At 36.2% G+C, this 144179-nt stretch overlaps 2 protein-coding genes across 2 annotated transcripts in view; one reads left to right on the plus strand and one right to left on the minus strand.

Annotated features, from left to right (window-relative positions):
- Positions 1–892: 892 nt before the first annotated feature.
- On the minus strand, positions 893–88203 carry LOC141336903 (uncharacterized). Its single transcript, XM_073842623.1, has 3 exons — positions 87834–88203; positions 45898–45953; positions 893–1654 (listed from the first exon to the last, which is right to left on the minus strand). Exon 3 carries the CDS (start codon positions 1583–1585, stop codon positions 893–895), a length of 693 nt encoding a protein of 230 aa, XP_073698724.1. The 5' UTR covers positions 1586–1654; positions 45898–45953; positions 87834–88203.
- A 37839-nt stretch (positions 88204–126042) lies between these two features.
- LOC141337492 (meiotic nuclear division protein 1 homolog) overlaps positions 126043–144179 on the plus strand; it is a 23634-nt gene continuing 5497 nt past the window's right edge. Inside the window, exons 1-6 of the mRNA XM_073843330.1 lie at positions 126043–126071; positions 127731–127796; positions 127948–128005; positions 128954–129102; positions 132356–132430; positions 132526–132640. Coding sequence (XP_073699431.1) covers positions 126069–126071; positions 127731–127796; positions 127948–128005; positions 128954–129102; positions 132356–132430; positions 132526–132640 — 466 coding nt within the window. The 5' untranslated portion in view covers positions 126043–126068. The remainder of the gene's footprint in view (positions 126072–127730; positions 127797–127947; positions 128006–128953; positions 129103–132355; positions 132431–132525; positions 132641–144179) is intronic.

Raw genomic sequence — 144179 nt, forward strand, 5'->3', positions numbered from 1 at the left:
CACAGGAATAAATCACATTTTAAATTATATTAAAATAGAAAGCAGTAATTTTAAATAGTAAACATATTTCACAATATTACTGCTTTTGCTGTATTTTAGATCAAAAGTAATACAGGCTTGGTGAGCAGAAGAAAATTTTTAAAACAAAAAACAAACAATAAAAATCTTACAGTTCAAAAACTTTTGACTGGTAGTGTATTTCTGTCTTCATTTTCGTTTTTAAACCAGAGTTAAAAACAACAAAAAATTGTCAGGATGTTTAAGTCGCAGCAATGAGGCATTTTTTTATTGAGTATAACGGTTTATATTATAACTCAAGACAATATAATGACAAAAACTAATTTTAAAATTGACAATTGTGCAGCCCTGTACTGTAAATTAAATATTGAATATTTTATTTTAATATATTTTTTCTATTATTTCTATCCCTGCATGTCATATAACCATTAACCGACAAAGAGCTGTGAACATGCAAATGAGATATTGAGATATTATTGAAATATTAACTAAAAATATTTTGTTAAAGGGGTTTGTCTGACAAAAAAAGGGAATCCTTGCTTTAACACAAGAAGCAATTGAGTTTTAAATTGAAAAACATAAAAAGCTAATCCAGAAGGCTCTTGAACTCATTCAATCCAAGCCAGTAGGCTACTTGACATCATTAAACCAACCGTTAGTTAGGTACGTAATGTCTGGGCTATGAATGACACACAGTTCTTAGCTTTCCTTAGTCACTCCATATAATCAAGTCCCACAACATGTTTATCTGTTGTAAAGCCAAAAATGGCCAGTAGAGGGAGACAAACACCATGATTAAGCCTATTAAACTTCTGCCTAGATAAAATACTTTTCACTGCATTATATTTAACCAGAAGAATATTTCCATTTGGACTTAAATTTGCTCGCTTACCTTATTCTTGCAGACAGAGGGTGAGCTTTGGTGCTGTCGTCCAGAGGACTGGTCCGTGTTATCATTATGGTCTGACACACTGGTCCTGAGGGAGGGAGAGTGGAGGCCTTCCTCTCCTTCTTCCTCATCTTCCGCCTCCTCCTCCTCTTCCCTCCCACTCTCTTCTGAATGCTCAAATTCATCGCTATCCTGGTCCATTTCCTCCTCACCATCCTCCTCGTCCTCTGGCCGGTCGTCATCTTCCTCTGAACGAAGTCCTGCCCCGACCTGTCCTTCCCTTCCACTGTTATTATTCTCCTCCTCCTCGTTCTCCTCGTCTTCGCGATTCCGTCTACCCCGCCGGCGCTGCTCCTGCTCCCACATCCACTGGGCGCCCTTCTCAGCTCCGTTCACCTCGCTCCTCCGTCCCTCCTCGACCGGCTCACCTCCGGAAGGCCATGGCTCCTCCTCTGCCTCCCTCGGCCGCTCTCGTCCACCCTCTTCCTCCTCGCCCGGTTCTCTTCTCTGTTGCTGTGCCTCCTGCTCCTGCTCCTCCAGCACCCGATTCATGTGCTCCGCCTGGGGCTGAGGTGTGCGGCCGGAGGTGCTGTTACCTGCCCCCGCTGCCCCAGGCCTTTGCCTCTGCTGCTGGGCCGCCCTGCTGCCGCTGCCCCCCGACAGCAGATCCTGGTTCATTTCCAAAAGCCAGCTTGCTACCTCCTGCACCTTCGCTAGGCTGTCTGAAGAGGACAAAGGCTTGGCATTCTGAAAGAGATGGAGACAGGAAATGGTTGAGATGAGTATAGGTGGATAGCAACAAAAAAAGCAATAAAAAGCATGTATATGGGCTGGTTGCACAAAAAAAAGAAAAGAAAATCATTCTCCTGTTTGCATTCAAAATGTGCTGAAAGTGGGTAACTCGTTCTTTTATTCATGCCTGTGAAACAAAACAATGGACATTTGCATCTATGCTGGGAAAGATGCAATATGAGCATCCCTCAAACAATGGGCACCTCTCCTACTTGGCAGCTGATCATCTACACTAGGCTTGGCCTGGAAACCACGGCAACAGTATCACTTCAACACATGCAAACAAACATTTCATCGCTGCTGCGTGTTCTCTATTCAAGTTTCTGTTTTTACTGTATTGCATTTTAATTCTACTGCAGATTAAAATAAAATGGCACACGTTCGTGTAATTGCACATGCATTGTAAAAATACACTACCATTCAAAGTCAGGAGGATATTTTTCTCAAATAAACTATTTTCAACAAGAATGCACATTAAATTGAAAAGTGACAAAGACTTGTACATTTCTGCTTCAAACAAATGCAGTTTAAAACTCTTGACTGTTTCCACAAATATATTAAGGAGCACAATTGTTTTCAACATTGATAAGAAATGTTTCTTGAGCATCAAATCAGAATATTAGAGTCATGAGACACTGAAAACTGGAGTAATGGCTTCTACAAATTCAGCTTTGCCATTTTAAAAACAAATTACATTTTAAAATGTATTCAAATACAATTTTAAATTGTGATATTTCACAATAATACTGTTTTTACAGCATTTTACAACATCTTACAAACTCCAAACCAGGGTTGCAAATTAATGAGAATGCTAGAATGAAAATTAACAAAAATGCCCCTGCACAATAAAACAATATATTACGGCTGTTGCAATTAGAATGACACCTGAAAATGAATGAAAAGTGTAAATTTGCAGAATTACAGATTCACACTCACTGCATCAGATAGTTTTTACGCTGTTTTATAACCAATCAAACATCTTTGGAATGCATTGGCCAATCAGAGGCGCTTTAAAAGTTTACATACACTTAATTCTTAATACAGTGTTGTTACCTGTTTTTTAATTATTATTATTATAGTTGTTCATGAGTCTATTATTTGTCCTAAACAGTTAAACTGCCCACTGTTCTTCAGAAAAAAATCCTTCAGGTCCTACAAATTCTTTGGTTTTTCAACATTGTGTATTTGAACCCTTTCCAACAATGACTAAGATTTTGAGATCCAACTTTTCACACTGAGAACAAATGAGGGACTCATATGCAACTATTACAAAAGGTTCAAACGCTCACTGATGCTTCTGAAGGAAAAATGCATTATTTAACTATATGCAAACACCTTTTATATGTGAAATGTCTTATTCAGGTCAGTACTAAATAAAAAAATAACATGCATTTTGTATAAATATTTTGACCTCAGCTGTATTACCCCTTAATAGAAAAGTTAATTTCTGACCCTGCTCCAAACATTTTTGTATTTCATCTCATATTCAATCAGAACACAATTCGATACTTTATATACACAGTACAGCTATTTCAGACCAATCTCATTTCACTGTTGGACCCAAGTCGTCACTGTAACACTGATTCTCTAATCAACTGCAACACCAGATTTACAATTCAAGTAGAATTTTGACTATCAAAACTCCAATGACTGTTACAACAGACCAAAGACAATCACTGACAACCACAAATAGCCAGCAGGGGGCATCACTGCCAAATAAGTGCAGTTCATGAATAACAGTTTAGCCTCCAGACACATACCACACATCTGCAGCAGGATGTAAACAATATCATGTTACCATGAGGATGCCCCACCAGTGAGAGTGAGGTTCTAGCACATTAGCATTGTACTGCATTGTCACATTTACATTTGTTTGGATAAGGTCAAATATGCTTTTTTTCGCACCATTTGGTGAAATTTCAGTGAGCCAAGCTCAACAAATTAAAGTCCATGCCAGCAGGGAACACTCCTTATTAAAGCTTTAAATTAAACCTTGTGCTTACTTTACAGACACAGAAGCCAGTAAAAACGGTAGATAACAGTCTGTGTGAAAGCAGGGATGAGCTGTGTAATCCAATCAGGAGTGTGAGAGCACGTGAGTTTGATAAAGACCTGATTAAGATAATGGAGCTTGCACACAGATGGGCAGAGATGGTAAGTGATGAAAGACTGATTGCACAAATGCTCTTGTGCATGCATAAAATCGACAAGAAAAACACAAGAAACACTGCTAGAAATACAGATAGTTTTTGAGGCTCAACATCATACAGAAGTGAATTTTTGCAACAAGTTTGAACAAGTGTCCCTAATAGTTTCTTTGCTGTTGACATAACTGTTCTATTAACAAACATTTTAAGGAAATATCACCGGGCAAAAGACCAAGGATGATAACTATAACTATAAAGTTGTAATAATCATTTCAATTCAGTGAGAATAGGGAAATCTACTCCTTAACGATACTGATAACAACAACAATTCATTGGAATAACTTTTAGAATGTGTTTTTCCAGCTGATGAACGATAAAAACAATGACAGCCAATCAGAATCTGCCTGACTTTAAAGAGCTTGACCATTTAAAGGAGTACACTTCCAGAACAAAAATGTACAGATGATTTACTCACCCCCTTTTCACCCAAGAAATTTCTTTCCACATAGCAAACTTCTATGGTGCCCCCGGAATTGGATTTGCAAAATGCAGTTTAAATGCAGCTTCAAAAGGCTCTAAACGATCCCAGCCGAAGAAAAAGGGTCTTATCTAGTGAAACGATAAATTATTTTCTAAAAAAAAAAAAATTGACAATTTATATACTTTTTAACCTCAAATGCTCATCTTGTCAGTTAGGGTAGGTTGTAAAACTTCCATCTGATTTTCTTCTCTAACTTCAAAAATCTCCCTACATCGCTGTTTTATCTTTTTTTTGTAAAGGGCGTTCTTTGTATGTTCACTTTGTAAACATTGGGTCGGTACTTCTGCAGTGATGTAGGATGATTTTAAAGTTGAAAATGAGATAGGAGTTTTTCGACATACCCTAACTGTCTGGAACCGGAATACAAAGAGTCGACAGAGCTAGACAAGACGAGCATTTGAGGTTAAAAATTATATAAATTGTCTATTTTCTTAGAAAATAACCGATCGTTTCGCTAGATAAGACCCTTCTTTCTCAGCTGGGATCATTTAGAGCCCTTTGAAGCTGCATTTAAACTGCATTTTGGATGTTCAAACTCAGGGGCACCATAGAAGTCCACTATATGGAGAGAAATCCTTAAATGTTATCCTCAAAAAACTATTTCTTTACGACTGAAGACAGACAGACAGACAGATAGATATGAACATCAAACTATGAGAATTTCAGGTAAAAAAAAAAAAAAGTCTATACAAATCAGAAATTCTAAATCTATTAAAAATTGTCTTGTACATTTGATAAACTAAAACGTACCAGCTCAAAATATTAATTTGTATGGGAATCTGACAATACTAATAGCACTGATCAATCATTCAAGTCAGGCACTACTAAAATCTGTACAAAATATTAGCAAGGAACATTTAATATATAACTATAATTTACAGAATTGTCAATGATTTTCAATGTAGCAACATACTCTGTGAGTCTAGATGGTGTAGGTACAGCATCTTCCACCAGGGACTAACAGAACAGTGATACCCTGCTAAACTTTCTACCTGCTGTTTGTAATCTATTCATCCATTGGATCTATGCATTTCCACCTCACTACGGTCTGGATTAGGGTCTAATCACAGCAAATATATGAAGGCAGGGATCTCGAGGCAATTTAAAACTGTTTAAAGCATCTGATTAGATGAGCTTTTTGATTACTGAATCACTTCCTTTATAACAAGGTAGATGAGAGCACAATCAGCCAAGATCCAATTGGAAAATAATCATGTGGCAGTGAACTTCAAACAGACATTTCAATTCCCCTTCCAATACGGAGGCCGGACAAAGTGAGCTCTATAAAAGAACCTGTGCAATCTCTAGAGATTAAACAGAAATTTGGTTAGTTTATTAGCATGCTAAAAAACAATTACGCAGTGAAGAGTTAGATGCATCTGAATGCAAACTCAAAGCGGCTTGTGCCTGGTGAAGTGGGATGTTCTGTGTCTGGAAGGTGCTGGACTGCCTGTTAGTATTCATGTCCTGCATGCTGATCTATCCATGCAACTGCATTAGACTCGGAACACAATTAGTGCTGTTAGACTGCACAACTGAACTAGTGTGTGATCAAGTGACAGTACTGCAATCTAACCGGCAACACACACACGATTACATTAAGCCTCATTTGCATTGAGGGCGAGACTGTTAAAGTGTATGAAAACTGCCTTAACAACAGTAATTTGGTTTAGTACGCTTTACAGATGCTGGTTGTGTCTCATCTCGCCTAGGTTTCTGCATTTTTTGAGAACAGATGAGTAAGTCTATGTTCTGTCAACCATCAGCAAGTGGAGTAATGAAGGTCAGAAGTTCTTTAGTATAGTTCACCCAAAAATCTAATTTCTGTCAATAATTACTCACCCTCAAGTTGTTCCAAACCTGTAAGAGCTTCGTTCATCATTGGAACACAAATTAAGATATTTTGGATGAAATCCCAGAGCTTTCTGAGCCCCCATAGATGCATGTTTGTGGTACTCTTATTAACTCATGCCGAGGACTGACACAGAAGAGCAGAAATTAAATTAAGTCATTGTTTTCTTGATGCACAAAATGTATTCTCGTCGCTTCATAAAATGACAGTTGCACCACTGTTGTCACTAGTGATGCTCTGATTGATCGGCCACCGATCATGATCAGCCGATATTGGCTAAAAAATAGCTTGATCGGTGAACCCCAAAAGCGCCGATCACTTGACGTAAATTACTGGCGCGACTTTTTCACACGTTCATGCACGGCGCACAGGTAAACAACAGCAGAGCAGAGCTTACCAGTGGCAACATGAGTACTAAATTCCTTATTCGTTTTGTAAGGGTAGTCTTGTTATTGGGCATGTGACTAAGTTGTGCGTGTACAGAGCGCTGACTGTAGTTTTGCCGGAGACTTTCGAATTTACTTTTGGTTTCATTCTCTGCTATCTTCAGTGAGTGGTAAATGTACGTGCTTGAATATAAATGAATGTATCTTTCTAAACCAGTCATATTGCAATAATGTTACCGCTGTATGTCTGATTGTTGTCATCAGTTCATGCAGTTCAGTTCATATAGAATAGAAACGGTGCCCGTGTAATTCACGTGCGTATGTTTAGCACCATTTTATCGCATCGTAATTCTAATCAACGCATATAGATGTTACTGAGGTGAACGTTTATGTTTCCTATATACAGACGGATTCTGATATATCGTGTTTACTTCAGCCTAAACCACGTTACTACCTTTATCCTAATGACTGTGCAATGCTGGATAATATAATCCTTACATCATCTTAAAAAGCAGCTACAAATAACAAGCAAAGAACATTTACATTATCAAAGAACTTCATCACTAACTAGTGTAGCCTAGTCTAGTGCGAGGAGCACTTTAAAAAACACTCCCGTTATAATCAGTTTATCTATCTACACTGTATGATGAATAAAATCTCTTACCCATGTGGCGCGTTAAGGCGACGTGGCAACTCTATGCATGTGTTTATACCACGGCAAGTTTCTGAAGCATCCTAGAACCGACTCTCTGCACTGCATCGCTAAAGTTAGGTAGCCTATTTTCTACTGTTTTTTTTTTCAATATAGTTAATTTAGTGTTAGTTTCATTTCTTCAAATGGTGCAAACTCTGCTAGATTAAAGATAAAAGATTCCCATTCCCCTGCCATTTTGTGATCGGCAGTGATCGGCGATCGGCGATCGGCAGATCATGATCTTGGTGATCGGTAATCGGCCCCAAAAATGCTGATCGGAGCATCTCTAGTTGTCACATCGACTGTTTTAACAATGTCTTTACTACCTTTCTGGGCCTTGAACAGGGTAGTTGTGTTGCTGTCTATGCAGGGTCAGAAAGCTCTCGATCTCATCCAAAATATCTTAATTTGTGTTCCGAAGATGAATGGACATCTTACGGGTTTGGAATGACATGAAGATGAATAATTAATAAAAGGAATTTTAGTTTTTGTGTCAACTAACGCTTTAAAGGAGTAGTTCACTTTCAGAACAAAAATTTACAGATAATGTACTCACCCTCTTGCCATCCAAGATGTCGTAAGGAAATTATGTCTTTTGAGGAAAACATTTCAGGATTTCTCTCCATATAATGGACTACTATGGTGCCCCGGAGTTTGAACTTCCAAAATGCAGCTTCAAATGGCTCTAAACAATCACAGCCAAGGAAAGGGTCTTATCTAGCAAAACGATTGGTTATTTTCTAAAAAATAAAATAAAAACAATTTATATACTTTTTAACCTCAAATGCTCGTCTTGTCTAGTTCTGTGTGTACTCTGTGTAGAGATTAAAAAGTACATAAATTGTAAATGTTTAGAAAATAACTGATCGTTTCGCTAGATAAGACACTTCTTCCTCAGCTGGGATCATTTAGAGCCCTTTGAAGCTGCATTTTGGAAGTTCAAACTCGGGGGCACCATAGAAGTCCATTATATGGAGAGAAATCCTGAAATGTTTTCCTCCAAAAAAACAATTTCTTTACGAATGAAGAAAGACATGAACATCTTGGATGACAAGGGGGTGAGTACATTATCTGTAAATATTTGTTCTGAAAGTGAACTACTCCTTTAAGGACTGGTTGGAGTCGCAGTAAATAAATAAAAAATAAGAAAGATATTTGAAAGTTAATGACAGGATCCTCATGTTTCACTTCTGATGTATGATACACTGATTTATTTTATGCATTTATATTGAAAATTAGATTAATATATACAGAATTACTTTAACATACCTCTCCTGTTAAACATGTTTTTTATTTATGAATTAAAATAAAATTTAGATTATTTTTTGTGGGGAGCTTACAGTCAAAAATAAAGTAGAAGAAATATAAAGAAAAGCATTTTCTTCTAGCTGATAAACAAAAACACTAACAGCCAAACAAAATCCATCTGAGTGTATAGCGGGGAGAAAGAGGAAATATAGCAAGACTCCTGAAGTCCCTCAAGAGTGTCATGATCAATGTCTTTAAAAACAAAAAATCTGATAATCTGACTTTGACCTCAGAATGGTAATTTAGATTGCAAAACCTCCTGTGGTGCAACTCACCAAAACCTTAATATTCATGAATTTCTTATTCATTGAAGAAAAAAACTACATTTTTAAACATTTTAAAAATGCACGTAAACTGATGAAATTAATGAAATGAGTTACACTAACACAGGGTTTGGGAGTTAATTTGGCTACTAAATTTAAGTTACCAGCCATTCACAATGTCTACTAGCCTAAAAACTTGAATAAATAACAAACAAACAAAAAAATGCTAGAGGTAAAACAACAGCTTGGGGCTGTCCACTCTGAATGCAACAAAGCGACCGTTTCATCATTTCAATAATTTGTAGGCTACTTTATGTCAGTACTTCATACATAAAACTAGAAATCAGTTTACTGTCTGGGATTTGTTGTGTCGTGCCGCACCACATCTAGTGTAGACAGCGTTATTGATTATAATGGGTTCTATTGTACTTTGTCACGTCCATTTGTCGACTTTTTATTATTGCGTCAATGCAAAGGAAACCAGTGCACCCACCACGCCGTTATTTGTTGCGTATTGATGCGTATGTTCAATTAAGCTAGATAAGTGCTGTAATAGAGTCAACATCTGAAGTGGATCAAAACCTTTCATCAAAGTTGTCCTAAAACCAGCTCTTGTCTTAGGACAACTTGTTTTAAACAAGTTATTACTTCAAATGTTGACTATTATATCATCACAAGTCACAAGTTCAGCTTACATGAACTTCCCCAAGAATTAATTAATGAACAATTTACGAAAAGTAACCCACCAAATTGCCTAGTGATTTGACAGCATTACCCAGCACAGCTGAATTTTACCCGGTGTTAATTTCTCACATGCATTCAATATACAAGGAAAATGTTAGTTTTTGATTATACCACATGGCATTTTCTTACAAATGGTATAAATGTTTATCAGAACCATACGTGAACATAAAAAGTATGTTTCTAAGAGCTTGGCACACATGTTTTGTACTAGATTTTAAAAAGAATTTCTCTTTTCTTTATTGTTGACAATCTTATTTGTCATTGACCCTCAAATCACTCGGGAAAACATCTGAATCATTCAGGCTGGGTATTACACCACCACAAAATTACACAAAGTTTCTGGTTTGAATTCAGTGGTAAGCGTGCTCCAAGGAAACTAGAGAAACAGACTTGAAGCAAACAATTCTATAACAAATTCATCAAATTCTTGCATCAAAAGCCAGCAAAACCCCTTCAAAATGAACCAAAAACCAACATAATGAATACGGCAGAGTTTATGCGATGCGACAGGAAAAACTCCAGGAGGTTTATAATAGCATTGCTTTCCAGACATGCGCTCTGATATGGAAAACTGGAAGCACTGCCTTAAAAAGAGAAGCATTTGGCTTGGCTCCCGGGAAATGCGGCCAGCCTGGCGTAGCCGAGCAGTCTGATAAGAGAGTGAGGTGCATCATTTCTTTAGTTATTACCACTGTGTACACTTCAGCGGCAGGTCATTTATCTACATCTAAAGGGGCTGAGAGGAAGGTGAAGCCAAAATGGGTTTTGGCACATCCTCTCAGAGAGAACGTTAGCAAAGGAGGGGAGGAGGAGAGAGTAGTGGTATTACTGGTTTTACAATGTCATTTCCTACAAAGCTGCCAGACTGTCATCTCCTCTTGGATACCTCAGTTACAGGAAACATTACATGAGCAGGAAAAGGGAAAAAAGAGAGGGTTATTTTTATTCACCTCAAAGCTACCTGGATAGGCCTTTATGATAAAAACCAAGCCAAATAAAGGGAAAACCCATCACCTTGTTTCACAAATTACTCATTCATACAGAATTGCTCCAATTCCTCTTGTTCCATTAGCAGCAGAATAACTGACAAAATGGCCAATTTGGTAGACATGCAAGTACAAAGACGAACAGAAACTTGGGGAAATATGTGCAAGCAGTGCTGGAAAACAGATCTGCTGCTGAAAAATCTTCAGCTTGTAATTGGTTGTAGTTTAGTTTCAGCAGGAATTGGTGATTAGTTTGTTAAAGAAAATGGTTTGTAGGAAAAGACAGTTTCTTTGACCATGAGTGGCTAGGCAGAACTGGCTAAAAAGACTCTTTCCCATAAATAAGCTATTAAGACATCTAGGCTGTCCATCGACAGGCAACGAATCGCTATAAGCGTCATACTGGAAAACCTCAATAAGTCTCCATAATTAGCTTACGCAGAAACCATGCACCCTGGCATTAAAGAGATTTTTGTTTCAAGTTACTGTAGTATGTTTATTAAGAAAAGAAGAGATGAAAATGAGGAAGTAGAGAGTAAGGGATAGTTACAGAGTGAAATTTGAGGCGGATCAATCATCCAATATTCATGTAATGACCATGTGGCTGAGCAAGATTTTCCCTGTGCTGAAATGCATACTTTCCTACTATACAGCAGGTGAAAAACAATGCTATAATTTTAGATATAATCATTTTACATATTCCTAAAAAAATAAAAGTACCCTAAAAGCACCCAAGTGACTTCTTTCTCCCGCAGAGATTGTGAAGCGTGCAACCAATGGACACTTTACTATCCCATGAGGCCACTGTAGAGGAGTTCTGAGTGGCAGTGAAGCGACACAACTGATGTTGTAAACCACATGACAATGACAACATGATTGATGTACTACATCTGGATTGCCTTCATAATACACACATTCATACTATATTAGAACATAACAGTGATGAAGGTACGTTTCTGTCCATCAGTCATCCTGCTTTATACTGCACTGCCACTAAAAACACATATGGTTTGACCATGTAGGAAAAAGCAGGCAGGAAAGTAGGGGGAAAATGGAAAGGAAACAGGAAAAGGAAGTAGAAAAAAAATAAGTAATGTAATAGCAGAAGGACAGAAAAATAAAATAGGTAGAAAGGAAAAAAGGAGGAAAGTAGGAAGTAGGAAGGAAATGTGGAAAGGAAGTAGAAAGGAAATTAGGAATCCAGTAAGGAACTCGGACAGAAAAATTAAGAAGATAGGAAGTAAAAAAAAAGGAAGCAGTAAAGTATGAAGTAGGTTTTGGGAAGGAAGGGAAAGGTCTTAGGAAAGTAGTAGAAATGTAGTAAGGAATGATAAAAAATGAGTAAGAAAAGGAAATGTGGGTAGGAAGGAAACTGGAAGGAAGGAAATGGGAAACAGAAGCAGAAAAGAAATAAGTAGAAATGCAGTAAGGAAGCAGAACAGAAAAATTAAGTAGATAGGAAGGAAAAAAGAAGCTGGAAAGTATGAAGTAGATAGGAAATGGGAAGGAAAGGAAATGGAATTAGGACAGTAGTAGGAATGTAGCAAGGAACGGCGGTAAAATGAAGTAGGAAAAGTGAGTAGGAATGAAATTGGAAGAAAGGAAATGGGAAACAAAAGTAGAAAAGAAATAAGGAATGCAGTAGGGAAGCAGGACAGAAACATGAAGCAAGATAGAAAGGAAAAAAGGAAGCAGGCAAGTATGAAGTAGGTAGAAAATGAAAAAGGAAGTGAAGGAAAAGGAATTAGAAGTAGGAATGTAGTAAGGAAGGACAAAAAATAAAGCAGAAAAAGGAAAAGTGAGTGGGAAGGAAATTGGAAGGAAGGACAATGGAAAACGGAAGTAGAAAATAAATAAGTAGGAATGCAGTAAGGACGCAGGGCAGAAAAATAAAGTAAGTAGGAACTGGAAAGGAAAGGAAAGGAAAGGAAAGGAAAGGAAAGGAAAGGAAAGGAAAGGAAAGGAAAGGAAAGGAAAGGAAAGGAAAGGAAAGGAAAGGAAAGGAAAGGAAAGGAAAGGAAAGGAAAGGAAAGGAAATGAAATGAAATGAAATGAAATGAAATGAAATGAAATGAAATGAAATGAAATGAAATGAAATGAAATGAAATGAAATGAAATGAAATGAAATGGAAAAGGAAGAGTAAATAGGAAGAAAATTGAAAGAAAGGAAATGGGAAACAGAAGTAGAAAAGTAGTAAGAATACAGTAAGGAAGCAGGACAGAATAAAATAAGTAGATAGGATAAAAAAGGGAGCAGAGAAGAATGAAGAAGGTAGGAAATTGGAAGGACGGGAAAAGGAATTAGGAAAGTAGTAGGAATGTAGTAAGGAATGACAAAAATGAAGCAGGAAAAGGAACAGTAAGTAGGAAGGAAACGGGAAATGGAATTAGAAAAGAAATAAGAATACAGTAAGAAAGCAAGACAGAAAAAAGATGAACTGGCTAGGAAGGAAAAAAGAAAGCAGAAAGTTATAAGTAGTTATAAAATTTCCTGAGAAGGAAGAGGAAACAAATTAGGAAAGTAGTAAGAATGAAGAATGACAGAAAAATGAAGTAGGAAAAAAAAATGAATAGGAAGGAAATGTGAAACGGAAGTAGATAAGGAGGGATGCAGTAAGAAAACAGAAAAAAGGAAGCAGGAAAGTATGAAGGTAAGAAATGGAAGGAAGGGAAAAGGAATTAGCAAAGTAGGAATGTAGTAAGCAATGACAGAAAAATCCAGTAGGAAATAGAAAACTGAGTAAGAAGAAAGAAAAAAGGAGGAACACAGTAAGCAACTAGAAAAAATAAAGGAAGGGACAGAAGAAGATGGCAGGAAAAAGGAAGAAAGGAAGTAAAGAAGAAGAACATAAGCATAAACATAACCAAACAATGAAAAAAAAAAGATTAAATCAACCAAAAGAAATGGTCAAATCAGTTCTTTCAGTAAAATAAACACCAGTCATCACTAGTACTTAACTGGCTTAAGCTGGTATTTCAGACATCACCTCAGTGCCACTGAAAGCAAGTTTGTTGTCTTTCGTCATTACATTTACTTTGACTTGAACCGCTAAAGATTTTACCATCCAAAAAAATTGTGCAAGGTTAATACCGAGACCTTTTCACACACAAATACGCTTTTGTCCATGCCTTTCACCTCCCCTCCAGGCATTATAGAACGGAGGAGTAAGAATCAGCTAAAGGACAGAAACACGGACAGGTGTAAACACAGCTCTACTGTGGTAAAATGACTCACGGTCCTGAGGGGAAAGTAATCCTCATTCACAAAATAAGGACAAGGTCACTGGAAAAAAAGCTTCTGGCTGGCAAAACGGCTAGCTGCAGCAATGGCTGCTTGTAGCGTTTGAATGACGAAGGCTGAGTGAAATCAGAATGAATTAGCAGTGCTTGTTTTCCAGTTACTATCAGTCATTAATGTCAGCTTTTTTCTGTTTTTTTTTTTAATTGGCATCAGATGATAATGGACAAACAAGTTGCTATTATTATTATTATTATTATTATTATAGCAAGTGATTTATAGCTTATCAACCCCAACATGAAAGGCTGTAATTATTTGAATTTAGGTCTCCACCAATCTTTAATATTGGTGCATCCCTAACATTTTCTAAAGCTTTTCTCCTATTCCCTGTCTAAGCAATTTTAGGTGTCCTGAGAGCAGCAATTTTACATTCAACAAAAAAAAACCTGTGAGACAGACAAAGAAAGCATTATTAAGCAGGTAGGACGCCATTCGCAGCAACAAAGGAATTCAGTGCAAAAATAAATTTGTTTGTGTCCCACAGGCAATGCGTGCAGATCATGTTCAGCTCAGACCGGTATCAAAAATGAGCTGCCAACTCCTGCAAATTTAATTTGTAAATCATGAAGATAAAGCAACAAGCTTCTTGGGATTCATCAGTAACTTGAGTAATACAAACATTACAAAAAAAAGGGGAGAGGGTATGGGGGTTGTAATAAGATTTTTTTAACTATTATGTTTAAATAAATACACTGGCATAAACAAACAAACAAAAGTTACAAATTATTATTATTATTATTATTATTAAAATTACTTTTTTTTTCTAATATAGTCAATAAATCTACTTTAACTGGTGCAATATATTTGCAACTGCAGCTTTTTACTCAAGTAAAGAGGTTGTCAAAAATGCTGTTTGGAAACAGGTTTTTTTAATTGAGCAGATTGATCATCATTAAAACCAGCTCTGTGACAGGCTTGACTGCAAGTGATGCTAAAAAGTTGAATGAATTCTAAACGTATTAAATCTAAATCAATTTCACTTGTTTTAACCAAACTGCTTTATGTTCCTGTGGGGTAATCAGTTACGTTAAAGGGATAGTTTACCAAAAACGAAAAATCTGCCATTAATTACTCACCCTAATGTCGTTCCCAACTCTGTTAGACTTTCTGAACACAAATTAAGATATTTTTTTTAACAAATCCGAGAGCTTTCTGACCCACGTGGTACTCTTGTGAAAAGTGGCGGACTGACCCGGAAGAGAAGAAATCATTGAATAAAGTTATTTTTGTTTTCTTTGCACACAGTACTCTCGTAGCTTCGTAAAATTACGGTTGAACCACTGGTGTCACATGGAGCATTTTAACAATGTCCTTACTACGTTTCTGTTCCTTGAGCGTCATAGTTCCCTTCTTGTCTATGGAGGGTCAGAAAGATGAACAAAGGTCTTATGGGTTTGGAACGACATAAGGGTGAGACAGAATTTTCATTTTTGGGTGAACTACTCCTTTGAGGCACCATATTGCCATGTGAGTTTTGTCAATTTTGCTGTCAAATTGATATCATATTTCCTAGTATGTTTGTTTTATTTTTATATTGTCAATTATTTTTCGCAGCCAATATTTTGGAGGAAGCACAGCCTCCCATGCCTCCTTCCAAAACTCCACTGGTAATAAGCAACGATCTGCAGATAAAAACTTGAGAGATTTGAAGCAGTCCCTGAAGTGCTCCTGTCTCTCAGTGTTGGGTTTAATCATCAAATCAATTCATCGTTCAGCTAAGACATGCACTCTAATGCAATGCACAATTCAAACTGACCTGTACAACTTCTAAGCACAAATATTTACAACTGGCTGGCACTTTAAAAACAGGCAAGTTGAATGAATAATAATTAAGCATATGTGCTTAAAATATATACAACATCCCAGACAGCTTTAAATACCTACAACTGAATGACCTCTCAAATGAAAGATTTTTAGTTTTTAAATGTCTGTTCAGCTGAGTGCAACTGAGTGCAACATTAGATTGTCTGGTCTCACCTATGTATAGCTTGTTAACTGACTCAAGCATTACTTTCAACATTTTTGCACAGGCAAAAAATTGACAGTGGTATTGACTAAAAGCTTTCGCCAGTCACTTAGCCAAAGAGCCTAAGTCTACAGCCAGGCCTTCTTTGCATTTAAGTGCTTAGGCAATATGTGCCCAGCCAGCAACCATGTGCTATTGTGGATGTGTTTGTATGGCTTTGGCAGACCGTAGCACCAAGCTCTGACATCCCTGAACAAAAGACACAGATGTGCGGCTGAAGTACTGCAAAGGGGTACTCTATGGCAGCTCTGTCAGGATTGACACACAAGCCTTAGTACTATTGATAATCCAGAGTACCTCTCCAACAGAACAGGCAGACGGCCAAGCAGACAGAAATCTGTTTTACAGAACATGTTGGCGTTGGATCAACTCAATAGCTACAAGGATTTTCACAGAACTATTTCACTTGGCATTCGCTGATATCAGAGGAAATAAATGAGGCATAGATGGAGAGAACATAAACCAGTGGGAGTCATGCGGTTGCAAAAAAGAGCACCAGACTACAAGTATCAAAGTTATTAAAGAATCCATCAAATTGAAATTGGAGTATTGTGGCTTCTAGCTCAAGACAGCGAATCAAGCCATCTAAATGCTAGTGTACTTCAAACAGTTGATTAAAATTCACCCTTAGCAGATATTTAAAATTTACAGCACTTCTCTTCTGGGAAAACAGACCAAAATTATTCATGACTCATCCTACACTAGACAGATTTTCACCCAATCAAAGAGCATTTAAAAACAGATTGGTTCGTTTCCCAGAAGTCTAAAACTATGCAAGTAAATTGTGTCAACATTTAGGAGTACACAAAGATACAGATGACTTTAAAGGGATCATGAAATGGAGAATCAAAATGTTTTTGATATTTACACAATTTATTTTAGCATAAAAACTTATTGCAAGTCGTTGCATAAGCAACTTACTGCATACATGCGCTGGGGTGTGCCGTATTGACAAAAAAATTATATCTTGATATTTTCTGGGATTTTATCAATAACGATTAGACAATATTTTACTGAGTGTGTTATTGTGCTGGTATCTTAAGGACTAGTGTTGTCACGATACTGGAATTTCTAACTTCGATACGATACCTTGAAAAATATCAATATTCGATACTATTTTCGATACCACAGAGAAAAAAACTGCCACAATATTAAGGAGGTAAATTTCTTTAATTTAAAGATAAATATAGTCTAGAACATGACAATAAAGTATATGCATATGTACACTGCTACAGCCCTGTTCAGCTTCTTACCTTCATTTGAGTTTGAGCTTCATGCTTTATTTGCTGTTCAAATACAACTGGTAGTGTATGTAGGTCTAAACTTTTTTTTTTTTTTTTTTTCAGACCACACTTTTAAAATTAACTGAACGAACTAATCTTAGAACTTAAATTAATGGTAAAAGATATTTGTTAACATTAGTTAACATGAATAAACAATGACAAATACTTCCAAAACATTTATTAATCTTAGTTAACAGCTAATTTTAACTATAATTTACTACTACATTAACTAATTAAAATCCAAAGTTATATCTGTTAATATTTTTTATTGGACCAGAGCTAACATGATCCGTTGTACTTTTATTACCTACCGTTATCAAAGATTCAAATATTCTGTAACAAATGCATTGCTCATTGTTCATAAATGCTGGTTAAAACATTAACATTATTTGACGAACAGATTTCAATGTCGGATTCATAATCAACGATCCACGCAAGCAAACAAGCGTGCATCACACACAATGCTCAGTTGCTCACTGGATTGACATTAAGACAAATTGTAGAATTTAAGTAATGATTTTTTGAAATAAAGTTAAATAAGCGCAGTTAATTTACATTTGACCGCAGTTAAAGCATTTACTCGTCTAAGATTCCTCAATCTGATTATATTAACGAACTACGGTAAAAAACGGGACAACACTCATATCAGCAACAATCTTATTTAATGATTCAGTCATGTTAAAATGAGAACAGTTCTTCTTTATATAGATACGGGTGTCTGTCCTTCAGGTGCTTTGCGAAATTAGTGGTGTTAGCGCCTTTTGTTAGCACTTCTCTGTAGCAACTCTTACATATTGGCTTGCTTGTGTACTTCGGCTTTCCATGTTCATTTGTTTCATATCCAAAATATTTCCAGATAGCACTCCTGCTGTGCTCTTTATCAAACAAAGTCGGTCGCGGGGTGCCGCACTCGCCTTTTTCATTCACCTCACGCTTGAATGAGACGAGACAGGCACTGCGGTCACGTCTGGTGTTTGTCAACTTGCCTATGTGGAAAAGTGAAAGTGACAGCTCGGCTAGCATCGATACTTCGGGAAATTAGTATTGGTACCGTTCAGATATTTTAGTATCGATATTTTTGACAACACTATTAAGGACTAGTGTAGACAGCTCCTGAATTTTTGATATTCTTCATATTCTGTGTGGTCAGTTCACAGAAGTGATAGAAATAAATCTATTCCAATCAGTTTAAATAGATTTTTACTATTTATTGGCATTTTTACCTTTATAAAGGTAACCAAAGATTTACCAAATAAAATTCATCTTCGCAAAGCAGATAAAACACAGAAGCTGCATCTGAAATGGCATTAAGATGTATTTACACACCGTTTAATGTAGCTCAGAGGGACATGGAATGCTTACATACATAATTACATAATGTTTTGATAATGCCGAATACTGATATTTGAAATGATTAAAAAGATGAAAAAGATACTTTAAATGTGAAATTAAAACCACCAGTTTGGGATGATTTTTATTAGCAAAATGGAGCAAAAACAGGAAATATGGTGTCAAAAATGTAAGTCTCTTAATATTAACCTCGTTTATTGGACTATTGTATAAAATCAATATCACATTTGTAAACATGCTGACATTTGGAAAGAAAAAAAAGGGCACTCTTCGTGTGATATTGATTAACTATATGAAACGATATTGGGAAAATATGCGATATGCGATATTTGTTGTTGAATATTGCGATAACGATATTTCTTGTGATATTTCTTTTTTTAATTATTAATGTTTTTATCATTATCTTTTTTTTAATCATTTATATATGTAATGATCATACTAAAATAAACGGGTAATAGATATAATAGATGTTTATTTTCTTTATTATAGGTACAGCCATTTAAATTGGAGATAACCACTGCATTTTTTAAAGAATCTACAGTATAAATAACAAAAAAATAAATAAACGACACAGTTCTTTCTTAGTCTTTAGACAATAAATGCAGCCATAATCAAAGTAGGCTACTCGTTCAATATTCAAAGTGCAAATAGAGACCGAATTTTTCAAGCATGATACAGTTATAGACAACTACAAAACTTAATATAGCCCACATATTAATAACAGCCTAGATATTTTATGTAGCCTAATTTACACGCATTGTGGGGTCGCTCTCTAAACACGGGGTATTAAAATTGTATTTGAATGTGTTTGCGTTTTACTTTTGGTTTCTTTTTAACGACCGCGCGAAACTCTCAGCAGCACAGAGCATCCATTCTACAGTACAAGAGATTACTTTAACAAAAAAAAAAAAAAAAAAAAAACAGCCGGTTCCGAGTTCAGCGGAGCGCAGTGTCAGTGACAGAGTGATTGACGGCTAATATCTCAAACCTTCTTTAAAGGTAATAAACCTGTCACTGCATCAGCATACAGCAGTCTGTGCAGTAGTTAGGCTAGCGAAAGTTTTGTAAAGTATTGAAACCAATTAAATGTCATTTATCGCAACTCTCTGCGATACCAATATCGCATATACTGTTATCGCGATAACGATATATCGTGCAGCCCTAGTATACATTTTCTGCCCCCTTTTCTTAAATTATTTGATCATTCTAAATGCATTTTAATGCAAATCATGCAGTGAAAATGTACTCTAAATTCGTCAGTGCACTTGTTTAACCTAACTTACTAGACTTCTTCACGTATTGTATGCGTGTTGTTTGCTTTTCGGGATTTACTTGATAAATGTCAAATTGCACATTGTTAAAACAAGACTGACGATATTATCGCAGATTACATATATCGCACACCTCTAACATGCGCCTTTGTGTACCCACAAGTCAAAATTCTTTCAATTACCCTGATGTCGTTCCAAACCCGTAAGACCTTCATTCATCTTCAGAACACAAATTAAGATACTTTTGATGAAATCCAAGAGCATTCTGACTCTCCATAGACAGAAATGCAACTACCATGTTTAAGGCCCAGAAAGTTAGTGAGGACATTGTTAAAATAGTCCCATGTGACATCAGTGGTTCAACCATCATTTTACAAAGCAAAATGGCACTCTCATGAACGCCTGTCAAAGACTGACTTGGAACACAAAAAAAAATTTGAATGAAGTCATTATTTTTTTTCTTTGCGCACAGAAAATATTCTCGTAGCTTCATAACATTATAGTTGAACCACTGATGTCACATGGACTATTTTAATGATGACCTTAGCCTTTTGGGCCTTGAATGCAGTGATTGCATTGCTGTCTATGCAGGTTCAGCAAGCTCTGAGATCATCAAAAATATCTTAATTTGTATTCCGAACATTAACAAAGATCTTACAGGTTTCTCAGAATTTTAATTTTTGGGTGAACAAACCCTTTAAAAAACCTTTTACATTGTACGTAACTAAGAAGTTGTGTTCTGAATGAGGCCCAGTTCCACAGGGGTGCTAGAGGGTGATAGGCACCTCCAAACGAAAGCAAGAGCACCCTCAGTTGAAGCTATAATAGCATATGGACAAAACACATCTAGCACACAAAAAACACAAACTATGTTTTTGCATTATTAAGCAATGTACCCAATCACAGACATATCTGTTGATTTCCTAAACACAACGGTCAGCCAGAGGTGTTTAAGTTAAAGTAATAGCAATCCACTCTGTGCTTAAAATTCCAGAGTTTTTGTCCAGTGATGACAAACAGAACTTTGCAAACTGACATCTTTTTAATAGTAATGGACAGCACAAAAATGTCAAAAACAGATTTGCATTTAGGTTAGCACACTCAATTTCAGAAGAACCCTCAGTGATTTGATGCTGGAAGCGGGCCTGTTCTGAACAATTCATGTCTGTCTGTGTCCACCAATCATAAGAACGATACTGCTGTTGAATAAAGATGGAGAGAAAATCCCTATTGGGATGGGACTTGTTTTCTAAACTACAACTTCAATTCTTATCACCCAATGTCTGCAATTTTCCTGTATCAATTTGGATGGGACTACAGAGAAGGGTGTGTTTTTTAGACATGGTTGTGTGCATCATATACGTCTAATTATATATATTAATATTTATTATAAAAAAAACATTTAGATAAACTTCACATGACTTTATAGAAGTCGCTGTTAATAATCAACCAACGTAAGTGAACAGAGAAATCTAGACAAGTATCTTACCAGACATTGATGTTAAAAAGGTCAGTCTTAGCAGTTCCTGCGATTTGGCTCTCCTTATTAATTATTAGTTCCATCTGATACATAGTGAAAGGTGCATGGGTAAGATTAGTGCACAACTGGTACCTCAGGTAGGCCAAAGAAACAAAGGAAAAGCACTGGGATAATACAGTATCAGCAATCACAGACATTCGCATTTGGACGGGATTAGATTTCTCAGAGGACCACAGAGTTTGTCGAAAAACAGTAGGTAATTTGCTCTGGAATTTGTTGTGTGAGAAAAACACAGACTGGGCAGATTCGCACGGGATTAAAATTGCAAAGTTCGTCTGTGAAACAAATTTCTCTAACGTCCCTCTGGAAAACTAAGCTTAAGACTCCGACTGTTGTTCTGTCAGTGGATGTAAGGAAAATGCACCTCTAAAAACTTTGGCTGAAGTTTACTTTTAACAATGTGCCTGAGTGACTAAAACATACAATTTTAGGTTGTTCTTCACATTTCACAACAAACTGCTTTGTGAACTGATTCTAAACATGCTGCCATTTTTTGAAAGATACAGCAGTGCAAGGTATTTTGTCCCTGGAGGAAGATTATTTTTAATCTTACAGTGAGTTTATAACAAACATTAAACCAGCATTTAACGCCATTATGTCAACAAACGTATCATTAAGTGTTGCTAATAAGTACGTACCTGGTGTTAGAGAGATTTTTGCTTCAGTTTAATGTTCTTATGTGCAGGTTGAATAATTTACTATAGTTTGTTACCACTGCTATTATTAACCCTTCACACTATGTGGAGCTTGTGTTTTACTGTTACTGTTTTACTGTCTTATGAAATGTGTTGGTAACACTTTACAATAAGGTTCATTAGTTAACATTAGTTAACCATATTAGTTAACATGAACTAATAATGAACTGGACTTATGCAGCATTTATTAATCTTTGTTAATGTTAATTTCAACATTTACTAATACATTATTAAAATTTTGTTAACATTAGTTAATGCAGTGTGAACTAACATGAACAAACAATGAACAACTGTATTTCCGTTAACTAATGTTAATAAAGATTAGTAAATACAGTAACAAATGTATTGTTCATGCTTAGTTCATGTTAGTTAATACATTAACTAATGTTTAACTAATGAACCTTATTGTAAAGTGTTACCAATGTGTTGACAGCAATCCGTATACAGATATATTTATCTATATTTATCTACTAAAATCAGTATCATCTGTATTGCATTTTCAGTTGATAAACCTTAAATGACAAACACAAACACATCCGACTATCACAGCACTTACTATCCTGAGTATCATGATATACTGATACACAGCAAAAGAGGGTGTGGATACGGTGCAATGAAGTTAACCAATCACATCAGTGGACATTTACTTCTGCCAGAGGTAACGCCCCTGGAAATTCAGTGTTTTTCAAAGAGAGTGAAAATGAGGAAAATACTTTTTTTTTTTTTTTTTTTACAAACATTTGACCTTTTTTGGTGCCAAAACATGGTAAGCTTCATAAAAATCTGAAACTGTGATTCATGACCCCTTTCAGAGAATTTATTTGTACACAGGCTCAAAAGAAACACTCAAGAAACAAATTTGAAACTGTTGAAATTATACTTAAGTAACGACCTAGTTTTTACAAAGCAAACATGCAAAGAAAGTCAAACACCCTTCACAAAATACGGTAAAACAACAAATGTTGGATTTTTTAGAAGTTAGAGAAAATGAGATGGTGTTTTCCACCCTACCCTAGCTTTTTAAACCAAAGTACACAGATGAAGAACTAACCGCGTGTGACCTTCCCAACGTGATGACGAGTATTTGTGGTTAAAAAAAAAAAAAAGTAAGAAAATGATTGATTGTTTTGCTGAACAAGACTCTTATTCCTCAGCTAGGATTGTGTAGAGCACTTTGAAGCTGCAGTTTGGACTATCAACCTGTTGGCGTTGAAGTCCACTACATGGAGAAATATCCTGGAATGTTTTCCTCAAAAATCTTTAGTTCTTTTCGACTGAAGAAATAAAGACATGAACATCTTGGATGACATGGGGGTGAGTAAATTATCAGCTAATTTTTATTCTGGAAGTTAACTAATCCTTTAAAGTCCATTCCACTAAAATTTGACTCTTCAAAAACTGCATGAAGACATCATAAATGTAATGCACATGATTTAAGTGATTTAATTCGATTGAGCAATGTACATGCATAGACCACATCAAATTTGGTCAGCATGAAGCTTAAACTTGATCACTTGACGTGCATCACCAATGAGGTTTGTTTTCACGTGTCATGAGTTTAAGTGTACTGTATTTGATGTGCTTTATTTGTGTACCAATATAGGGACAAAAATCTCAAGTTTCATTAAAAAGAAACCTTAATTTGTGTGTTGGTGAGTGTAGTGTGATACATAAGAAAAAGCGTTCTCCCCAAGACAAACTTGAAACCACCTGCAAACATGCACCAAATGAACGTGGTAAGACAAACTAGTCTAATTTTTCACAAAAACAAAATAGTCTTTGTGTGAGACAAAGCATGCAAACGCAAGTCAAATGACCCCAGTCATTACTTCTAACTGATAGACAAGTGACAAAAGCACACCCAATTTAGAATCTCAAATTTGCCTAGTGTCACAACGACAATTCACAGTGCTCAAAGCCTGAATAAAACTTCCTGCCAGCTAAGCAATTAGCTTTATCATGACATCCTGTGTTAATATGCGATATTACAGAGGATGCTAATCTATGTAATTATACTTTTTCAGCAGTCACAGGGAGCAATAGCTCCCTAGGACACATTCAGTCTGGTAATTCTATAATACGAAACTAATGTCTCCTTTTTGCCCTTGAGTCTGTGTTTCTTTGAGGAAGGTATTAATCAATACCAGAGCGATGAAAGGACCCAGATCAGTTTGAAAAGTAGTAACCCAAGACAAGGCTTACCCAGGATGAGGGAGCAACATCTCACTCAGAGAGAGAAAACCACTACCTGCCTACATGGCAATCAGAAAGCCACAGAGAGGAAGACAAATAGCATGAAAGCGAATCGCCCTTTCTGCCTTTCCAATCAGCATAGCATTGAACGCTCCTTTATCTGCAGTTTTTGTGACTACGAGGAAGAATGTGGTACTTTGTGTGCTAAAAGGTACCAAAGCGTAAAGGGTTCGTTCACCCAAAAATGAAAATTCTGTCATTAACTACTCACCCTCATGTTGTTCCAAACCACTTTGGAACAAAAATTAAGATATTTCTGATAAAATCCAAGAGCTCTCTGACCCTCCATAGACACCAAGGGTCCATACATGTTCAAAGCCAAGAAAGGTATCAAGAACATCGACAAAAATCGTCCATGTAACAGTGGTTCAATCGCAATTTTATGAAGCTACGAGAAATTGTGCCAATGGAGAGTCAGAGAGCTCTTGGATTTCATCAAAAATATCTGAATTTGTATTCCGAAGATGAACAAAGGTCTTTCAGGTTTGGAACAACATTAGGGTGAGTAATTAATGACAGAATTTTAATTTTTGGGTGAACTAACACTTTGAAACATTCAAGCACACTACACTTCTAAAAGTTAGTTACTTTAATAATAAATGTCTGAACAAATGTCTTAAAAAGGGGAAAAAAATAATAATAAAATAAATGATTGTGCCTATTGTAGAGGAGAGACCAAATAACTTGTGTAAAAACAAGTTAATCTTACTGTAATATACTGAGAATTGTATAAGAGAAGTTGCAAAAGCTTTTTCCCTTCATAGCACTTTATCTCATTTGCTGGGGCATAAATATTTTCCCAAGATGCACCAGATCAATCTTGTGGAAAGTGAGCAGCCCAGTGCCAGTGCTTTTTAAGGCTGGCAGCACTGCTCAACAATCTGAACAGGCGATATTGACTATAGGGTCACATATGAGGGTCCATGACCTCAAATGCCACTTATCCTCATTGCAAGCAAATTGTTCTGTTCAAAACTCTTTTCAAAAGCACCAAATGAAAAATCATCTGCAGACAGCATTTAACAGATGTCTATTAAGAATGCATGTCGGTTCAAAGACAGCTCAACGGTTGTCAAGGTAGCAAGACGGCCATTAAATCACCTGGTTCCATTACAAAATCAATTACTGCAGTGTGCTTGCATGGACTCTCCGGTCCCTCTAATGGCCAAATAACAATGGAGAGACTACTGCAAGGTCAGTCCTGCTGTGCTGATCCAGACAGACTGAAATCTTCATCAAGACACCGCTAACAGCTCCTTTCTCAGAGTGCTTCCACTGTAAATGCACATTGTTCTGAACATATAGCTAATTAGAAATCTGTGACGCAAGCCAGAAATGACCAACTTTAAGACTCTGAACCATGTTGGCCTTCTTGACCTTAGTCTTGGTTGACAAATGACTGGAAGGTCACCTCAAATCCTCTCCACCCTGTTTCCACAAGAAAGTTTTTAGAATGACAAATTTTCATTTTTTGATCAATTGAACTACCACCGAAGGACAGAACAAAACCCATTAAACAGACAAGAACATTTATCTTCAAAACCTTGGCGTCTACCCTATCCATAGCTTCTGAAACTAGTCTACGACATTAAACCAATACTACTTCTATACCACTACAAATTTTGGTTCTAGCTAAAGGTTACCTTATGCTGAGGTGGGCAGCCAGTAGCCAGACGCTGCAGGTGCTCAGAAGTGTGGCTACAGGACAGCAGGTCTGAGCAGCAAGCAGAGCGGCCAAGCCTCTTCATCAGTGATGAGATGATGCTGCAACCACAACCGCACATTGACTTGCTCATCAGAAACCAAAAAAATGTTGAATGAGGAGAAGACTGATGATTCAAATCCAGGTGAAAGAAGTTCTCAGCAATCAGCAGCCCTCACTTTGAAGGAGCGTGCTGTCAGCTTAAGTGACAGACCGGGAGCAGAGTTTGAGTCACAAGTGGTTCCGTCAAAAAAAACAGTTCCAGCAGTTCCAGGAGGAAAACTGCCATGGAAAGTTACGCTTTGTCAAAGCCAAGGATGTCTCAGGTCCTCAGTGCTAGAGGGCGATCCTGGGATAGTCAAGAAGACAACCTTGTGAGAGTTCACCAGAGGACAGGGTTCTCCAGATTCTTCCTCCTTTCAATACTTAGTAGTTCAGGGTGGTAAATATATGCTTGTGGCTCCTGCAAGTGCTGAAAGCTTGGCCAAGCCTGTAATGCAGAGCCTGAAGATGCAGTAGTTCCTGCAGGTGGGTGATGATCCTCAGATGACTCCGGCACAGGTAGTCTCTCTCAAACAGGCCAAGCTTACCCTGCCAGCACTTCCCTCAATTGCTTGTGATGAAGCTGCATCTCTTCCTTCTCTCTCCCACCCCCTCCCTCGTTCTGACACAGTCCGCTCTTCCGAGCATCTCGATGAACAGCAGCTCTGGAAGCCCCTCCCTCCGTCTCTCCTCCTCACACTAATCTCGACAGCAGGACTGCCTCTATTTACAAACCAGTGTCTGGATTTGTAGTTTAAAACTGTTATAGCATGTTCAGAATACCATAGCACCAGAGGACTACTTTGTATGAAGAATTTGTATTGTGCATACAGTAGATGTGCAGTATACCAAATATGTGGAATGTTATATCTAACAATGCAATGTCCTCGACTTTTCCTTTTCTGTGTGACGAACAGACCAGAAGCTATAACAGATTGCATAACTTCTTTCATGATTCATTATTTGGGTGGACAGCCAAAAAAAAATAATTTTAACACTAAACTTGGATTAGACAAAGGAGCTACATTTATGTGGAGATAATTGAAAGACTTTTTCTGAATCATGCAAAAGGTTATGTAACGATACAGTATGCTTAGTGTCAGATACAGTTTCAAATTCTATTTTTGAAAAAAAGATTGAAGTATGCAAGGTTTTCAATCCAAATAAAGCCACAGTTCTCTGTTACAATGCAGTTAGTACTAATCTTAAGAACCGTTTCCAAACCAAATTACCAATCATGTCTTTACCTTGTTCCCATGCCAAGCAAGATAACGATTGTGTCACTTACTGTAGGCTGGGTTCTAAAAAAAAGTGTGTCCATCAAACATATAAGTGATTAAATTACAATTAGAAATGACTTAGAGATAGTTCACCCAAAAATGAAAATTCTGTCATTAATTACTCACCCTCATGTCGTTCCAAAACTTTGTTCATCTTCGGAATACAAAGATATTTTTGATCAAAGGCCAAGAGCTTTCTCACCATCAATAGTCAGCAACACTGTCAAAATAGTCCATGTGATCAGCGCCATTAACCTTGTAGGCAGTGTGCGACATACAGCTCCATTGCAATACGGGCATCCCAAGTTTGAATCCCGACTTGAGGACCTTTCCTGATCCCGCCCCCCTCTCTATTCCACTTCACTTCGTCCACTCTGATCTGTCCCATCATAAAATAAAATAAAATAAAGTCCATGTGGCATTAGAGGTTCAACCATAATTTTAAGAAGCGAACAAGCGTCAAAGACTGACACGTAAGAAAAAGTCGTTATTTTAGTTTTCTTCACGCACAAAAACTATTCTCTTAGCTTTATAAAATTATAGGTGAAACACTGATGTCACATGGACTATTATAACAATGTTCTTACTACCTTTCTGGGCCTTGAACGTGGTAGTTGTGTTGCCATCTATGAAGGGTCAGAAAGCTCTTAGATTTCATCAAAAATAACTTAATTCGGGTTCTGAAGACCAACGAAGGTCTCACTGGTTTGGAACGACACGAGGGGAAGTAATTAATGACAGAATTTTCATTTTTGGGCAAACTATCCCAATAAAATTACTTAACAGCAAAAGGTTAAGTAAAGAGTGATCAACAACATTTTGCAGGAGGCATGATTACTCAGCCAATTTAGAAAACTGGGGAAGAAACCACACAGATAAAGGTGCTGACAGGCTATGGGCAAAAGTAAATAGAGGCAATTCTGCCAGAGCAAAGCATCTTTAGCCCAAACACATCATAGCAGTCAGTCTCCATCCTAACCTTATCTCTCAAAGTGTTGAGCTCCCTCACCTAATCTTACGCATCCAACCTGATTAGCAAACAGACCGGGCTCCCTTGGGCCTAGCGGGAGATATGCAAATCGCCTGACTCATCAGCGAATAATATGACAGATGATAAAGAGATTCCACTGTAGGGATCACCCCATTGGCTGATGGAATGGAGGGGGAAGATATTGCAAGGTGCAGTGGTGTCTCAGAGGTGGGCAAAATATGAAACTCCAGGCAACCAGCCAGCAAACTAAAAATAGGCAAGTATAATCAGGACAAATCACATTTCATCATAACCAATATCAAAAAGGGCATGTGCCTTTTAGGCATCTATGATGGGATCAAAGAGTTAAAATCATAAAGATTCAAACAGAACCAGTCCTGAAATGTGAGAATGAACACAACAGCTTTATTCTGCAAAGTGACCCAACACCGTCATGAACTCTGACTGCCACCTTAGACAAGTCTGTACTGGTTCTGTTTGGGAAACGTGTTGAATCGTGATTCGATTTTTCAGTCCACACCAGCTGCTTCCATGACAAGATGTGGTCACCACAAGAGACTTTCCACTCAGTATTCAGGAAGTCAGGTGCAATCAGCCAAGCGTGCAGAGGACATGCATGGACGTCCACGGCTCCACCAGCCTGGAAATGAACTGCAGTTATCGCTTCAAGGTGCAAATAACTTCCATAGTGCATTTCACATTTAGGTGTGATTTTTTTTAGAGAAAGCTTGGAACTAATGGATTGGGTCAAATTAGTTGTCACTTATGAATAGGCCTTATAATAAACTCTCTTTATTACCACACGTTTCCTTTCTTTCAATCACCTGCTAGACCAAAATGGGGTTCTGAAGTAAAACTCCTCACTAACAAAAACATGGAGCTTTACTATAAGAAGTCTTGACATTGTGATTCATTACACTCGGTGTATTCTCTGTGGAATCTTTAGCCCTGTTGCCAGAGTAAATGAACCGAATCAACAAAGCCCAGCAACACAGACAGAAACTCATTCATTTTCCCAACCATGACACAATCAGAGATAAAACAAAACTGGGGCTTCATCCGGCTGGCATAATGATATCAAAGGCATGCAGCATCCAGCACGATTTTTTATAGGACAATGCAATAATCTCAAGACAGTTGAAAAGTCTTAACCTCTTCTACAAAAACAGAGTGGTAGCATTTCAAATTAGGAGAAAGCAATATTTAAAATGTATGCTGGGGTTCGATGCAAGTTAAGCTGTAACAACAGCATCTCTAACATGCTGTCGATTGCCACAGAAAATAATTTGGTCTTCTAATGCACTTAAAAGTCAATGGGGAAGTCATTCAGATGGGTTCAAAAGCTGAAAAGTGCTGCTTACATTTTTGTTAAAGCATTTACAATAATTCTTCCATACAAAAATGTGTTATTTGAGCTGTTAAGATGTCTAAATTGTTCTTTAAGTGCTTTTAAAAAGATTGATGTCTGGTTATACATTCAATGCAATTCCCGTGGGTGGAGTTTGCTTTGTATAAACAGTATTTAATGGATCGTTATGACAAGTCTACGTAACCTTGAACATTAAGGTATTTTGCACAAGATTCTACAATTACTTTCTTTACATGGTCATGACAAGAGTTGAAATGTTGGATATAACCTTGTACGGTTACTCAGCAATTCTATTCTTATTTTGACAAATCATTACACCTCTGCAACGCCTTGCTTCAAGGACTTCCTTTGTGAGTACATAAACTGTTGTTGTTCTACAAACTGAAAGAAGAGTTTAAATTATTTTCCACTTTTTCTAATTTGCTGCATGCCACAGATAATTTACATGATGTTGCCTATGTTGAATAAAAAACACGCATTCCTTTAAGACTTCCTGGAGGGTTTTGGGCAACTAAAGAATTGAGCCAAGGAGATGCATACATGCTAATATGCAATAAACAACAGTGAATGGGGGGGGGGGGGGGTGACCAATTATTATTACTTAATTATTACTGATATTAAGCATTTTATGGTTATCGGTATCGGCCATTTTCAAAACCGATTTGCTGATTAAATAATGTAAAAGCATTTAAAAGAAAGTTTTTGTCAGAGCCCTTGTTCTTAATTTGGACATTTTCATTTCTACACCAGACCGATATATATATATATATATCGGTTCAAAATATCGGTTATCGGTCTACCTCATCTGTAATAATCTGTATCTGCATCAGACCTGAAAAACACTTCGGTCGACCACAATAGTGGAGAATTAATCAGGAAATCTAAGGTGATACCAGTTCACTGATACCAGTATTAGCCAATGTACCAATCACAATATTTAATCTATGAAGTCATGACTGCTTGACAATTCACACTTTCTTAGCAGGTGCAGTCAAACCAAAATTTATTCACCTTCAACATTTGTCACATTATCACAGTTTATGTTATATAATTTAGAAACTGTTAATGAAATATGACAAGAACTCAGAGTTAAACGGTGTCAGAACAAATTCATCTTTATAATGTCAGATAACTTTGATAGAAAGGAATGCAATGCATTAGGTTGAATAGCTGTCAGCTGTTAAATTTAAGTACAGTTAAATAATACTAATTTAGGTCAATAAATTACCAAGCAATGCTTAATTTTGTTCAGTCTGTGTTAAAAAAAAAAGATCACATTAGCAATTAAAGAAAAAAAAAAACTTAAGCAAAACATGGTCAGGGCAAAGTGTCTGAATAATTTTGGTCCCAAATTTATATAAATTTTACTGGTAGTCCACTGTATGAAGTATTTTTGGGTACAATATGCCACAGTTTTCTTTATTTTGCTATCCTCACTTACATAAATGAACTAGCATCCTGCACATACTAGTAAAAAATATCAAACATTATATCTGGTGTCCAATTTTTGGTTCAACTGCATGTTGTGCTTGTGGTTGGCGTACAGTAAAAAAATATTATATTTTTTATGTATAAAATTATATAAAGATCAGCCCTGAATTTAAGCAGGATCGGCCAAACACCAATTACAGGATTAGGACAACTATTGATCAATGAAAAATCGTTGATTGATCAATGCACCTCTAAGAAAAAGGGAAACGTAAACTTTAAATGACAACATGACTACCATGTAAATGCATGATGTAGAACATCTGGATCTTCAGGTGAAACTGACAGATTTCTCTGTGGGAAATTCATGTTCATCTGCATCCACTTTTGAGTGCACAAATCTTAAAATCCAAATCAAAAATTAATGCTCAGAAACAAAGTCCTCGCTCTGTGCTTGTTCTTTTTTGATTATCTGTTACACACAAATACAGAAGAGAAAGATCTGTTGCTACTTGCTACTCGGAACTCTTTTGAGCTCCAGATTAACAGTTTAAATATATGATGGCAAACAGTTTGTCTGCAGAAGGACTGAGAAAAGAGGTGAAAGATCACGCTGTGTTCTGTGTACATTATTTATGAATATTGCTTTTCACTGTGTCAGCTCCCTGCTTTCACATCGATCCAGTGCGATCCAAGGTCTGAGAGTGTGGATTTCACTGAGAGACAGACAGAGAGGGACAGGAAGAGACATTCAGATTACTCTATAAACAAGAAAAAGAAAAGGTGAAAGGCGTTCGATAACAGGATACAATGTGACGATGAAAAAGGTACTTGGAAAAAGCAAATTGGACAATAAAAAGTGATCTGGAGTAAATAACAACTTGATTCTTACACTCCCTGTTGAAAATTTATTAGGGTGTTCTGAGCTGTTGCTAGTTTGCTCCTTTGCCCAAGTTGAAAGTGTCCACCTCATAAACATGGCATGTGTCCTCCCTTTAACGTAAAGTCTATGAAATTTTGACTCCACACCTCTCCTTAAAGGAACAGTTCTGAAACAATGTAACTCCCGTCAATTATTCACCCTCATGTCACTCCATACTTTGATAAAATCACAAAATATCATTTTGAATAATGTTGTAATCAAATCGGTTTTAAAAGAAATAACAAAAAAGGCAATTTTTAAAAATGTCTTAAAGGAGTAGTTCACTTTCAGAACAAAAATGTACAGATAATGTACTCACCCCCTTGTCATCCAAGATGTTCATGTCTTTCCTTCTTCAGTCATAAGGAAATTATGTTTTTTGAGTAAAACATTTCAGGATTTCCCTCCATATAATGGACTTTTATGGTGCCCCCCCGAGTTTGAACTTCTAAAATGCAGCTTCAAAGAGCTCTAAACGATCACAGCCGAGGAAAAAAAGGTTCTTATGATGGGTATATTTTCTAAAAAAAAAAAAAAAAAAATAAAAAATAAAAAAATGCAATTTAAATACTTTTTAACCTCAAATGCAAACGAGCGTTTGAAATTAAAAAAGTATAAAAGTTGTAAATGTTATTTGAAAATAACCAATCATTTCGCTAGACCCTTCTAGACCCCTCAGCTGGGATCATTTAGAGCCCTTTGAAGCTGCATTTAAACTGCATTTTGGAAGTTCAAACTCGGGGCACCATAGAACTCTATTATATGGAGAGAAATCCTGAAATGTTTTCCTCAAAAAACACTTTACAACTGAAAGAAAGAAAGACATGAACATCTTGGATGACAAGGGGGTGACTACATTATCTGTAAATTCTTGTTCTGAAAGTGAACTACTCCTTTAAGTTCCACAGAACAAAAAGTCAAACAGGTTTGGAACAAGACAATTTTCATTACCTCCTTACTGGAAACATAAGTTATGACTTATGTACCAACCATAAATAATTAAGAATTCCCAATTGTAAGTCGCTTTGGATAAAAGCTTCGGCTAAATGAATAAATGTAAATGTAAATGTAAGAAAAAAGGCTTGAAGTTTGCAAAATTATTAACAATCCTTGACAGAAAAAAACACAAATTAATCATTTTACTTCAGCCATACTATCCAGATATTCTTACTAAATGTTGCTACTACTGCTTTTTTTTAGTCTATGTCTTATAAGATAAAGCAACCACACACTTTTTTTAAAGAAAGTATTAGACCAAAAGGCTGTCAGGACTAAAAATACAAACAACAAAGAATCATTTAGCTAGAACCATATCAGGAAACCCAGGCAGAAGGTAGCAACTGCTCCCAAAACATTACACCATTGTTTTCCCTACACAACAGTCATTGTTCCAGGTGAGAGTTATCAATTTCCTGTAATCAGGAATGCAGCCGTGCCTGATATCCCACGTTTAGACTACTGACGAACAAAAGCAGTAGACCATGTGCAGAGGCAACTGGCCAGATAAAAAGTTCTGTTGGATGGTTTTACATTCACAGACAACCACTTTAAATGACCTTTAGACAGATGTGTCTAGTGTGCTGAATATGAAAGAAAAAAGTCTTTAATAAAACAGACACGCAAGGTCAATTTAAGACACACACCCCTTGATTTCCAAATAACCTGAAGGGGTTTTTAATAAATCCTGAATTTCGATGCGACGTAAACAACACCGCAGAGGAAAAGGCTATATATGGACAAATGGAAAGTGATTGGTATGCTACAGGGTTAGTTTAAAATAGAAATAGGCCATGACGACCAACCAGTCAGGTGTTAAATGACTAGCGGAGCAAGATCTATTAGTTATGCCTATTATTAGACCTAATATTATGCCTATTGAGATTGACTAATGCATAAGCCAGTGGTGCTAGTATGCACAATAAAAATCAGGCACCATAATAGCCCTGTCACAGTTTTTTGGACAATAAATTGTTTTAAATGTCACTTTAAGACCACTTTACATCGATGATATAATGATATAACTGCATAAAAAAAAACGAACACACATTTTCAGAGAGCAAAGAACAATAACACCTTCATTCATCAAATTGTTGAATAAAAAGTTATTTTTGTTTTCTTTGCACACACAAAGTATTCTCACAGCTTCATAAACTTCAAAACTAGTTAGAAGGGTAAACATTTCCATACATTATCTAAATAAACAAGCTTTCAATTGATGTGTGGTTTGTTAGAATACAACTATTTGAAAATCTGGAATCTTAAGCCTGGGATACACTGTGCGATATTATCAATCGTTGCTCTTGGCTCTAGCTCAAACTGCACGACAGAATCGCAGGGTGTAAAAGTTCGCAGCTCACGATTTATGTTCTCACACTGTACGACCCGATGCTCTTATGCGATCTTACCGCTCACACTGTGCGTCCAATATCGCACGTTGGACTTGAAACAGAAGAAGAACAACAAAAACACGGTAGTAGGATGCTGACAAGGAATGATGAGGGTCACCAGAGCGAAAAGCGCTCGATCTCGTGCCTTTCCGTGAGTTCGTGTAAGCGCATGGACTTTTTTTCATCTTTTTTTTTTTATGATGTTATTTGTATCTGAAGAATGTTCTTTTTTTATTATTATTTTTTTTATTGAACTTTTGAAATAACAGAACATGTTGCTTCCTTCTAGTGATGGGTCGTTCTTGAACGATTCGCTCATTTTGAACGAATCTTTAATGTGACTCGGGACAAACGAGTCGTCTCGGGGAGTGATTCGTTCAGTCGCGCGTGCGCAACATCCTATTACTGGAATTAGTTCACCTGTTTTTAGAGTCGTTAGGCGAGGTGAGCGAACCATAGACTAAAGTAGACATAGACTTAAATCTAAGCCTTAGCCCGGCCCTGGTCCGAGACGCACAGGGTGTAGCCCGGCCCGTCTCCGACAGCTTATCAAAAATTTTGGCCCGAGTCCGACCCGAAGCCCGTCTTTTTTTCCGCCAAATAGCTTATACTGTTACAGCCATTAAAATAGACCAGATTTCGTATTTAATAGAAAGTTTATGTTTTTTCGTTTCGGTTTTTTTATCAGAACAATTTAGAGAAAAGTTTGGAGTTTTTTGTTTGTTTGTTTGTTTGTTTTTTAAATGTAAGTTAGTTTTTTAAGTGACATCGATATCCAAGCGGTATGTGGTCCACAGTGTGTTTACTCAATTTAACCATATATCAAATCAACACTTGACTAGTCTACAATGCAATTCACAGATATAAAACAAACATCAATATAGCAAAATGTTAGATTTAAAGTTTATTATCACCATCTCAGAACAAAGGCATTTCAAACAGGGCAGGCAGTTCTGCTGCGCAAAACCGGAACATACAAAGTCGCAGTGGTAAAGTAAACGAATATTGAACAAATATATAAAGAATAAATAATAATATAGAAAACTTAAACACAACTTTACCACGTGGCTGAAAATCTCTCTGCGGTATGTGAGCACAGTGGAGCGGCAACAATTTCCCCCGCACTCCTTGCATTTAATAATCCAGCTCCACTCCTCTCTCACTGATGTCAGAAACACCGCTCCGCGTCAAAAACAAACAAAAAAAAAAAAAAAAAAAAATTAAGTATGTTTGAAATGTAACAGTCCTGTTCATAAAATATAATAAAATAAAATAACAGGAGAGTTTCAAACATAGTGTGCAATATTTGTTCCGGCCACAGCTAATAATTGTCAGCATTAAAAGAGTATTGTTGCTTTATCCAGTGCAAAGTTTGTAATGAAAATAATACGTTTTCGTCAGTTATTTTACCTACAGATCACATTATTTCTGATTTGAGTGATCCATCTCTATCAAGCTAAACAGCGGTGGTGGAGCGCTCTTGAAGCGAGTGAAAACCATGACGCTCCGACTTTTAAAAAAATCCACTCCTTCCTCCATTCAAAATCACACCGCTCCACTCCGCGCTCCGCTCATACTCTGCTATGCGCGAGAAATCACTGGCGCTTCCGGGGACGCACGCATGAAATCATGAAATCACGCCCGATATATGTGCAAGTTATGACGTGAAAATTGGCCCGAAGCCCGGCCCTAGGGGCAAAAAAAAATAAATTCGGGCCCCGACGGGCTCGGACTCAAATGCAGGGCTCTAGACTAAAGACCCAGGCAAACAATGATTTAATATTTTCTGTTTCTTATAGCATTATAGTTTTGTTTTGTTTTGTTTTGTTTGAAGTGTGATTAACGTTTGTGTCAGCAGTAGATGTGTTAGGGAGGTTAAAGGCTAACATTTGAATTATATTTATTGTTAAAATGAACTAAATTACTCGAAAAAAGATTCGTTCATTTTGCTGAACGAGACTCAAAGGTCCGAGTCGGTAAAATGATCCGAACTTCCCATCACTACTTCCTTCACTTTCACTTTCGTGTTTGCACAGGCGCAGTGCCAGAGTTTTGGGGTAATCAGGTCGTAGACGCTCGTAGCATTGCTTCAACGGTGCGATACACTCACGAGGGCCGACCAGAATTTCAAACCAGTTTGATTTTCATCCGACCATACGATTGTCGATCGTGAGAGGGTAATCGCTTCTCGTTACCCTGTGTATACTACACGATGTGAGACGCACGAGTCAACTGAAAATCGGCCCGATCCAAGAAATTCTCGCACGAGTGAAAAATCATGGCAAAAAGGGGCAAAAATCGTACAGTGTATGCCCGGCTTTAGGGCGCAAAAAAATTAATACGGAGAGAAAAAAAACGCCTTTAAAGTTGTCCAAATGAAGTTCTAAACAATGCATATTACCAATCAAAAATTAGGTTTTGATATATTTATGGTAGGCAATTTACAAAATATATTCATGGAACATACTTAATATCCTAATGATTTTTGGCATAAAAGAAAAATCAATAATTTTGACCCATACAATGTATTGTTGGCTACTGCTACAAATATACTTTTGTATACCAGGGTCACAATTTATTGATGTCCTTACTACCTTTCTGAGCTTTGAATGTCGTAGTTGCTTTGCGGTCTTTACAAGGTCAAAAAGCTCTTGAATTGTATAAAAATATCTTAATTTGCGTTCTAAAGACGAATGAAAGTCTTATTGGTTTGGAACGACACGAGGGTGAGTAATTAATGACAATTTTAATTTTGGGGTGAATTGTCAATTTTAGACTATTCAGACCATCAAAGATATTTAATGGCCTGATTGAATAAAACTATAAACGGTGTACATCAATATTTAAGTACTTAGTGACAGCAACGCCTGATCACTTAAGACAGACAAGTTGACTAGTTTGAGCAAACTACAGACTAAAAGATTTAGAAGTTATGTAGTTTGGCAAATTATTAGTTTATGAATTGTTCTGAATAGAATATCATAGCCACAAGGAAGGCACATACGCATTCCTCTATTAACAAAATGAGCCTCTAACCTTCCGTGATATGATTTCCCTTGATTAATTGCCTGTGCCAAAATTGCATGAATGGGTGGCTTCAGTCTAACAGTCAGCTGGTATTCTGGCTGGCATGAAAGCACACCTGCTAATGCCAACATCAAAACGAGTGGTTTGTGGCGGCTCAACAGCAAGAGAGCGCCAAGTGCAGAGGGGGGGATCATTACCTGCCATTTATTAGACAGACTGTGCCAATATGCTGCAGCCAATGTGAGTCATCTGAACACCTGCACGAACTGAGACACAATCTCACGCCTGTATGAAGATTCATGACCTGACACTCCCAACACAGCAAAATCATGGCCTTTTTAGAAGTGGCTATCATTCATATGCAAACAGAACAACATGTGAGCCTTTCTCAGTTGTGAAAATAATTCAGCATTTCATAAAGTTTCACTGAAGTTCAAAAGGTTCTTTCAAAGTTGAGACAGCTTTTCCAATCCATGTTCAGGCCTGGGGAATAATACTGATTGCAATACTAATTGCATCCCTTCTATTAAAATGTAGTGATACCTTCGAACACAACGTTCAATATGCTCCTTTCCTCATTAAGTTTGTTACAGACGGGCATTTCATTACCGTGTCTGCTGCTCTCTCATCTACGAATGCACACTGCCAGTTAATGAGGATTAAAGTTAAACGGGTTTACAGTCATTAGAAGGTTGATCGATTTCAGGGCATCACCGACAGCAACAGTGTTTCAGGATATTAGGTGGCAGGTAAATAAGTTCGGACTACAACAATAAGAAAGCAAAAAGGGTTTGAAAATAAAAACATACTCCCTCTCTAGAGCAAGATGAAAGAATTCAGGTGAATAAAGATTTCTGCAGTTACATTCACAAGTCACTGAATCAATCAAATCAATAGATCTGTTCAAAAGCCTGACTCACTTAGTAATGAAACTCAGACGTGCAACAGTGGATCCTGCTTAGAACTATATTGTATATTTAAGCATTCTTCTATATATTGTTTAATTGTAAAAAAGTATGATAATCCACTTTTTAAACTCTGTCTTAGCAAAGAATATAAGTGAAACACATTGAGGGTATTATTTTAAAAAAATGCAACCTACTGCAATAATGAACAAAACACTCGATTCAATTCAAGTACTCAATTTAAAAAAATCCTCGACTGCATTTTGCCAGTGTTGAGTAACCGACAAAATACCAGAAGTGGCACATTCCATGAACGGAAATCTATGAAAACATTGTTAGACCGTTTAAGGCTGCGTGATATATTAAACCCATTTAAAATCATAAAGCATAATGCTAATGTGAATTCACAAACTCTACGATTCAATTAAACAAATATGCGACGCAGGTTGAATATGAGCTTTAATATTTTACATGCGTTTAGGTTATGTATGTGCTTCTCAGAGAAGCTAAGTTAACTGTAAATGCTGCTCCACACAAACTGTTATAATTTACATGTGAGGATCGCCTCAAACTCCATCTCTGCATATTGTTGTGAGTTTTTGGTTTTATTATAACACTTATCTGGGATCGCAACATGCGTCATTTCATCAGATTTGTAAGGTAAATCATTTATAAACCTACACAAACACAAGAGAATACATTGATATCTTTCTCAATATGCTAACTGTTCACCATGATTTCAAAATGAAAGTTTAAACCCTCACTCAGAGATTACAATTGTTTTTCCATATATTTAAGAAATCACAGTGGTTGTTGCATTTCTGTCGTAAAGAAATTGTCAGAAATTAAAGATTAAGTGGACATTTGAATTAAATATGTTTAGTCAATATTAAACAAGGATTATATCATGCAGTAAAGTGTGAAAACAATTGTCAAGGGCAGTCTAAAGTGATTTGTTATAATGTGTAATGTACATTAGCTGTACGGTTTATAATAAATTATGTATTTTAATGTATTTTGTTCAATGAAACTATATGATTACTTGCTTTTGACACTTTATTTGAACTAATTATTATTGTTTCATTGCTATTATATGTATTTCAAGTAATTTTAAAGGGTACTGTTCACTTAGGTCCATTTTTTTACTACAAAAAAAGTATCATAATTATCCAACTACTCGATTAATTGTTAGAATAATCAACCAATTACTCAATTATTAAAATAATTATTAGTGACAGCCCGAATTGACATTCAAAAGTTGCAAATTAAAGAAATTAATTTCTTAAGATTAATAATTATATTCAGCCAGATATAAAATTGATCTGTGACCATAAATACAAATGTAAAAATGATGGCAAAAAGTAAACCATTATCGCCCGAATCTAATCAGCTAATTGCGACAAGGAATGAAGATTAAGATATAATTAACATTAACATCATGATTTTCTGTAAAACTGCCTTGAAACAATGTGCAATGTCAAAAGTACTGAACAAATTAAATTGACTTTTAAATCAAAGAAATAGTTGTTTTAAATGTCTGTTCCCAGCAAAATGCATCACTGTTTCCACAAAAATATTAAGCAACAAAACTGCTTTTAATATTGATTAAAAAAAAAAATATATGAGTCACATTGAGCATATTGATTTGATACTGAAGACTAGAGTAATGGCTTCTGAAAAGCTAAGCATCACAGGAATAAATTACATTGGTATATATTAAAACTAAAATTTTAAATTGTAATTATCACAATATTAGTTATTACTGTATTTTGATCAAATTAATGCAGTTTTACTGAGCATAAAACATTGAAAAAACTGAGGGTGAAACCATAGATGAACAGTTCAAACTACAGTCAAACCAAAATGTATTCAGACACCTTCAACATTTCTCACAACATTAGTTTATTCACTTTAGTTTAGAAAATGGTAATAAAATATGACAACAAATCAATCTTGATAATGTCATAACTTTGATAGAAAGGTAATGTAACAAAACATGGTCAAGTCAAAGTGTCAAATCAAATTTTTGGTCCCAAATTTGTATTGTTTTACTGGTAGTCCACTGTATGAAGAATTTGTGTGCATAATGTGTCAGTTTACTTTATTTTGCTATCCACACTTACATAAATGAACTATAGTGTCCTGCACTCACAGTAAAAATATAAAAAATTATATCTGGTGTTTGAATAATTTCTGGTTTGACTGTATATGATCAACCTTTTTAATGGAGTCTGTATGCTGTGCAGCGTGCGATGAATTGCATAAGACTGGTGACAGAAATTAGCAGCATGAGAACAGAGATAAGAATATAATAGGTATTATAATGCAGTACTGCCTAAATATTACCTGTACAGCACTGGTTAAGAACATGCACCTGTATATATATCTGTATATACTGCCCTCTAGTGGGGTTGTGAACCAACCACTGTGTAACCGGGGTAACAATGCCCTGCACAGGCTCACCAGATCGAAATCATAGCTTCCTGTCACCACAACAACCGGGCAGGGTGGGCTAACTGCTGTTCGCTGAATGCATTTCCTGTTTTCAAGCAGCGTTTCCGAAAAATGAATGAGAATACAGACCGGAGTAAAACTGGGCATTTTTCAATGGACTGGAGAGAGGGAAACCTATTTCTGGATCTATAAATACCAGACAAAAAAAAGCTGCTGTCTCGGAACATACCTAAGGTGCCTTAAAAGAATATTCCTAGTTCAGTAAGTGTTATAAATCAATGATAGCATTTGTGGCATAATGCTGATTACCACATAAATATTTTATATAGCTACATCTTTAGTGTCAAATGATCACTAATATGTATATTTGGTATACATATTTCAAAAAACATTATAAAGGTTAAAAATAGCTGTGCTGCTCAGTAATTCTGTATAAAACCATAGCTCTTTTTCAGGATTCTTTGAGGAATAGAAAGTTGAAACTCTGTTAAATTATGTTAAAACTATTGATACGTACAAATAAAACTTTTTGAAAACTGAAAAAATGTAAAAGGTCATTTCAAAATATTAATAAATACTATAACGGCATAAAAATAATACAAAAACAACACTGGACAAAATATTCCTTTAAACTGCAGACACACTTTCAATGGCTCCATCAGTAAGATAATAGCATGTCCACAAAATTGAGAATCAACATGAAGAATTTTACACTAAAAATAAATCTTTTCAACTCTTCACTCCTCTCCACCAGATAAAAGTTTATGAAGAAGAATAGCCAAGCGTTTGGTGTTTACAGCTCAGTTAAAGTCAAATTACATGGATCTTACATCACATTTACTGTAAAGAGCCTGAGAGATGAACTCATTTGAAAACCCCCTGAAGACTTGACTGCTGTAAGCCAAGTTGAGAACAAAGGATGTAGACAAGCTGAAGTCAGAACGACTGGGACTACAAACAGAACAGAAAGCTCTCATTCCATGACAGACTTATAGTGGCATCAACCCACAAACAGGTCAAAGCTGCACTTGCAAGTGAGGTGGTGTGGTGTAGTGGTTAAAGCTCAGGGCTGATTAAAAATGGACAGTTGGAGTGTAGCACGATGGAGTCGTGCAGACTAAATGGCTGCCGTCAGTGGCCTCTCCTATGAACCACACAGAGAAAGCTTGAATTATTAAAGAGGAATGAATAGAAGAACAGACCAAATGAAAGGGAAACACTGGAGAGGTTCAAGGCTTGACACTTGCACGATGGAGATTCAGACAGGGATTGCTAAAAAGATGGGTCTCAGTCCAATTCCAAACAAACTCTGGTGTGGTTCGAATAGACTATGAACGCAATACGGACCAAACAGGTTGTGGATGTATCACTATGCCTTTAGGTTCGCGGTCAAAATGCCGCTGTGAACGCCAAGCGGACCAGGACCAAATGTATCATTTTTCTTTTTGGTCTGGGCCAAATGAACCAAGTGAAACAAACTACAAATGTGAACAAACTCTAAGACACTTTATCAAGTTAACAGAATTTAAACTTCTACATGCACCGCCACTCAATGTCAGTTCCAAAACAGTAGACCAATCAGAAGACCCCTGAGGCAGGGCAAGCGTTGCAAGCTTTTGTTTACAGTAGCAGGTTGACAAATACTCAAATACCAGCAAAACACTCTACATTTGGTACTTTGTAAGTATTTATTTTAGTTCCTAACTAGACAAATGTATCCAGCACATTTTACTGGAAGAACAGTTTTGAATTCAGGAAGACTTGGAATTTCCTAGAAGTGGTCAGAAGAACAGCGAAGACGTTTACAAATATTTATTTATATTTATCACTAAAGGAGAAGTTCACTTCCAGAACAAAATTTACAGATAATGAACTCACCCCCTTGTCATCCAAGATGTTCATATCCATCTTTCTTCAGTCGTAAGAAAAAAAAAAAATTGAGAAAAATATTTTAGGATTTTTCTCCATATAATGGACTTCTATGGTGCCCAGAGTTTGAACTTTCAAAATGCAGTTTGAATGCAGCTTCAAACTATCCCAAATGCAGTTATAAATGATCCCAGCCGAGGAAGAAGGGTCTTATCTAGTGAAACAAACTTTTTTATTATTACAATTAATATATTAATATACATATATACACAATATATATTAATATACAATTAATAATTTTTTACCTTAAATGCTCGTCTTGTCTTTAACTGCCTTGAACCGGAAAAAAACAGAGTTCAGGCAGAGCGAGTATGTCAAAAAACTTATTTTTTCCCTCAACTTCAAAAATCATTTCAAAATCATCCTACATCACTGCAGAAATACAGAGAATGAAATGACAGTTTTTCGACATACCCTAACTGTCTTGAACCGGGGAAAAATAAAGTTCAGGCAGAGCAAAACAAGACAAGCGTTTGAGGTTAAAAAGTATATAAATTTTAATAAAAAAAAATAAAAAAAAACATTTTGCTAGATAACACCCTTCTTCCTCAGCTGGGATCACATTTGGGATCGTTTAAAGCTGCATTCAAACTGCATTTATGAAGTTCCAACTCGGGGGCACCACAGAAGTCTATTATATGGAGAGAAATCCTTAAATGTTTTTCTCAAAAAACAATTTCTTTATGAATAAAGGAAGAAAGACATGAACATCTTGGATGACAAGGGGGCGAGTATATAGTGAATTTTTATTTTGGAAGTAAGTCTTTAACATGCCAGGTATTTAAGAATTTTCTAAAATATTAATTGACCTTTATCAATAATATATAACATCGTTTTACGCATAAGCAAATGTATACAAACGCCCACATTAATAGTAAATGGATAATTAGCACAGTTAAGGATATAATATAAATGAGAATACAAATATTAATGTGCAGCATATTAAATAGTAGGATTCACTTAGTTTTTCTCATACACTATGCAAGTAGTATATGGTGGAGATCACATGAAAACGTATTAACAAGTGCACTTCCGTTTCATAAAGTGATGCATTTCTGAATGAAACAATATCCAGAGTGAAATAATGTTAGTGTGGCGGGGGTTATTATGCAGATTTGATTCGCTGTAGGAAGTTTAGTTTATGATGTTTCCTTTTTTTCCTCAGAAAAAAAGTGGTTAGAAGGAGTGGGGAAATTATGTTGTTGTTATACATTTAGAATAATGTGCACTGATAAACACTGAAACCAGCAAAATTTATTGAGGAAGCAAATGGGGTCAATCAGGATTTCATGTGGCCTTTATGCAGTGGATTAATCCATACTATGTGCTGGAATCCCTGAGATTCACACTCTTTAGTCCATTTGTGCTGCCTGCAGATTTATATACAAAAAAAACACACTTATCAAATCATACTGTGCAGCTCATACTGCATTCAGAGCTTATGTATAATTCATCACTGATATATAACATTTCATATTAGGGGGCCGTCAGCCTCTTTCTACCCCTGTCGTTTCTCTTGCGATTTATCGCGGACTCTCTCTCAGCTCAACGCATCTTTTTAAAGCAAGGTATTATAAACAGCCCACTGGCCTCTAGCAGTGCAACTCTTTAAAAATTCATCAATGAAAGAGCTGCCCCCCTCCGCACCATATCAGTTTACCTTTAATTCACAAAAGCGTGAAGAGACATACATTATTAACCAGCTGCACGACCGGCCAAGCACACAACTCCCCCAAGCAAATGCACAGACACAAAAACAAACATGGACCCTTGAACATGAAGCTGCCCGTCTCACAAAAATCCCTCTTTGGTGTATCAGGGCTGCACACAGTGAGTCTTGTGACTGACATTGAGGGGAAGTGTGAAAGTTCACTTCCTTGCTTCAACACCAAGGACAATGGGTGGCTGGGTGGGTCTCTCCACCTTTATTTTCTTCCTCCCGTCTTTCATCCTGTGAATGGTACAGCCATCACATCCGGGAGAAGACAACAAATGGTGGTAAGTGTTCTGAATGGACTCCTAGTCTCATCAAAAGCATTTGTGCAACCGCGAAGGTGCTATATCTGAAGCTTCAAAATACAGTATCTTAGTGCAAAATAAATTGTAGATTTAGAACCAACAAAGAAAGAAAAAAAACAACAACAAATAAAGCCAAAATTCAAATCAAAACTCAAATCATATGTCAATCAGTAAATAAATCTGAACAAATCTCCATCAGCATTGGCTGATGGAGTCTAATTACCGTCTAATAACTGTTCAAAGCAGGATCATGTCTGGTATGCCATAAACACAGAAAAGTAGAACAATCTTTTAAAGAAAACTAAAACTAAAAATATGTATTACTGTTCAAAATTGAGGTAAATTTTCTCTCTCTTTTGGACAGGAGTTAATACTTTTATTCAGCAAGGATGCATTCAATTCATTGAAGGTGACAGTAAAGACAAGTATAATGTTAATATAATAATAATTATTATAAATGTGACCCTGGACCACAAAACCAGAATAGCACAGGTATATTTGTAGCAATAGCCAACAATACAGGGTCAAAATTATAGATTTTTCTTTTATGCCAAAAGTCATTAGGTTATCAAGTAAAAATCATGTTCCATGAAGATATTTTGTATATTTCCTAATAAAACTATATTAAAACTTATTATGCATTGCACTTCATTTGGACAACTTTAAAAGTGATTTTTCCTCAATATTCAGATTTTTTTGCACCCTGAGAATCCAGATTTTCAAGTAGCTGTATCTTGGCCAAATATTGTCCTATCCTAACAAACTTTAGCGATGTATAAATTTAAAAAGATTGACCCTTATGACTGGTTTTGTGGTCCAGGGTCAGAAAAATCCCAAAAAGAAATTATGCATCGCAGTTTTCATAAAATACTAGGTGGCATAACTGCTTCAACCCTGTTAATAAGAAGAAATGTGACACTGAAGACCCGAGCAATGGGCTGCTGAAAATTCAGTTTTGCCATCAGAGGAATAAATTACATTTTAAAACATCAAAGCACTGTATTTTTGATCTAACAAATAAAGCCTTTTGAATGGTAGCAAAGTTCTTAATACAGGTTTTTCATCAGCAACAGAAGACAAAACTTCTACATCAAGTAGTTACTTACGATTCACACGTCTAGCAGCTGAGAGTCCTTCAAATGTGATTCTCCACCTCTGACTTCTGTGAATAAAGAGGGGGAAAAAAGTATTAAAAACCATCTCATTTTTACAAACCTCTTATTTTATTTAAAATGCTGCGGAAAAATAAGAAACCTCATTTCTGGTACACATCTTGATTGCCACTATTGCAGTCCACATGAAATAGAAAATCATCTATTTTCTAAACGCATGTTATTAATCTTGAAGGATTCGTCCCTGCATAATATTTATAATCTAGTGATGTATGCCAGACATCTCCAATCATTTAGTCTACTTAAACCTCAACCATTCTTACAATTGACTGTAGGCTTGCATTTACACCTGCCTTCATCCAAATCAACAACTGATGGACAGAATCAAGTGTCTGTCCTGCATTTTTTCTCGATTATCTGTTTCACTAATCACAATACGGAAAAAAGTGTCAAAGTATGACTTTTTTGCATAAATTACAGCAGGGTCTCATTGATTTCATGTGGGTTGAAAAAAAAGTTGAAGTTGAATAGCATTTTCAATAAACCACCTCCATGTAATCAGAGACAAATTATAGTGAAAAATTGCGCTCTGTAATTTCTTCATTCCTAACACTGTTAACACTCTCACATGAGACTGATCATGTGAGCACTGCTGTGGCTGCTCATTAGCATAATATTAAATGAAAAAACCGCTGAACTGAATTAGTTTAGCGTGCTGCATTTTGACAACGTTAATATTAGTGGTGGGCATAGATTAATTTTTTTAATCTAGATTAATCTCACTGTAATATTGGAATTAATCTAGATTAAAATGGCTAATTTGAATTCTGCCAAAGGCATTCAGAATATGTGTGCTACCCAAATAATGACTAAAAGTAAGTCTTTGAGAACGCGTTTCTCAAGCCAGGTGGCGCATTAGACCAGGGGCTCATATTTCCTGTTTCCAAAATGCATCATAAACTGCTTGACAATTGCATTTACAACACAATTAACTATACAAACTTGTGTAACCAAATATTCCTACATTGCATGTACTTCTGCGTAAAAGGCTGCACGACGTGCGCGTTGCAGTTAAATACACAGACACGTACGGGCATGGATATTTGCGTGCATAGTCTTCGGTTAAACTGCGTTGCTTTTAGAAGCGTCAATTCAGTTGTTGCATATAGTTAAATGTCTTTATTTCGGGATTATCAAAGTAAATTATAACTCACGTACGTGCCCCAGTAAAAAGGGTCTAGCAACGCCCCTGCCCTGAAGCAAACCCGGCGGCTTCATAGCTGCATCCATGTTAGCATGTCTCGTTTGATGTGGTAATTTCACAGGCATACACACAGGTTCGAAGACTCGTTCTCGCCCCCTACAGTGCAATTCGGCTAGCCTAGGTATACATCCGCGCTAAAATATCAAGGTGAAAGTCATCATAGCTTGCGTAGTATAGACGCAGCTCCCAACCCAACTTTGAGAATAGATTAACGGCGATATTTTTTTTTTGCCCGATAAGAGTCTCACGTTAACGCAGCACATTAACGCCGATAACGGCCCACCACTAGTTAATATAGAGCGCTTTTGTAGGGTAATCTCAAAGTTAGCATCACCCTAGTAGGAACATAAATTTTTACATTGGCTTTTGAATTATTGAAGAAAAATTCTGATTCTTACACATTTTGCTAATCACAATAATCTTCAGGAATGAAAACAGCTTATGAATTTTAAAGCCTAAATACAATTTCGCAAAATACATACCAAAAGGTACATATAACTGCAGTTTCCAACAGAAATGTCCACTAGAGGCAGTAGAACAGCGAGCACTTGTAATTATTTTTGTACTCCGTTATGATTACAGCTCCATGTGTTTTGCTTTCCTAATGTAACAAGCTTGCTCTGTAGCTCAGCCAGCACAGAATTGTACTTAGGATGTGGAACCCTTGAAAAAATCCTGTGAAAAACATGACTTGCAATGAAAGGGCTGAAAGATAACAGATCGATAAACAAGCTAAAACGGCACGCGTGCGATTGCATTTTTGTACGTCGCATTCGCTTTTGCTCATACTAACGGGTAGGTTTAGGTGTAGTGCAGATAGTACGTTAGTCACGGAGCATTAGAGTTATAGCACCACACAACGGATATTTCAAAAATTGCAGTGAGAAAAAAACCAATGTCACATAAAATGTACCATATATGTACGTTCATCTGTTCCCAAAAAAAAAAAAAAAAAAAAAAACGCTCTTTTAGCACCACTCAGTTCCCACAGGGAAGTTATCATGAGACCAGGTTAGAATATAAACAAAAAAAGTCTGTGAAAACAGTTTTTACAGCCTTGGAGTAACTGCCTTTTCAAGACATGTTTAAAAGAAAGAAGAAAAAAAAAACATGAAAATGCATTGTTATTGAATGAACTGTGCAAATGTCTTGAGATTGTGTTAATCACGGATCTCAGTTTACGCATTTATTCAAAAAAGCATTGACTTCTAAACGATGGTAACGGAAGTGTTAAAACACCAGCTTGTTTCTGGGTTTTAGCCTACAGAAATTAAAAACCCCATCCCTGCAGTACTTCACCGGACATCTTTGAAAAAGCAGCATCAAAACATAGATCCAGATAATACAGAGAAAATAAGTATGACCTGAAATGCACTCCATGATGCTGTTCAACAACACAGTAGGCGTGACCATAGAGAAAAGGGGCCACCGAGAGGAAACTAGCTCATACACACACCATTCATTGTAACTTACACCACAAGAAATGTTTTCATACCCAAATTCCAACTTCTTTCACTCTGATCCCAGAGGTAATATGAGGACAGGCAACTTCCTGCTGGCTTAATACACGACAAAGACAGCAGAAGACCAAAAAAACTAAAAACACACCTCCATCACTGCGAGACTAGATAACATGTGACCATCTACACACACCTAGAGAAAAAAAACAAAGAAAAAAAAAAAGCCTCAAATTGAAACTACAGCAATTTCCCAGGATTTTTCTCAAGAACCTTTTACAAAATCGACAACAGGGAGGTTGAAACAGCATTAGGCAAGAGTGATGAATATTAGATAAGACACAGACAAAAGAAAAACCCTTGGATAACAGTCTGCTTTTAGTATAAGTGCAGTACAGCTGCCATGGCTTTTTCTCTGTACTTAGAGTCAACTTTATACGCACCACATGAGTTCCCAAGCCTGACAATTTTGATATTTTTCAGTGTAATTCATGTTTCACAAGCAAATCTTTATTTTTTCATGGTTCTAATTTGGTTGAATTGCTAGTGTTCATAAAACACTAAACCGTAAGAAACGAAAGTGTGTGAGAACTGGAGCCATAAACATTCAAAATAGTAATTACAAATAAATCAAAAATAATTAAAGAAAAATGCTAAGTTTACAGTTTAAAACCCAATTTAATCCCCTGTTTAAACTTCAAATTCCATTCAGTAAAAAGATTTAGAGTTTCAGAGAAGCCACTCTCTTAAGACATGGAAAGTTTTTCTATGTATGACAATAGTTCTAGGCCTCTGCAGGGAGATTAAATAAATACAATCAAACTCTATTCAAAGTAAGCCTAGAGATCTAGCACTGATTCCAATGATCAAGAACACAAGCTAAAGCACACAAGAGAAAACATGCTTACAAGCAGTATTAGAAAAGGTTGACCAACATTACAAAAAGGAAAAGCATTGGTGATTCCAAATGGAGATTATGGCTAAATAAACTCTACAATTGACCTCTATGGACACGATACTAAATAATATACACTGAAATCTATATAAGGGTTTTCTAAAACCCTCACATGTACTGCTGTAAAACATGAGGCATGTAAGGACGCACACTCATCCCGAAGCTATACGCACAGCAGAAGCTTTGAGTAAGGCCATAAGTGCAAAACAAATATGTAAATTAATAAAAATGCCTGCTAGCCTTTAAATCCTGACAACTGACACCTGCTGTGACAACAAATTTCCATTTGGCTGAAACACTGTCACTTTCATAAATGCAGAAAGACTTTCGCCAAAAAAAATAAAAATCAAAGAGCAAACAGAAACCCCAGTGGTGACTCGGCACCAGTCTAATCTTGGGCCAGTGATGCAATGTTCCCATGCACACTCTGAGACAAAGGCCAAAGAAGGGTCATGTTCTTTGAAAGCAGATGTAAAACTCTAACAGATAGCAGTTTAGCATGATAGTGTTGTTGTAAACCGAGGACCTATGCCATCCACACGAAGACCACTGAGAGATTTTCTGTTGAGGAACTTCAGCAAGAACTCTAAAATATAAAAAGGTCAATGTGGTCTCCTGACAACGCCAGATCAAAGTCGCCTGGAGAATCAAATGGGGTTACAAAAGGCTAATTTAAGATGTCAAACATCTCACTTTGAATATAGAAGACAGCTCTTAGACTAATCTCAACAAAATCTCCAGTCGAATGAATAAAAATGCAAAGATTGTGTTCTGTATTTTCAGTCTCCTGGATAAGATAAATATGAGGAGCAAAACAATAGACATACTAACTGCACTATAATTGGTCTTCCCCAGCAATTTTTAATACATGAGCTCATAAATTATTAAAATTACATTCTACACAAAAACTGCATTGTGGGTGTATAGCAGCTTGAGTTGTTTACAACACACACACAAAAAAAAACTTAAATCCTAAACAAATTAAAAAAAAAAAAAAAAAAAAAAACGTTCTTTCCCACGGAGACTGAAAGCATTTTTGAACATCAACATCAAGTCTGGCAGCATTACTATCACATGCACCTGCTGGCGTATCAGCATGTGTGCTAAAAATACGTTTGCGATACAGAAATCCTTTTGTAACCTAAATAACACACTTAAAGAGTGTCAAGTATAAGGAAAAGAGCTCAGCAAAAGTCCCATCATCACTTGGAAGTCAGACAAATGATAAAAAGGAAGGAACGTATAATGTATAAGTAAAATATTAGGACAATTACAATACAAACTGTTGCTTTCAATCATGTATGATGAAAAAAGGCTAAAAAGTAAATACAAAATCTGCACCTCCAATAGCAAAACTTCAAAAATCATTCCTATTCCAGGACATCTGCACTATGCTACAATATTTTGTAGTGTAAGCAGTGTCTCATTATCTAAAACACATTTGTGACCTTGGACCACAAAACCAGTCATAAGGTTACATTTTTGGAAATTGAGATCTGACAGCTGAATAAATAGGCTTTCCATTGGTGTATGGTTTGTTGGGGTAGCACAATATTTGGCCTAGATACAACTATTTGAATATCTGGAATCTGAGGGTGCCAAAAAAAAAAATCTAAATATTGAGAAAATCACCTTAGCAATGCATATTAATAAACAAAAATTATTTTTACGGTAGGAAATTAACAAAATATCTTCATAGAACATGATCTATACTTAATATACTAGTAATTTTAGTCATGTATTTTTTTTTTTTTTTTTTTTTCCAAATGTATAATTTTGACCCATACAAGTGTATTTTTGGCTATTGCTACAAATATACCCATGCAACTTAAGACTGGTTTTGTGGTCCAGGGTCACATTTCAATTTATATAATTTAATAACTGTTAAAATGTCCTTTTTGGCCCATTTCAAAAGTTAATAATGTAGCATTGTAGACTACCTTTCTTATTAGTTTAGGTAAAATAGTAAAAAAACGAATAAATAATCAATTATTGGTGATCGACCAAAAATGTATCATCAGCAACCTGATCTCATGACGAAAACTTGTGAAATGTCCACTGAGAGTTGCCAAAAGGGTGTTCTTTTTTCTTTTACTAGAACAGCTGAACGTACATATGGTATGTTTTATGTGACGTTGGTTTAGTATGTGTCACTGCAGGTCTGACTTGAAATGTTCATTGAGTGGTGCTTAAGTCTAATGCTCCATGATGTTTTAAATTAACGTATCACCTGCACTTCACCCAAACCTACCCGGTGGTATGAACAAAAGCAAATGTGACGTAAAAACACAACCGCAAGCATGACGTTTTAGCTTGTTTTGAGCTCTCATCTTTCAGCCCTTTCATCAGGAGTCTTTTTTTATAGGATTCATACCTTGGGATTCCAATTACGAAGTCAAATTCCATGCAAGCTGAGCTACGAAGCAAGCTTGTTACTTCCAGAAATCTAAACAAACGATATGAATCTGTACTCATAACGGTGTATGAAAGTGGTTACAAGTCCTTGCTGTTTTACCGCCTCTAGTTTCTAATTTTTTTGCAGTGATATGTACTTAGTATGTATTTCACGTCTTGCGAAAAAGTTCCAACAGGTACGTTTTTATCATGAGATCAGGTAGATCATCAGTTCATTCCCATTTGTAAACATTTAAACCTAATGCTACCAGTAAAAGCATGAAGGGCAGAGCATGACCTGCACTCTTTGGCAAGTATCTTTTCCTACTCCAAGGAGTAGGTCTCCCAAAAGATCTTGAGAATGAATTTCCCTGAAATGTACAGGTCTACTAGGAATATGCCCAGCCCAAGTAGTCTAGAGCAGCATTAAGTGCTACACAAACAATCACAACCTTGCCACCTCAGCTGGGTTTCTTAATGAGAAAGTTACACTTAAGTGTCTGGGTCAAGTACATTTGATACCATGCTTCCCTCCAGAGAAGAGTTCACACCTCTCTCTACCAAAAACCAAATGCAATCCAGATGTGATGGCAGGATCTGGGTCTCAAAGCATGTGTAAGGAATCAACTTCAAGACTCAACAAGTTCAAGTGTAAATGGTGGTTGTGAAAGTTATAGAAATATTCAAGAGTTCTTAAGAAAACGGGTTCATAAAAGGTCAAATTCACAGGAAACCTTTATGTCTGAATTCTACTGCCTCAATATCAGTTTCACACTCTGTATATCCAACTAGGTTAGCATTCCCCTTTCACTTAAACAAACCCTTAACAGGTAGTGCCAATGCAGCAGTGGGATGGGAGAAGTGTTGTCAAAACAGTTCCTGTAAGGGTGTGAAATCTTTAGCCTCGTGTTTCTTCATCGGACATGTTCTCACAGTCCCCTGTAAAGGGGAGGAGAGGGGTTTAGGGAATCGCTTGGCTCCTGTATCAAGTGGATACTCAGGACATTCATGGATGCAGAAAGTATTAAGCAGGGTGTCAAGTCTTGGCTCAGATAGTTGAGAATTTGATCAAGTAAGATCTGATAAGCCATGTAAAGGGTTAGAGAAGCTAGTTACGAGTAGCTTGGCAAGCTTCAGTTTGAGAATAGTTATGACTTTATTAAATCTTATTAAGAGGGCAAAATAACTTTAGATTTTAGTATTAGAGCTAGGAAAGTTAACATTGCTTTCTGCAATCAATATGAACAGTTTAACATGTATAAAAAAAATAATAATCACATTAAGAGCCAGGGGTGTAAACTTTTGAACAGAATGAAGAAAACAGTATTAAGAATCAAGTGTATGTAAACTTTTGAACTGGGTAATTTTTATAAATTTAACTAATATTTTCTCTTATATGCGACTATATGCTAATATCTTACTCAGGTCAGTGCTAAATAAAATATAATACGCATTTTGTATGATCCCTCTTATTTTGGTAAAATAATTAACATTTAGCAGATTCTGCAAGATGTATGTAAACTTTTGACTTCAACTGTGTGTGACACTTTTTCTTTACAGACAGTGTGTGTTAATTCAGTTAAATCATATATTACCAATATATTATACATATTACTAATTTTAAAAATACCAGCCAATTTGTTTTAGTTTGGCAAGCGTTCATTTTTGGACTAACCCAACAAGTTAACTTTAAACTATATAGTTTGGCAGGAATTTCATATGAATCAAAAATGAAGTCTGGGGCTAATGGTTAGCAATTGTATAACTAACAGAAGAATTACTAAATGCAGGTATTTTGAATTACAACAATGGGATTTGAGACAGTGAGCCAAGATTTAGAAGCAACATCTGGGGACCACACAGATCTACTATAGAAATAAAAAAGCAAACTATTTAACTGTAGAGGTACACATAGAAAAAAAAAACAGTCTTTCCCTGAAACACAAAATCAAAACACCTACACAACCAAATTTAGTTTAAAACTAAGGCAGAGGGTGGACAAAGACAAATTGCACTTATAAGCACTAGTGCTTTTTAACTACACAAGGAAAGGCCAAATATCCTACTGTGAGACATGAAACAAAAAAAGAAAAGCAAATTTCCTTACAATAATTTCGAAAATCACACAATACCATCTGTCTGACAAGGTGTCACTTGTTCTCAGATCAGAAGCACAGGAGGAGTGTTGGCACGGCTGTACCTGGAAGTGAATCAGGAGGAGCTAGAGAACAGCATTCATAAATCATAGCAGGAATGTGCTCTCGTTTCCTCCGCCCGTCCGGCTGCTCTTCACAGAGGTGTTGGTGCTGTGGTTCAAGGCAGCATAAACATGTTTTTCTCATAAGACTCTTGGTTTGGATTGGGTGGGGTACCTGATCTGAAATCAGCAGCATGCTTTTATTAGGAGCAGGCTAAACCTGACAGTCTGTGCAATGATATAAAGTCAAGCAATGTGGCCCATGGCACAGCTCCACCGTGAGGCCCACCGCAGAGATCCACGGCTAGGCTCAGGTTACAGTGCGTTCAGGTTCAGATAGCGACGGGTTGGGCCAGCAAGCGTCTACTTCAGTTACAGAGAAAAAATGTGGATCAAAGTCAGAGAGACAAAAGAGGGAGTGGTGAAACTAATAATATAATCCATCATAATTCAACCTACATGATTCTACATACTCTACAGCATCAACAGTAGAAACATCAGTCTTTCCTCATGAGTTTTGTTGACAAGATGAATCACTTTATCACTTAAACAAACTGAGAATTACTAAATCAAAGGCCAGGGTTTCATTACAAGATTTTCACTCGTTTACATAGTTGGAGAATCAGCGGGAGTTGAAATATTTGGAATTGACTTTGCAAAGACTCACCCCTTCATTACTGTTGCCATGTCCGACAAACCTCTCACGCCACACACTCTCATGAGAAATACTATCACAGAACAAATAGGAAACTGAAAACTAGAGCTGGACTAAGTCAATATCAATATATATTGCAAAACTTTTTTTTTAATAATTATACGATTTTTAAACATTTCCAGTATTTCAATATACAATACCAGCGTTTCCCCATACATTTATTTGTGGCAGTTGAACAGCCTAAACATGAGCACTGCACGTTAAAAATCAAAACGCGGTGCAGGTGTTTCATATGAATGCATCTTTGAAGGGAACCGACCGTCTTCAGAAAATTTTCAGCAAAGGCGTTTTAATTTCTGATAAAGCAGCGTTCATGAACTCTTTGTTCATGAGCCAGGGGGTGAAAACTTTTTGAATTTGAAGATCAAGGTAAATTATACTTAATTTGTCTTCCGGGAAACATGCAAGTATCTTCGGTTGCTTCCAAAGGGCAGTACAAAAAGAAAAAAAAAATTATTTCAACAAAATAAATATGTGGACATCTTCATCCTGTTCAAAAGTTTTCACCCCCCGGCTCTTAATGCATCGTGTTTCGTTCTGGAGCATCAGTGAATGTTTGAACCTTTTTTTAATAGTTGTGTTTGAGTCCCTCAGTTGTCCTCTGTGTGATTTTTGAGATCCATCTTTTCACACTATCACTGCTGGAAAGCGCTCAAATATGCAAAAGATGCTGGAAAACTGAAGAATCTGCAGGACCTGGCAAATTTTGCTGAAGAAAAGTGCTCAGTTTAACTGTTCAGAACAAACAAGGGACTCATGAACAACCATCACAAAACAAACACAAAAAAGTCATAGATCATCCAGGTAACCACACACAGTATTATATATGATCTCTCTTATTTTGTTAAAATTATTCACATTTTCACAGATTCTGCAAGCGGTTCCCAATCTTTCGCATGCATCTGTAATCAGCCTATGTTATAGTTTAAAGTTAAAGACATTAATATTAATCAGGTGAGTCTGAGAATCTTATGTTTATTTGACGTGATTCCACATTTCTTGTTTGTATGAAGGATAAATACAAATAAAAGGTGAACATTAATTTATGGTTTCATAGACTTGGCTAACTCATTTTCAGAGGTTTGTAGGTACAGACATCTGTTGTGGGGATTTTGGCAGTTTTTCAGAGGCTTTTAATATTGTTCATATTAATATCAGATTTATGTCATATCAACAGAAATTAAGAAATATCGCAATATACATTTTGGCCTTATCCAGCCCTACTGACAACATGCAGACAGACAAGATAGAGCATGTTACTTTTGGTATGAAACAGTTGTAGCTTCTAAATTTCTTTTTTTTTTATGAAATTCAAACAATAAATAGTGTTTTGTGGCTCTTTAATGTGTCATGACAGATCGCTGTAGCTCCTCATTTCAAGACGCATGTGAACAGATCATCTCTTCCTCTTTAATAGTTATAGCACAAAAAAAAAATATGAACGAAAATTAGAAGGTATCGTGTTTTAACCTCAGAAAGATGTCAATATACACATTTTTATTTTTTTTAAGTTCAAGGTTACTGATGTTAACCTACTCTCCTGCTCGTTTGTCAGACAAAATGTCAGATTCTGTGTTTTGGTCAGATCACCTGTCAATCACGTTCCATTCAAATGGTCAGTTAAAACACTTTTACATGTCTTGAAATGACAAATGTTAAAATTGCTTACCATTTTCCATGGAAACCAAAATACACCTCAACCAAAATAAAGTCGTTTCTCGTCAGCTTGCAGAATATATTAACCCTGAGCAGAGTCAAGATGAGTTATTTCAAAAGCGAAGCTTCTCTAAAAATTAAAAAGGGGACACCATTCATGCCAAACACACCGTTAAATAAATCTCTAATGGGAAAAACCCATGGCAACGTCTGAAACGGTATATTCAAAAAGCCAATCTCAGACCTCAAAGGACATCAACATCTAACCAATCACATTTCATTAGCTGCCTCTTACTAGAAAATGTTGGTTGAGTTTATCAAAGCAATATCTACCTCGAGATCAGAGTTAACAGGCCACAGAAGTGCATTAAGTAATAGACTGAGCAGATAACATGGACAATTTCCATTGGACCATCTCTTATTTCAAGCCCGAGCCAGACGACTGACTAGAAAGAGCCCATTGGGGGGGGGGGTCTGGTAAACATATGGCTGTACGGCTGGGAGAGGTTCAGATGTTTTTACCACTGTACTGTTATTGTAAGTGCCCCACACATCTCTGGGAGAAATTTTTATTCATTCTGTCAGGCCTTTGAGGGAGAGACATCAGAGAGGTAAAGCAAACCTAACAGGCAGAAATGAGAGGAAAAGGTTGAATTCGGGAAGATGGGGAGCAGGGAAAGAGCATGTCTCTTATTCTCCATCTAATCTTATCATCTCCCTCCTCTGAGATGATCGCCATCCAGATGGGCCAGCAGTCTCAAAAAGGCATTTGTCTTCATTAGATCTGAGAAAATGAATAAACAGACTCTGCCGTCTGTTTTCCCCAAGCAGACTGTGGGCAAACAGGAACCAGGTGCACAGTAGCAAACGCCTGCACTTAATAACAGATATGATACACCTTGACACCTACACATTCAGTGTTTTAAACACACGGGTTAATGACAGAGTCCACATTTTGTGCCATTTGTATTCTTGTTAGTTTAATGATTTTAGGGTTTAATATGATTTTAGGAACTAACAAATGTTAGTCCAACAGTGGGAGTTTTGTGGATTCCAAAAAAATAAAAAAAATAAAAAAAACTGTCTACAGGAACAGCCGCCAGTTCTTTTGTACACTTTTGATAACACTTTACAATAAGGTTCATTAGTTAATGAACTAAGAATGAACAATGCATTTATTAATCTTAATCTCAGCATTTACTAATGCATTATTAAAATTAGAGCAGCAAAATATTTATATATAATAAATTATATACAAGTGTTTACATACAAATACACACAAATATTTTTCTCAAATATACGTGTATTTATATAAACACATAATAAATATACACAGTACACATATGCAAACAAACTTATTTTAAATTGATTAATCGTGACTAATCGTTTTGCAGCTAATTAAAATCAAGTTGTGTTTGTTAACATTAGCTAATGCACTGTGCATAAACATGAACAAATAATGAACACCTGTATTCTTATTAACTATTATTCAATGTTAAAAAATTTTTATAGATATTGCAATAATATCATTATCGTGAATTCTTTTGTCTATAGTTTTAGTGTCTATACTTGTCTATATAAGCCAAGCTAAATGTTTTCCATGTCAACACATGTGAGTGCACACATCTTAAATTAAATTTTATAGTAGTACACAAATACCTCAAGTTACCAATACATAGTTTTTGCGGAGTCACACCACAACATTTTACAACCTGAAACTCAACTTCCGTCATAAAATGTGAAATTATCTTATATATTGTGAGACATATTGACCTTGGTTCTCTCTTTAAGATATTTTCTTGTTGGGATTCTTGTTTCATGGCACATGCAGGGAAGCAGTTTTTCCCCAAATACTTCAGGTTTTCTTTTTGCTTTATATATACACTAGGGGTCGACCGATATGTGTTTTTCAGGGCTAATGCCGATTATTACAGATCAAGCAGACCGATTACCGATATTTTGAATTGATATACATGACTGGTGTAAAAATGTAAATTTGTCAAAATTAAGAATAACAAGGGCTTTGAGATTTTAATCTGCAAATCGGTTTTGAAAATGACAGATAACCATAAAATATCGGCGCCGATAATTAGCCAGGTCAATAATCGGTTGTAGGGTTGTGCCGATAGACGATAGTATCGTGTATCAGCGATAGTTAGAGATATCGCCAGTTGCTGATGCCTTTGACGATAGCAAGACGATTATTATTATCATCCGTCAAAAAGGCGCCTAACTTTAGTGATGCAGTGCAGAGAGTCGGTTCTAGGATGCTTCAGAAATTTGCCATGGTATAAACACACGCATAGAGTTGCCACGTCACCTTAACGCACCGCATGGGTAAGAGATTTATTCATCATACAGTGTAGATAGATAAAACTGATTATAAGGGGAGTGTACCTCGCACTAGACTAGGCTACACTAGTTAGTGAAGTTCTTTGATAATGTAAATGTTCTCTGCTTTTTTATTTGTAGCTGCTTTTTAAGATGATGTAAGGATTATATTATCCAGCATTGCACAGTCATTAGGATAAAGGTAGTAAAATGTGGTTTAGGCTAAATTAAATATGATATATCAGAATCCATCTGTATAGGAAACATAAACATTCACCTCAGTAACATCTATATGCGTTAATTAGAATTACGATGCGATAAAATGGCGCTAAACATACACACGTGAATTACACGGGCACCGTTTCTCCTCATTCTATATGAACTGAACTGCATGAACTGATGACAACAATCAGACATACAGCGGTAACATTATTGCAATATGACGGGTATAGAAAGATACATTCATTTACATTCAAGCACGCACATTTACCACTCACTGAAGATAGCAGAGAATGAAACCGAAAGTAAACTTGAATTTCTCCGGCAAAACTACAGTCAGCGCTCTGTACACGCACAACTTAGTCAAACGCTCAATAACAAGACTACCCTTACAAAACGAATAAGGAATTTAGTACATAGAGATTATTAAATAAATTAGCACGATAGTATCGTGTATCGGCAATCTCACAGGCTGGCGACAGGACGATATGAAAATTGAGCATATCGCCCAACACCAATCGGTCGACCCTTAATCAAAACACTTCTGAATTAAAACAATGCTCATAATACTTAAGTATATTGTAATAAATGAATAGACAAGAAAAAGAGTAGTGTTGCCAACTTAACAAGCGTGTTTTGAGAACCACAATACATCACTTATCACTTTAAATCTCTACAAATTTATGGCCATGAGAAAATGAGAGAAAAAAAAAAAAAAAGTTCAGCCTACAGCTCATGAAACATTGTTTGAATGTGTGCATGACTGGCAGCATGCACAAAGAGGTATTACTAGCATACAGCTCAGAGCCAGCCACAAAAACGGAAAGCCTGCATTGTCCTTAAATCCATCAACAGCTAGTCATCAATTCCCCCAAAACTCTAAGTGGAGATGGAGGGAGTGAAAGGGGAGGAGGGGGGTGATGCTATATTGCATTTCCACCAGCGTGGGGGAGAGCAATTTCAGTGGCTGAAATTCAAGACAGTGTCTTCTGAGTTTAAAGAATCTTGAGAGTGAGCTGGGCTGAACGAAGCAATAAGCACACAAAAAGAGCGAAAGATGAAGGTGCTCACAGAAATTTGCTCAGATAAATAAGAAAGGTAAAATGGAAGAAAGCTTGAGCAACTCCAAGGCTGATTGCTGGGAAATTGCACTGTCTGCTCCCAACAGCTGATGTAAAATGACCCTGTATCAGTTTTAAGAACATTGATGTTCACCCAGATATGAAAATTGTGCCATTACTCATACTCATGTTATTGTAGTCTTGTTCTTCAGAGGACAAAGAGATTTTCTTTAAGCAATGTATTTTTAGGGTTTGCAGCCATCTCTGCCTTCAGAAAAGAACTAAAAGCACCATGAAAGAATCATAAAAGTGGTACATTTGAATTGTTCTTTTTTGTAATCATACGAGAGTTTGAGAGAAAACTGACCCCAAATTTAGGTTATTCACTGTACTTTTTGAAATTCTCTCTTGATCCCTACAAGATCAGAGAAGTAGAGTTGTCCAGTTCATAAAAATAGCTCTTCTGAGCCTGACATTTTCAATGAATCATTTGATTTAGTTCACAAAGCTGGTCTAAAAGATTCATTCACAAATGGGACTGATCTAATTCTCTAGTTTAATCCACTGACACAGTTCAGTCACAGCCTGTAACAGCACACTGTAGAGAAGATTATAAGGAGAAAAGTGACTTGAGAGGATGGTTCAGCCAAAAACGTCATCTTCAGTTCTTTACAAACCTATATGACTTTATTTCTTCTCCAGAACACAAAAAGATATTTTGAAAAAAGTTAGTAACCTAACAGTTTTACTCACTCACTACTGACTAAAGTAAAATGTTTATTTTTGGACATACCTCAATGCAAAGTTGACAATAGCAAGTTTCTGAAAGAAAAATAACCCCAATCGCAGAAAAGTATAGACATTATCAGGAATTTGAAAGCAGTTGAGACCAGTTCAGACTAGAACAAAAGCTTTTCAGTTCTTCAAGATGAATTGGAGGTGAGAAACAGCCCACCTCACTAACTGCCACTGATACAATCAAAACTGTTGGGCTTTCTCAATTGTTGCTGCAAAGAAAAATTACAGGGCTAATAGTTTGGGTTGATAACGTTCTCCCGCTGAGACAGACTGTCTTGTTTCGATTTTTTTAACAACCATGTAAATTAGGCTTATGAATGAAAATGTTTTTACAAAAATAACTAGTGGGATGCCAGCATTAGCCAAGACTCTTATGTTAAGTGCTAATTTGTGTAGGCCGTGTGAACAGCTGTTAACATGACTGGGTTTCTGCCTTCACTCACTAGGCTTCATTTTGGTCAGGATGCTGTGCTACAAGGTCATTACCTTTTAAAGGGAACCCTGGGTATTAAAGGAGTAGTTCACTTTCAGAACAAAAATTTACAGATAATGTACTCACCCCCTTGTCATCCAAGATGTTCATGTCTTTCTTTCTTCAGTTGTAAGGAAATGAGTAAAACATTTCAGGATTTCTCTCCATATAATGGACTTCTATGGTGCCCCCGAGTATGAACTTCCGAAATGCAGCTTCAAAGGCCTCTAAACGATCACAGCCGAGGAAAGAAGTGTCTAATCTAGCAATTTATTAACTTCAAATGCTCGTCTTGTCTAGCTTGGCAAGACAAGCGTTTGAGATTAAAAAGTATATAAGTTGAAAATGTTTTTAGAAAATAGCTGATCGTTTCGCTAAATAAGACCCTTCTTTCTCGGCTGGGATTGTTTAGAGCCCTTTGAAGCTGCATTTAAACTGCATTTTAAAATTCAAACTCAGGGGCACCATAGAAGTCCATTATATGGAGAGAAATCCTGAAATGTTTTCCTCAAAAAACACCATTTCTTTACGACTGAAGAAAGAAAGACATGAATTTTGGAAGACTAGGAGGTGAGTACATTATCTGTAAATTTTTGTTCTGAAAGTGAACTACTCCTTTAAGACTTGTATGGCTTAATATAAAGTAAATGATGTCCCTTACTGAAATATGTCATAGAAAACCAATGAAAGATTTACATTTTATACATATTTTGGACCTTGGGGGTGCCATTATTTCGCTGACGTGAAATGGTTGCACTCAGTGAGCTACTAGCGCAACGCAACCTGGCATACACAACATGGAAAATAAACTGATACGATGACCACAGCTGCTGAAAGAGCTTACAGGTGGCGATGGATATAAGCGTAGGCTTAAACCAAATGCCATACCATTGATTTTTCCCCCACAAGGAGTATCAACGCCTCTAGATATCGGGTGAAATTTGTGCTGAGAAACTCCTTCAATGGCTGCGGCGTCATGACAAGCATTGACACGTTTACATCTTGGCAGAATGGCATCTAGCCGTTGTCTCCATTTGTAAGCTCTTTCAGTAGCTGTGGTCTACTAAGAGTCTCAAAGAGATCAGGGCTAAAGTGAAAAGAACAAAGATGCAGGTCTTTAGAAAGTTTTATTTGTCCACAGGCATCTTCCTATTTTTTTGACTTATTCTTATCACTAGGAAAAGCAATGAAGACTAATGGTGCGTTCACACCGGACGCGAATGAAGAGGCAAGCGCAAGTGATTTACACGTTAAGTCAATGCAAAGACGCGAATAGCCATCCTGCGGTGCGAATAGCGCGAATAGCGCGAATGAAGCGGTGCGAATTGAGCGTTTCAAGTGTTTGCCGCGCCATTCGCGCGAGTTCAAAAATCTGAACTTTGGCGAAAATTCACGCCACGTTAACCAATCAGGAGCTTGCTCTAGTAGTGACGGAGGCAGAAATCCGAAACAACAATGGAGGACAAAATCACCGTTGCTGTCTGTGGTTGCTCGGAGCTGTACGATAAATCTTTGTACTTTTATAGAAACAGGAATAAAAAGGATCTTGCTTGGAAAAAAGTGAGTGAAGGGGTCGGACAATCTGGTAAGTTTAAAAAAAAAAACGCTCTTTACTCAATCTGACCTACATATATATACATATTGAGACTACAAGCAAGCTAAAGCAAGCTAAAGCTGGCAAATTGAGCTCATTCACCTATTTTACAACTGCTTTCCCGCTGACTAGTGGCAGACGCCCCTCCCACGACGCGAATTTGCGTCTGTTGTGAAGTAAATGTCACGCGCGAATGAAGCGAGTAAACTTAAATGTTCAAGCGTCCAACTACGCGCGAATAGCACGATTTATTTGCGCAAGTCGCGTCTGGTGTGAACGCACCATAACACTTCTCGTTTGCCTTTGACTAAAAAAAATTTACAACCAAAAACGGTGCTTGTGTGTATCTGTCTAATAAGAGACAACGCCTACAAAGAAAAGTTTAAGTGGACAGCAGGCCATTTCACTAGATTTCAGAACAGAGATGTTGCTGTGTCGGACTCAATCTTAAGACACTAATTTCCTGACGAAGCACCTTTCAAAGTCAGACAGTCTCCTCCGAATCTCTCCTCTCTCTCCCTCGCCACAGGAGAACAGGGGTTTCTTTCAGTGCTCTGAGGAAAGGTAGAACGGTCAGACGAGAAGCTTTTTGAGAACCCTCCCCAGATCACTGGACACACACTGGTGCTCATTGTCCACCGTGGTCCTGATTGGGAAAAGAGAACTGTGGGAATAGACACTGCAAACCCTACTGTCTGCGGTCTAGACACTAACCTGATGTCTAATGTACAACTAATACTCACATTCACTCTGCTGAACTGTCATCTACTGATCTAAATGCTGCGGATTCTGGTTATATATACATACCGACTGCTCCAGAGAAGAGCAGATCGTTCCATCAAGTGTTTACAAACCATCCACCCATCTTCTCAGAAACAAAAGAAGAGGAACCATACAATAGCAAACAATGAGATGTAGACATACACCCAATGCTAAATTAAATTCCTACCCGCAATGTAAACAGACAGTTTGGAGAGTGGTTTCTCCACATCCTGTGGTCAAGCCCAATCAAGTCCCTTCATCCCTGATCTTGGCCCTAAAGTTGTCTGTTGGGATTGAAGCAGTGCCCAAACCGGGTTGATGGCCTCCTCTCAGATATAATTTCCGAACAAAAAAAAAGCACAAGTATTTGCGCCGAGACTTTTTTAGTTCCTAAAAGTCCACTCAAAACATTTTTGTTCGTTTGTTACATAGCAGTAAGTGTCAACATGTATTATTTATAATAGTGAAGCTAAAAGTATTGGGTAGGCTCTATATTAAAAGTGCTAGGAGTGATTTATGGCACTGCTTCAGGGCCCAGGGTTCCATATGTGTTGTGTAGGGTTGGGCGATGTCGAGCAATTTGGCATCGTACGATGTCCAATGTGAAACATCGCGATGGACGATGGCATCGTCGGCGGGGGGGTGAGGGATGGTTGTTGTTAAATCATTTATTCATAACGAATTAATTAATTGTAGCCTACCGTTTCCACCAGTGCTTAATCTGAGCCGGATTTTTAAAGATCCACGATTAACAAGTGCATTAGATCGTGACAGTGCGTGCGTGCATACAAGACAGAGCAAGCGTGGGTTTATGTAGATGTATTTGATGGATGTGTGTCAGTCCTTAACATATTTTCGACCAGTCAACTTCTTTAAGTTCAAAATCGCTCTCATTGATTGCTTGCTTCTTAACGCACTCTCTCCAAACGTATTTAATGAGCAGCGGAATGTTTAGAGAGAAAGTGTAATATCAGAAATAATACCAAATCAAGCGAAATATTATTATGTATTAACATTATAAACACTAACATAGCTATAAGTACCCTGACTCCAAAACAAATTATTTAAATGTAACGGTATTCAGAACAGAACAGGAATGAAACAAATATAAAGTTAAGAAACCAAAACAAAGCGAAACTAAAAATACCAGGCGTTGGGCTCACGTACCTCTGTAATTCGGCACAAATCCAAGTGTTTCCATATTCGCAATGTATTTGAATGATAAACTGTTATTTATAATGTATAGGCTTTGTATTGTACGTTCGTATTTCGATTGAAAAAAATAGACTCTCTTGTTTTTTGTTCCAAGCTCTGTTCGTTATGGTAAAACCATGAAAAAGGCATATTTGGTGTAGTTTATTTAATCTAATTTAATTATTTTTTCTGCTGTTTTTTGTATGCCTCAGATATTAATGTAAACGAACTAGTTCGTGTAATTCGTTTGGAGTTCACTGTAATTTGTACTGTGATCGCTAACAACTTGCTTGCAGAAAGCGGTACCTGAGCTATTTTTATAGCCGCAGCCTCCCCAAGTAGTTCATTGCGCATGTCTTTAGCAGCAGGCAGAATTAACTCTTCCCCAATAGTAAAGGGTTTTTAACTTTAGCAATCCGACTAGCCACTAAGTATGAGGCTTTTAGAACAGCCACGTTCTCCGATGTGGTTGCTTTAAGCACTAGTTTATGCCCTTCTTGCTCGCGTTTCTTACGCTCAAAGAACTCAAGGGGTTTGTCTTTAAGTGTAGGATGCTTGGACCCTAGATGTCGAATTAGCTCTGATGGTTTCATTGCTTCGTTTGACAACTTATCGCCACATACCACACATAAAGGACTTGGTGCATGCCGGTCTTTGCGAACCCATATTTTAAATATGACTCGTCATATTTCCGATTGAATGACCCCTTCTTTTTCTTTGGAGGTATCTGGCCCCTCTACCCCTTCCAAAGAAATTCTCTAAAGATGTTTGCTTTTTGTTGCTCATTCTAGCAGTTTAGCTAACTTCGTGTGACACTACCGTTCGCCAAGAACTGATCAAGTGAAGTGAGCTGAGCTGAGGCTGCGCAGCGCTGAAGCCAATTGTAAAGTGTAAAGGCGGGACAGACAGACGTAAGGAAAAAGACCTTGCAAAATGCAAACATGCTGCAATCAAACAACTGCATATATGCCTATGGCATGTAAAAACGTGACATTATTGCGAATTAAATTGAGTTTATTTAGTTTGCATGCAATTTTTTTTAAACTCATGTTGTAGGCTACGGCCCGGTTAGGAATGTCCTGCGGCCCGGTGGTTGGGGACCGCTGGTGTAGAGGCCTAATTCAGCGGCTATGTATAGTAAAAGGGGTCACAACATGGATTTTTATTATTTTAATATGTTCCTTGAGGTTGAGGAACGTTTTGCATAAATCAACAAATAAATTCTGACCCTCCATCTAAAAAGACCTGTTTTAAGGTGCAGGTTCTTTAAGGCTTGTCAGGATTCGGCCACTGTTATGATTGGCTAACGTCATTGCATAGGAAACAGTATCAACATCCCCACCCCCTCGTTATGGCAAGAGAGTGTTTTGACAACATGATCCAAAAAAAAGGTCTTTCCAGACAAATCATTACGAAACAATTTACTTACAGTTTGTGATGCAGCTGCAGTCAGATCCAATTGATGACAAACTCAACTAAGTGGACTGTGTCGACTGAACGCCAGTGGACGGGGCCTATGGTGAAAAGATGACTATTTGTCAATGCCTTGTTCTGGAAGCAGCGTTTATGCAAATATGTTTGAGCCCGGGTGATGTCATCCTGCACCTCAGATCCAAACAAGCCATTTTTGGAGCTTGATTAAATAAATGCTGTGTTTATAAAGAGGAGGAAGTTTTAAGCTATGACACTTAAAAAAATGTTTTAATGGTACAAAAGACGTCTTCTATGCCAAAAGATCAAGGCAAATTTGATTTCTCATATCATGACCCCTTTAACAAAACTAAACATCGCCTATACAGAACCTTAAGAACAGCATTTTTACATCACTTTAAAAGGCTCCAAAGTAAGTCAGCAGAAGCAAACATCAGGTCAATGATTTATGTATGATTCAGAAAGTTTTAAAAGATGTTCTGTAAAAGAAGAAAATAAAGACACAGTGCTGTGCTGGTTCTTTTGCCAATACTTATCGGAGGTCAATGTTCACTGTGGATCTATTGCTCTTCATTGATGGCTCAATATCACTGAACTAGTTAGAAGCACACAGAAATTTGGCAGACCTCAGCCTTCCCTAAAACAACAGACAAATAGCCCTATATAATTACCTTTACAGACTACCAAATCCCAATTAAACAAGATCATTGTAATACGGTAAAGCAATCCATCTCAAGCACTTCCAATGACAACATCCTCCAGTCTGGAGTCTCAATAGATCTACAAATAACAAGTGAATAACTTCACAGCAAATTAAATAACATCAAACAACAAACTCAACCTTGAATGTCTACTTTGAAGGGTTTAATAGAATTGGAAAGCTGAAGTAATTGACTCAAGTCTAAAATAAAGTTACGCATTTAATAATTGAGAATTCAACCCAAGTTTTCACCAAACAAAAGTCAAAGAATGCTTTGAACCGGTGGATGTGCTAATAAAATAGAAGTTCACTTCTGATTACACAGGAGAAGCACACTGGAGAGGTAAAGGTACAACAGATTCCCATGTTGATTACAAAGCTGCGAAGTCCCACAGGAAATCAAGAACAAACCATGTTGGAGGCCTGGTTGCCATGGTAACCATAGTTTGCGTACAGGTGCCAGATTTTTCTTATTCAGTCGTAAGAGCAGTCCAGATGACAACAGGTGTGGGATCATGATTTTTTTTCTATTTATTTAGCATCTTTCATTCTGCTAGGTCAAAAACTATGTGGTATCAAATCAACGAGTTTAAATCAGAATCATGACCAAGCTTTATATTACAGAATATATTATAGTTTAACACATGAAGGGACTTCTAGTCTGCTGTTGTATGCTATTGTATAATATGTAAAGAAACAATCAAAAATGGCTAAATCTATTGCATTAATAAAAGTCTAATTGGTTCAACTGAGCACATGGTTGGTTTACAATACAAATTTAAGCTCTTAAAATTGTAATCTTTTTCCCCTTACTGAAACTTTAATGCTGACTTATTCAAGTTAGTGTGGAAAATATTTAAACAATAATACCATAGCCTAAAATATTTCCATTCAATAAAACAGCAATGGGTAAAATACCAGCCAACATTTCCCACTGAATAGCAATTCCCTCAAATCCACGGTGCATTACAGACATTAAACACATTGTGAAACTTCATGCTTAGGAATTATTTCTGTCTGCATGTGTTTCCAACATCTTCAGTTCAAGAAAAAGAGAAACCCCAGTTTTAAAATAATGACATCCAGTGAAGAATACACAGTGAGCGACATGTATGCTTGCAGCCGTGAGAGATGCTTTAAAGGTGCTGCTGTTAAAAGCAAATTGAACAGGAGTTTCGTACCAGGCCATGTACAAACCCCCGCAACAGAGTTTCCCCTTCACAATGACTGCCAGGACTGAAGGATGAGACACTGGCCAGAGCTCTCAAGAGAAAAAGATCAGCAAAACATAATGGCTCCAGGAACAAAGAGGCATGTGGGGGAAGTTCAGCCATTAACATGCCAAAAAGCCCCTTATATATTCACTTTTTTAAAGAACACTAGTAGTGAAATGCCTTTTTTGCCCTAAAGACTGGACAAAAATCTGTGCTGAGAAAGTGACACCATCTAAAGAGTTTCCTACTTAGAAAGACTGGTTACAACACTAAAATTTCGGTAATTGAAAGCAATACAATAATTTCACAATTCTAGATTTCAACGACACTTCACAAGGGTTCTCAGAAGCGGAAATAGTTATAGTTGAGTCATAGTCACTGCAACTTCTACAGTGGTGAATGGAAACTACAACAGACATCATTTTTTGCATTCCCGTTTTGCATCCCAAAAGAAAAAAACAGCATTTCTACAATTTAATAATGTAATAAACATTTCACTTTTTAAAAATTAAAACTGAAAGGTTAACCTAGGTAGACAATGTTAAAGGTATAGTTCATCCAAAAATGAAAATGACCCCATGATTTACTCATCCTCAAGACATCAAATGTTTTAAATAAGGATATTTATCTTACACAAACACATTGATTTACTTCAGAAGGCCTGAGGAGTACTTTTTATGATGGATGCACGTTTTTTTAAAGAAACACTACACTTTTTTTGGAAGTACCTATTTAAAACTTGACTCTTCTGCAGTTATATCATCTACTAAGACCGGCGGAAAATGTAAAGATGCGATTTTCTAGGCCGATAAGATTAGGAACAGTAATATGCAGCGCCTGAAATTAGTTCCCAGCTAGGTAACTTCCAATGAGGTACGCTCCCTGTGCATGCAGTTGGTCACATTGTGGTGTGATGTGCTGCGTGATATTACTGCGCCTGCTTCGGCCATGTTACGGCAGCAAACTTCCTTGACTATTACGCCGGAACGGGACTGTAGTTCCTAATCTTATCAGCCTAAAAAAATAAAAATTAAAAAATTAAAAAAAAATTCGCATCTTTACATTTTCCACCGGTCTTAGTACACGATATAACTACAGAAGAGTCAAGTTTTAAATAGGAAAAATACAGAAACTCGTTGGTCATTTTTGAATGCAATGCTATTGGTCTAATAGGATTCAATGATCTATGATAATCTATGCTAAAAATGATATAGCCAGAACAGGAGAACGGCTGAATGGATTTCAAAATGGTAAAAATCAACTTATTAACTTAGGCTAATTCTCCAACTTCCCCTATTTCCAAAAAAAAGTGGAGTGTTCCTTTCAATTTTAACAGATATTCACTGTCCTTAAAAAGCTTAAAAAGAGCCAGGACATTTTTTTAAAATCCGATTGTATTCATCTGAAAGAAGAAAGTCAGGCACCTTGGAAGATTTGAGGGCGAGTAAATCATGGGGTAATTTTCATTTGTGGGTAAACTATCCATTAAAAACTGTGGAAACATAACAGTCTGTGAAAGAGTTCATACCAGTTTATATTGGACACTTACAAGTTATTGAGTCATTGAAATACTTCAAGTAGAATTAAATTAACAGTGAATGTTTAGATTCAGTTGAGATTAAAAATAAGCATTTATTAATTAATAAAATTACATTAGAAAAAAACTTGTTTAACTAAATTTAACTTAAATGCACAAATCTACACAAATTTAGGTAACACTTTACTTTAACAAATGTACAAACAAACTTTGTACAAAACTGCTAAATGTTGACATCTATCCGTTTTACCTAACCTCTAACACTCCAACAGAGCCTGATTTAAAAAAAAAAAAAAAGTAAAATAAATTCACTAGAGTCAACATTCCCACTCAATAGTATTTTTAGGCATTACATAAAAGGTGCATTATTTGTAGTGGCAAACAAAAATACTCTATGACGCCCAAAAATGCTGCCCAAGACAGCAGCTTACTAGACTGAGAAACATCTTCTGTATATACAAGAGCGAAAAACAGCAAAGCAGTCTGGCTTACAGCAGAATGAACAACAGCTATCCAGACGGAGAGGACAACAGAGGATTGGCAGGTCAGCAAACAAACAGACACGTGCCCGCACACACATGCCTCTCGCTGGATAAGACGGAGGAAATATTGGCAAACACTGGCACCACACAAACTCTACCTAGGGTGCGCAGCCTGCCAAACAGCACAGCGCACACGCACATCTTTCCCAAGGCTTCAGGCAGACAAAAGAGGTAGTGGGTGCGCCCGAGGGCAGTGGAAAGACTCTGGAAAAGCTTAGCGGAGCAGCAGGGTTTATGCTACGCTGTTATCTCAGGCTCTGCAGAGAGACATCCTTTGATGTGCTGAGCCACAGACTACAGGCGAGAGGAAACGGGCTGGTTAAGTAAATGTAGGCAGACACAAGAGACACACACACACATACAGGAACACAAAGATGCCAGTTAGCATATATCCCAAGGCCAACTCTCCAGCTAGGCAAACACCAGTTTGATTCATGGTTTAAAAGACAAAAACCAATGCCACAAATACATCACAGAGTGGTTTTGCCTAAGGCTACAGGGGGAAAAAAGACAACCGTGTACAGTATATGTCTGTATTTCAACAATTAAGCATCTGTTGCAACTGTATTCATGAGGATGTATGAGAAAGATTTGTGTCATTGTCTGCATTTAAAGGGTGGCAGAGCAGACAGATGTAATTAAACGCTGAAACAGTTATGCCTTACTAAGATGTACCGTGGTTAACCATGGGTTTCAAGCAAAAGTAGTCTTTGTTTACATGGTTGAAGTTATGGAGTAACATTTAAGACACTACCTTGCTTATTAAATTTATTTGCCAGCAATCCACCAAAATAAGACTGATGGTTAAACAATTGAAAACAAAATTAAGCTGTATTATAAATGTTGCACTTAATTTTTTTTTTAATAAATACTTGATTTTGTGCAGTACAATAGCATTATTTAATATTACTTTGCTTAATACTATAATTTAATAAAATAAATATACAAGCATTTTGAATGTGTCAATATGAGCTGGCTCTTGTCAAGAGTAAACTCAGGGTGTAAAAAAAGTTTACTATCTCTACTGCTCAAAAAAAAAAAAATAATAAAAAAAATCAACCTAGAAACAAGGCAAGTCCTGCAACAATACAAAATTTACATATATTATCTGCAAGTCAACCTGAGATAGTTCAACCAGATATAAACATCTCTTGTAATATTGATTCCAATTATTTGACCACTGAAGGCCATGATTAATAAATCAATCAAGTATTCTAGTGTATGACTAGTGTAATAACACAGAATTATCATAGTAACAACAAACAGTAAGGCATGGTTGTCACTGTAAATGTTTATAAGGGATGTCTGTGCTTCATGGACAGCAGTTGGCTACTATCAAACAAAGTTGACAATGTCTCATCCATTTTAAACATATATTAAGCAAAAACTTTAGCAAGATGTAACGTTTCTGCCATGCAAATGGACAGCATATAATTGAAATTAATTTGAAAATCAACCACAAAAACATGAAGACAGAAAGTGAGAGGGAAAATGTGACTGTGTCTTTCTGTAGGGCTTTGTGGCTCCCCGTCTCTATAGGATTATCTTCACTAATAGTCCTTAAGTCAGTCTGACTGAGCCGCCAGATGCCCATTACTCCACATACAGCCACAACATCTCAAACATATGGACGTGACACATGGAGAGAGCATTACAGGGGCCTTATTCTGTTTAGTTCTTTCGCTGAGGTGCACTGTAAGAAAAAAAAAAAGATAGTTGGAATTATCACAATTTACTCATTTAGTGTTAGAATAACTTCCTGTATTAGATATGTCAGATAATACAACTTCAGATTTCAAGTTTAGGGATAAACAATTTGTGAAAAACTTTTTACACTCGAGTTTACTCTTGACAAGAGCCAGCTCATACTGACTCATTCAAAATGCTTGTATATTTTTTAACGAAATTATAGTATTAAACAAACAGAGGTATATATTTATTTATTTTTTTCAAAAGTAAGATTTTTTTTTTTAAGTCTGCTTACCAAGCCTGCATTTATTTACACAAGTACAGCAAAAATAGTAACATTAAATATTTTTACTATTTAAAATAAGTTTTCTATTTGAATATATTTTGAAATGTAATTTATACCTGTAATCAAAGCTGTATTTTTAGCATCATTACTCCAGTTTTAGTGTCACATGATGCTTCAGAAATCATTCTAATATGCTGATTTGCTGTTCAAAAACTATTATTATTATTATTATTATTATTATTATTATAAAACAGTTGAGTACTTTTTTCAGGGTACTTCGAATAGAAAAGTCCAAAGATCAGCATTTATAAAATTAAAATCTTTTGTAACACTATCAAAAGCTCAGAGTCAGAATATTTTTTCTTTTTGAAAATTAATACTTTTATTTAGCAAGGATGCTTTAAATTGACCAAAAGTGATACAGATACATTTACAATGTTACAAAACAAACAACAAAAAAAACCATTTCAGATAAATGCTGTTCTTCTGAACTTAATATTCATTGAAGAAACCCGAAAGAAATTCTACTCAGCTGTTTAACATGGTAATAAAAAAATGTTTTGAGCAGTAAATCAGAATATTAGAATGATTTCTGAAGGACCATGTGACTGGAGTAATGATGCTACAAATAAAATATATTCAAATGGAAAACTGTAATTTAAAAAAAGTAAAAAAAAATAAATAAATAAATAAAAAGAATGCACTTGCTGTACTTTAGAACAAATAAATACAGGCTTGGTGAGCAGAAGACAAAAAAACATCTTACTGTTCAAAAACTTTTGACTGATAGTGTATGTTTCCCTATCAAAGAAAAAAAAATCTAATATTTAATGAGCAAATGATTCTTATGGACCGGTTTTGTTAATGAATCATTCAACAAGACATAAGAACTCTTGCCTTATTGGTTTGAATCAGTCTGATGATTCCTTAACTGAATCAGTCCCTGAGTGATTACTGAATGAACTTCTGGCTCACTTACTGAAATGCTGTTTTCTAAATGGTTGTTCGATCTGTACAGTAATATCATATTTCATTTTTAAGAAGCATTAAAACATTTAATTAGCAGTCTGGATCAAAAGGGGTTTGGTGTTATGTATTTCACAAATTACTTAACAAACAAAGTTTTGTATTCCAAAGACAAAACTTATACTACAGAACAAGCCCTGGATTCTTAGATACAAGCACTACAACATCCGTTTCTGATGACAGAGAATGAACGACAAGTTTCTTCAGCGTACTGGTGCAAACAAAGAGTGACCTTTGGCTACATGTAACAAAGGTTTGATGGACCTGTCTTTCCTGTAGAGACACATGCAGTGAGATCTCCAGCACCTGAGAATTCTGATGCACACATTAAATAATTCAGTGTCAACAGGGTAGAAGGAAGACGTGAATGTGGGCCAGTGAAAAGGCAGACTTTCCATTTCGAGCCTGAGACTGTAAGCGAGGGAGAGAGATGGGCAGAGAAGCACCTCTAGGGGTGCACAATTTTGGGGAAAACTGTTTTTTTTGGAATCTGTTTTTTATTCAAGGAACGCTGGAATCCAACAGATGAAGTTTCTCCAAAGCAGTGAAAGGTTGTTTCACATGAGCTCTGAGAACTGTGCTAAAGGCAAGAGGCTCCTTCAAGAATTCTGAATTATGCAAGATTTGGCACATGCAAGTTTATTACCTAAAAAGCACAACAGGCCTTGGCTCCAAGGAGAGAAACTTTCCTGGAAACTTCACAGAATGACAGAAAACATCCAAAGTTTGACATACAGTTAAAGACCCAAAAGAGTTTACTAGGCAAGTGTGTTGCAGATGGTTAGCTTGATTGAAACAGAATCGTCCTGCGGTGCCAGTGTAGGATGCTGGGAGGCCGCTGACCACGATTCCCCAAGATCCATTCATAAAGCCAGGTGTTTCCATGGAAACAGTCCTTCACTAGGGGCCCCCTTCTTCTGAAAGAACTGTCCTGCACCACAGCAGTCAGTGTGAGTGTGTAAAGATTGTGTTGGGCAGGAGATGGGGGTGGGAGTCCTTCCTCAGAGAACCAAAAGACAGCAGTGTTGGCATAAGAGAAACAAGACAGCTCACTCTTATAAAAGGCCCTATTATATGACTCTATGGAACAAAACATCATAACGTCCACACAGCTCACCTGAATTTCAATTGCAGAAGACATATGATTGCAGGGTCAGACAAACCATGATTACCTGACAACCATTAACAATCTAAAGAATCTTTTTCAGGGCTCGAAATTGCGACCATTTTGGTCGCATATGCTCCCAAAATTTAATCTGCGCGACCTCAAATTATATTTGGGAGCATTTGTGCGAGTGCGAGTAATTGTTGTGGTGCGACTTATTTCTTTACAAAACTTTGGCTAGCCTAACTACTGCACAGACTGTTGTGAGCTGATACAGTGACAGGTTCGCCGTTCTCTCTTTTGATTGTGGACAATTAAAAGGTCTCCACAATCTGCTTTTGAAGAAATCTACTATATTTCGTGCTACAGCGTACATTCTGTCAGATACAATTCTGCCGCCTCCGTCTCAATATACTGTACATCGCCGCATAAATTCACATCAGATGATAACTCACCGGCAGAGTTCCACTCACGCAGGGGCGTAATTTCCACTCGGGACGCACTTTTCAAAATCCCGTTGGTGTCCTCCCACTTTCAAATGGTTTTGTTAAAGTAATCTCTTGTATAATTGTAGAATGCACGCGCAGCACCGTCGAGAGTTTTGCGAGATCGTTAAAACGAAACCAAAAGTAAAACGCGCACGCGCATTCAAAAGCAATTTTAATACCCCACGTTTAGAGAGCGACTCCCCAATGTGTGCAAATTAGGCTACATAACATATCTAGGCTGTTATTAGTATGTGGGCTATAATAAGCTGTATAGTGTCTATAGCTCTGTATCAGAAAAATGTTCATTTGCACTTTGAATATTGAAAGAGTAGCCTACTTTGATCATGCCTGCATTTAGTCTACACGACTAAGAAAGAAGTGTCGTTTATTTTTTTGTTTATTCTCTAGATTGTTTAAAAATGCAGTGGTTGCTCCTAAGTGACTTTAACTCTTTATCTTTAACCTCTTTAAATGGCTGTAACTATAATAAGCAAACATCTTGTTCATGTACTCATATTTTCATTCATTCTTGTCCCTTGCTTAAGGCGTAAAATAAATATATAAAAAAGGCTTTCAGAATCAGCCCATTTGCTTGTAAAACATCTGCAATCAGAATCGACCATGAAGAATCAAGATTGGCGCATTACTAAAATGAAGTGCTACCAAGTAAAAAAGTTAATTTTGAGCCCTGTTTTTTCACTATAAACAACCATTTGGCCAATAAAAAGGTTCTAGATGTTAAAGATTCTTCTTGGAACCATATCCACCTTTTTCCTTAACGTAGTAGGCTTATGGGTGAGACTTCCAGAATATTACCCTCTATTGGAAAATAACGAAAAGAACATCAGCGTGCAGTAAACAGTAAAACTGTTTGCACTACAAACCAGTGTGCTCATAATTAAGATACAATAAAATAATATGGTTTCACTTAAATATCACAACAACTCAGAAGCGCACTGCCCATCGCATGTAGTTAAGACACTGTGCAAGTCAAGTCTTCACAAAGACGCATCCAATTTTAAACCATGTTTGAAATCCATAAACTTTAATGCAGAGAGCAAAGTCACATTAAATTTTATAATACGTGACCCTGGACTACAAAACCAGTCTGAAGTAGCAAAGGTATATTTGTAGCAATAGCCAAAAAGACATAGTATGGGTCAAATTAATTGATTTTTCTTATATGCCAAAAATCATTAGGATATTAAGTAAAGATCATGTTCCATGAAGATATTTAGCAAATTTTCTACCGTAAGTATCTCAACGTAATTTGATTAGTAATATGTATTGCTAAGAACTTCATTTGAACAACTTTATTATTATTTTTTTTTTGCACTCTCAGATTCCAGATTTTCATCTCAACCAAATATTGTCCTATCCTAACAAACCATACACCAATGGAAAGTATGCATATTTATTCAGCTTTCAGATGATGTATAAACCTCAGTTTCAAAAAAAGTACCCTTATGACTAGTTTTGTGGTACAGGGTCACATATATTAGTTTAACTTTTATTTTTGGGAGGGGGTTATCTGATTTTGGCCACCACTTTAAAACTTTTTAAAACACCAAATAGTGATCAACCAAATATACACATACCAGCCAGGTTGATTAAAGAGGCTTTATTCTGGCATCTGAGATGATCTGCATCACCTGATCCACTTGGCCAAGCAGGCCTACTTTGTCAGTACCTAATTCTACTGTCAGCTTTGGATCAATGGATAGTGGAAAAATAAAACCTTTTTCTTCCATTTCAGCAAATCCTATTTACCGTCTACATAAATAACTGTCCTATGTATCTTCATTATATAAGCAGCCCTGCTTTCTAATGGTATCTGGAATAAAATCAGAAGAATCACATTTTTGTTTGAAAAATTTAATGTTTTCACTGTTTTTTGTTACTCAGTATTGTCATAAAAGCTGCACTTTGACACTATTTGCAGCACTTTTCATTTGGAAGTCAAAGCCACAGTGCACTAAGGCCCTGATGCAAGTCATGTGAAAGGGCGCTTAAGACGAAGACAGACTTTCCTGAAGTGGACTAGGGGTTCCCACGTGAAGTCCTGGTTATTCTTTTGTCATCCAAAGCTGATGTGAAACTGATAACTCACATTTGTTGATCATAGTTCAAATGAAGTATTGTGAAAGCACTTGGTCTCATGAAACACAGGGCCAAACGAAGCAACCAATTTTTTTTTTCCCGTGCTGATGTTCGGGGGAGTTGGTGGGGGGCTAGTCTCGCGTAGCCAGACCTTCAGACTGACGGCTGAAGGTCTGGAATTCATGGCAGCTTTCATTGGCCAAGGCCCGCTCATAAGTACGGTGGCTGAGAGAGCTCAACGCGCTGCAAACTTAAGAAAACACATGCAAACAGAAAAAACGCCAACAAAATAAGAAAACATCTGCATCAGTTTGACAACACAGGCGCTGCAAATCCTCGCAACGCAAACGCAAATACGGAAACGCGCTGCAAATTCTCATAACACAACCAAACTCAGAAACGCGCTGCAAACTCAGGAACGCGTTACAAACTAACAAACGCGCTGCAAATAGCACGGTCCACAACGGAAATGTTTCAGGGGGACCTCAAAAAGTGACGAACCCATCTGGGACCTGATTATTTATATCACTATATTACCTGATTATTTATATCACTATCACCTTTCAGTGACACTATACTATCACTAAAAGGTGATAGTTCACCGACAACACCTCTGCTCTGACCAACAGCCACTGAACAAATAATCAGGTCCCAGATGGGTTCGTCACTTTTTGAGGTCCCCCTGAAACATTTCCGTTCGCAGTCACAGTTTGTTTCGTTCAGCGTCACGTTTCGGTGCGTGGAAATGCCCCCACAACAACAGACTGGCGTGCAACAAGTCAGTCATTGAAATAACCAGCATTTAAAGTTAAATAGGAAGAGGGAGAACAAGCAGTAAGTCAGTAATTTGTTCGTAAACTTCGCAAATGTGTATAACAACAACAATGGCGTCTGCATAAGCGCATTTTAGCAAAACGCCGAGTAAATCAGTCTGCGCTTTGTTTCCCGGAGGACCGAAAATAAACGCGACACTTGCGTCTCCCGGAAATCCGGTCAAATTCAACTAATCAGATGACGACTTCGACATTCCTGAAGTGTTTCCAGTTAAGTGTACCATATGCATCAGACGTTTAGCCAACGTTCCGTGGACGTGACGTCTGAGGCTGAGACTAGTGGGGGGCAGGGCAGCTGTTGGGTCCCAGGGTGAAACCACAAAGACACAGAGGACACAAAGAGCTCAAGACAATGCAGAGGGCTACCCTTTCACAACCTCTCTCGGGCCCTATTGAGAACTAAAGCAAAAGACCCTGGTGGAGGTAATCCTTTTATATCACTTTAAGAGAGTGAGTGGATACAGCAGCACGCACAGACAGACTGAGAAAGAACCTTTCTGTAGGGCTCGAACACTTTCCAGGACACAATCCAAAAGTCTTTACAAATCGAAATATACACAAGCAGACATTACCCAGAAACACCACAGTCAGGCTACTTTAATTCAGTACTGCAGCATCCAACAAACTTAAGTTCCACTGAAGAACAAGTAATAAATCAATGTACTGTAATTCTATCTTGTACAAAAATTGATAAGCATAATTTTAAGAGTCTACAGCTCAGAGAGATGGTTTACCCAGAAAAGAAGTCAGTGACTTGTCCTTCCAGACTTTTCTTCTGCTCAACACAAAATATTATATTTTTCAATAGGTTCACATAGCAGCAGAATAAAGTATCCAATCCAGTATGAGTCACTATTACAGTTGCATTTACACACATTTTGGTCATTTACAGGAGTGACAACCGTATTCTAGAACTGAACTCACACCTGACACCTGGCCCTGCTGTGTGAACAGAACCAGACTGGACAGCTAATCTTCTGTAATACAGTGTGAGAAAGCCACTAGCATGTCATCCAATCACTGTCCTCCACTGAAGCTGCACCAGTCAGTTCTGTCATCTTTGCGTGACTCAACTGACAGATGCTTTTATAACCTCAGAATAAGCCATATCATCTTTACCAAAGATATCAAAGATATCATCTTTGATATTTAGTTTAGTCACTGTTACAGTTGATAGCCTAAAATAGAACAGGCTTGACTTTAGTTGCACATTCTTAAAACAAAAAAACACTGTTTGAACAGGACATTTAGACCTTCAAGTTAATACAGCGGTCAATTCCAAACACTGAGAGTGTGAATATAGCCACTGAAGCATGTAGAATTTATGTCGTCTACACAATGAAAGTGACTGGGGCCTAAAACATCACAGAACCCCACTGATATGCATTTTGATATTTTTGTGTTCCACTAGGAAAACGATGCACACGATAGTCATTTTCATTTTTTGGTGTACTATCTCAAGCAAGTCTTATATCGTGTTCAAGCTGTCAGTAGTGGGAATACTTGGGTTGAAAATTCCCACTAAAGCGTTCCACTCATGCTGCGTTCCAGACAACTTGGAAATCCAATTTGTCAACTCTCAGCTGCCAATTCCAGTTGAAAATAACCAAATGGAATGCCGCTTTAGTTGCAGTTTTAAATATTATATTTGGATTGCAGTTGCATCATTCAGGGTGAAATTCCTGACAACCATCCCTTCCTTTGCTTCTATGCAAAACATTTAGGTCAAGGGTGTCCAATCCTGGTCTTGAAAAGGGCTACTTTCCTGGAGAGTATATAAATGGAGTCAGAAATATCATAAATACAAGTTCCAAGGACATAAATGAACAAGCAAAGCCATATTTAAAAAGGGGAAAATGTGAAAACTAGATACAAGTGTTGCCCAGCTGTGACACTGGAAGGCACGTTGATTTGAAACGTGGCGGAAACACTGAAATGTAATACAGATTGTAACATCTTTAATATATATAGAGAGTCAAAATGGTAGTGAATGGTGTAAATTTAAATTACTCAACTTTCAAAAGTTTGTTTTATGTAAGAAAGAACATTTAGCTTAATTATAACAACATGTATAGGAATTTATTTTATCATTTTGAACTCAAAAAACTAAAGAGATCGATTTTAGTAAACACAAAGTATTCTCGTAGCTTCATAAAATTACAGTTGAACCACTGGTGTCACATGAAATATTTTGTCCATGACATTCTTGGTACCTTTCTGGACCTTGAACATGGTAGGACCCTTGCTGTCTATGGGGGGTCAGAGAGCTCTCAGATTTCATCAAAATCTTAATTTGTGTTCCAGAGACTAACGAAGGTCTTATGGGTTTGGAATGACATGAGGGCGAGTAACTAATGACAGAACTTTAATTTTGGGGTGAACTATCACTTTAACAGTCTGGTTTCTACAGCTTTCACTCAGGAACAAAAATCTGCCTTTCAATTTAAGAAACAAAGATTTGAAATTAAGTACACCTGGGCCTTTAGGTGGATCTCTAGAAACTTCCAGCCAGGTGTGTTTGAGCAGTACTGAACTAAACTGTGCAGAAACATAGCCCTCCAGGAGCAGGATTGGACACCCCTGATTTAGGTGTAGTGATAGAAAACCAAGGAGAAACATTAAGACACAGTTTTTCAGACTATAAGGAATACACAAAGTAAACGTGTGATGCAGCCGACTGGTTAGAAGGATGCTTCAGTGGGTAAAGCTGCTGAAGTGGCATACTACTACACCATATGCTGGACATGGTGGTCCATGTAATGTTCTTCCACCTGCTTATGATCTCCTAAAACCCTTCATGCAAATCAAAACCAAGGGCTGGATGACAGAGCTTTAAATTATTGACACCGCTCTTGCTCATGTACAATCTCTGAAGGCCAGAGCAAAGCTGTTACAATAAAATTGGGCCATATGGAAGGATGGAACGGAGGGAGGTAGAAATAAATCAAAATGCAGTGTTAACTACAAGTAAGCCATCTGCAGGTTTCATGAATTCACCTTTGACGTAACATCAGCACGTTGTGAAGCTAGATGCAAGGACGTTCTGAAGTGACATTGAAACACAGAGGACCATTACTTCACAATGTGCCGACGTTTACGTCAAACATCAACTCATGAACCTACATAAGACAACAGGCCAGAAAGAATGGTTTATAATTAAAAGGTTTAAAATACACGCACATCATATTTTGTTTCAAAAGACTTTGATTCATTAACTGGGGTTGTATGAATAACCATTTTTGTTTTGAAGCAGGCTGCACATTTGAAGAGCTGTGACGAGTAAATTAAAGACTTTTCTCTTTAAAGACCCTTAAAAAGAGAGGGAGAGAGAAAAAGAGCATCATGCCATTGACCTAATTCTATTTGAAATGGCACATTTCAGCTTTAAATGCTGGAGAACTGATTTAATGAAAGAAGCAGTGGAGTGAGTAAGACCAGGTGTGAGAACACATCTATCTTTTCAGATTATCTGAGAGAAGACTTCCTGGATTAAGTTTTTTTTAGAGGAGACCACTACAGAACAAGACAAATTTGATTCCCTATACAGCCATCGAATATTAGATACTTCGTGAGGCAGGACCGACAGCACAAGTAGTCTTTGGCGTTTGAATGAAGGACGAAATCAGTCAAGAGACAAGTCACATGATCAGCCTGGTGTGACACCTGCACATACAGGAAAGAGAAATGAAGAACTAAATGGATAAAACCCTCCACACCCTCTATGTGACAGAATCGATGCTCAGGAGGCTTCTGGCACAGCAACAGGTGGAATAAAACAGATACAGATGCATTTCCTCAAATGAAGCCTAATTTTCTAGAGAAGAGAGACTGCGGCAACTCTAAAAACATGCAAAACCTGAAAATCACTAAGGTTGAACAAAATACTTAGTCTTCAAAGGCCTGATACTAACACTGAAGAAAAAAAAGGAGAAAATAAAAAGAGCTCATTACAGCAAAGCAAATAAACACTCCATAATTCATTAGAAGAGGGATAGGGAGACTGTGTTCAAAAGTCTGATTCACGGAACAACACAGGAATTCACCACCCATACAGCGAGGGCATACACCCAAGACATTAAAAAGAGATACAGGGCAAAAAATAATCCCTCCAAATGTCACAGAAGAGCTTGATGAGACATCTGTGGAGAAACTAAGCCTTTTTTAGTGTTTTGATTTTCCACCAAACTTGTTTTGGCCACAGCTGTAGGAACATAAAAGTCTAGAAGAAAAACGATCGGTCATACTTTGTTATATTATACTAATATTAATATATCACTCTGTGAATTTCACAATGCTTTAGACAAAACAGCTGTCAAATTCATTATACCGTTACTTTAAACTAGGCACGGGTCAGGGTGGTCAACTAGTAGTCCAACAACTAACCAGTCAATTAGTGAGGTGAACCAAAACATAAGTATTAATAGCTTGGCAGTCAGTATAACGGATAACCAAGTATTCATAAGTTTGATTGTCCAGCTGTGGGTATGCTAACGGTGTTAGCCTAAGTTAAGCATCAAGTTGCTAGCAAGCTAAACAAAAAAACTACCAAAAATAGTCTAAATTATCTTTGTAACAATGGCACATTGGCTTCATTGACTATAAAGGGATTTGGCTTCGAAAAAAGTGTTTTAGTGGGTTAGCTGCAGCTGAAAAAAAACATTTTCAGTTTCAGCAGTAATAGTCCTAGAAAGCCAAAATCATTTCCCGAAACGGTGCTGTTTAATTAGCACTTCTCTAATTACACATTTCAACTGTTTTAGCATCTATTTAGAACACACAACGTAGAAAGGCTAACAGCTAACCACTTCACCTCGGCCAAAAATTATGCTAGAGTAGCAATATGTAAAATTAGTTAGGCTTTACTACGACTGGTTTCATTTATCACCAGAGAACATGACACTCTACACAATAAAAGCTTTGATTTGAAAGCTAATTTGTGTTTCCACGCGGGTTATGGATATTTATCCCACTTATCTGCTGACCGACGGTCAGTTGCCCTACTAAAATAATGTTTTTATAGACGCATGGGCACCAAACACACAGACATAACACTGCATAATTAAACATGCCCTTCTTGACAAGTTGTTCAGACAACCCACCAACCAAAATACGGTTTATACTTTGCCACCCAAAACATTACTAGTTATTTCAGCACGTATGAGAAGGATGTCACAGAAGACAAGTTTTAAATTTAGGGACGGGTATTTTGAAAATTGATTCCACCAAATTCAGTACAAAATTAGCCTGCCAGAGCCATCGAACACATACATCCCTGTAGTATTTACTCCTAAAAGAATCACCATCCTCTCTGCTTGTGTCTGATTGCTGTGAGAGCACATGAAAAGGCAGCAGCAGCACTCCATGGCAACTCACACCTCCGTTACAGCAGAAGAGATGACAGTCATGTGACCGCGGCTTTTTTATTCCCTCGGCACACCACTTGAAGAGACATAACCATATCAAGAATTCATAAGGTATTACGTTCACAAAAATGAACATAAAATATATCTTAAGAATCAGTTTTTCATGTTTTTGGTGAACTATCCCTTTAAGTTTATGAGCAGATTAGATCAGCGTGGGCAAGATGTAATAAAACAGAATTTGCAATCATGGTGCATCATGACGCTCATCCAAAAAAAAAAAAAAAAAGCCACACTGTTCAACAATTAAAGCTAACAAGACACAATCCATCTGAACTTTTTTTTTCTTCACACCTCCTTGTATGTGTTACACAAGTCCACAGAGAGCATCCAAGGATATCTGAATAAAAGGAAAGGAGAGATCTACAACCTTTATTATCTTATTTTCTGCACTGATTTTAGTGAAACACTCTACAGTAAGCTTAACATTACTTAACTGCAATAGTTAACATGAACTAACAATTAAAAACATGTATACAGCACTTATTATTTTTAGTATTTAATTAAAATGCACTAAAACATGAATAAAATTTAAAGTTAACAGGATCTAACAATGAACAGTTAACAAAAATATTAAATACTGTAACAAATGTATTGCTTATTGTTATTTAATGCATTATTGAGACCTTGCCATTTTATCCTTTTTGTGAAAATACACAGAATTCTGCATAATAGACTTAAATATGCTAAAAAGTGTGTGGGTTGTTGACATGACATGGCATTTTACTGTCCCACAAAATAAAAATGAATATAATTAATATTATTGTTAGCAGTAAAGTGTTAATTCTGTCCCACATGGACCTGCTGTTGTAAAAGTGTGTTATTCGATTTTTACATTTGAGCCAAATCTCAAAACTGTCCTATGGTGTGGCCGTCTCAAGCTTGGTTTAACAAATTACAAGCATAAAAGCATCTAAAAAAAAAAATTTAAAAATAAAAGGCTAAAATGTCCCTTGGTGTGACAGATAATGTCCACCGGAGGACAAGGTCTCTTTAAGAAGCATTTTAAATAATTAAATATGATTTAACTCCTTTTTATTCTTTTTTGATCATTTTCAAATGTTCTTAAATGCAATAATTACATTAATTAAACTATTTTCTGATGTTTCTTAAAACTTGTTTTCAGAAAACTTGCACTGTTATAAAGTGTCATGAAAATAAGTACAAAAAGTGATACTTTGTTGACATGGAAACATAGACAGAAAATGTTGCTAGGAAAACATTGATATTGTTTCTATAAAAATTAAACTTCGGTTTTCCTTGGACACATTCAAAATTAAATAGAAATGCTTCAATAACTAACATACTTGTTTAGTGTGACGCACATTATTGTTTTTATCTCAAACTATCTTTAAAAAAAAAAAGAATTGAGTATGGCAATAGGGGATATATAAATATCACTCATTAAAATGCCATAGTTTTCAACAGTTTTGAATGGATGGCAGCAAAGTTTGTCTTAAAATTGTCCAACAAATCATGGGGGAAAAATAATGTTAATTATTTCATATTAAATAAATAGCACTATATGAAAAGTGTCTAACAATAAAGATAAATCTCTCTCATGCTATTTATAAATTATTATAGTTTCTTAATTTCTGCCATTTAACACCATAGGAAAAATTTATGGCACAGTAAAGCAAAAAAAAAAGAAAAGAATTGAAGTTAGTGACCCTTTACATTTTCTCAAAGATTAAACTTCACACTACATAAACGTATGCATTTCTTCCAAGCATTTTTACTGCCTATTTGTCAACTACCCATGTTAAGGCTAAGAACAACTAACCTTGTCCATTTGTGTGGATGCTAATTAGTTATCGTTCTTTGCGTGAATGGGCCTATCAGTAGTGCACTTTTATTTGCAGATAAAATGTAACCAGCTAAAACATACATGTGTGTAATAAACAAACGAAGTTGTGTTCCAATTAAGCAGAAAAAAAAAGCTGTCTGAAGAGTTCTATGCGTGCCATTTGCAACCTACAAGCTTTAGTATTTTAGTATGCACTTGCCTTTAGCTGAAACCCATGGTGAACTATAGGAGCTGATTTTCAGCAGAAGACTTCCCAGTACTGAAAGACTTTGATAAGCCCTTTACGCAGTTAACTTAATCTCAAAGTCGTACAGTTCTTCTAAGTAGAGCTTTTAATTGAGCAACAGATTCCATCATGTTCCATCACAGGGGAAACTGAACACGAGTGAAATTCTAGAAAACTTGCCTTTAGTGAGGAGTCCAGAGAACACAAAGGGAGCTCGCAGTGAAAGGCTGCCGATTGCTGCAACCCTTTTAACCAAGACTATCTTTAATCAAAGCCACACAGCAGACCTGCTCTTATTTTAGCTGAGTGCCATTAAGAAGTGGCTGGCCTGAAAAAAAATATTCTGTTCAAAGAGCCACTCATCAGATGACCCGGTTCCTTTCTCTCATCTTCCAATCCGGTCATGCCTTCTGTATGCTCTCTTTGTGTCTTGTCAAAACATTAAGGCCATTCAGCAAGATCCATACAGAAGACTAAAACCTTGAACATGTTCGTGAAGGCCATAGCGTAAAAGAGCTCAAAACATCAACGGAGAAAAAAAAAAAAGAAAAAAAAACAATCTACACCCTTCCGAGAGGAATACCGAATCCCTATAGTGCAGAAGGGTGACTCTGGGCACTCGGAGGTGGAAATGGATATTGTGGAAAGGGTGTGAGAGGATGAAAGAGCTCACACACTATCCTATGCATTTCCTGCTCTTTTTCCTCTCCCTCCCCATCAATTTTATCAAACCTTTTCCACCATATCCCAGAGTGACCTCAAAATTCAGAACCACTGCTCACATCCAAATCAAGCAAAGCCAGAGGGGCACCTGATGCTTTAACTTTTTTCAAACAGGTGACGAAACTATTAAAACTAGGGGTGCAATGCTGAGAAATGTTTTTAAACTTCTAAACTGACCTTTCTCTGTTCTCTAGAGAAACCCCTTTCCTTTTTCCAAGTAAAGCTTTTATTTGACAACAGATATTACATAAACACATGGAGCAATAGCATTACAAACCCTGTAAAACAAGTTACATAATATTACAGATGATGCTGAAACTCACTATGTGCAAGACCCTAAACTTCGGTAGAAGCCCAGTCTCACATGTTTACAAATTGCAGTGCGATTATGAAAATAGAGAAAAGTGTTTGCTTTTCAGTGCTAAAGAAGTTTTGTATAGCCACGGCAGTTTCCATTTGTTCAGTTCCCTCGTGTTGATAAAAAAAAGTGTTGTTATTATCATTACGTGGGTGTTTGGGGTTAAAAAAGAAATTAGAAAAAACTTTCACGAAGAGTTTTAGCAAAGACAGCATGCTTTGAGAAACTTGCATCGGCTGGAGTCGGTGCTAACATGTGCTTGTCTCGCGCCCTGCACGCGCTGCACATAAATCTGTACAAATGAATAATTTCTCACTTACAACGTGCCAGCCCGGCTAATATTATCCGAAAAGTCTTATTAAAAACTGAAAAGTCTGTGCAGATATTGGCGGGCACTTCACGTGGATTTAAAGCCCGTATGGGAGGCGGCAGTGGTGGCAAAGGCTGAACGTCGATTGTTAGCGGGCTAAGCTAACGTGCTAAGCTAACCGCTATCAGATGTTCCTGCTGCCCTTGGTGACACGCGCATACAACAGAGTGCTTTATAATATAAACCACAGTATAGTGGACATTTGGATAAGCATATTCATAAACGAGCTCGCTTTTCGATTGTCCAGCTGTGGGTGTGCTAATAGTGTTAGCCCAAGCTAAACCTCCAGTCGCTAACCGGCTAAACAACAGCAAAACAAGCTAAAACACAAGGAATAGTGGTACTAATGATGGCACGGGGGTTTAGTAATAATTATTAATTTAAAACGTAAACCAATCGCGCATATATGTAAGCACACCAGTGTAGTAAAACATCCAGTTTATTTAGAGGGCAACTACAGCGTTTTTATCTTCTGCGAAGTTATATTTTCAAACAAGAGACATTGTTTTACTTATAAGATCTGAAGTATGTAACGTTAGTGAAGTGAAGTGAAGAAGAAAAAAAACAGATGCTCATGCTTTGTGTTAGATTTGTTTTATGCAGCTACAAAACTACCAAACACTGCGTGTTTGATGTGTCCTATATCTTGGAATTGGGTTATTGTAGTTTAACTGCAACAACAACAACAACAACAACAGTTTCAAAACAGTGCTTGCAAGTGATATCTCATCTCTAGCAATGAAACACTGCAGTTTTAAATGACATGCAACCTGTTTCACTAACGTTACCTATCAGAAAAGCATACTAAATATAAGCATATCATAAGCAGCTGTGCAGATATTAAACATTATACACACGAGAAAGGCCATGCAGTCAGCTTCACATGTCCATTACCTGCATGAGGTTGTGTGGTGAAGCTGCTCACATGGCCCGTTACTCCTGTAAAATCACCCTAGCATGGTCTTGTTTAAGCAAGACGTTTTATTAGACAAATGCATGTATTTACCCTGGAAATGCGAAGGGAAATGAGGCTCCTGTGTGCACAGAGACAGTTCCCCTAGGTATCCTATCCAGAGTCCAATTAGGGTCACCGGTCCCTCCTCTTCTCCTCTCCGGTTTGCCCGAAAGAAAGATGAAACGATCCTTTGAAAACGAGTTGAAGTTTTACAAGCACAAACCAAACATTTTCATCCGATGAAATAAAGTAGGAGCGTTCCGCGCACCCTTCCAACCCATGCACCAGGGAGAGCTTTATTAATTATTTCTCTTCTGCAAAAACTAAAATCTCCCTGGGATAATATGTGACCGATTCGAAGAACGCCAGGGATACGGCACACGACTCCGATGCTTCTCCGTTAAAGCGCGATCGCCTTTATCCAACCGATTCCTGTACGACTCCCTGTCCACGGATGATGGCGTCACTGTGTCGTCCAGGAACGTCACCATCGCTCGCGTTCTGTGTCGCTTAAATACGACGTAATTACGTTGCCATTTCTACGGAGTGCTGAGGCCAAAAAGTATAATTTGAGATGCTCCGTTTAATTGCCCCTTTTTAGGTTTTTTAATATGTGACCTTGGGCCACAAATACAGTCATAAGGGCCATTTTTTTAAATTGAGATTTATACATCTGAAACTGACCAAGATACAACTATCTGCAATCAGAGGGTGCGAAAAATCTAAATAGCCTACTGAGAAAATCGCCTTTAAAGTTGTCTAAATGAAGTTCTTAGCAATGTATAATAGGCTACTAATCAGAAATTAAGTTTTGATGTATTTACAATAGAAAATTTACAAAATATTTTCACGGAACATGATCTTTACATCCTAATGATTTTTGACATAAAAGAAAAAATGATCATTTTGACAAATACAGTGTATTTTTGGCCATTGCTACTAATATACCCGTGCTATTTCGAAAATGTGATTCTGAGACACATGGAACAAATGTTTTAATACATTTTACTTTACTGTACTTCACTTTACTATACTTTACTTTATTGATTTACTTTATTGTATTATTATTTTTTTACCCTTAACTTTATTCTAATTTTATTTATTTATTATACTTTTTAACATCATGCTTTTTAGTAACACTTTTATTATTATTTATAGTAGCAGAATTTAAGATATTTACTCAGTAAGTTTTTTTATGTTTTTTTAAATAAGTCTCTTCTGCTGCATTTATTTAATTTAAATTACCACAAAAGCAGTAATATTGTGAAATATGTTTACTATTTAAAATAACTGCTTTCTATTTGAATATTTTTTTAAATGTAATTTATTCCTGTGATCAATACTAAATTTTCAGCATCATTACTCCAGTCTTCCGTGTCACATGATCCTTCAGAAATCATTCTAAGATGCTGATCTGCTGCTCAAGAAAAAAAAAAAAATATATATATATATATATATATATATATTAATATTATTTTTAGCAATATTTAAAACAGTTGAGTACATTTCTTTTAGAAATCTTTTATCAGCATTGATCTGAAATATAAAAAAAAGCTTTTGTAACATTATACTATACCATTCAAAAGCTTGAAGCTTTTTTGGAAGGGGGGATGATAATTAATACTTTTATTTAGCAAGGATGCTTTAAATTGATCAAAAGTGATGATAAAGACATATAATGTTACAAAAGATTTCTATTTCAAATAAATGCTGTTCTTCTGAACTTTCTATCCATCAAAGAAACCTGACAAAAATCTACTCAGCTGTTTTCAACATATTAATAAATGTTTTTTGAGCCGCAAATCAGAATATTAGAATGATTTCTGAAGGATCATGTGACTGGAGTAATGATGCTAAAAATTCAGCTTTGAAATCACAGGATTAAATTATATTTTAAAATATATTCAAATAGAAACCTGTCCTTTTAAATAGTAAAAATACTTCAAAATGTCACCATTTCTGCTGTACTTTGGATCAAATAAATGCAGGCTTGGTGAGCAGAAGAGACTTCTTAATAAAACATTAAAAAAATCTTACTGTTCAAAAACTTTTGACTGGCAGTGTACTGATATTGTACTTAACTGAATGCAAACTAAATATAAGTTAAACTCTTCTATCTAGATAATAAAGCATGCAGTAATATGTAATCATAAATGCATGAGCACTGACAACTCATTCAAACCCTGAATGTATCTGTGCTCCGATCAACAGGGCTTTAAAACTAAACAGACCAGACAAGACTTGGAGAAGAAACAATCTAATGAGTTCCATCTGGCGTTGTTTTCCACCACTGTTATACTGAACTGCAACGGTTCTGCTGTGCCACATGACAGCGGCTGCTCTTGCCTACAGCTCTGTTTTTTTCCAAACCCCACTCAAAGGTAAACAATGTTCTTTCATATTCCCATCGTATTCCAGACCTTTGACATTAGAAAATGCACTCGGCAGAAGCTGGAACCCAGGTAGAAGCCAAAAGAATGCTTACTCACAGTCATTACACAGTCATTAGTGCAACATGAAATATAAAGGTCTTCCCACAGGAAGCTCATAGCTCATCACTTTCAATAAATAGTCCTAACTAGCATGATCATGTCATAATTGGTAATTAGGTGAGATTAAAGTGTGGTTAGGTGTATACAGTGTTGATGAGGTCAAATGATCTTATTTAGATGAAGTATTATGGGTAAAATGGCAGAGTATGCAATGTATAAGTACACTCTTAAAAATAAAAAAAACATTCTTGGTTTCACAAAGAACCATTCAGTTAAGGGTTCTTACCTTTTTATAATCTGAAGAACCTTCTTTCGCCGCAAAGAACCTTTTGTGAAACAGAAAGGTTCTTCAGATGTTAAAGGTTCTTTATGGAACCATTTAGACAAAAAAAAAAAAAGGTTGTTCTATGGCATCGTGAAGCACCTTTATTTTTAAGAGTGTACCTTTCTTCCTTGCATATATACTACTTTTTAAAATGATTTATACTATTTAACATTAAATTGATCAAAAGTGAGAGTGAAGATTTTTACATCATTACAAAAAAGATATTTCAAAATAATGTTGTTGTTTTTTTCTTTTCATTAGAAAACTTGAAACAGGTTCCACATTTTGCACAAAAAACTAAGCACCATAAGTTTTCAACTGTCATAAAAACAAGAAATGTTACCAAATCAGTCACACTGTAGTGGCTAAAAATTCAGCTTTGTCATCACAGGAGTAAATTACATTTTAAATAGAAAACGGCTATTTTGACCTTTACTAATATTTCACAATATTACTGTTTACACTGAATGTTTGATCAAATAAATGCAGTTTTGATGAGCATAAGATATGTCTGTCAAAAACATAAAACAATCATAAGATTGATAGTGTACAAAACAATACACACAAGTATAATAACAATAGTTCCTCTTTTAATATAAAAAGACATACAGCACATAGCAGGAAATGTGTTGGTGTTTTCATAAAAATTATTAAGTTGTAAACAAACTTGCAATACTGCAAATTAAAAACAAATACAACAAATGTAATAATATTTACAAAGGTAAATAGGTAAATGTCTTAATAATTTAAATGGAATGATGAAAAACTTTTGTGGCATCCCTTGAATTTAGATGAACACAAGAACCATAATAGTACATTATAAAGAAACAATGTTTATCATTTTGTTGTACTCAGTCAAAAAGTGGTGAAAATATCAATATCAAAAGTACACAGAAGACCATATCATCTTCCAATGGAATTGTTGTATCCTGTTCAGTGCAACAGACCGGAAAACATTTATCTGCTTATTTCCTTTTGCTCTTTTTTTATCCAAATGACAATGGTCTTTACACAACAGTGTTTAACATTTGTACATTTTACATATATGTTTTTAATATAAAGTTAGAGCATATGAAACAATATTAAAGAACTTGCCAAGTCTTCTTTTATAAGTATGAAAACTGAATTGCATGTACACTGCCGTTCAAAAGTTTGGGATCAGTTTTTTTTAAAGAAGTCTCTTATGCTCATTAAGGCTGCATTTAATTGATCTAAATTACAGAAAACAGAAATATTGCAAAATGTTATTACAGTATAAATTAATGGCTTCTATTTTAATATACTTTAAGATATAATTTATACCTGTGATACAAAGTTGAATATTCATCAGCCATTACTCCAGTCTTAAATGTCACGTGATCTTTCAGAAATCAAGTCTTATATGCTGATTTATTATTAGAATGATCTATGTTGGCAACAGTTGTGCTGCTAAATATTTTTTTGGAAGCTGTGATACTTTTTTCAGGATTCTTTGAGTTACAATCTTTCTATGAAAGAACAGCATTTATTCAAAATTGAAATCTTTTCAAACAATATAAGTCTTTGCTATCACTTTTTTCTTCAAAAGTATTCATTTCTTTGAAGAAAAAAAAAGAAAGAATTAAAATTTACTGACCCTAAAGTTTTGAATGGCAGTGTATATTGTTACAAAAGATTTGTATTTTTAAAAAATGCTGTTCTTTTTAACTTTTTGATCAAAGAATCCTGAAAAAAAGTATCACAAGTTCCAAAAAAAAAAAATATTAAGCAGCACAACTGTTTCTAACATTGATAATAAATCAGCATGTTAGAATAATTTCTGATGGATCATGTGACACTGAATACTAAAGTAATGAAGATGAAAATTCAGCTTTGATCACGGGAATAAAATAGATTTTAATGTATATTAAAATGGAAAAACATTATTTTACATCGTAATAATATTTTACAACATTACTTTTTTGTTGTATTTTTGATCAAATAAACACAGCCTTGATGAGCGTAAGAAACTTATTCTAAAAATTATAAAAAATCTTACTGATCCCTAACTTTTGAACAATAGAATACCGCAACATGTTCTCTGTGCAACATTGAATATGAGGACACGAGGACGCTGCTGAAAACAGCATCAGGTCCACAGTCAGTACCTGTAAAACAAATGGAGAGAAATGAAGTCATTCAAATATGTACAAAACTACACTAAAAACAATGATGTACTCATGTACATTTTTTTAAAAAGCATTTAAATCAATAAAATATCCTTATAGATTTAGTAAACTTAAGTAAACATACAACTTACACTCAACAGAAACCCCTAAAATGTCAGCATAACTGAACATTAAACACTAACAGGTCTCCTTCTATATTAATTTTATGTAAAAAAAAAAAAAAAAAAACACACACACACACACACACACACACACACACACAAATAACACTTAATTTCAACATTTTACTCTCCTTGTCCATATCAAAGCATGTTTGGAAAATATTTGTGAGATTTTCCCATTATTGACTGTGTCCAACTTACTCAATTTCTTAGAAAGATGAAGATTATATATAGGCCTACTACCAGTCAAAAGTTTTTGAACAGTAAGATTTTTAAAGCTCACCAAGCCTGTATTTATTTAATAAGCACAGCAAAAAAAAGTAAAAATTCTAAATATTTAAAATAACTGTTTTCTATTTTAATATATTTAATTTTTTTATTTATTCCTGTGATTTCAAAGCTGAATTTTTAGCATCATTACTCCAGTCACATGATCCGTCAGAAATCATTCTAATATTCTACTTTGCCGCTCAAAAACATGAATTCATTTTATTATGACATTAAAAACAGCTCAGTAGAATTAGAATCAGGTTTCTTTGATGAATAAAAAGTTTAGAAGAACAACATTTATCTGAAGTAGAAATCTTTTGTAACATTATAAATGTCTTCATCATCACTTTTGTTTAATTTAAAGCATCCTTGCTAAATAAAAGTATTATGTTCTATAAAAAACCATACTAACTCCAAGCTTTTGAATGGTATAGTGTATAATGTTACAAAAGCTTTTTTTTTTTTTAATTTCAGATAAATGCTGATCTTTGGATCTTCCTTATCATCAAAGAATCCTGAAAAAAGTGTCAGCAAATCAGCATATTAGTATGATTTCTGAAGGATCATGTGACACTGAAGACTGGAATAATAATGCAAAAATATTTTGCTCACAGGAATAAATTACTTTTTAAAATATATTCAAATATAAAACAGTTATTTTAAATAGCAAAAATATTTCAACATTTTACTGTTTTTGCTGTATTTAAATACAATTTTAGGTGGATTTTTTTTATTTTTAGGTTATTTATTGTTGTGATATAATTTTCTTTTTGAGTGTACACTGACAAGTTGCTGTGGACATTTGTAACAGACCTTTGTGCATTTGTATATAGTCTTCAACAATGCTGTTATATTCCACTAATTACTACAAAGAATTCCTGTTTCCAGATCAGATTAGTTTCAATTAAGCATAAAAAGAGCTGTGCCCTTACTCCTGTGCTGATGTGGCCTCAAGATATTCTCTGTTTATGTTTATATAAACATTAATTTGTCATCCTTGACATCACCTAGCCATTGTGTAGCCTGCTCCCCCATAGCGCTTGATACCAATCCGATCCTGGGAAAAACACAGTCCGCATGACGTAAGCTTACATTCCTGGCTTGTGGACTCTGACCTTCTGGTGTTCCCAGGGAGAGCGAGACAGAGAGCATGCAAGAGGGAAAAAAAAGAGGCCCTCCTCATCTCTGGCCTGGTCTGAGCCGTGCTTCCACGCATGCCTGCTATAATGACTACCAGATGTCACTGCTGGCAGCATGGACCCAGGGGGTCAGAAGTCAGCAGTCACAGCTATTCTGTTCCTCATACGTAGCCTCATCAAAACAAACTTGACAGAATGACACAGTCTGTGTTTGTGTCTGCATTAGTAAGCAAGTGGATGTCATCGGGTGTTTGTGTAAAAGCTGTTCACGACTCTGTGCTGATTATGTGGAGGTCAGCAGACAATGCTGCAGTTTATTATTCTATTAGACCCCCACTTCAACACTGTTTGACATTCTAGTCACTTGTTGTCACAGTCATGTCTGTTTTGATCATTGGTTTCTCCCATTGTCTCCCCCTGTCATTCTGTGATCATTTGGTTTATTCCCTCGTTTGTCCAGATCCCCGTCACCTGTGTCTAATTATTAGTTCCCCTTATAAGTCTGTTTGTTTCCTGAGTTCTTTGTTGGTCTTTAACGTTGTATGTTCGTGTGTGGAAGTTCTCCATGTTCTTGCCTTGTTCCTGTCAGAAGCTTATTAAATATATTGTTCTCATTGTACTTCGTATCTCGTCTCGTCCATCCAGCACGTAAACCATAACAGAAAAGACCGACCAATACAGTTTATACCCGGCACCTTTACCTGCGTTTCTTTTCTTTTTTTTCTCAGTGTTTGTTTTTTCAGATTATTATGGACCCTACTGTTCTCCTGATCCTCCTGAGGCAGGGGGAACGCTCTCTTGAGGACCACACACGTGAGTTTCTCTTCCTGGCAAACCAGTCACACTTCCCGGATAGCAGCCTATGCATCTACTACCACATTGGACTGAATTCTACCACCAAGGCGCTGCTATCCGGGGAGGGTCCTCAAGAGAGCCTGCTGGATTACATCGAGTGGGTGCTGGCGTCCTGCAAATCGTCATGGACCATCGACTTCGTCGAAGAGGACGTCAGCCCCACTCCAGACCCAGAACCCAGCCAACCATCACCCCGACAAGCGGAGTTGGAGCCCGAACCCACCGCAGATGGGGAGCCAGAGGCGAGAGCGACAGAGCCAGAGCCTGATCCATCTGACCAGGTGCGAGAGCCGGCATCAACCGTGATGGTGGAATGCTACGTGGAGCAAGAGAGGGCGATGGAGAGCCCTGCCCACTGCACCACTGCTGGGGGTGAGATTGAGCAAGATTCTGGGGATCTTATTGACTTTTTCACGGAAATATCCTTCTGTCCTGATCTTCATGTCTGCCTGGAATTCCCACCCACCCACCCTCTGTCATCCACATCCATGTCTGCCTGGCCACCGCTGTCCCCTGACAGCCCTTCAGCTCACCCTCAGCCCAACACCTATGCAGTGGGCTCGCTGCGGGGCTGCCAGTTTCCAACGGTGTCTCGGCTGGAGGATCCCTCAGCTCCGCCTCCAGCCTCCGAGTCCAGGACTCCGCCTCGGGCCTTCGACCCTGCGGTTCCACCATGGCTCTCGACGCCCTCATCTCCACCGTCGCCCGTCGGTCCACCAGCTCCACCGGGCTCCATCGTCTCTCCGGCTCCGCCCTGGTCAGTCGTCGTCCCTCCGTCCCCTCAGGACTCTGCTCCTCCGGCTGTGCCTCGTCGCGCCGTCCCACCGGCTCCTTCGGACTCCTCCCTTCCTTCGGCACAGTCTCCATCCTCTGTCGCTCTGGCTGTGCCGCGGACCTCCGAAAGTCTGCCTCCGCCTCAGCCTCCAGAGCCTCCAGTTCCGCCTTGGCCCTCCGGATCCTCGGCGTCACCCTGGATCTTTGGCTCTCCGTCTCCGCCTCAGGCTCCTCTGCCAGCTGCTCCGCCTCTGTCGGTCGGCCCCCTGGAGTCGGCATTCCTTCCACCACCATGGCTCCTCCCTCCGTCGGCTCCACCGTGGGCCATCATCATGGCTGCGGTCTGGGTCCTGCTAATTTCCTCCTGCCCCGGGTCCCTCCTGTGTCCTCCCTGGCTCCTCCCACCATCGTTGCCCCCTTGGACTGTCTGTTCTGCCATTTGGACGAAGCCTCCTCCATCCTGGACTCTGTTTTTAAGGTTTTCCGCCCCTCTTTTCTGTTTTGTTTTTCTTTTTCTACGGCGCGAGGACGCGCCTATTTGGAGGGAGGCGTAATGTCAGTCATGTCTGTTTTGATCATTGGTTTCTCCCATTGTCTCCCCCTGTCATTCTGTGATCATTTGGTTTATTCCCTCGTTTGTCCAGATCCCCGTCACCTGTGTCTAATTATTAGTTCCCCTTTATAAATCTGTTTGTTTCCTGAGTTCTTTGTCGGTCTTTAACGTTGTATGTTCGTGTGTGGAAGTTCTCCGTGTTCTTGCCTTGTTCCTGTCAGAAGATTATTAAATATATTGTTCTCATTGTACTTCGTATCTCGTCTCGTCCATCCAGCACGTAAACCATAACACCTGACAAGAGTCGATGTATTACTAAAAGTGTCTTGACTCATAGTGTTTTGATTATCCAAAAACAAAAGAGTGTGATTTTTCTTCAAAAAGTAGTAGGGATGAACATGAAATGGCTCGGTGTAATTTAATTTACTATATTAAATATTCATTATCGATTTATAGATTTTATACATTTTATTATACATAATACAATGTATTTACATTTATTTACATTTTTATTTATATAAACACTACCAAAAGTAGTCAGTTTTTTTCTTTCTTTGAATGCTTTTGAACTTTCTATCTTTTACAATTTTTTTTTCACTGATATTAAAAAAGTGTTTCCTGAGCACAAAATCAACTTATTAAAATGATTTTACGATCATGTGACATTGAACATTAAGCTTTGCCTTCACAGTAATTAATACAATTTTAAAATATTAATTAAAAGCAGTTGTTTTAAATTTTAATATTTTACAATATTGTTGTTTTACTGTAATTTTATTAAGTAAAAAGCAGCCTTTGTGAGTGTAAGATTTTTTTTTTTAAAAAGTATTTAAAAATTATATAAAAAAATCTTTATCTTTAATCTTTTATTTATTTATTTATTGCTTCTTTTTTTTGCTTTTTCACATTGAGTAAATTACATTACAAATATTAAAATAGAAAGCAGTTATTTTAAATTGTAATATTTCACAATATTACTGTTTTTCTGTATTTTAAATTAAATAAATGCAACCTTTGTGGGTGGAAGAGACTTCTTCATAAAATATTTTAAAAATCTTACCAACGTCAAACCTTTAAATGGTATTATGTTATAATTTTGATTCATTCATTTATTAGGTATTTTTTCACATTGTGAAATGCAGCTTTTGTGAGTGCAAAAGATTTCTTCAAAAATACGTTTAAAAAATCTTATCACCTCAAACCTTTGAATGGTATTATTATTATTATAATATTCACACTAATTAAATATGTATTTATTTATTTATTTTTACATTAATTGAATAAATTGCATTTTAAAATATATATTAAAATATATTAAAATATAAAGCAGTTATTTTAAATAAACTGAAGTAAATTTAAATATGCTTTAAAAGGTATATTTTAAAAAACTGTTTTAACCTTAAACATTTGAACAGTATTCTATTATTTGTTTTTTATTAATTTTTGTTTGTTTTTGCTTTTTTTTACATTGAGTAAATTACATTTTAATTATCAACCTCAAACCTTTGAATAATATTCTATTATTTTATTTATTTATTTATTTATTTATTTATTTATTTATTTATCACATTGATTGAATAAATTACATTTTAAAATATATTAAAATAAAAAGCAGGTATTTTAAATTTTAATATTTTACAATATTACAGTTTTTACTATTTTCATTAAATAAATGCAGCCTTTGTGATTGTAAGACTTCTTCAAAAAGTATACTTAAAAAATCTTATCAACCTTAAACCTTTAAATGGTATTCTATTATTTATTTATTTATTTTATTTTCACGTTGAATAAATTACATTTTAAAATATAGTAAAATAGAAAGCAGTTATTTACACTGTAATATTTCACAATATTACTGTTTTTACTGCATTTTCATGTAATAAATGCAGCCTTTGTGAGTGTAAGACTTCTTCAAAAAATATATTTAAAAAATAGCATCAACCTCAAACCTTTAAATGGTATTCTTTTTATTATTATGATGATTATTAACATTAATTGAACAAATTACATTTTAAAATATATTAAAATAAAAGCTGTTATTTTAAATAGTAATATTTCACAATATTACTGTTTCTACTGTATGTTTATTACATAAATGCAACCTTTGTAAATATGAGACTTCTTAAAAAAAATTATATAAAATTAAATTTAAAAAAAATCTTTACAGCCTCAAATCTTGAATGATATTCTATTAGTAGTAGTATTACTATTATTATTATTATATTCACATTGATTAAGTTCCAAAAACAGTGTCAATATGGACTGAGACCCTGTCCCAACTTCACTTTTTTCACAGTTTACTTTAATGTCCAGACACTTTTTTCCTTTTTAATGACTGAAAGGAATGTAAAAAAAATAATAACTATTTCTACTGGCAGCATAGTATTATTGCTTTAAGAGTTTTTGTGCATCCGGTTTCAAATATGTTTGTATGTATTTTTGTTCTTTTTTCCTGGATATCTTAGAAGCAACAATATGAAATAATAATATAATATAATAATAATAATTAAATGTTCGACATATCATACTTCAAATTGTTTTAATTTGCTTGAAATGAACACAAAATGGTATTTTGACCAAACTTTGCAGCCCTTATAAGCAGGAAAAAAGTGTGCACAGGGAAGGCTTTTGTGTACAGTAGCTGTTGACTAGAGGGGCATTCCACTGGAAAGTAAAGTAAGAGGTAACCTTATGTCATTTCGCAGTTCCAGGAAATGATACCTTACACATTACATTACAGGGTGTGACACATACGAACACATATCTTCGTGCCTTGTCTTGTAGCACTGCTCAATGAGTCGTTTGCGTGTGTTCCCTTTACAAATTGGCACAGTTTTACCAAGTTCAGTGCTGTGGACCCAATTATTTTCCAAATGTCTAACCCTACACAACCCCCAAGAGAAACAGCAAAGTTTCATGTTACTCAACCCAACGGTTGCTCTGTGTATTTACTGTACACTTCTAAAAATGTTGTTACAACCATTTATGCATGTGACTCTTCTCCATTACTTGGAAACAATCTGAAATGATCGGAATTCAGCCTGAAGTGAGGTGAAATATGATGTGTGAATGCAAATAATCAAGAAATGCACAACATCTGTTACAGATCTGTCCTGAAAATTAAATATTTGCAAGCTAGTACAATGACTTTCCTGTTACTAACCACTAGACAGCTGTCTAAGCCAATACTGTACTGTGAATATGCGCCGACTTTGTTCTAGAAATTGCGTAGCCTTCCCAGGTTTGGACTACATCTTGCATAAAGGAGGGAATAATAAGTCTAGTGTACTCACTGAAAAGCTATTCATTATATTTGGCCAGTGTCCACTTTCTTGCCTCCATCTGCAAGCAAACGATGAAAAGACACAGATTCTTTATGTTAAAAGCATTCAGCAAAAATATTTTCCACATCTTCTAATCTTATCTTATAGAAATAGCTCATACATTTACATAGCACTGTACACACTTTCAAAGCATTGTTCAAAGTGCAAAAAACTTCAAACCTACAAATACAGTCTGTTTGTATGAATGATGCTGTGAACGTTGACGTTCTGGTGGGTTACGTGTGGTTTAAGTGTTAATAATTTTAAGAAAGCTGTCTAAAGAGAAACGTTCATGAAGCTGAGGAAGTTTCTTTGAACATTTGTTTTTAGTGCAATGGCTCCCCCTGCTGGTCAAGACACAATTTTTACTGAATTCGCTAAAACTAAAGCAGGCTCACTTGCAACTCAATGTAATAGTCTAATGTTGTTTTTGAGCAAAACATTATGAGAGCATGTATACGTAATATTATTCAAGTCTAAAATATTTATCCTTTTGGATTACAAAGTTTTAACATAAACTAAATTTAATTATAATGCATAATGTCAGTCATACAAAACAGGTACAATTTCTGTAGGCTTAATAGTAGCCTACTAATAGGCCTAAACTAAATTCACAATAACCAGGTTTATATATTTATCATCAATGAATGTTAGTTCGACAGCTAGCCATATTTTCTGTTTTTTTTTTTTGTTTTTGTTTTTTTTAGATACAAACTTGCAATTCTGACTTTTTTCTCAGAATTGTGAGATATACACATGCAATTGCGAGTTATAAAGTCAGAGTTGCAAGATATAGCCCTAAACTCACATTTGCGAGTTTTAAAGTCCAATTTTGAGGGGGAAAAAGACTGATATGTTCTCAGAATTGCGAGTTTATATCTCACAATTCTGACTTAATAACTCGCATAGTCAGAATTGCTAGATATAAGCTCTCAATTCTGAGGAAAAATGTAACAATTGCGAGATATAAACACAGAATTGGGAGATTTAACTTGCAATTGCGAGTTACAAAGTCAAAGTTGCTCGATTTAAACTCACAACTGCGAGTTCTAAAGTCAGAATTGCGTGATATAAACTCGCAATTGTGAGTTATAAATTCAGAATTGCGAGATAAAAACAATTTAGACTTTTTTCTCTGAATTGTGAGATATAAACTCACAATTTTGAGGGGGAAAAAAGACTAATATGATCTCAGAATTGCGAGTTTATATCTCACACTTCTGACTATGCGAGTTAAGTCAGAATTGTGAGATTTAAAGAATTCTGACTTTTTCCTTGCAATTCTGACTTTTTTCTTTGAATTGTGAGATATAAACTCACAGTTCTGAGGGGGAAAAAAGACTGATATGTTCTCAGAATTGCAAGTTTATATCTCACAATTCTGACTTAACTCGCATAGTCAGAATTGTGAGATATAAACTCAGAATTGTGAGATTTAACTTGCAATTGTGAGTTATAAAGTTAAAGTTGCTAGATATAAACTCACAACAGTGAGTTCTAACAGCAGAATTGCGTGATATAAACTCGCAATTTCGAGTTATAAAGTTAGAATTACAAGATAAAAACAATTCTGACTTTTTCCTCGCAATTCTGACTTTTTTCTCTGAATTGTGAGATATAAACTTACAGTTTTGAGGAGAAAAAAGACTGGTATGTTCTCAGAATTGGGAGTTTATATCTCACGGTTCTGACTTAATAACTCGCATAGTCAGAATTGCGAGATATAAAATCAGAATTGTGATATTTAACTTGCAATTGCGAGTTATAAAGTCCAAGTTGCTAGATTTAGATTCACAACAGTGAGTTCTAAAAGCAGAATTGCGTGATATAAACTCGCAATTTCGAGTTATAAAGTTAGAATTACAAGATAAAAACAATTCTGACTTTTTCCTCGCAATTCTGACTTTTTTCTCTAAATTGTGAGATATAAACTCACAGTTTTGAGGGGAAAAAGACTGATATGTTCTCAGAATTGCGAGTTTATATCTCACAATTCTGAGGGAAAATGTAACAATTGTGAGATATAAACTCAAAATTGTGATATTTAATGTGCAATTGCACGTTATAAAGTCAAAGTTACTAGATATAAACTCACAACTGTGAGTTCTAAAGTCAGAATTATGTGATATAAACTCGCAGTTTCGAGTTATAAAGTTGTGAGATAAAAACAATTCTGACTTTTTCCTCACAATTCTGACTTTTTTCTCTGAATTGTGAGATATAAACTTACAGTTTTGAGGGGAAAAAAGACTGGTATGTTCTCAGAATTGGGAGTTTATATCTCACAGTTCTGACTTAATAACTCGCATAGTCAGAATTGCGAGATATAAAATCAGAATTGTGATATTTAACTTGCAATTGCGAGTTATAAAGTCCAAGTTGCTAGATTTAGATTCACAACAGTGAGTTCTAAAAGCAGAATTGCGTGATATAAACTCGCAATTTCGAGTTATAAAGTTAGAATTACAAGATAAAAACAATTCTGACTTTTTTCTCTAAATTGTGAGATATAAACTCACAGTTTTGAGGGGAAAAAGACTGATATGTTCTCAGAATTGCGAGTTTATATCTCACAATTCTGAGGGAAAATGTAACAATTGCGAGATATAAACTCAAAATTGTGACATTTAACTTGCAATTGCGCATTATAAAGTCAAAGTTACTAGATATAAACTCACAACTGTGAGTTCTAAAGTCAGAATTATGTGATATAAACTCGCAGTTTCGAGTTATAAAGTTGTGAGATAAAAACAATTCTGACTTTTTCCTCACAATTCTGACTTTTTTCTCTGAATTGTGAGATATAAACTTACAGTTTTGAGGGGGGAAAAGACTGGTATGTTCTCATAATTGGGAGTTTATATCTCACGGTTCTGACTTAATAACTCGCATAGTCAGAATTGCGAGATATAAAATCAGAATTGTGATATTTAACTTGCAATTGCGCATTATAAAGTCAAAGTTACTAGATATAAACTCACAACTGTGAGTTCTAAAGTCAGAATTACGTGATATAAACTTGCAATTTCGAGTCAGAATTGTGAGATAAAAACAATTCTGACTTGTGAGATATAAAGTCAGTTTTGAGGGGGAAAAAGACTGATATTTTCTCAGAATTGCACGTTTTTATCTCACAATTCTGACTTAATTTGCAATTGCATTTGTCAAAATTGCGAGATATAAACGCACAATTCTGAGAAAAAAATGTCACAACTGCAAGTTTTATATACTGTTTTATATCTCGCAATTTGGACTTTATTTCTCAGAACTGTAAGTTTGCATCTTGCAATTCTGACTTAATTTCTCACAATTGCAAGTTTATATCTCACAATTCTGACTTTATAAGTTGTAATTGTGAATTTAGGCCTATATATCACGATTCTGAGAAATTGCAAGAAAAAAGTTGGAATTGTGATAAAAAGTCACAATTAACTTTTTTTATTTCTTATTCAGTGGCAGAAACAGGCTTCCATATTTTAACCATATATTCATACTTTATACCTAAAAAAAAATAGTTTTCACAATGAACAGATTTATGCTGATTCTGAGCAATTTGTTACCTGTGACTTTTATGTATAACTGACAGATATGCATAATATTAAGTTTATTAGTCTTTTTACGTTAACATTATATCATCCAAATGGATGGATATGCAATTTAGGTATATAAATCTTACATTTAGGCCCTTTTTTTCAATTACATCATGTACTTTTTTTAAACCAGACTGTCATTCTTTCCAACACCTGTGGTTTGGATTAATCACTATGAATGTGTAACATCCGAGACACACCAAACTCCAGATATGAACTGTGACTCAGAGTCAGACAACTACTAATAGACATTTTAGTGGTTACCTTTTGTCATCCAGTTTTCTAGATCTTCCATTTCCAGCTCCATCACTGAAGGGATATCATCTTCAAACATGGGCCTGTGAACAAAAAAAAAGGGCCATGTTTATGTTCATGTTTATATTAATATTATTCATTTATAAAAGCAAGATGCATTAAATAAAGACATGTAGTTATATTAAACTGGATGTCGAATAATTACTGATTATGTTGTGAGTAATTATTCAAAGCACAACTGTAGGAACTGTGTTTATGTGGGCAGTTTATTATGAGGTGGAAGTTATTTTTGTCTGCTGTGGCAGGCTTTTCTCTTTAAAGAGGAACCAAGTAAAAATGAGAAGCTTTTGTGGAACATCATTTATTGCATTACCAACAGAGCTGGGTAGTTGATTCCAAATTACATGTAGTTGGTAACGTAATCCATTGCATTACTCATTTCAGGTCACATAAAATTAGACTACTTTATGATTACTTTCAGATTACTTTTCACCTAGCTCGTTTATGACATCGATTGGATAATCTTCGACCATATTTATATAAAAATACAAAGAAGAAATATATTCCATTTATTGTTATTAACTTGAAGTGTACTAAACATTACATGATGTCAAAGTTTTCCAAACTGGAGTTTGTGAATTTAATGAAAAGTTAATAATGAATTAAATAAATAATAAAGTCATTTTAAAATAGCATCAATCAAAATAAAACACTTACTAAAAAATTAAATATTTAATTTGTTTACCTGCAGGTAATGTGACCATTAATCAACGTCGTAAGAACACAGATTTAAGAAGATATACACTTTTGAACGGGGTGATTTTTATAAATTCAACTATTATTTTCTCTTGTGGACTATATGTAAACATCTTTTATGTGAAATATCTTATTCAGGTCAGTACTAAATAAACAATAGCATGCCTTTTGTATGATCTCTCTTATTTTGGTAAAATAATAAACATTTTGCAGATTCTGAAAGGGGGGTGTAAACTTTTGACCTTAACTGTAATTATTAATTTATTACCTTAAAATCTTAGTGATATGTCAAGTAAATATTTTAGGTGAAATAACACTGAGTGACAATTCAAATAAAAACGTGTTCATCAGTAGTTGATGCAGCGTTGAAATGTTGAGAAAATTCTTAAAATTAAAACTATTTAAGTTTAATTATAGCCACCTGACTAGTGACTGGTCTTTCTGTGAATGTTCACAAAACTGGAAGACTTTCTGAAAGTATTATTCACATTGTATAATAACGGTAGGCTATTTTAGAAAGCAACATTTAAAAGATAAAAAAGTGAGAAATTAGGGAAAATCTATAAATTATGAATAATTTATTGCTATTGTGTGAATATGTAATCAATAAAAAAGTTACTGTAGTCTGATTATGAGTATTTTAAAATGTAATTTCATATAATTATAAGTACTTAATTTTTGGAATCTCATTACCTAATCCAGATTACATGTAATCAGATACTACTCTGAACAGTCTGAACAGCCAAAGGGCAACAGCCATTAAAAAGTATTATTGAGAAGATTGTGTATGTTGTTTTAAAAAAAATAGTTCACCCCAAAATTTAAATGTACTCACACTGAGGCTATTCAAAACGTAGAAGAGTTTACTTATTCATCAGAATTGGAGAAATTTAGCATTACATTACTTTCTCACTAATGGATCCTCTGCAGTGAATGGGTGCCGTCAGAATAAGTTCAAACAGCTGATACAGTGCCTTGCGTAATTATTAATACCCCTTCATTTTTTTCCACATTTTGTTATGTTGCTGCCTTATGTTAAACTACTTTAAATTACTTTTTCCCACATCAATCTACACTCCCTGCAATGTACTTATTTCAGTGTTTTATTTTTAATAAATTTGTAAAATTTACACTCCATACACCATAATAATAACAAAGCAAAAACCAGATTTGCAAATTTTACAAATTTATTAAAAATAAAACACTGAAATAAGTACATTGCATAAGTATTCATACCCTTAGCCTCAAGTCTTTTGGGGTATGATGTGACAAGCTTTGCACATCTGCATTTGGCAATTATCTGCCATTCTTTGCCTCACCTTTTCACCTCTCAAGCTTTGTCAGCTTGGATGGGGGCTGGCAGACATTTTCTAGTCCTAGTTGTTCCAATCTTCCATTATGGATAATGCTTCTGTGAACCTTCAATGCAGCAGAATTTTTTCTGAACTCTTCCCTAGATCATTGCCTTAACACAAGTCTGTCACTGAGCTCTACAGGCAGTTATCTTGACCTCAGGACTTGCTTTTTGCTCTGATATGCATTTTCAGCTGTTAGACCTTTTCTGAGAGGTGTGTGCCTTTCTAAATCATACTCATTCAAATGAATTTGCCACAGTTTAACTCCACTCGAAGTGTAGTAACATCTAGAAGCAATATGAATGCTCCTGAGCTAAATTTCGAGTGTCCCAGAAAAGGGTATGAATACTTATGCAACGGCATCTTTTCAGTTTTTATTTTTAATCAATTTGCACAAATGTTAAAAATCTATTTTTTGCTTTGCCATTATGGAGTAGGGAGTGTAGATTGATGTGGGGGAAAAAAGTAATTTAAAGTAGTTTAACATAAGGTCGCAACATAACAAAATGTGAAAAAAATTAAGGGGTATGAATAATTTCGCAAGGCACTGTATATAATAATACACAAGTAATCTACACAACTCCAGTCCATTAATTAGCATCTTGTGAAGGGAAAAGCTGTGTGTTTGTGAGGGGGAAAAAAATCATCATTAAGATGTTTTTAACCTAAAATGTAAGTCCATCCATGATATTGCTTTCCCCAGTGACAAAGTTGTTTTGTCTGAATCAAGAGAAAAATATGTGCAGATCAAGCACCATTTACAAGCCAAAACAGGTGATTTTGATGTGAGACAACAGTAGAAAATTCTATTTTTCATCGGATTAAGTGTTATTATGCATTATGGACTGGTATGCCTTGATGGATGGATATTTCTTACAAACATACAGCTTTTCACTTAGCAAAAAGTTAATTTATAGATGAGTTGGATTATTGTGAGTTTATCAGCTGTTTGGATTCTGACGGCACTCATTCACTTCAGAGGATCCATTGGTGAGAAAGTGATGTAATGCTACATTTTCCTAATTTATTTCTGAAACAAACTCATCTACATCTTAGATGGCCTGAGTAAAAGGATGGGGTGAGTAAATTTCCAGCAATTTTTTTTTTTTTGGTAAACTATTCAGTACAAGACTTGTGGATGTTGACTTTTTCACTGTAAACTTTTTTTTACTAAATATATTACTTAAAAAATGCAAATGGAAATATGACTGGCAAGCCCAACTTAATTATTTTCAGAAATTTTATAAAAAAAAAAATAATAGCTTTTTTTTTTAAATAAACAATGAGAATATGCACATATGCACATACACTCACTTTGCACATCCGGGTTAGCCACATAATTTCTAAAAGGAACTAAGCAACATCTTAACTAAACTATTAAAATGCAGCTTACTCAACATACATGATTATAGCTCATACATGATAACACACTCTTAAAAACCTATTGTACCTACATTGGCACTTTTTCGTGGTCTCCATGATCCAGATAAGGATCTTCATTTGTGTCTTCTGAAAAAAAAAAGATGAGAAAACATGATAAACATTTCTCATTGCACAATATTTTCCTTCATGTATTAGACTTCAGTTTGAGTTGCCTTGTAAGGAACTAACTAAACTGTAAACAACGTAAGGAGAAAGGGAAGAAACATTTAGTAGTCTCAAAATGATGGATGACAATAACATTTGCAAAATGTATTTAAAACTTTAATTCAAGCATTCGCCTTTTTATTTGTAAAATTAATAAAGAGTTTACAAGTTGCCCAGTTTTAAACATAGAGTTACTGCGCATCAATTCAGATTTTGTTTGTAACATACCGTTATCACATTCACTTTCAGGATTTATTCTCATCTGGATAGTTCCCAAGAAGTGTAAATATTTGTGTCTTTACAGAAATGTGTAAACACCCCCGAGCTGCCATATTTGGCTGGTAACTTTGATTCTATAAGTCTATTAGTTTGACATACCAGCAACTTCTATTCTCCACCTTCGGTAAAACATGACTACACACACGATCACAACGATGATGACGAGTGTGAGAACTAGAGGTATGATGATCATGATGACGGGGTTGGAATCCGTGTCTGGGTCGGTATTTGTCTCAGTAGTCGGCTTTATTTCCTCATTTGTAACTGTTTGTTCAGTGTTTGACTCACTGTTTGGTGGGGAGCCGAAATCCAAGATAGCTGCAATTACACAAGATTAAACTAAACAATGCATTTCCAAACTAGAAAGTCACTGTAAACGTGGATCATATAAAGTTTAAAATGCTTATTATTAGCTTGATCAAGGATCTGAAAAGGACAATACATACCCCGGCTCCTTCCATCTCCAGAGCCTGCGCCATCCCCATGATTGTCTTTAAAGCAATAAATGAAGTAAACAAACAATTATTTAATTAAAATATTGTACACATTTTTATCTCTGTATATAAGTCATATGGCATTATGATGTGTCTAACATTTCTGCTACATAGTCATCGGTTGACTACCCTTTAATTTATTTATTTAAAAAAAAAATTAGGGTTATCAAATTTATATATCAAAAATATAAAATAGATATTTTAATAATTGGTTTAGTAGAGTGGAAATAAAAAGGCTATACTGTCACAGACCACAGTTATATAAACCACTCGTGATCCAAAAATAGCATTAGAAAATACTTTAATAATCCAGGAGAAAATAATAGAAGCCAACACACATCCACATGAAAGTATATGTAAATGAAACTCAGACCATACAAGAAGCAGAACCAAAAGAGGGAGTATACATACACAGACTAAATGTGGGAGCTAATCAGAAACAGCTGAACAGAATAATTAATTAACAAGCAACTAGGAACTCAGGGAGGTAAACAGGAAGAGAAACAACTAAACTAAAACAGAACATGTGACAATTACAATACACTGATATTTAAAAGTAGGCAATAGTGTCACAGGATGTTTTTTTGTTTGTTTTTGAAGAAATGCAAAAGATGGCGATTGTTGCTCGCCAAAGATGCATTTATTTGATCAAAAACACAGTAAAACAGTTATATTGTAAATATTATTACATTTTAAAACAAAGTTTCATATTTTAATATATTTAAAAATATAATGTATTCCTGTGATGGCAACTCTGAATTTTCAGCCATTACTCAAGTGTCATATGATCATTTAGAAATCATTCTAATATCTGAACATTATAAATGTCTTTACTGTCACTTTTGATCAGTTTAATGCAGTGGTTTTCAATCCTGGTCCTGGGGACCCACTGCTCTGCACATTTTGTACAGTATGTATCCCTTATCTGACACACTCAGTTAAGTACATGGATCTCTCTCCTAATGAGCTGATGATCTGTATCAGGTGTGTTAAATAAGAGAGACACACAAAATGTGCAGAGCAGTGGGTCCCCAGGACCAGGATTGAAACCCACTGGTTTAATGAATTCTTGAGTGTAGGGTATGACGGCGCTAAAGACACACCCTAAGAAAAAAAAAAGTGCTTTTCACTGTGCCTAATGTGTATGACTGTATATATGCATTTGTACTGAACATTTTTGGAGCAACAGATTTTGTGTGAAAATAAATCATACAAGTCCTTTATTTTGTTTAAAATTCTTATAAATGTATGAGGTGGTAAGGGGGGGCTTTAAGCCCACACAAGGGGTAAAAGGTTCACCAAGGGTAAAAGGCATATTTTCTGCTTATTTTGATAAATAAAATAATTCATTTTTGTCCAATAAATATACTGTCATTAAAATATTTTAAAATAAAAATATAGAAACAAAATCATTTTAAAATGTAAAGATTCTGAAAGCATTGAAGGAGATCCCAATGCAATATAGATTTACAATAGTAACAACAAATGATTTTTTACTATATGATTATTGATATAGCATATAGCTATATATATTGATATAGCATGTTTTTAAATGATGGTTTCATTCTAAACATGGTGATTATATTTAAGATGGACACCCATATTTACCATCTGAATCTAACAATGTCATGTCCACAAATAGAAAAGTCAGTCTTCTATTTAATTATCATGTCAATTATTGTGCATTGTAGCCCCACCAGCAGGGGTGCTTTTTACCCCAAATGCCATACTTTTACATTATAAATTCATTAAGAAGACTTTTGTCAAGATATATTCAATATTTTTAGCGATTCTCGTTTGCTACTTAAAGGAATAGTTCACTTTCAGTAAAAAAATTACAGATAATGTACTCACCCCCTTGTCATCCAAGATGTTCATGTCTTTCTTCAGTCGTAAGGAAATTATGTTTTTTGAGGAAAACATTTCATGATTTCTCTCCATATAATGGACTTCTATGGTACCCCCAAGTTTGAACTTCCAAAATGCAGCTTCAAATGCCTCTAAATGATCACAGCCAAGGAAAGAAGGGTTATTTTCTAAAAAGAAAAAATAATTTCTATACTTTTTAACCTCAAATGCTTGTTTTGTTTAGCTCTGTGTCTACTCTGTGTAGAGATTAAAAAGTATATAAATTGTAAATGTTTTTAAAAAATAACTGATCGTTTCACTAGATAAGACCCTTCTTCCTCAGCTGCGATCATTTAGAGCCCGTTGAAGCTGCATTTAAACTGCATTTTGGAAGTTCAAACTCGGGGGGACCATAGAAGTCCATTATATAGAAATAAATCCTGAAATGTTTTCCTCAAAAAACATCTTTTCTTTATGACTGAAGAAAGAAAGACATGAACATCTTGGATGACAAGGGGGTGAGTACATTATCTGTAATTTTTTTACTGAAAGTGAACTACTCCTTTAAATCTACAACATTTCTAAAAACTTCAAATATTAGATCAAGTAAGCACAGAATCAACTTAGCGCTGCTGCCCGCGATCGCGTCAAGCCTCAGCCAAAACGGCACATGTATCTTGAAAAGCAGATGTTTTGGAAAGTGCTATGGCACGATTTTTTTTGCCTTTTAGAGGAAAATAATATCAAAGGCGCCTTTTACCCCAGAGAGCCTTTAGCCTCATCGTACCCTATACATTATAAATTGATTTTAGTGTATGCCAATTACATCTAGGGCTGGGCGATATACGTTCAATTTGATCTCTCAATATTTTTTAATATATACACACTCTACCCAGTTGCTGGGTAGTTTTTCTACACTCTAAAAAATGCTGGGTTCAGCTTTTTGGGTAATTTTATTGGGTTGTTTTTAATACACTGTAAAAAGTGAACAGTTGGATCAACTTAAAAAAATGACTTCAATTGGTAACACCTAAAAAATTATGATTGACCACACTAAGATAATCTTAGTTCAATCAACTTAATTTTTTTAGGTGTTACCAAAAGTTATCCAACTGTTCACTTTTTACAGTGTATGTTTTACTAAGGTGCTGGGTAGTTTTTCTAAAAACTAAGCTGCTAGGTAATTTTTAAGCTAGGTCATTTTTTTCTACCCAGCTGCTGGGTTGAGCCCGTTTCAGACAAAACAAGCCTTTGAGAGAGAGAGTGAGTCTCGGTGACGCCTTCAGCAAAATAAGGGTTTGTATACATTTTATTTCATTTAAACAGTCTTTACTTAGCAGTAAATTATATTATTTTATGCAGGGCAACATACATAGACGAAATGTCAGTCAGCTGCGTCAGCAGTGGTCGTTCATTTTGCATGATGGAAACGCCTTTTGCCTTGCATAACATAAACTGATTTTATTCGTTATAATACTGAATTTAATTTAATTTGATGTTAAAATATGCTCTCTAATCTGAGTACACTGTAAAAAGTTTTCACCAGTTTCAACTTAAAAACTTAAGTTTAGCAGCTGCCTTAAGATTTTAAGTTAAATCAACTTAAGTCATTTAAACTCACAAGTTATATCAACTCATTTTTATTGTATTAAGTTCAAATGACTTGTAGTTTTAAGCTGATTTAACTTAAAAATGTAAGGCAGCTGCTGAACTTAGGTTTTTAAGTTGAATCTGGTGAAAACTTTACTTACAGTGTACTGTTTGTTTATGAGCAGGTTATGGAGTCAGTCACTGCTGCGAGTGAAATGTGAGGTGGTGTTCAGAGGTTCATAGTTCCCCCAGCAAACATGCTCAGATTTCGGTGACACCCCAGCATGAGAATTAGCAATATTTCGGTGAAAAACAACTACAGAGAACAGCTGAAAACACTTAAATGTCACTTTTAAATGTTACAGTTTTATTTAAAAATGATTGTTAAAGGGATAGTTCACCCAAAAATGAAAATTTGATGTTTAACTGCTTACCCCCAGGGCATCCAAGATGTAGGTGACAGAACACAAACAAAGATTTTTAAGGAAAACCGGTGCAGTCTGCCAGCCAAATAATGGCAGTGGATGGGCACCAGACCTTTAAAAGTAAAAATAAAACATGCACAGACAAATCCAAATTACACCCTGCGGCTCGTGACGATACATTCTCTCTCCTGAGCACGAGCTCATCATCTGGCTCGTTATATGTGAACGCGCTCTGGCGTAGTATACACAAACGCCGGAAGCGATCTGTCGCGTGTATATGACACTCGTTGCTTACATAGAGCACAGAGATTGTGGGTATAGCGGCTATTCAAAATGGTAATTACTTGCGCTTATCCTGATTGTTCAAACCGATTTAAAGCCAAAAGATTACGTTTGCTTGCGCTAACTCATCCGGGACTTTTCACCGATTTCCCCTTACGGCATTTGCGTATACTATGCCAGAGCGTGTACACGTGTAACGAGCCGGATGAAAAGCTTGTGCTCAGGACAGATGGACGTGGCTGTGTATCAAAGGTAAAACATGATATAAATACTGTTCAGTTTCTTGCAAAAACTGATTGTTTCGTGTCTTAGGACATCAATGTATCGTCACAAGCCGCAGGGTGTAATTTGGATTTGTCTGTGCATGTTTTGTTTTACTTTTAAAGGTTTGGTGCCCATCCACGTCCATGATAAGGCTGGCAGACTGCACCGGTTTTCGTTAAAAATCTTTGTTTGTGTTCTGCTGAAGAAACAAAGTCACCTACATTTTGAATGCCCTGGGGGTAAGCAGATAAACATAAAATTTTCATTTTTGGGTGAACTATCCCTTTAAATGAGTTTAATGGTATGTAAAACTATGCTGTATCCAGCCAAATAAATTCAATTTGTCCTATATTTTTGTCCATGGGTGTTCTTGCTTAATAATAAATGTCCATCATTGAGTATAGCTGTTGACTCTATAATTCTGTGTGTGATTTTTAATTTCCAGCCCCAGTTTAAGCCAGCAATATAATAATGTTTAAACAATAGTTGACTTGAATAAAACAACTGAGCATGTTGAGTAAAAACATTTAACCAAAACAGCTGGGTCAAAGTAACCCAGCATGTCTTCTGTCCAATATTTACCCAGTGCTGGGTTGCCAAATAACCCAACTTGGGTTGTTTTTAACCCAGCATTTTTAGAGTGTACATATTAATATATTTGCATTTTCTCTAGAATAATTCTAAAAAGTGATTATCTTTTGACCCAATAAAAAAATAGATTTGATTTGGATCAAACAGCTCATGTTTCTAAGCACATCAAAATATCTTGTGCAAAAACACTGTAAAATGTAGACCTATAGTGACCAGTTACATCTTTTTATTAAATTAACGGTAACACTTTACAATAAGCTGCCATTAGTTAATGTTAGTTAATGTATTAACTAACATGAGCAATAAATGTATTACAGTCGTTACTTATCTTTGTTAATAGTAATTATTGTTAATTCATTATTAATTTATGTTAATTCACAGTGAATTAAATAATGTTAACAAGCACATTTTTTTATTTTTACTAATGCATTAGTAAATATTGAAATTGACATTAACTAAGATTAATAAATGCTGTAGAAGTATTGTTCATTCTTAGTTTCTGTTAACTACTAATGTTAACTAATGAACCTTATTGTGAAGTGTTGCAAAATGTACATATAAATGTATATGAAAAAAGACAGCAAAAATGGGTATATAAGTGCATTCTGACAGCTTCTTTAGAGGAATGTAATTCACATACTACATTTTACACTGTGGGGTAAATTATGCAAGCGTTTCACAAGTTTTTAGCCAAAAACGTCTAGGTTACGTATGTAACCCCTGTTCTCTGAGGACAGGGAACGAGACGCTGCGTCCTGGCGGACACTATGGGAACTGCCTTCAGCATGACCGGTTCTGAAACAAGCTATAGAACAACGACAGTGAACTTGACACTGGCCGGCGCCAGCCCGTGACGTCATCAACAGGCGCCTGCTAGTATAAAAGCAGGTGCCTGAGAGCACAACACCATCTTTTTGTCGGACGGAGGTCTGTGCAGGGCCCGAGGCATGGCCCCGAGACGCAGCGTCTCGTTCCCTGTCCTCAGGGAACAGGGGTTACATACGTAACCTAGACGTTCCCTTCCGGAGGGAACTCTACGCTGCGTCCTGGCGGACACTATGGGAACTTTTTTTACCAACGCTGCCATGCCGAGGGATAAGTGATCAAACTGACTGAATGAGGAGTCAAGAAGGAAAAATCACCCCTGCTTCAGCGAGAGTCGCTGGGGCCCAGTGACCTGCCACGGCTAGCTCGGCTACCTATCTATACTCGACACTGGGGGTATTCAGTGAGGCTGAATAGCCTGTGCAACAAGAACTACCCGAGTGGAGCTTCTGCTCAGAGGGAATCTACAGAGTGGAGGTCTCATGACCTAACTACACTTGACACTGACGATGGTCTGTGAGGCTGAATAGCCTGTGCAACAGGCCTGTCTAAGTGGAGATTTTCTGAGGAGTGGAGGCTTCGACGAAAGGAAGCCTGGCAACACTCTGTGCCTTCCAGAGAGCAACTCTAAGAATGGAGGTGCCGTGGCACCTCTACACTCAAAACCTGGAGGTAGTCAGTGAGGCTGAGTAGCCTGTGCAGCAGAACTACCTACAAGGAGTTCAGAGGAGTGACTGCTTCAAAGGAAGCCAAAAAAGCACTCTGTGTCTTGCAAAGGAAACTCTAAGAGTGGGGGTCTCATGACCCATCTACACTTCAACACTGAGGGTAGTCAGTGAGGCTGAATAGCCTGTGCAGCAGAACTACCTGAGTGGAGTTTCTGCAAAGTGGCGGCTTTGGTAAGAAGAAGCCTGGTACCACTCTGCACCCAGCAGAGGACGACTCTAAGGATGGAGGTCTGTGACCTATCTACACCCAATACTAGAGGTAGTCCGCGAGGCTGAATAGCCTGTGCAGTCGGACTGCCTATTTCTAGTGAATCTCTGGAGGCAACGAAGGACTCTGAGTGAGTCTGGAGAGTGGAGGCTTCTGAGAAGAAGCCTAACAACACCTCATAGAAGGGAGACTCTAAGAGTGGAGGTCTGATGACCTAACTACACTTCAACACTGATGGTAATCAGTGAGGCTGAGTAGCCTATGCGACAGTACCTAAGTGGAGTCTGGTGGCAATGTTCTGCGGGCAGCAGAAGGACTCTAAGAGTGGAGGTCCCATGACCTACTACACTTCAACACTACAGGTGTTCATCGAGGCTGAATAGCCTATGCGACAGTACTACCTGAGTGGAGTCTGGAGAGTGGAGGCTTTCAAGAGAGGAAGCCTGACACACTTCTGTGCTTAGCAAAGAAGAACTCTGAGAGTGGAGGTCTCATGACCTATCTACACTCTAACCTGAAGGTGATCCGCGAGGCTGAATAGCCTGTGCGACAGAATTACCTTCGTGGAGCTCTTCTGGAGAGTGGAGGCCAGAAGAGGCGTCGACACTCAATCCTGCTAGCAGTGCTATCTGGATTGGAGTTGGAAAAACTAAAAAGGTTTTGTACGAAACCAACTCAAGAAATGGGAACGGAGGATTACCCTGCGTGGCCCACACCGTAAAGGATTTAGAAAAGGACCCGCCAGTGGGGGAAAACCTTTACCACCAATGTGGATTTGAGAAAAATGCGTAAGCGCATTTACCACTCATGTGGATTTTAAGGAGTGCTCAAGGACTTGCGTGAGTAAACACCACAAATGTGGATTTAAGTAGGTGCCCAGAGCATAGCGAGAGGATCACCAGACTGCAGTCTCTAGGCGATAGCAAAGCCTGAAAGCGGAGCTTCTGGAGAGGGAAGGCTTCAGCAGAAAGACTCTCTAAAGCGAGAGGAGGCCTACGACGCTCTCCCTAGGGAAACTCTTCAGAGTGAAGGCCTCAAGTGAAACGCTCTAAGCGAGGGGAGGCCTGACTACACTCGACGCTCAAGAAATGGCAGATATTCACAGTAGAGCAAATAATGAAAAATAGCATTTATCACCTAGCTCTGTGTAGTGGAGGCTCCGAGACTGCATCTCTAGAGAGAGAAGCCTACGACACTAATTTTTGGTGAGTGGAAGACAGCACTCCCCCAAAAAATAGTCAGCGAGGCACCCATGGGCCTGCTAGCTGCTATAACTGTGAGAGTGAAGGTCTCAGTACTGTTGGCTGTGACAGAGAGGAGACCTATTACACTGTGCTTATCAAAGGAGTTGAAAAAACTTAAGGGTTTTGGAACCAACTCGAAAATGGGCACGGAGGATTACCCTGCGTGGTCCAACCATAAAGGATTTGAAAAAGGACCCTGCCTTTACGGGAGGGATCCTTACCATAAGTATGGATTTTAGTGAAGTGCCTAAGTAGTGCACTTACCACTCACGTGGATTTTAGGGAATGCTCAAAACAACTTGCGTGAGTAAACACCACCAACGTGGATTTGAGGAGGTGCTCTAAACATTTCGCGAGGAAGACACCTGTATCATTCCCGGGCGATAGCATAACCCGGAAGCGGAGCTTTCAGCGAGGGAGGCTTTAATGGTTACAGGCTCTCTCGAGCGCAACGAGCCTGACGACACTCAGCTGAAGAAGCTCTATCGAGTGGAGGCCTTGGTATGCACACCCTCTCGAGGAAGGGAGGCCTAACTACACTCAACGCTTGTAGTGACAGGTCCACGAAAAGGGCTCATATACAGAAAAGTAGAGCTGCAACATTATGTTTCGGCCTGTATTTCTGGGGAGTGGAGGCTTAACAGAAATACCTCACACAGAGGGAGCCTGGCGACACTCAACCCAGTAAAAAGCTCTCATGAATGGAGGTCTAAGAATGACCTGGCTACATTCAACGCTAAGAAGTATTATCTTTATATGTCTCTCTTTACAGAGGACTTCACAGAGAGGAGGCCTTCTAGGCCTGCTACACTCAATTCTGGCGGATTGGGTTTTAGTCACAATACCAGAAAATAATTTAGCGAGGCCCAGAATGGGGCCTAACAGCCAAATATATAAGATTTCTACTTAAAAGCGGGGCTTTTTAAAGAGAGCGGAGGCTTCAGTAAAACATCTCTCTCTCAGAGAGGGAGCCTTGACGACGCTCTATTCACCCTTACACACAAACTCCTAGGAGTGGAGGTCTCACATATGTGTATATGAAAATACACAGGGAAGGTACCTGACACTCATGCAAAAAGAGTATTACTCTTAGCAGGGTTTGAGTGAGCGGAGGCTTCAGCAGAGCGATTTTTTTTTTTTCGCTTGAAGCAGCCTGACAACGCTCAAGAGGGTTTTTATTACATATTCCCGTATGTATATGTATGTTGGATCATGTCTATACCAAGCTTACTCTAGCGGAGGTTTCAAACCTGGCAACGCTTAACCCAAGAGGGGATTTCTACGAGTGGAGGTCTCTACACACTGTTTTCTTTTATAAAACGAGGGGAGACCTGGCTACACTCGGCACTTGGTGGCAGTAGAGCTCAAGAGGAGCTCGAAAACTGCAATAGCAATCACCCAAGCGGAGCTGGTAGACAAAAGAAAACATACACATACATATTTGAATATTTTTTATTAAAGTGTCTTTACTGTTCACATACCGGGCCATCAGATTGAGTATCAATCTCATCATCGGCCCAGCCCCAGAGTCTTTGCGAGGGGGAAAAAGAAGGGGCAGGTAGCCGAACGGACGTGAGGGGAACTGGAGAGGAGACTCTAGGTGCCCGATCCAGGCCTGCCGCCACGCCGGCGCTGGATCGTCTCCCTTAGATCCCCTCTCCTATGCCACGCATCACGCCTCCTCTGGGACCGACTCCTCCCGGGGGGAGGGCCCCGAGTGGCCACACTGGCGACCTGGCCTCGTCTCTGGCCCTTGGACCAGGACGGGCCTGGTTTTCCCCGGTGTTCAGGTGGGGGCGTGGACCGGCGAGGAATACATGACTTAAAAGCCGCCGAGCGCGCCTTCGCCTCTCTGAATCTCTCGACCACCGCCTCGACGGATGTGCCGAACAACTCAGAGGGCGAAACCGGCGAATCGAGGAGAAAACGTTTCTCTTTCTCCCCGATGTCCGCCAGGTTCACCCACAGATGTCTCTCCGTGGCCACCATAGCTGACATGGACCTGCCCACCGCGGTCGCTGTCTGCTTGGTGGCCCTCAGAGAGAGGTCTGTGGTGCGGCGCAGCTCAGCCACCTCCTCCGGGGAAAGCCCCAGACCACGGTCCAGATCTTTCAGCAGATCAGCCTGGTATGCCTGCAACACCGCCACCGTGTGCAGAGCAGCACCAGCCTGACCCGCTGCCGCATATGCCCTGCCATTCAGCCGAGATGTTTCTTTCAGCGGCTTAGATGGCAGGGTCGGAGCCTTCAGGGTCGATGTCCCTCCCGCTGAGAGATAGTTCGCAAACGTCTGCTCAATGGGGGGCATCGAAGCATATCCACGCTCCAGCATTCCCTCGACATCAGCATAATTCACATGCTGATGCCTGTGAATGCGGACTGAATATGGCCTGTCCCATGCCTTCTCGATCTCTTTATGCAGATCAGGAAGGAATGGGAGGCTCACGGGAGTTGGCTTGTCATAGCCGGGAAGAAACCGCTCGTCCAGTCTGCCCAGGGCGGCCTCTTCCCTAGCGGGCTTCCACTGAAGTTCTAAACGGGTAGCCGCGCGGTCCATGACAGACATCAACTCCTCATATGCGGGGCAGGGAGGCTGTATGGACTCAGAGAGCTCATCTTGTTCCATCTCAGCCTCCTGCTCGCCCTGGCTTGAAGCCAAAAGAGCACTCGCTGCAGGATCGGAAGATGTGAGAGATAACACATCTTCCGCTTGCAGCGCATCCTCGTCTCTGGCTGACGGGCGCGAGAGACTAACCCCTCTCTCAAACTCGTCAGCCAGCTCCACCTGTGATCCCCACGATCTCAGCCGCCGGGCAGCCTCAGCTGCCGCGGGGCCGGAGCCGCGTGGGGCGGATGGATGTCCCGATTCCCTCGAGAAAAGGGACAGACGAGAACGGAGTTTCTTCATAGTGAAACCCTCACAATGGACGCACTCCGTTCCCTCAAGAACGGAGCGTGCGTGCTCTTCACCCAAACACATCACACAGAGGTTGTGTGCATCATCAGGTGTCAGATTTCTCTGACACGGATCCGCACACTTCCTAAATAGTTTTCCTCTAGGCATCGCTATACTCACTCGCTAGAACGGAGGACTCTGAAGACAAAAAGATGGTGTTGTGCTCTCAGGCACCTGCTTTTATACTAGCAGGCGCCTGTTGATGACGTCACGGGCTGGCGCCGGCCAGTGTCAAGTTCACTGTCGTTGTTCTATAGCTTGTTTCAGAACCGGTCATGCTGAAGGCAGTTCCCATAGTGTCCGCCAGGACGCAGCGTAGAGTTCCCTCCGGAAGGGAACTACATTTTACACTGTGGGGTAAATTATGCAAGCGTTTCACAAGTTTTTAGCCAAAAACACAAGTCTATCAACAGTTTCTGGTTTAAGAGATGCTCTGTGGCATTACGCTATGTTCCCACTGGCACTAAAAACTATTTCACATGGGGAACTAGTTGCTGCTAGTTTTGCAGTGAAATTGCGTATTGATACAGACTTGGTACATTAATCTTTTACATTAATTATTCTGTTATCACGATAATATCACTTATATTCTGTATATCATCCAGCTCTAATAATATCTACTAATTTGTAACCCATATTTCTTACCTGAGTTTTCTTCTTCACCCTCTGCTTGGTAACTTACTGCCACAACTATTGAATATAAAAACAGATCTGATTTATGAGTGGAGGTCCTTTAAATCAACAAAAACATTATAGACAACCGTGGCAGATGATATAATGTACAAAATATTGCTTTAAACTTAAATTTTTTTGTAGTCCCATGCCAGAGACCACTAGAAAGTAGATTACAGTAGTCAGTGCTTGGATCATGAGCCATTCAGGACTAAAGCCACTGTCTGACATCTATCACATCAAATAAAAATCAGGTGTGCTAAAGCAGATACTCACATGATTCTTCAAAGACAGTCTCCTGCTCTGTCTCTTCATTGTCTTCACATTGAACTGTAATGACATGCAACTAAATTATTTTACACATTTACGAACTGACTTTAAAGAACCTACATCTAGATTTTTGTGCTGAGGTTTAGTTGAGGCCTGTTTCAGTTCAAAAGAAAGATGTTATCTGAGAATCAGTCTCCAAATAAAGAGAGATTAGAAACATTCCTTGTCCTTTTTTCCTAATATAGGTTTGTTTAATGTTTAATTAATGTTAAAAACAGTTTTCCTTTAATATTTAAACTGTTTTTAAAAACTAATGTTTTTAAAGAAGTCTCTTTAGCTCACAGAGGCTGCATTTATTTGATCCAAAGTACAGCAAAAACAGTAAAATTTTGAAATATTTTTACTATTTAAATATATTTTAAAATGTAATTTCAAAGCCTAATTTTTAGCATCATTACTCCAGTCACATGATCCTTTAGAAATCATTCTAATATTCTTATTTTCTGAATAACATTTATTATTATTATTATTATTATTATTATTATTATTATTATTATTATTATTATTATTATTATTATTATTATTATGTTGACAACAGCTGAGTAGAATTTGTTCAGGTTTCTTTGATGAATAGAAAGTTCAGAAGAACAGCATTTATCTGAAATTGAAATATTTTGTAACATTATAAATGTCTTTACCATCACTTTTGATTAATTTTAAACATCTTTGCTAAATAAAAGTATTAATTTCTATAATTTCTTTCCCATAAAAAAAATAATAATAATTGACTCTAAGCTTTTGAATGGTAAAGTATAGAATTTTACAAAAGCTTTTTATTTCAGATAAATGCTGATCTTTGGATCTTTCTATTCACCAAAGAATCCTGAAAAAATGTTCTCAACTGTTTTAAATATTGATAATAATAATAATAATAATAATAATAATAATAATAATAAATGTTTCTTTAACAGCAAATCAGCATATTAGAACGATTTCTGAAGGATCACGTGACAATGAAGACTGGACTCTGGAGTAATGATGCTGAAAATGTAGCTTTGATCACAGGAATAAATTACATTTTAAAATATATTCGAATAGAAAGCAGTTATTTTAAATAATAAAAATATTTAAACATTTTACAGTTTTTGCTGTACTTTGGATCAAATAAATGCAGGCTTGTCGAACAGAAGAGACTCCTTTAAAAAACAAAAAAACATCTTACTGGCCAAAAACTTTTGACCGATAATGTATAAAGAATAGTATACATTGTTAATTCATGTTTGTTCATTATATGTTATCTAATGTTAATGCTGACTTGTTTAAAATATGTTAGTGTATATATAGAAACTAACATTACCAAGTTTTAAAAAATACCATAAAAGTGTTAGTTATTAAATTAAGTAATGTTAACACATAACCTCACTGTGAAGTTTTACCAAAATCATCTTACTTAATGTATAAGTATACTATTAATTTTATATATACAGTAGGTGACTGCGAGTCTCTGTAAAGTGTTACCAACATAATCCTATCTAAAACTAATTTCCATAACATGATTATGAATATCAAAATTCATATTCAGCTGTAAGAGAAGTATGAAGTAAAAAGGAGGAAACTAATAATCACGCATTGGCGTAAACCAAGAGGAAAATACATTTGTCCTAAATCAACATTATGTTTGTTCGTCAACAAAGACGAGCTGTTTTGTATTTTGCATGAAACCAAAAGCAACAAAACGAGTCAAAGACCTAGTTATTATGTAATGTGACCATCCGGTCTTCAGCTTTATCATTGTCCATTGTGGTCAAAAGATACGACAGGTCATTTGAATGTGCTCTAAATGCATACATCAATTCCACAGAAGTGTTGTGTTGCCTAGGGGCCAATTACAGTGTAAAATGATTTCTAAGAACCATGACGAAGAAAGAAGACAGGACAGAGGAGAATTTCTTTAGATGAATGGGGAAAAGGAAAAGAGAGAGAGATAGGACTCTACATGAAGGAAAAAAAAAGATCTACTATCGTGAGCACCTACCAAGTCCAGTCCAGCTAGCTGTCAATGCCAAAAGCAGGAATAGTGTAAGATTCATTTCCCAGAGTTGTCGGTGGAAGCAGTGGCCCACTCTATGGGTAGACAGAGACACAGAGTCATTGCATAGTGGCTGGTGGCTAACACGCCTTCATGACATCCTGCTTCCTCTTTCAGACCTGATTCACCTACCTACGAAAAAAAAACCACCACCCTCTCGTTCTCTCCCTCGGATGTGATGCAATCAAGCAGTGAGCTTGTTACCACAAGCCAAGCTGTTCCTCAGTTAGCTGTGAAAACACATTCCTGCATATATGGTATGTGACCTGACCAAAAACCAGAGGAAAAAAAGAGAAGCGCAAAAAGAGCTGAGTAAACAGAGGCAGCTTTAAACTCAAAGACTTTAAACAGGCTGAAGTAGGAAGAGAATGTAAAGTGTTTGAGTGTATACACTGCTACAGCTGTCACTGTCAAAACAATTACGTACTTTCTCAGGGCTTAAAAATGTAAATACAAAACTATATGTGACGTGTATGAATGTAGATTTTTGCATTAGCAATGTTAGGTAGACAAAATGATAGGTAGATATATTTTATCTACCTTTCACAAGGTAGATTATGTTTATCTAACATTAAAAGTGTCAATTTAATTTAGAATTTTAGTATCATTATAGTATTATTATATTTAAATGTTAAGTTTAATGTAAGAAAATAACAAAATCACAAAAATTACAATATTAAATTGTATTTAAACATATCCCAAGTTGTGGTAACAGTATTGCATATATTACAAAATTAATTAAATAACCCCATATGCAAATGTAATCTATGTATATCATATATTACATTTCCAAATATGTGACCCTGGACCACAAAACCAGTCTTAAGTCGCTGGGGTATATTTGTAGCAATAGCCAAAAATACATTGTATGGGTCGAAATGATCGATTTTTCTTTAATGCCAAAAAAATCATTAGGATATTAAGTAAAGATCATGTTCCATAAAGATATTTTGTAACAATATATCAATGGAAAGCTTATTTACTCAGCTTTCAGATGATGTAAGAATCTCAATTTTGACAAATTTACACTTATGACTGGTTTTGTGGTCCAGGGTGACATATATACGATATATTGTCATGTAACATTAATACAAATATCTAATAATAAATAAATAAATAAAAAATATTAGAAAGTGCAACAAAATATGCATGTTAATGTATGTGTAATACATTTTTGGTTATATATGTGATGTGTATCCATCCTAAAACCTGACATGTTGATATTATAAATTATAAAAAGTAAATAGATATGAATTTAAAATAAATTGTTCCAAAAACATTTACAGCCAAACCTAAATTTATTCAGACACCTTCAAAATTTCTCACATTATTATCACAGTTTATTCGCTATAGTTTAGCAAATGATAATAAAAAAACTCAGAGTTAAGCTGAGTCAGAACAAATTTATCATGATAATGTTCAAGATAATGATAACTTTGAAGAATGTAACAAAACATGTTCAGGTCAAAGTGTCAAATCAAATTTTTGGTCGCAAATTTTATTGATAGTCCACTGTATGAAGAATTTGTGGGTAAAATATGTTGCAGTTTACTTTATTTTGCTATCCTCACTTACATAAATGAACTACAGTGTCCTGCACCCACTAGTAAAAAAATATCAAAAATTACATATGGTGTCAGAATAATTTTTGGTTTGACTGTATATAAACATACAGATTTATATTTATTGTCTATATATAATAACCACATCAAATTTAACATACAAATAGGCCTATATTAGCATAGGTACATGTACACATTTTACTATGGGGATTTTTTTGTTTTGTATATGTAATACATGTCTTCATCTACTCAGAGAATGTATGTAAAATTAATATATTACAGGTAACATATTTGGCAAAGGAGTGACACATATAGCTAAGGATTGAATCAAGAATATTCAGAAGATCTTACCATAGTGGGATTTGTACATATAGGCTACACATTTTGTAAAAATAACTTCTTCCGTTTTGTTCTATATCAGGGGGCGGTATATATATAAAACCGTGTAAACGTAGAGAAGGTATTTTTTTAAATACTCTTTGGGAATTTCTATTTGTACCACTTATAAGTTACTACTCTTACAGGTAGACCTTAATTCTCTTAAATCAGGGCTGCCAACTTTTGAGTTCAGCTTGGAGTGAGAATTCCCACAGCAGTGTCTTTAGGGGGGTCCGGGGGCATGCTCCCCCGTAAGAAAATTTTGTACATTTTACAGTTAAATTCATCTATCTGGTGCACTTTGAGAGTTCACAATTCAGAGCTCCAATACAGTTTCAGTGTGAAAACTAAACAAAGAAAAAAGCTGGTGAATTGACTTGATCTTGAGGTAGGGACTTAATCCTCTTATTAGTTGTGATATAGTGTCTCAGTCTAAATTAGAATAAAAATAATTTGAAAAAAGAATAATGAAAATAATAATAATAATTTTATAGTATTATTCCAACGACAGTAATATTGGAAAACAATTCTGTAAAGTAAATAAAAATGAGTATTTCACCAGTATGTTATTTTCTCTTATTCTACAGTAGGGGAATTACAATACTTTTGTTGTAATTTCTACACTTACAAGCAGGGCCTAAAACTTTTTGCCATATCTGCCATTTTATTCATGATACAAACGAAATTTTTTTGGTGATTTGAGAGAATTTACCAGCCATAAATTTTTTTTTTTTTTTTTCTGGCAATGAAACTGTTTTTGCAGTTAAAAAGTAATAATAATAAATTGAAAATTAGAACTAAACACTGCATTTTAATCATGATACAAAAAAGGTGCTACACACATGTTCACATGAGCAGTTTTTTTAATTAAAATTTGGTCTGACTTCAGCATTGTGAAATTATTTGTTATTTTTTAATATATTTATAAAAATGTCATACTGTGTTTTTATCATAAAATGATGTAAAATAACTGTTGCAGTGCTGCAAAACTATTTACTTTTCTTGTTGTGGTAAAAAGTTATGTGCAGTAAAAGAATTCCTAGATTTAGTCATTATAAATAATTGCAACTGCATTTAAAAAAATATATATTTTGACACGAAAATTCAAATATTTTTCTGTAGTCTGCTGTTCTGAGAAATTATATTTTTCTCATATTCTAAAATTAATCCTTCATTCGTGAGGGATTTATCACTCCCGAAATTCTGCTTCTTGTGTATCTTCTTGTATACAGCTGTTAGCAGGACGAAAAACAAAACTTTTATTCAAATTCTAAAAGGATTATACGTAGCCTTGGAGTGCGCAATAGCCCTTCCTTGATAATCACTAAAACGTGTCGCTTCAGTTAATCGCAAAAGTCCTTTTATTATCAATGAACCGCGTATTTACAGTGAGAGTCCACAAGTGCAATCTGGCGTTTAGAGGTGAGTGAATTCAGAACGCAATGGCCAATCACAGGCGTTCTAGATCAACATAAATGTCTGTGATTGGCTACATTGCTCAGCGCTACGAAAACACGTTGTCTTTTGGCGATTTCCAGAGCACAAACACAAATACGCACTGGAGCTTTTGCCAAATCTGTTTAACCAATATCTTATTATTACAGTTTTAACTGAGGGTGCTTTTGACTGCGTGAGAAAATGGATGTGTGGCGTGAGAGCGTGTGAAAAGTGTCAATTGCGTGAGTCTCACGCTGAATGCGTGAGAGTTGGCAGCCCTGCTTAAATCTTTAAACCTGATGTTGTTGGTGCATGGCAGCGCAGTCATTAAATCAAGACGTTCGTTTTTTGTGCTAAATGCTAATAATGTATAAAACAACTAAATATATAATATTTTCGATTTCAGTACCACAGCAAATACAGTATTTTATTTTTGCGAATCTACCACGTCCTAAAATCAGAGAAGAAGTGCACTACCGCGCATGCGCTCTAGCACCACGCATGAGCAGTGAGAGTTCCTTCACATCTCGCGCCAAACTCAAGCTTCGACTGGAAGTGTCAACATGGTGAGAACGTTCTATATTTAATACTTCTATTATTTTTTACTTTTTAGATTTGTCACTTGTATAAAATAACCACACTAAGGTTTGCAGAAATGTGTTAAACGGGGTGAATAATTCTACATTGTGTTGAGATCGTTGAGCTCTGTAACACCCGCCTCAGAGTGACGCTTTTGATCTGTAAACAAATTTGTCAAACATATTTTTATTACAGTTAGAATAGAGAATATGTAACGGCGAATGTTAACAAGGCTGTTTGAGAAAAGTTTACAACATTATTAATTCTTGTTCTCTTAAAATGTAAGTTCAAAAGACGACTGCAAGTAAGAAATTAATTGCAAATAAGATGACGACTTTTTTATTGCAGAGATAAAATTTAATACAAAAGAAACACATAACAAAGAACAGAACATATGGGGGAATACAGAGGAGAGCGAAAAAGAAAGAAAATAAAAATAATTAAATTATATGAAAAATAACGTTAAGTTACCATATATTTCGCTGCTGGGTTTAAATCTAAGATATCTAGCTTTGTGGATGTGATATTTACCCGTCATACATATAAAGTTTAAGAAATCATCTAACTCCTTATTGTTAGAACTATCAGAATGGAAAAGAACCTTATTGATGGAAAACTACAGAGCTGGTGAAATGCAAGAAATAAGGAAGCTGATATTTGAAGCCAGAATCATTTAGAATAATAACAGAAATAGAATAAATGTGAAATAGATTCTTCCTCTTGACAGAGAAATAGTATAGTTAAATTGACTTCTTATTACAAGTATAATAATGATGAATGATTTTAAAATGAATTTCTTTTACTTTGTTATTAAACAAAAATTTATTCGGCACACAAATAAGATGACGACTGAGCATTTAGAAAAATTTAACAAAAAAATAATGACACTGCTTCATCACACAATTACACCTATAAACCCCTATCCTCAGACCATAATTAAATATTTCGTATAGATTAAAATATATATTCAACTAACAGTATGTATCTTTAAAATATTTACATTACTTGTATGTTCTGATAACAACATGAGGTTAATAAAAAAAAATTGTGTGTTTGCAGCCTTTTATTAACACACTCAAGTTCATGACAATCAGTAAAATAAGATGTCAGTCATATAAATTTTTTCTATAAAGCAGTCTAATTACCATAAAGGAGACAGAAATGTAAATAAATCGAAAATAAACAAATACATATATATGTGGCAATATTTAAATATGGAAATAAATACATGAGAAAAAAAATGTCTAAATTGATATAAATATAAATAAACAAAAAAGAAAATGAAATAATAAAATAAAGAAAATAATAAAGTAATAAAAAATAATAATTTCCGACTAAATTTGATTAAAAATGATTTTTATCTATTATTTATTCCATAGATTTTTAACCAATCCATTAAACCAAACAATCTGAAAAAACAATTTGCTGAAATAAGTCAGCATTTTCTACCACTAGTTGCACTCATGTCAGTGACATGTTTTCCTTTTTCTCAAATATATGATTCTGAAAAGGTTAATGACATAAAAACAGCACACCTATTCAATAATGACAGCTGAATTAGTTTTATGCTATTTATTTAATACAGAAAAAATGCAGAACTGTATTCATCTTATTGATACAAAGGGTTTATCTTTTGTCTTCCACAGTCTAGAAAGAAAGGACTTAGTTTGGAAGAGAAAAGAAGTCGTATGATGGAAATATTTTTTGAAACCGTAAGTATGCATGATTTCACATTCTTGTTTTGTATATGAATCCATTAAGCTTATACATGTGTGATTGTATCCATGTCTGACACAGTTCTCTAGTAGTTTAATATAATCTCAAACATTGGAAGAGTAATTAAGATTATTTTTCCCATTCCAGAAAGATGTGTTTCAGCTGAAAGACATTGAAAAAATTGCCCCCAAATCCAAAGGAATCAGTAAGTTTTATCAATCTGTACTGTAGTGGTTTTTGGTTAACGTTTGCTTTATTGACAGTGATAAGTCTGTGTCACAGATAGAGGGAGCTCTAAGTGAACCTTCAATTTTTTATAGAACGTATGTAATGGTAATCATCAGGAAACTGATCCTTCCCTGTTTGATTTGGATTGAAAGTAGAGGATTTCCAGATGAGGCGCCAATGAGACTAACCTAGTTGTACAAATAGCCAGGAAAGCAGGCCAGTTGACCTGAAATTCTGAAAAGTTCTGCCCTAGAGCTTTATAAGTATCTAATAATGATGCTGATATGTTTAAGGTTTACAAAAAATAAAAAAAGCTGGTCATTAAGAGAAATCACAGACAATTTTGCAATAAATTCCATTTATGAATTATTCATTTCTATAGTACCTATTAATTTCTATGGTATCCGTAAATAGCAATTGTAGATCTGTAGAAAGCAATTTAGTTACATCATGAAGGCTGGTATTTCCTTATATCATAAGCTTGAGCTCTGAGCTTACTCTCGGTAACACCTACAGGCAATATAGACTCATCTGACCTGCATGTCTGTGGATTGTGAGATACACTGGAGTATACAGAGGAAACACCTCTTTTTTTTTTCTTCACAAAACATTTTTTCATATTAAAAAAGAACAGCAAAAAGTGTGAAACTATACAGTTATATTGTATTTTTATATAGTCATATGATGCAAAACAGATTTTGTCAGAACGTCTGTTTTAGCCATGTTGTCTTGTGACAACTAATTTGCATATTGATTTAGAGAACACCATAATGCTTATGTTTGCAAGGCCTAAAAATGCATGTGTAAGATCAGTGAATCTCAAATTTTAAGTGTCACTGCAACACTGGCCTCATGTGACAGTTCTCTCTCATGTCGAGTTTTAAACTTATGTTCACTATGAGAATTTGTTTAATCTTTTTTTCAGCTCCAATGTCAGTGAAAGATGTGTTACAGAGTCTGGTGGATGATAACATGGTGGACACTGAGAGGGTGGGCACCTCCAACTATTACTGGGCGTTTCCCAGTAAAGCCCTGCACGCCCGAAAACGCAGATTAGAGGAACTGGAGAAACAAGTGAGGTCATCTCTTTCTGGTATCAGACAGTGCACTTTTGATAGTTTACATGTAAAAAAAAAAAGTTAGATTCATGGTCAAAAAGGCAGTTGTGGTTACTAGAAAATAACCATAAAAAATCGTTAGTCTTCGGAACACAATTTAAGATTAGGGATGCACTGAAATAAAAATTCTTGGCCGAAGCCGAACAATATTAATCACTGGGCCAAAGGCTGAAGGCCGATTACCGAAGACAGTTCTTCGTGTTTTTTCCCCCATGTATTTTGCCCGTTTTTTTTTTACCATTGCAAAAGTTAAATAGCCAAAATGTGCTTTTTAAAGTCTTAATTTTCAAAAAAAAACAAAAACAAAAAAAAATTACAAAACAACAATTTAAAAATATTTTCTTAACACTGAACATTTTTAACATTCTAACAGACATTATAGCCTACCAACAAAGTACAATTTAACTTAAAATTAATAAGTTAGTAAAATATTATTATTTGGCCATTTTTAAGAACCCCATCTTGAATCAGGCATGTGTTTTTTTAATGTATAAATAAATGCAGCCTTGCTGAGCAAAGGAGAATGTTATAATAAATGTATTAATAGAGCTGTTGTAATGATTATTATCATCATTTTTGTTGTATTTTATTTTACAGAACAACAGTAAAATTACAATGCTATTATTTATGAATGTTGACTTTTATTTTGGCAAAAACCCACAAGAAGACCTCAGTACTACTTTTTGCTGTAGCAGCAGATTTATGAATGATTCTCATCACGCAGATTTTTCTCGCACTTTGGACTTTGAGCCCTGTCTAACGAGCTTGTGCAGAGCTGTCAGAATAAATACAATATGTGCATGTATTAGACAACATATCGTTCTGTAGTGTATTCACTAATGGTTTAAGGCCATTTCGCGATTTTAGTCATCCTATTTCTCATCAAAGACATGCGATGCGGTTCTAAACAGTCTCTCATTGTCGGTGCTTGTAATGATTTTTGTGTCTTTCTCGGACAGTTTTAAATGCTTCCACACTGCCGACATGTTTGCTGCATTAGTGCGCGCCTCTATTTGATCATGCCACGCCATTGTTCTGTATAATTTATTCTGTCTTTTCGCTTATTCGGCTGAATTTTAGGCCGAATAATTTCAGTTGTCGAACATTCGGTGCATCCCCCATAAGATATTTTGGATGAGCTTTGTAACTGTCCCATTGACTGCCAGGTAAATAGTGATGCTCCGATCGATCGGCAACCGATCATGATCGGCCGATATTGGGTAAAAATAGCTTGATCGGCGAACCCCAAAAGCGCCGATCAAAAAAGCCGATCACCTGACCGAAATTACTCGCGCAACTTTTTCACACGTGCATGCACGGCGCCTAGGTAAACAACAGCAGAACGGAGCTTACCAGTGGCAACATGCAACATGAGAACTAAATTCTTTATTAGTTTTGTAAGGGTAGTCTTGTTCTTGGGCATGTGACTAAGTTGTGCGTGTACAGAGCGCTGACTGTAGTTTTGCCGGAGAAGTATACTTTCGGTTTCATTCTGAGTGGTGAATGTGCGTGCTTGAATGTAAATGAATGTATCTTTCTATACCCGTCATATTGCAATAATGTTACCGCTGTATGTCTGATTGTTGTCATCAGTTCATATTGTAGTTCAGTCCATATAGAATGAGGAGAAACGGTGCGCGTGTAATTCACGTGCGTATGTTTAGCGCCATTTTATCGCATCGTAATTCTAATGAACGCATATAGATGTTACTGAGGTAAATGTTTATGTTTCCTATATACAGACAGATTCTGATATATCATATTTAATTCAGCCTAAACCACATTTTACTACCTTTATCCTAATGACTGCAATGCTGGATAATATAATCCTTACACCATCTTAAAAAGCAGCTACAAATAACAAGCAAAGAACATTTACAATATCAAAGGACATAGCCTAGTCTAGTGCGAGGTGCACTTTAATATAAATAAATCTCTTCCCCATGCGGCGCGTTAAGGCGACGTGGCCACTGTATGCGTGTGTTTATATCACGACAAGTTTCTGAAGCATCCTAGAACCGACTCTCTGCACTGCATCGCTAAAGTTAGGCGCCTTTTTGACGGATAATATTAATAATCGTCTTGCTATCGTCAAAGCCTGGTGAAAAAAACAGCATATGCTGCTTAGGTATGTTTTGGTGCTGGGATGCTGGTTTTAGCTGGTTTATGCTGGTCCTTTGCTGGTTCATGCTGGTTCTTTGGCTGGTTAATGCTGGTTCTTGACCAGCAACATGACCAGCATAAACCAGCAAAGGACCAGCATGTTTTTTTCAGCAGGGAAGGCATCAGCAACTTAACCCTAACTTGGTGGTTCTTCAAGATCTTGACTGTAGCCTATTTCTAGAGGTTTTTTTTTCTTCAATATAGTTAATTTAGAGTTAGTTTCATTTCTACAAATGGTGCAAACTCTGCTAGATTATAGATCAAAGATTCCCATTCCCCTGCCATTCTGTGATCGGCAGTGATCGGCAATCGGCAGATCATGATCTTGGTGATCGGTAATCGGTGATCGGCCCCAAAAATGCTGATCGGAGCATCTCTACAGGTAAATACCACTGTCAAGGCCCAGAAAAGTATAAAAGACTCCTTGTTTCAGAATAGATTTAAAAAATAGATCCTCTGCAGTAAATGGGTGCAGAATGAGAGTCCAAAGCTTATTAAAGCTTTTTTTTTTTTAAAAAACATTTTCTATGACCTGAGGCTGAATAAATTTTCATCATTTTTAAATTTTTGGGTGAATTCTTCAAGATATATAATGTTATTATACCCATTTACTTGAACTAACAAAATCTGCTTACCTTAAAATGTAAACAGAACAAAAATGCAAAACATAACACCCTTGTACATTACTGACAACAAAAACAAGATGACAAAATAACAAATAAATTAATAAAAATCATGTAATGTGTCATGCAGAGAAATCTGTGTGTCCTATTTATGTTTTTAACTAAATTAAATTGAAATTACATTGAATAATGAAAATAATTCAATATTATGCCATAATAAGTATTTACGATAAATTACAAAATGTGATGTTAAACCATTTACAGTTTGTTGCCATATTAAGGTAACTACAAGTTAACCAATAACTATTTTAATAGTGGGTGTTTTAATATCATTCTAGTGATGTTGATATTGGTTGAATCGTTCTGTTTTAAGGCAGAGACTGTATTTGCATAAGTGTATGGATTTCTTTTTCTTCTGTGTAGCACGAGGATGGGAATCAGCGTAAAAAAGCCCTTCAGCAAGCAGTTGACAAAGCCAAAGTGGGACGTGAAGTTAATGTGCGTGTTCACCTCTCTGTCTCCCTGAACTACATTTCTGTACAGCTCTAATGTCTGTGGGCTCTGTCTGACCACTGATTTTTGGGTATATTTAGGAGGAAAGAGAGGATCTCCTGAAGGAACTCACAGAATTGAAACATCAGAGAGATCAGCTAAAGGCCGAACTGGAGAAGTACAAAGAATGTGATCCAGAGGTGGTGGACGAAATCCGTGAGTAAACCACACAGATTTGTGTGCATAGTTCTACTAACTGAAATAAAAATAAAATGTAAAAAATTAAAAACAAATAATGTACATTTCTAAAATTAAAATGGAAACTGTAAAATATTAAAGTAAAAATATGAGCAAAAACTATAACTAGTATATAAATAATGCTAACATAACACTGAAAATCAGCATAGAGGAAAAACTAAATAGTTCACATTTTACCCTCCAGGTGGATTCTCAGTACTGCATGCTTACATGCAATTTAAAATAGCTGGTTTGTTTCAAAGTGGTTTGTTTTAAACTGTATGCTGGCCCCAGAGATGCTAAAACCAACATCAGAACAGGACTAATTTTTTTTCTTTCTTTTTTTTGAGTTACGTATTGGGTTGGCTGGGGTTGGTTATGTTGTTCAACAGACTAAATGGTTAGTTAGTGAGTGTTTTTTCTTTCTTTTTTGTAGTTATAAATTAGGTAGCACCTGAGCGCAGATACATACAAGCTTTCATTCTCCGTCGTCTTTAGTTTACTCTCTGATTAACAGTTCAGTCTAATAAATTATTAGAAACAGCAGTGAAATAGTACATTAAAATGTGTAGCATTTCTCTTTTTGTTATTAGTGTTTTTCCTATACCATTGACATTCAGTAAATACACTTTTATATAATTCTTTGAATCTATTGCAGCTATTAGTAAACTCAGCTGTGATATTTACTGTGTACTGCATGTAATTTCAGCTGGTCTTACAGAAATATGATTGCCAGCACAAAAAGAATTTTGATTACTAGATTACAGAGTGCGTTGTTGGTTACTATGTACTTCCTTTTCATTCATGTTTTATTAACAATTTCTTAGTACTCACTCAGCCTTGTCTTAAAAAGGAAATTCTGATATTTCTTAATGTTATCAATCATAAATTGATTTCACAATTACTTTCCTGTAACACTCATCATTTCTAAAAAAAAAAAAAAACATCAGCCTGGACTGGTTACTTCTCCTAAAAGCATGATTTGTTGTATGAGAATGAGTTGTAGCTATCGCTATACTGCACAAATTGATAATAAGAACCCAGCAGGATGCTACTGCTGCATTTTGTTTGTTTTCTATTGTAAACATCCTCTGTTTGCATTTCTTTCTGCTGTGAATTTTTGTAAAGCTACCATCTGCATTATTCTGACAAGACACCTGGGAGTGAGTAGCACACAATATAGAATCAGCATCTGACTCTGTTCGCATATTTCTGCATAATAAGGGAAACATTGCTCACAGCAAGTCTAAAGCCTTACAGCTATAGTTTTGAAATGTACTGTTGAAGGTGATAAGTTTGTACAGAAGTGATGTTTTGATGACTTTAGTGATGGTGCTTCCTTTAAGTAGATGATTTAAGAAACTAAACTTCACAGGAAGAGAAATGAAAAATGCTCTTCATTTTCTTAATTATTTTAGAATTGCATCTCTCGTTAAATGTACCACCACTAACAATTCTAATTCTTTTTTGTTGTACATGTTGTTTACAGCAGTCTCACAAAAAATATTAGCCTAAATAAAAATAAAAGTGCAAGCTCACTGAAGACAAGTAAACAGTCAGAGATTAAATAAGAATAAGAAACAAATTACCAGCAATAGGATGAAAACTATAGTAGAACTAATAATTAAAAAATGCTACATACATTAAGTAATCAAATGTATAAAAACACTGCATATTCTTCACTGTGTACATTATAAATATATATTTCTTCTTATTAAAGTTACAAAAATTGATTTAGTCAAGGGTAGTGAGAGATTTCTCGCTTTTCTTGTTTGATGAACATGAATGACAGACAGCAGGACTATATTAGACTGCTGTCACTTTAAGAGCTGCTCAGATCCAATATGCTGTTACACATGTACAAGTTAGCGAGCGCTACCATCTGTGTTGCCAAGTCTATGTGTTGTTTTTGATGTACGTGGATTGAAGCGACCCCAGTGACGTCATATTCATCCCCTGGAATGCAAATTTAACATGGAAGTTAAATCGAAATGCAATTGGGCTAGTTTGGACTACTGATGAAACAACACGGTTTGTAAACCAAAATATGTCTAAGTTACATTATTTATTATAAAACGAAGTAATTAGAACAACGACAGTCTACATTAATCAACACATTCTTAGGAAATAGTGGGTTCACAACAAATTACCAAAACTCTTTCAGTAAAACAGTAATCTTTACTGTAATCATTACCTGTAAATCTAAAGCTGCTCTACGTATACATCACATTAGCACAAAGAAATTGATATTTTGAGCACTCACTTGAAAATGTGCACATAATGTATCAATCGTACTTACATGTTATGGTTAGGAAATGCTTGTTGGCCCAAATAAAGAAGATTAAAAGCCAAAGAAGATAAAAGCCAAAATTAGAGAAGCAGTCCTCTGTAAAATGATGAGCACACAACAAAAGGTTCAAATTGTATTGCTGCGGTATCATGGAAAAAATACATTTTAACCACCGATTCTTCACTTCATCTTTTCGGCAATGAAAACAGAACAAATTGCTTTTACAGTGCAGAACACAGCGTATTCTTGACTTGATGTAAACACACTGACTAGCGGAAGTGCTTGTGGCCACGTAAGACTGTTTGCATTTCGCGGGCAGGCGGGGATTATGCCATGTGTTACCCAGTGACGTAAATTGGTAATAGGCTGAAGATTTGAAAATATGGCGACTCATTAAGGCGAATCTGAATCTACTCTTTCTTTTAAGAGACAATATCTTTATCATGCACTTTTTTCATTAACAACTTTGCAGACTGTTTACGTTGAAAAGATAGCTACGTTACAACCTGCAAAAAAACCCATATGACCTGCTCTTTAAACTTGTTTTGCTGATCAGTATTAAGTCCTTGAACAGGCTATGGCACGCATTCAAAGACATCTGAGATGCATGACTTATTTTAACGAAATATGATTTTATATTCTAGTTCTTAATGAACTTTTCTTTTATAGTCTTCATTTTCAAGACCCTACATCATTCAGTCGCAGAGATATGGGCATCTCAATGAGGCTCTATGTCCAGATTGTTAAATTTTACAGATTTTCAGTGGTTGAAAACCAAATGTTGGTCAATTTGTATACAGATGTCTGAAGAATAAATAATGTTGAAATTTGAACTGTATCTTGTTTCCTTCCATCAAATCAACTGCATAGAACATGTTTAATGCACATTTAATGCAGTTGTTTTGACTAAAAGAAAGAGGTACATTTCTAGTTTCAACATTATTTCTTCTTCAGACATTCGTCTTTAAAAGAAAAGAAGCATCATATTTTTGATCATTGAAAATGTGTACAATTTAACAATTGAAATTCCAATATCTCTGGAAGCGAACTATGTAGGGCCTTAAAAATAAATATGCCAAATGGAAAGATTGTTAAGACCTAATACCTAACAGGACATTAAGATGTCTTAAATACTTCTTGAGTTACAGGCATGCAAGCTGTGGAGTAAAAACTTGAAAAGTGACGTTTCCCCACTTTTTTTAATGGTCATCATTGGCCAATAATGTAACAAAGATTGCTAAAGTCAACAGATTTTACTAATAGAACTACCAATCTCTGTGTAAAAATAACATTATGATGCAGCCATCTATCTGAAGTGATTTTTAACCCCCTGTAATTTGGCTCTGAATCTCAGGTGAAAATTGCCATTTTGACCCCCCTCGTCAAAATAGTGGATTATTCAGTAAATATTCATCCAAAACATATATTTTGGCTTTTTTTTTAAATTTGGTTGACTTGACATGCAATGACCCCATTGTCATTCTGAGTCTACTCTTTCTTTTAAGAGACAATATCTTTATCATGCACTTTTTTGAATAACAACTTTGCAGACTGTTTACAAACCGCAAATATATATATATACAGTATATATATTTTCAAAAACCCATATGACCTGCTCTTTAAACTTGTTTTGCTGATCAGTAGTCCTTGAACAGGCTGTGGCAAGCATTCAACATGTCAAAGACATCTGAGATGCATGACTTATTTTGACATTGTTTGTTCTTTATGGACAGATGGTATTAATTATGATATTAAATTTCAGGTCTTAAAGTCTTACATCTGATTTGAAAAACTGTAGACACCCTGTAACGATCAGCTAAAGTTCAACACAAATGTTCAATGCCTTGTAATAATATTCCTGACCTATCCTACATTTCCAACCAAATCTAGTTCTGAATGTTCTGTGATTCTCTCCAGACAGTCCTACGATCAGCCGTGAATAATCATCTCTCTCAGGCGCTGGTGGAGATAATGACTCACGTCTCTTGAGAGAAAATAACATTTGTAACCTCTCTTTACATCATCCACCTCGTTCATCACCCTATCCCTGCAGCTCTGTCTCTCTAACAACCCCTCCAGTTTAAATGCTGTGAAAATGTCAGTAGTCCCTGCTGAAATACTTGATGCTTTCTCTGCCTCTCGGGATTTGTTGTTATGTCTATGTTTTAATCACTTTTAGAATTGGCTTACAGACGGTCTGAACTATTGCGTCTCCCTGAGGTACTATGTTCTGAAATATGTTAAACAGAAAAGCACAGAGTCAACAGACAAAACATTTGTATATATTCGGTGTAGGGATTGTGATCCCCATTTATAATTTGTGCACTGGTGCTAGTAATGTTATTGAAAGGAGAGTTCTCTTGTGTCTTGGTGTGTTAGTAATGGCTAACACAACGGTACACTTTAAAGGTAGGTCTTTATTAATTCAGTCATAATTTACCTCATCTTGCTTTATGTTGTGTTGCTATTAAAGGATGTTTGAGAACTGAACACATGACAAATATATTAATTAGGGTGTGTTCTATAACGCCTTGGACATGACCTGTTATCTAACAGTAAATTACCTTCTTATTTCACAGTTCTGTGGAATGCTTGATTCTCATAGGTCATTTGCAGTTTTTAGGGGTCAAATATTAATGAGTAATCATTGGGTCATTCCGTGTCCATTTGATTTTGCTAATATTTTTTCTGAAGAAAGATAAACATGTGTAGTGATGAAAGCCAAAATATTAAATGGCATGAATGTATGTTTACTGAGTAATCCACTATTTTGTAGAGTGGGGTCAAAATGGCAATTTTCATTTGAGATTCAAAGCCAAATTACAAAGGGGTAAAAATGACTTAATTTGACTAGTAAAATCAGTTGACTTTAGCAATCTTTGTTACATTTTGTGCCAATGGTGACCATTCAAAAATGAGGAAACAGCACTTTTCAAGTTTTTAATCCAATTTTTTTCATGCCTGTAACTCAATAAGTATAAAAAAATATTTTAATGCACTTTTAGATATTGGATCTTAACAAACTTTCCTTTTGGCATCTTCATTTTCAAGGCCCTGTATAATTCAGTTCCAGAGATGTAGGAAGTTTAATATGGCTTCAGGAGTAAATTGTAAAAATGTACACATTTTAAGTGGTCAAAAATCAAATGTGGGTCAATTTGCAAAAATATGACTTATTTATTTATTTTATTTAAAGAGGAATGTCTGAAGTACAAATAATGTTGAAACTAGAGATGTGCAGTGCATTGAACATAGCTGTCTGAGTGCCATAAATATTATTTTTCCAAAGTTTGCGTTCCTTTAACTCAAGAAGTATTAAAGATTTTGCAATATGATTTTAGATTCTAGTTCTTACTGAACTTTTCTTTTAGAAACTTCATTTTCAAGACCCCACATCGTTCAGTCCCAGAGATATGGGGATCTCAATGAGGTCCAGATTGTTGAATTTCAAAACCAGCTGGTACTTATTTTATTTGTAGAACAATGTCTGAAGAATAAATAATGTTGAAATTTGAACTGGATCTTGTTTCCTTCTATCAAAACAATTGTATAGAACATGTTTAATGCATGTTTAATGCAGTTGTTTTGACTAAAAAAAAAGAGATACATTTCTTGTTTCAACATTATGTCTTGTTCAGACGTTCCTCTTTAAAAGAAAAGCAGCATCATATTTTTGCAGATTGACCCACATTAGGTTTTTGACCATTGAAAATGTGTACAATTTAACAATTTACTCCTGGAGCCATGTTGAAATTCCAATATCTCTGGAACCAAACCATGCAGAGCCTTAAAAATGAAGATGCCAAATGGAAAGTTTGTTAAGACCTAATATCTAAAAGGACATTAAGATATTGAGTTATTGAGTTACAGGCATGCAAACTGTACAGTAAAAACATGAAAAGTTGAGTTTCCCCATTTTTTGAATGGTCATCATTGGCACACAATGTAACAAAGATTGCTAAAGTCAAGAGATTTTACTAATAGAACTAACAATATCTGTGTAAAAATAACATTATGTTGCTGTTTTCTATTTGAATATATTTTAAAATGTATTTTTTTTCCCTGGATCCTATTATTCTTTGATGAATAGAGTGTCAAAGAAAAAAAATACATTTATTTAAAATTTCTTTACTGTCACTTTTGATCAATTTAATGCATTCTTCGTGAAAAGAATTAAAAAAAAATCTTACTGACTGCAAACTTTTAGCAATAGTGTATCTGTGCTAGTATGTTCTGTCTCTCCACAGTCTTTACAATTATGCTAAAACAATTTCACCTTAAATCAATACTTCATAAGTTTCATAATAAATAGTCATTATCATGAAATAAGCACCTATAAATAAGAAATATGCAGGGTAATTGTGACACAAAGCTGAGATTTTGTTCTCCGTCTCTGGACAATCTCAGTAGTCTGTTTTTTCTCTTATAGTTAAATATTCAGTAACTCAAAACTCATCAATATTTCATGTCCATGTATTTATTTATTTGCTAAGTGGCCATATATCTACCAGGGAATGTTTAGTCAGTCATTCACAAAACAAACTTTTTGATCACCCTGTCAGGGTTTAAATTAGCCCTTATGATTAATACATAAGTAACCACATTGGAATAGAGACTGCAGTCCTGTGTATTCAAGGGAAACCTAATTTATATGGAAGGTTTTTTTTTTTTTTTTTTTCCGCTTTAGTGAGTGAGGGCTCAACACCAGTTATTACAGGGTTGCTGGTATGAATCCCAGTTGGGACACCCATGGGAAGTTGAGTCAGTACCAGAGGGTTGCTGATATTGTGCCTTGAGCAGCACACTTAACCCTGATTACTTCTGGGGTCCTGAACATGGCAGTGCTGTCTTCACGCTTTGTGGATGTGCTAATAAAAGCAAATTTATCAGTGCTCTTCACTAAATAGTAAGGCAAACATTATATTTAGATTATAAAGCCAGAACTTGTTTTAGCACTTAAAAAAAAAGAAAAGAAAGAAATGTAATTCCATTTCCAAATAATGAGGTAATTTCGATTATAAATAAAGTTGAAAAGCTGACTACGCTTACTTGCCTGTATGTTTTTGATTTACTAAAATGAACTAGCTCTTAAGAGTCATTAGCTTGATAATTTGACTCTACTGGTTGTGGTGTATGGTTTTGATTCACTAAAATAACCCTGCTCATAAGACTTATTACTTTGGGAATAGGTCTGGACTGGTTGCTCTCTGTTTTGGATTCACTACAATAAACTGGCTCTTAAAGGGATAAGTGTACTAAGAAATAAAAATTACATCATGATTTACTCACTCTTAAGCCACCCTAGTTATATATGACTTATTTTTCAGATGAATACAGTTGTTATATAAAAAAATGTCCTGACTCTTCCAAGCTTTATAATGGAATTGAATGGCTGTTGAGATTCAGTAGTCCAATAGAAGTACAATAAAGCATCCATCCATCAAAAAAGTGCTCCACACGGCTTCAGGGGGTAGGGCTGGGTAACGTTACTTTTTTTTTTTTATTCAATACCAATACCTTTAATTTAATACCAGTTCCTGAGCGATACTTTTTTCAATATCATTTTTTATGAAATCAATTTTAACAAGATTACTTTATCTTAATAAAAAAAATAACTTGGGTTTTATTTTTTTTTAGCTTGTTGACATTTTTGACATCTCTTGAGCCACTGCACAAAGAAACAAAAAAAGCACAAAGCAACAAAATGTAACTAACACAATAAATCAGTGCAAATAGCTGTAAAGTTCTAATCGTTTTTAGTTTTTACATCTTTTAGGATACATTTACACTAGTGCGTGTTCATTTTAAAATGCATAGCTCAGACAGAATCATCATTTCTATTCATTTTCCACTAATGAGCATAAAAAACATTTTCATGAATGAATCGAAGATAATAAACACATTATTCCAACAGTATATGATTTGTATTAATTCAGGGTGTTACATGAGAAAAGCTAAGAAGATGTAGCGATTCGCTTGATGTAAAAACCTACAAAAAACATTTTCAGCAACTTTATATGGCCAAAACACACATTAGACCACAATCTGAAGTTATTACAAACACTCGATGGTGATTTAAAATGAGTGAAAGCGGAATATAAATCGTATTGTCTTATGTAGCATGATGCTACAGTGTGCATGAATGGTCACTAGGGATGCACGATATTGGATTTTTGTCGATATCTGATATGTTTCAACATTCCGATACCGATATATTTCCTTTTGTCACTCCTGTGCAGAAATTATAAACAAGTTTTTATTTTTGGTTAGTTTTTTTTAACAAGAACTTATTTGTTAGAATTAAATAAACAATAATGAAATTATTTTATAATGACAGTACATTAAAGCTTTGAAAATAACTATAAATAAACTATATATCAGTTGCTGCATTTATTTTTATTTATTTATTTATTTATTTTTTCAGAAAAAATGCTGTGGTAACCATAACATTTTATTTTAAGATTTAACATTTGTAGATGGTCTAAAGCAAAAGAGTTGTAAAAATTAGAGCTCATAATTTGTTTAAAAAAAATGTAATATATTACACAATTAATAAATAAATCAGTATACAGTGCCTTGCGAAAATTTTCATACACCTTCATTTTTTTCATAGTAGTTATGTTGCTGCCTTATGTTAAACTACTTTAAATTACTTTTTTTCCCACATCAATCTACACTCCCTACTCCATAATAGTAGGGAGAAAAAAAATAGGTTTTTAACATTTGTGCAAATTTATTAAAAATAAAAAATTGAAAAGATCCCGTTGCATAAGTATTCATACCCTTTTCTGGGACACTCAAAATTTAGTTTAGGAGCATTCATATTGCTTCTAGATGTTACTACACTTCGAGTGGAGTTAAACTGTGGCAAATTCATTTGAATGAGTATGATTTAGAAAGGCACACACTTCTCAGAAAAGGTCTAACAGCTGAAAATGCATATCAGAGCAAAAAGCAAGTCCTGAGGTCAAGATAACTGCCTGTAGAGCTCAGTGACAGACTTGTGTTAAGGCAATGATCTAGGGAAGAGTTCAGAAAAAAATCTGCTGCATTGAAGGTTCACAGAAGCATTATCCATAATGGAAGACGATTGGAACAACTAGGACTAGAAAATGTCTGCCAGCCCCCATCCAAGCTGACAGAGCTTGAGAGGTGAAAAGGTGAGGCAAAGAATGGCAGATAATTGCCAAATGCAGATGTGCAAAGCTTGTCACATCATACCCAAAAAGACTTGAGGCTGTAAAGGTGCTTCAACTATGTACTGAGGTAATGGTATGAATACTTATGCAATGTGTCTTATTTCAGTGTTTTATTTTTAATAAATTTGTAAAATTTGCAAATCTGGTTTTTGCTTTGTCATTATTATGGTGTATGGAGTGTAAATTGATGTGGGGAAAAACTAATTTAAAGCAGTTTAACATAATGCTGCAACAAAACGTGACAAAAATGAAGGGGTATGAATACTTTTGCAAGGCACTGTATATAAAATTATTTAAGTTACAAGTGTCATGTTTGTGTTATTTATTTTTTGTTCTTTTCCTTTTCTTATTGGGCCGATGCCGATATTTACATTTTAAGCCATTAGTGTGAGCCACGTCTTTAGGTGTAACAGTGTAAACTAGTAGGTGTGTTTGACTTGATGTGGCGCTTTGCAAGTCTAATAGCGCCACTTCAAGTCTAACACATCTAGTGCTGCATGCTTATTATCTTACAGACATTGACCAGATTTACCCCTTAGGTTAGCAAAGTTTGGTACTGAACAAGACATTTTTCAATACTCAGTGGTATCGAGGCAATTTGGTTGGTGCCTAAAAAGTATCAAACTTCAAAAGCTAGAAGCTAGAGATTATGGTTTATAAAGTTGTAAATATGGATATTTTTCTTACACAAACGCATTGATTCACTTTAGAAAGCCTCTATTAACCCCCCCCCCCCCCCCCCGAGTACTGTGTATGATAGATGGATACACTTTATTGGACTTCAGAATGCCAACAGCCATTCACTGCCATTATAAAGCTTGAAAGAGTCAGGACATTCTTTAATATAACTCCGATTGTATTCATCTGAAAGAAGATAGTCATACACACCTAAGATGGCATGAAGGTGGGTCAATTATGGGGTAGTTTTGTACATACACTGGTTGCTGTATGTTTTACTGTTAATATTCAGTAGCAGTGTTACAGTTCAGCTGAATAGTAGTGCAGGAAACACTGTCAAAGGCTTTTCACACTGCGCTTTGATAACTCCGGGTTATCGACATGCTTAACCCTGCTTTTAACACTGGGTAGAGGAAGGTTTCACACTTAGAAGCTGGATTAGCACTGCTTTTTAACTGGGGTTATGAAACATTGCGGTATTAACCCTGCATTTTAGTGCCAAACTTGTGTGGTGTGAAACGATGCAGTGTTAGTATGTTACAGCTAGATGCTTAGCAACAAACTCTCGGTTGTGTGCCTCATATTCACATGCTGTGGACAGTAATGGAAACACTGTGTGTTGTATAAACAGTCAACAGTTTCAGCGTTTGAAGGGGAAAATGATACATGGTTCCCAGGATTCTGTTTACCTGGGGTTTCAAATGACCTAGGGTTAACTATTTCAAGTGTGAAAACTCCTCAGAGCTTTATATTCTGCCCTCATTGCAGAAGTATGCACTTTTCAGGACTTTAAATGCATGGGTTAATTATTGGATTCATTTTTTTTTTTTTCAGGAATGAAACAGATTTTTATACTTTTATTCTAGTGTTTTTGTCTGTGGAAAATGTTCATTCTTTCCCCAGTGTTGTGACTTTGAGAGCCCTTTATTTAAGCTCTGCCCAAAATTATTTCCATTCACCACCTGACCTGTTATATTGCTCTGGAGCTCTGCAGTGCCATGCATCTGCTCTTGTCAAGTCAGTATGCACGGAGAGAACACAAGGCATTACGATTACAGATTGATCTGCCTCTTCCCAGATTGGATTTGATCCAAAGCCTTGGAATGACTTTTGAGCATTTGTTAATCTAGCTCTGAAATTGAAGTGGTCTGGGCAGCACATTCACTGTGATGGATTATATATCAGAGTGGGTCTGCTAACTGTCTTAGAAGAAAATCTATGTACTCTATAGAAGAGAGTAGCTAGCGTGATGTACAACCATCTGTAGGGCTTCGAGTGGTTCAGTTTTACAAATACATAAGATAGGATCTGCAAAGTCAAACTGAAGTCGAGATGTTATCAGTGTGCCAGT

Source organism: Garra rufa, chromosome 6, assembly GCF_049309525.1.
Source record: "Garra rufa chromosome 6, GarRuf1.0, whole genome shotgun sequence".
In the NCBI taxonomy this organism is placed as follows: Eukaryota; Metazoa; Chordata; class Actinopteri; order Cypriniformes; family Cyprinidae; genus Garra; species Garra rufa.

Bases quoted from the DNA above. Each gene is read 5' to 3' on its own strand.
- LOC141336903 (XM_073842623.1), bottom strand. From the start codon at position 1,585: ATGAACCAGGATCTGCTGTCGGGGGGCAGCGGCAGCAGGGCGGCCCAG.